Genomic DNA, 144,179 nt, shown 5'->3' on the forward strand with positions numbered 1-144,179 from the left:
AACAATCAAGGCCAAAAGAGTTGGCAGAACGGGACCACCGAGCGCTGAAGCGCGTAGCACGCAAAAATAGTCTGTCCTTGGTAGCAACACTCACTACCGAGTTCCAAACTGCGTTTGGAAGCAATGTCAGCACAATAACTGTTTGTCGGGAGCTTCATGAAAGGAGTTTCCATGGCCGCACACAAGCCTAAGATCACCATGCTCAATGCCAAGCATCAGCTGGAGTGGTGTTAAGCTCGCCGCCATTGGACTCTGGAGCGGTGGAAACGCATTATCTGGAGTGATGAATCACGCTTCACCAACTGGTGAATCTGGACGAATCTGGGTTTGGCGGATGCCAGGAGAATGCTACCTGCCCCAATGCATAGTGACAACTGTAAAGTTTGGTGAAGGAGAAATAATGGTCTGGTGCTGTTTTTCATGCTAGGCTAAGCCCCTTTGTTACAGTTAAGGGAAATCTTAACGCTACAGCATACAATTCCATTTTAGACGATTCTATACTTCCAACTTTGTGGCAACAGTTTGGGGAATGCCATTTCCTTTTTCTGCATGACAATGCCCCTGTGCACAAAGTGAGGTCCATACAGAAATGGCTTGTTGAGATCGGTGTGGAAGAACTTGACTGGCCTGAACAGAGCCCTGACCTCAACTCCATTGAACACATTTGCGATGAATTGGAACGTGACTACGAGCCAGGCCTAATTGCCCAACATCAGTGCCTGACCACACTAATGCTCTTTTGGCTGAATGGAAGCAAGTCCCTGCAGCAATATCCCAATGTCTAGTGGAAATCCTTCCCAGATGAGTGGAGGCTGTTATAGCAGCAAGAGAGGACCAACTCCATATTAATACCCAGTGTTGTCTTACTCAAGACCTGTCTCAGTCTTGAGTCCGGTCTGGAGATCACATATTGAGTGTCTTGGTCTTGTCTCGCTGTCGGTCTTGTCTCAGACATGGAGGACTAGTCATTTCTTCTCCAGACCAGAAAAATGTTTGCAGTCAGAGTGCAGTATAACTGTAGTTAGAGTCAGTATAACTCCAGTATACTGCATCCAAAATGTAAGAAATTTACTGCAGTAATTTTGCAGTGTGACTGCAGTTACAGTGCAGTATAACTGCAGTAATTCTGCAATTACTGTGTCCGAAATACCAGTCGACTGCAGTTTCAAAACTGCTATCTTTTTTTGTAAGGGGAGTAAAAAAGCTCATTATCAGCTTCCATTCAGTCAGCACATAAAACCGCATCGCCAGGCCAAATATATACACACCTTTCTTGAAACTTTAATATCTTAACATCATCTATTATAGACATGTTTGCACAGTGGTGAACCTTTTGAAAGGCCTTCAGTGTGTGACCAGTTTGTGATTCTGAAAGGCTAGCAACCGTAATAACAGCACATTCATGTAGGAGATTGCACTTTTTGTAAAACACAAAGGATCAGTAGTGTAGTGGAGGGTATACGCAGGTATAAACCATACAACCACCTTTTTATACTCACTTCTTGTAGAGGAGGTACGATTTATCAATAATATAGTACAATAGAGAAATCATGCACAAAGTAGCCTACACAATCGCAAAGCAGTGAAATAAATGCACATGGTGCCGCTCATATAGCCTAGTTTCAGCGGAATATCATCTGCAGGCAGAAGTGTGCAGCTGACCACTTGCGCAATGTAGCCGCTTACGGGTATTCTTCAACATAAATACGTAAAACTACGTCACAATGCTGTAGACACCTTGGAGAATACGTAGAAAAAGTAATCTGGTTGATAGCCCATTCACTGCATAATAGGGACGCATTGGAACACAGAGCTTTCAAATCATGAGGCACTTCCGGATTGGATTTTTCTCAAGCTTTCGCCTGCAATATCAGTTCTGTTATACTCACAGACAATATTTTTACAGTTTTGGAAACTTTAGAGTATTTTCTATCCTAAGCTGTCAATTATATGCATATTCTAGCATCTTGTCCTGACAAAATATCCCGTTTAATATGGGAACGTTATTTTTCCAAAAATGAAAATACTGCCCCCTAGTCACTTTGCAGCTATGAACAAACAGACAATCATAATATAATATCTGTCAAAAATATCAAGTTCTGCTACAAAACCAACTTCATAAGAGGTTTTAAAAATAGGTTCTATTTGATTTTATTATAAATATCTAAATTATTATTTGCTATAAAATGTGATTTATATTACAAAGTATGTCATTGCTCTTTAAGACATTGCCCCTTTAAGAACTGTTACGCAGCTGCATCTAAGACAACTTATGCTTGATCTGAAAATGCTAAAAATAACACTATCCATAAGTTAAACATTGATGGTGTTATTACAGATGACCAAAAATGAATCGCTAATTACTGTAGCAATTTTTACAGAAAATGTTATAGCTCTACATATTGTCAGGAATCCACAAATGTGTTTTTTAACTCACTGAATAATTTTCACTCTATCAGTGATATAGAATCTAAACAGTGTGATGAACCCATCAAAGTTGAAGAGATTATAGAGTATCAAACATCTAAAGAACAATAAATCACCAGGTGTTGATGGAATTACATCAGAATTTTACAAATTATTTTCTGAACAAGTTCCTATTTGAAGTCTTAGAGAGTATTAGAGAGTATTGTATTAGAGAGTATTGAAAACAATGTTCTCCCTCCCTCAATGAGTCAGGGGTTAATAACACTGATACCTAAGCCTAAAAAATAAGTGCTGCTCATCGATAACTGGCGTTCAATCTGTCTTCTTAATAATGACTATAAGATATTAGCCTTACTACTTGCAAAAATAATTAAAGAAGTCCTGGATGCAATCATTGATGAAACACAGTCTGGCTTTGTGAGGAACAGACATATTTCTAACAATGTCAGACTAGTATTAGACGTACTTGACTACTCAGACCTAATAACTGAGGATAGCTTCATATTATTTTTAGATTTTTATAAAGCATTTGACACAGTAGAGCATCAGTTTCTCTTCCACTCCCTTGAGAGACTTGGCTTTGGGGATTTTCTGTAAGGCTATTAAGACTCTCTATGCAAATAACAGCTCTATCAAATTGAAATATGGCACCTCACCTAGATTTGAGTTAAAGAGAGGAATTAGGCAAGGTTGTCCTATCTCTCCGTACCTGTTTTTATTAATCACCCCAAACTTTTTATAATAGTCCTGTACAAGGTATTTCCATAGCTGGTAAAGAAATTATTATAAGCCAGTTGGCTGATGATACTACACTTTTTCTGAAAGACGCTAACCAAATTCCCATATCGATCAATGTGATACAATCCTTTTCCAAAGCGTCTGGTCTATATCTTAACATTAATAAATGTGAACTCATGTCAAAGATTGTGACACCTTCATATTATGGTATTCCAGTAAAATAAGAACTTACATATTTAGGCATAACCATTACAAAGGATCAGAAGTCTAGAGGCTTACTAAATTTGAACCCTCTTATTAAAAAAACAGAAGAAGCTAATTATTAAAAAAACAGAAGTAGCTAAATCAATGGCTAGAGAGGGACTTATCTTTAAAAGGTAGAGTCCTAATAACCAAGGCTGAAGGTATCTCTAGACTAACATATGATGCTCTATCTTTATATCTGGACAGTAAAATAAGCAAGGAGATAGACAAGATGCTTTTCAACTTTCTTTGGAGAAACCGTACCCATTACATTAGGAAAACTGTTGTAATGAACACTTATGAGAATGGTGGACTGAATTTTCTGGACTTTACTACTTTAAATAATACTTTTAAGATCAATTGGATAAAACAATTCCTAAGAAGACCCACTTCTATCTGGAATGTTCTTCCTCATCATGTCTTCTCTACTTTTGGTGGCCTTAACTTCATGTTGTTTTGCAATTATAATATTGACAAAGTTCCACTGAAACTTTCTGCTTTTCATCGGCAGGTTTTCTTGTCATGGTCCTTAATATATAAACACAATTTTCTCCACACAGATATAATATATAAAAGGCAAATTAATTACTTAAAAATCATACAATGTGATTTTCTGGATTTTTGTTTTAGATTCTGTCTCTCACAGTTGAAGTGTACCTATGATATAAATTACAGACCTCTACATGCTTTGTAAGTAGTAAAACCTGCAAAATCGTCAGTGTATCAAATACTTGTTCTCCCCACTGTATGTCCCCTCTTGATACTCCCCATCCCGGATCTGGAAGCGTAATCATCGACTGACACTAATTAGCATAACGCAACGGACATAAATGTTACTAGAAAATATTCCTATTCATGAAAATCACAAGTGAAATATATTAAGACACAGCTTAGCCTTTTGTTAATCACCCTGTCATCTCATAATTTCAAAATATGCTTTACAGCCAAAGCAAGACAAGCATTTGTTTAAGTTTATCGATAGCCTAGCGTAGCATTATGTCCAGCTAGCAGCAGGTAACTTGGTCACGAAAATCAGAAAAGCAATCAAATTAAATTGTTTACCTTTGATGAGCTTCGGATGTTTTCACTCACGAGACTCCCAGTTAGATAGCCAATGTTCCTTTTTTCCAAAAATATTATTTTTGTAGGCGAAATAGCTCCGTTTGTTCTTCACGTTTGGCTGAGAAATCGACCGGAAATTGCAGTCACAAAAACGCTGAAAAATATTCCAAATTAGCTGCATAATATTGACAGAAACATGGCAAACGTTGTTTAGAATCAATCCTCAAGGTGTTTTTCAAATATCTATTCGATAATATATCCACCGGGACAATTGGTTTTTCAGTAGGACCGATTGGAAAAATGGCTACCTCTGTATTTTACGCGAGAATCACTCTGAGAGCCATCAGGTGACAATGTAGCTGCTTACGGGTAATCTTCAACATAAATGCGTAAAACTACGTCACAATGCTGTAGACACCTTGGGGAATACGTAGAAAAGGTAATCTGGTTGATAACCCATTCACTGCTCAATAGGGACGCATTGGAACGCAGAGCTTTCAAATCATGAGGCACTTCCGGATTGGATTTTTCTCAGGCTGTCGCCTGCAATATCAGTTCTGTTATACTCACAGACAATATTTTTACAGTTTTGGAAACTTTAGAGTGTGTTCTATCCTAAGCTGTCAATTGTATGCATATTCTAGTATCTTGTCCTGACAAAATATCCCGTTTACTTTGGGTAAGTTATTTTTCCAAAAATGAAAATACTGCCCCCTAGTCACAACAGGATATTATAATTAAGGTCCTTGTGTAATTGTAATGTGATATTGTACCCCCTAGCTCGATTGTCCATTGTTTGTCATCTATGTATGCTCGTGTTCCCTCATGTGCTTTATGTATTGATTTGTTGTTAATAAAAAAATAAAAAAATCTGAAAATGTAGTCGGAGGCGCCGTAAGGAGTGTGTGACGCAATTGTTGAGCCTCCAGAGTTATGCCGAGGTCAAATTGAACTTTGTACTTCATCGCCGTGCTCCACCCAAATGTATCAATGCGGAAAGCTCCTTATAGCTCCACATTGATATGATTGGTTGACGGTAGGTGGGGCGGGAGGTCCTGTATAAACACAAACTCACTTCCCTTGACAACAGCTCTGCTACGTGAAGCAGAACATGTAGGAATGCCCCATAAGTGCTAGAAACTCTGGTAGTAAAATGTGTATTCTGACCTTGAATTTAAGCATGAAGAATAGCTGTTCACCCCGCCATTCGTTCGAAGTGGAGTTCTAAGAAATGAAGGTGTGTCTACAAATACTGTATTCTGACCTTGACTTCATTCCCTAATAATTCCACCACCTTTACAAGGAAACCATGAATAAATGCTATCCAACCTACCAGTTCCAAGTGGGAAAAGCATCTACTTTTTATATATGTATTATAGAAATAACAGCATTCTCCATGCACTGTAATTTCTGAATGTGTAAGAGCTATTGATAAGAGCTAGGTACACATAGCAATTGTTTTAGGTGATTTTTCCTTATGATCCCTGGTGAGTGGAGATGATTGTTAAACCAGCCATATGAAGGCAAACTGAAAATCATATCAACATGACATGTATTGTGGACCCTTTTCCACTGTGAAATAGGCTATATATTGCTGCACCATTACTCAGATGTGTTTTGTGTATCAATATATTTAGTGCGTAAAGGCTCTCCAGGTTGTTTTTTTATAATTCATACTTTCCTAACCCTAAAATGTGCCTAAATAATCTACAAGATTGGAATATGTTTAATTCTACCAGTTGGCGCTGAAATGGAGACGAAGGTGCATAGATGGCATTCTTTCATTGATCCCTATTTTCTGAACCCCTTCTCTCAATGTATTCTAGTCTGTCGACAAACATCTAATTAAAGGTATACCATATTTAAAGGGATGGCTTAAGATAAATGTAATGAAAACTACATGAGCAAATCTGTTGGCCAGCAAGTAGGAAGGTTCAACAGTTGAATTCCATGTATGCGTGCACAAGGGACCCACTCCTGCAAAGCCCATTATGCACCTTCAAAGGTGATTCTAACATGTCAGGGAGGTGAATAGTTATGTAAATGAGATATTTCTGTATTTAGTTTCCAATACATTTGCAAAAATCACTAAAAACATGTTTTCACTGTCATTATGGGGTATTGTGTATCGATGAGTGAGAAAAATAAATAAGAAATGTTGAATTCAGGCTGTAACAAAACGTGGAATAAGTCAAGGGGTATGTGCATTTGGGAAGTATTCAAATTCCCTTGACCTTTTCCACACTTTTTTACATTACAGCCTTATTCTAAAATGGATTAAAAAAACATTTTTCTTTCATCAATCTACACACAACCCATAATGACAAAGCAAAAAAAAAAAAATATTGTAGCAAATGTATTATAAACTCACAAGTATTCAGACCCTTTACTCAGTACTTTGTTGAAGAACCTTTGGTATCACGCTGCAAGCTTGGCACACTTGTATTTGGGGAGTTTCTCGCAGATCCTCTCAAGCTCTGTCAAGTTGGTTGGGGAGCGTCGCTGCACAGCTATTTTCAGGTCTCTCCGGAGATGTTAGATCGGTTTCAAGTCCGGGCTCTGGCAGGGCCACTCAAGGACAATCAGAGACTTGTCCCAAAGCCACTTCTGTGTTGTGTGCTTGGTGTTTTAGTCCTGTTGGAAGGTGAACCTTCTCCCCAGTCTGAGGTCCTGAGTAGGATTCCATCAAGGGTCTCTCTGTACTTTGCTCTGATCACCTTTCCCTCGATCCTGACTCATCTCCCACTCCCTGCCGCTGAATAATATTTCCACACATGATAATGCCACCACCATGCTTCACCGTAGGGATGGTGCCAGGTTTCCTCCAGACATGACGCTTGGCATTCAGGCCAGAGTTCAATCTTAGTTTCATTCGAGCAGAGAATGTTGTTTCTGAGAGCCTTTAGGTGCCTTTTACTGAGGAGTAGCTTCTGTCTGGCCACTAACAGGATGCACCTGAGCTCAAGTTCGAGTCAGAGCAAAGGGTCTGAATACTTATGTAAATAAGATTTCATGTTTGTACATTTGCAAACATTTCTAAAACCTGTTTCTGCTTTGTCATTATGCTGGTTGTTGTGTGTAGATAATTGTTATTTATTCAATTTTTTCTTTCTTAATGCACTGCAGGAGTCTTTACTAATGTACAAGCAACAAAGATCTTCGGTTCACTGTGATATCACTGCATGACATAAAAGACCTGGCTTCCACTTAAGGCACAAAAATCACACAAAGGTATAGAGCCAGCCAAATGCTTGTTTATTGAAAAACATGTATTTTTATTCCCATAGTTAAATGAGAGCGGTACAGTGGTTTCCCATGTTCAACTAGTAGTAGAAACAACTCATTCTACTGCCGAAGGAGGCAGGTTATGCCAAGGGGGCCACAGCCTTGGTATAAAAACACGCAGCCACACACACAGCCCCTTCCACCAGACCAGAGAGAGCCCTCATACATTTTCATTAAGTAGAGTTGTGTCATCTGGGTTACTGACTTGTTAATAATGCAGCTGTCAACATATCCTTTAGACAAGAACTTCAATCAACACCTCTGTCTCAACCCTTCAACCCACAGTACAGTAGACATGTTTAGAACACTGAAGGAACCCCTGGCCAGTCGTATTCTAAGAGGCTGAATTCATCAAATAACAGTTTCAACACAAATCATGTCTGTTCCAAGCCCAACGGTCAGGAGGTTAACTTGATTACATCTACCCATGCAAGGGAGGAGCAGAGTACAGGCTTGGACAAGAGAAACATAAACATCATAGCCCTAATATCAGCATTATCCTCCGTTAGACCGACTGACACGCACTCAGGAAACTCACCAGGTCAGATAGGGAGGACAGAGTGAGACAGTGTTATTGCACTACATCTGCTGGGTAGAGTTGCCGTTCCAAGTGTTATTCTCATCCTCACTGTCCTCGTGATTCCGTAGCCTGTGGATTTTTCCGTCTTGTTTGAAGTCTGCTGGTTGCTTCTCCAGTGTGCGTTTGCGAAGGGTTTCTCTGAGAAAGTGGAAATGGATGTGAAATAACCCAACTAGGCCTTAAATGTTTTATTGGTATGTAACTTATGAAAGTTGTATTGTCAATTTTGTATTTAAAACGCCACTTTAAACATGTACATGACACTGCAACAAAATGTCCCCATGGGGACAATAAAGTCAGTAAGTAAGTAGGCTTTAGAGCACCCAGCCACACTGCTCAATCAAACCCCTAGATTCATTCTCCAAATTCTTTGCACTCTGGTTACAACAAATCATGTTAAATGTGGCTGTTATGACCCCTGACAACAATTAACCTGGACCAGTAGACCAGCTTAACCATTCAATTACATTGTAACAATCTGGCAACGTTGTGTTACTAACTCCTAACCATAATGTACCACCACAGCAATCTCAGCTACTCTTAAAAATATGCCTGTACACCATGAGTACATAGACTCTGCTGGATGGGGCCTTACCTCTTTGGTTCACCAGATGAGGAGCCAGAGGCAGTGTTGGGCCGCTGGCCTGGGCCTCTGGGGCCTGCTGCTCCAGGGATAGGGGGGCTGGTGAAGAGGAAGCCACTCAGGAACCTCCACACAGCCAGCAGAGGGTAGAGGATGGTACCCAGTACAGCCCAGATACCCCCTCCAGAGGTCGACTGGACTACCATGTTGCTTGGCCGTCCCGTTTGCTGGAAGGATTTAGAAGGAGATAAACACTGTATTCTCAATGCCATCATTCTACTGGGGAAACCAGAGAAAAAGATGGGAAAACAAGCAAAAAGTCCCCAAAACAAACATTGGGAGCTAGATAACATTCGGAAAGTATTCAGACCCCTTCCCTTTTTCCACATTTTGTTACGCTACAGCCTTATTCTGAAATAGATTAAATAATTTTCTTCCCCTCAATCTACACACAATACCCCATAATAACAAAGCGAAAACAGGTTGACATTTTTGCAAAAAATAAATAAATAATTTAGATAAGTATCGAGACCCTTTGCTATGTATGAGACTTGAAATTGAGCTCAGGTGCATCCCGTTTCCATTGATCATCCTTGACATGTTTCTGCAACTTGATTGGAGTCCACCTGTGGTAAATTCAATTGATTGGACATGATCTGGAAAGGCATACACCTGTCTATATAAAGTCCCACAGTTGACAATGCATGTCAGAGCAAAAAAAAAGCTAGAGCTCCGAGACAGGATTGTGTCAAGGCACAGATCTGGGGAAGGGTACCAAACAATGGCTGCAGCATTGAAGGTCCCCAAGAAGACAGTGTCCTCCATAAACTTAAATGGAAGTTGTGAACTTCCTAGAGCTGGCCACCCAGCCAAAACTGAGCAATAGGGGAAGAATGGCCTTGGTCAGGGAGGTGACCAAGAACACAATGGTCACTCTGACAAAGCTCGAGAGTTCCTCTGTGGAGATGGTTGTCCTTCAGGAAGTTTATCCCATCCCTGCAGCACTCCACCAATCAGGCTTTTATGGTAGTGGCCAGGCGGAAGCCACTCCTCACTAAAAGGCACGACAGCCCACTTGGAGTTTGCCAAAGGCACCTAAAGGACTCTCAGACCATGAGAAACAAGATTCTCTGGTCTGATGAAACAAGGATTGAACTCTTTGACCTGAATGCCAAGCGTCACATCTGGAGGAAAGCTGGCACCATCCCAATGGTGAAGCATGGTGGTGGCAGCATCATGCTGTGGGGATGTTTTTCAGCGGCAGGGAATGTGAGTCTAATCAGGATCGAGGGAAAGATGTACGGAGCAAAGTACAGAGAGATCATTGATGAAAACCTGCTCCAGAGCACTCAGGACCTCAGACTGGGGGCGAAGCTTCCAACAGGACAATGACCCTAAGCACACAGCCAGGACAACGCAGGAGTGGTTTTGGGGCAAGTCTCTGAATGTCCTTGAGTGGCCCAGCCAGAGCCCGGACTTGAACCTGATCGAACATCTTTGGAGAGACCTGAAAATAGTGGTGCACCAACACTCCCCATCCAACTTGACAGACCTTGAGAGAGAAGACTGGGAGAAACTCCCCAAATACAGGTGTGCCAAGCTTGTAGTGTCATACCGGAGAAGACTCAATGCTGAAATCGCTGCCAAATATGATTTAACAAAGTACTGAGTAAAGTGTCTGAATACCTATGTGGATGTGAAAGTTTTTTATTTTTAATAAATTTGCAAAAATTTCAACACAACTGTTTTTGCTTCGTCATTATGAGATATTGTTTGTAGGTTGATGAGCGGGGAAAAAACAATTTCATGCATTTTAGAATAAGGCTAACGTAATAAAATGTGGAAAAAGTCAAGGGGTCTGAATACTTTCCGAATGCACTGTACACAAAGAAACCTAAGAGGTGTAAATATAACTGTGCTGCGATTCTATGACACTGTCTTGTTGTGAATTCTCAAAATGGGAGATGTAGCTATGGACTCTAGATACCAGTAGTCATCAATATTAGCAGAAGTTTACAGAGAGAAATAGGGAGCTCACTCACAGGCAGCAGCACTATTGAGGCACTGGGGGCCAGCTCAAGCGCCAGAAGAGTCTTGTCCAGGTCGTCGGCGGTAAACTCTCTGCGAGGGAACACGGTTGCCAGGGAGAAGTTGCCATACCTATTTCCCACTTCCTGAGAGGAAAAATAAACTCTTAAGTGACAGCCAGCATTATGATATTTAATATCATATTCCAACAAAGAGGATGAACGTGTTCTTAATAGTCACTTGTCCAAATCTTGAATTATATTGAGTTAGAAAAAGTATCTTACATTGACAGCGAACTGCCGAGCTTCCTGCAGTCTGGCCTCTGAGGGGAACTGGTTGGTGAAAAATGACCCATCTGGTAGACGGAACTGTATTCTGGCTATGGCGCTGGAGGACAGTAACACACAGTTTGATGACAATCTAGAATTACATTAGTAGTGACATACAAGTGACTGCTTTAAAACTTCCTCATAGATATATAACCCCCCCCCCCAGCCCTGTGACTGTAGAATAGCTCCATACCTCCTCTCCCTTTGTGCATTCTCCTTCTTGGCCTCTGTCTCTGCCTGTCTGGCCTGCAGTGCTGCCAGCCGGGCTGCCTCCACCTCATCCTTGTTGTTGGCATAGCGGGCAGCTCTGTCAGCACGGTCCTGTGGGGATAAAGGTGCATCAGCCAGCCACTACCCTCCACCCACAACAAACAATGGCTATTTCATCAAACTCTGCAGTGCTCATTTAGGCCACTAGAGGGAGTTATGAAAGTTCAATCAGAGAGGCCCAACCAGGGATTAGTTATGAGTGAAAGTGTGATGTGTTTGTTTACCAGGGCGATCTGTGCTTTGACACGCTCCCTGGCAGCCTTCTCCTCTGCCTTATCCCGGTTTCGCTCATCCATAATGCGTTTGGTCTTCTCATCCTCATTCTTCCTCTTGAAGTCAAGCATCTCCTTCCCCATCTTCCTCCTCTCCATCTCCTTCTTTATTTCACCCTGACCATCATCACACAGAAATAGATACAGGCGCACACAAGCATTAACACCAGAATCGCCATAGGCCAATGACGTTTGATTTTGTAAGTAAAAGGAATCGGCCCAAAAAAGAAGCAACGTCCAGCTCCTCGACTTTCCTTCAAATGTTTGTCTTTTACATTGCTCAGTTATCAGAATGTTTTAATCACAAAGAGTAAAGTGTTAATTAAGGGCTTTTTTTCACCTGTTCCCCCCCACACCTATTCCCACCTTAACAGCCAGGGCAAATGTGCGGTAGGACGTTGGTACCCAGCCATGTGCGTCTCTCTCCTCACTGAATTAATTACATAGGCTAAATGGATGAATGGTTGATAGAAACTGATCATTATGCACATTACTTCACAAATGTATTTAAATTAGGCCTAACTGACTGATGAGGGAGAAGAGGGTGATTTAATTGTGTGTAATGATGAAGAATTGTGGCCATTGTGACTGAAATCGAGAGCGTCGAGTAGAGAAGACGAGATTGATTCATGCGTAAAAGGCACGGTTGGGGAACAATACAGAGTCCGATACAATCAGAAACTAATTCCACACATAAGAGTTAGCCTAAAGACAAGACTAAATTGACAATAGTATGATGAGTGACAATATTATCAGTTGTCAAATTGTACATGACGATGGGAACATCTTGGAATTGACAGAGAAAGGAGCACCACTTTATCAAATTTTCCTTCAGAGTCTCATTCAGGTAAAACTCTTTGATTGTATCAGCAATAGCATATTCTGCAATTTCTAAGACACTTTTGTCAAATAACTCAATTCAAGAGCTGCAGCTCTATTTCCAAATATTACTTTTTCAAACCATAACCGCGCTTTCCTTGGGGCAGCATTGCTCAGGATGCTAAGCAAAGACTAGTAACACAATAAACATAAAATATGCTATTCTGTCTATTTTTAAATAAATGTTATTATTTCCACAATGTTTTTTTGGGCATGCCAACAACAAAAAAAATGGCTTTCTTTGTGATGGATTTAACTCTTGAACTAGTGGTTTTTCATTTCTACTTATAGCCTAGAGTAACAAACTAATGAAAATTGCATTATGTTCTTTGAAATAGCTTTTTTCATATTCTAATGTTACCTAAGACCTTCATAAACACAACCACATGATTATTCTTCCCATAGCATATATGAAATGTATTTATTAGACTGTTAGAATGTTGACCCATCATTGGTTGGGAGGGGGATCCAACGAGGCCGGGCATATGCTTATGGAGCCGCAAGACAACGTTCTCTAATGGATACTTATAGGCTGAAAGGCCAGGCGATTCTATTATTATTATTATTATTATTACTGTGGTGTCAATATGGGACACCAATGTCTACAGTTATTCTTTACCTCCTCCTCTCCTTTCTTTTTCTGCTCCCGTCTTTCCTCCAGTTTCTTTGTTAACCTACAGAAGGAAAGGTTTCAGTTTGAAAAGAAAGCAATTCTCTACTTTTTATCCCACCTCCGTTGTGTGTGTATATAGGTCCTACCTCTCCACCTTGGCATCGAGGCCTTCGTCAGGCTGAGAGCTGGTTGACACGTCCTCTGATGATGCGCTCCTGTCATCCCCAAGGGTCACAACCTCTGAGGCCGAGGGGCCGCCTTCTTCTGCTGGCCTGGACAGGGATTCTGGGTTGGACCACATCAAAGCAATCATTATCAGCAATCATGACAGTGTCTCAACTTCAATCTCTCAATCAACAGGACACATATCAAATAACACGCACAGACATGCATTTACATATAGCGCAAGTACTTGTAATTTCGTTGCATTGCTTTTCAGTAAAATTACTTTTCATCAACATTCCAAAGTGACACCTCACACAAACATACCTTTAGACATTGCTGGTGCTGCTGCACTGTCTGTGTCTGCTGGTGGTGTGTGGCTGGGTTGGAGCTCCTGTGAGGTTGAGGGGGTCTGTGCTGGGGCTGGCTCTGAGGCTACCGTGGCTCGTGGGAGCCCCTCCATGGGAGCCCCTGCATCCGCTCCCTCGCCTGCCATCTGCTGAGCGTGCATCTGTTAGGCACAAGAAATGCATGTTAAGTGTGACACGCTCTAGGCTGGCTGATGCGCAACGCACATGACTACACAGCGAGCTGGAGACTTCGAGAGCAGGTGTCAGGCAAACTAGATACCCTCTACCTTACATCTATCTCAGTGCTCTTGGAGACCATTTACTGATGTTGTTTAAGTGTTTTCGGTGTTATATTTGGCTATCATACCATACCTGTTTGACTTTGTTGATTCTTTTCATGAGTTCCTCTGCAGAGACACTCCCGGCAACAACTTCGAGGGGGATTCCATTCTCTCCGATAAAGAAACTGGACGGGATGCACACCACTGGGTCTTTTGCAGAAAGTTAAAGGCAAACCAACCATGCTCATAAAAATAATTTTAAAAAATGGGATTGGACTTAATTGCATGATGTCGAACAGGTATTCCCAAACTGGGGTACGCCAAATAAAAATGTGATTCACATTTTTTTTAAATAACAATTTTTTCTTCTTCACATTTCCATCAGTACATTTATATTTTCCAACGGGGCTATACATTTGGGTGGGTTTTTTCCCCCTTGCCTGAGTAGTCTCATCTCGGCAGTTTAATTAAACCATCTATTGTTCAACGAAATAACACAATGTCAAATACAGGTAGCCTAGTCAAATAATTAAAATGCAATCACATTAACCGTTACTCTCTCACGGGAAACCATCACTCTTGAGCAGACATTTAGAAACATGACAATCTGAAAAATAATCAACGGGAGTTTTTGGAGCAAGAATAAAGACGACTTTCGAGAAGTAATATGTATAAAAGCAACAGATACCATTAATAAGAAGGGGATAGAAGCATCTTATATGGTGAGCTACCAAGTGGGTAGGACAGGCAAGCCCCATACTATTGTGGAGGACTTAACTCTTCCTGCTGCCACAATGCTGGGGGAAAAAGAAAGAAAAAAAACTACACAGACAATGCCTTCATCCAACAACACTGTTTCATGACGCATCAGTGACACGGCAGGAAAGGTTTTGAAACAATTACTGCTTCGCATACAAGACAGTGCATTACATGCGTTACAGCTGGATGAATCAACAGACGTGGCAGGCCTGGCACAGCTCCTGGTATATGTCTGTTACGTTTATGTGGGGTCAATTAAGGAAGACATCCTCTTCTGCAAACCAATGGAAACCAGGACAACATGAGAAAAGCAATGGCAATGGCCCTGGTTATCAAGAGGCAAAGTATTGACTTTTTTTTTTTTTTAATTGAGAGACGAGCTTAAAGTTTTCTTGACTGACCATAATTTTCACTTGTCTGACCGCTTGCATGATGACGAGTTTCTCACACAACTGGCCTACCTGGGTGATGTTTTTTCTCGCCTGAATGATCTGAATCTAGCATTACAGGGACTCTCCGCAACTATATTCAATGTGCGGGACAAAATTGAGGATATGATTAAGAAGTTGGAGATATTTTCTGTCTGCATTAAGGACAACACACGTTTTTCCATCATTGTATGATTTTTGTGTACAAATTAACTCAAGCTTACGAACAATATCAAATGTGATAACGAAGTATCTGAGTGAGCTGGGTGCTCATTTACGCAGGTACTTTCCCGAAACGGACGACAACTGGATTCGTTATCCCTTTCATGCCCTGCCTCCAGTCCACTTAACGATATTGCGGTTCTGTGAAAATGTAATTTAATCAGAAGCCACTGACAGATTTCTGGATAGGGCTGCGCTCAGAGTTTCTTGTCTTGGCAAACTGCGCTGTTAAGACACTGATGCCCTCTGAAACCACGTACCTATGTGAGAGTGGATTCTCGGCCCTCACTAGCATGACAACTAAATACAGGCAGAGACCGTATGGGAAATTATTTAAGACTGAGAATCTCTCCAATACAAACCAACATTGCAGAGTTATGTGCATCCTTTCAAGCACACCCTTCTCATGGCCTATTTATTGCCTACCTCCTCATGCCTTTTGCACACACTGTATATAGACTTTATTTTTTCTACTGTGTCATTGACTTGTTTATTGTGTTATTGGCTTGTTTATTCCATGTGTACCTCTGTGTTGTTTTCTGTGTCACACTGTTTTGCTTTCTTGGCCAGGTCGCAGTTGTAAATGAGAACTTGTTCTCAACTAGCCTACCTGGATAAATAAAGGTGAAATAAACATACACTCATTCTTATGTTTAATAAATGTATTGTATAGTGTGTGTGTGTGTGTGTGTGTGTGTGTGTGTGTGTGTGTGTGTAGTAGGCTTACAATGGCAAAAAACAACATTTGAGATTGCGCCAACCCTGGTGCTAGAGGGGATACGCAGCTGGAGGTTGAATGTTTGAAGGAGTACGGACTATAAAAACTTTGGGAACCACTGATCTAGAATGTCTGAAAGACAAAGCTTGGTGAATAATTTAAAGGAAATCAAGCCTTAGGGACCACAAACACAACAGTCTAACTCTAAGATAAGGATAAGGATAAGAACCCTTTGGAGAAGAAGGATACAGATTTGGGAGAACTGTGTGCATGTCTCACTGCAAGAAAAGAAAAACATAAAATGCATCACATTTGTTAGCATTTCCATTTTGATAGTGCTGTACAGAAAGTGTACATCATATCCACAAAAGTGTAGGAGGATTCCATTATAAAGGCTACCTCTTGGAATCAACCTTGATTGCAACACAGCAGTTATAGGAGGCCTCAGCCACTCTGTCGTCCTCCCAACTGGACATCATTTGTCCTGACACCTCATCGTCGCCTAGTAGAGAATAAGAATGTCAGATTCAGAAGTGGTGAATCACTCGTCCTACGACACTCAATGCCCAGTTCCCACAATAAAAGTCTGTGCTGTTGGTGTAGCGGACTAAACTCCATTACATGGTGAAGGAAGGAGTTTAGTCCGCTAGTGTTGGTGGTGACAGTCGCCATCCAGAATAATTGCGACTCGTCATCTAACGATTAACACACTAACGTTAGTAGGAAGCTAGCCAGAGCGAACTAACGTTAGTTAGCTGCGATTTGACAGCTGTCATTCCTTTTCGTTTTTACAAGTTAGCATTGGCTACATCGACACTTCGAGTTTCATGTTGTTGACATGCATAGCTAGCTAAATAGCTGACTGACAATGACAGGGCTCGTTTGCTCTCCCGAGCTTGACACAGTTTTATTCGCTACTATGGCGAATCTTTCGACTGGTTAAGGTTAGCTTTGCTAGCATTCAAAACTGCGCTAGCTAATCTACAAAACAATACCTGTTATTACGACGACGAAGATGGAGCTCTGTTGTTTTGCGGAGATGATGGCTGCTGGAATAGAGCCTTCAAACCAAATCATTTTTATAAAATGTGTTGGCTTTTCCTGTTTAATCGTTTCAATCCTGTAAATGCCTAGAACGTTCAAGCTCGTCACAGGAACTAACGGAGAATGATGGAAGTTGTAGTCCATAGATACGTATCGTGCTTATGGGACTTGAAGTCTGTTCATTATGTTACCAAATGAACAGTAGATGGCGCTGTGGTACTGAAAGTAATTGGTGCAGATAACTAACTGTCCACCACGATGAACTCTGAGGGGGGGAGACTGGATCTCGCTCAGTCCGTTTGTACATAGTTAGTCACACGAGATCTCAGTCACCACAGGTACGATTTTGACAAAATGTTGGTGAATGATGCGTCTTGCCATAGAGATCCGGCATTTACAAAATGAAAGACTATATATTATGACACTAAAACAATGGAAATAAAGTACCACAGTATTAGTCATAATACCCTTAAAACCTAGAGGTCAAACAAGGAAATGGTTCCAATCGTTTTGCACCATTCATTCTTCCCATAGGGGTTCTTAAATACACTTAAAATAAGGGCTGTGTTTCGTGTAGGCTTACTCTGGCGTGACGTTTTGATAACTGTGTAAATCTCTCTAGGACTTTTATCAATATATTCACCTTTATTTATGCCACAAAAAATAAACGCTAATCTGCTGATAATGAGGCTATCCTAAAGAACTAGAAATACCATGATAATCTGGACAAGACTGCCGAATCGAGGCAAAGGTAAGAATCTCTGAAATTAACTAATGTTAGATAAATGTAGTAATTAATAAATTGGCTACATCTCTTTAAATGGGCAATTCTGTGAACTGTGTCTTGTGCAATTTTTAAATGGACAAAATACCTGTTAGCAAAGGTGTCAATTAGAGATGATGCGCAGGAGCCTGCAGGCATTTGCATGATGTTTGTTTTGATGCTATTTCATATTTTCGAATCAGAGTAAATATAGCCGAATATATTGATGTCACCTTGTCCGACATAAATGTACATGGTTATCAAAACGTCACACCAGGGTAAGCCTACACGAAACAAAGCCCTTATTTTAAGTGTTTCTAAAAATAAAAAAAAATGGGTAGAATGAATGTTGGAAAAATGATTGAAACCATTTCCCTGTTTGACCGCTGGGTTTTATGGGTATTATGACACCTCCACTGTGGTGCTCTATACATGTCCTCAAAGATGGAAGGCAGGCGGGAGGCGAGATCAGGTGGGACCATTCTAGCCCATGAGAGGGCAGATACGTGTGTGAACATACCATAGCGATAGATAGACTCATTTTTGTATCTGTGCCATTATAGCGTCTGTAACACATGGGCAGTGCCATTAAGGCTATCTCCATTTTAAAGTAGTACATTTTCTTCTTCATTGGCTGATTGCTCCCAACTTGTAGATATCCCCATCGAGTCGACTACTTTAAAATGGTGGAAGCCCTCAATGGCATTGTCCATTTGGATTTGAAATCAAATATGAGGTTAAAGTGCAGACTGTCAGCTTTAATTTAAGGGTATTTCCATCCATTTCGGGCAAACTGTTTAGAATTTACAGCACGTTTTGTACATAGTCCCCCACATTTTAGGGGAGCAAAAGTATTGGAACAAATTCACTTATGGGTATTTAAGTATTCAAAAGTTAGGTATTTGTTCCGGTAGCATGCAATGACTACATCAAGCTTGTGACTCAACAAATTTGTTGGATGCATTTGCTGTTTGTTTTGGTTGAGTTTCAGATTATTTTGTGTCCAGTAGAAATGAATGGTAAATAATGTACTGTCATTTCGGATGAAAAATCCAAACTTGGAGTATAGACCCAAAAGAAGAACAAATGCTTCACTGTCCCAGTAATTACGGAGGGCACTGTATATCAGTGGTGGAAAAATACCCAATGGTCATACTTGAGTAAAGATACCTAGAAATACTGTGACTCAAGTAAGAGAAAGTCCTCCAGTAAAAGTACTACTTGAATAAAAGTCTAAAAGTATTTGGTTTTAAATATACTTAAGTATAAAGTATAAATTATTTCAATGTGCTTATATTAAGCAAACCAGACAGCACCATTTAATATATACATACACACTGCTCAAAAAAATAAAGGGAACACTAAAATAACACATCCTAGATCTGAATGAATGAAATATTCTTATTAAATACTTTTTTCTTTACGTAGTTGAATATGCTGACAACAAAATCACACAAAAATGATCAATGGAAATCAAATTTATCAACCCATGGAGGTCTGGATTTGGAGTCACACTCAAAATTAGTGGAAATCCACACTACAGGCTGACCCAACTTTGACGTAATGTCCTTTAAACAAGTCAAAATGAGGTTCAGTAGTGTGTGTGGCCTCCACGTGCCTGTATGACCTCCCTACAACGCCTGGGCATGCTCCTGATGAGGTGGCGGATGGTCTCCTGAGGGATCTCCTCCCAGACCTGGACTAAAGCATCCGCCAACTCCTGGACAGTCTGTGGTGCAACGTGGCGTTGGTGGATGGAGCGAGACATGATGTCCCAGATGTGCTCAATTGGATTCAGGTCTGGGGAACTCTTGCAGAAACTGCTGACACACTCCAGCCACATGAGGTCTAGCATTGTCTTGCATTAGGAGGAACCCAGGGCCAACCGCACCAGCATATGGTCTCACAAGGGGTCTGAGGATATCATCTCGGTACCTAATGGCAGTCAGGCTACCTCTGGCGAGCACATGGAGGGCTGTGCAGCCCCCCAAAGAAATGCCACCCCACACCATGAGCTGCACTACCTGAGCCACTTGTGTGGGTTGTAGACTCCGTCTCATGCTACCACTCGAGTGAAAGCACCGCCAGCATTCAAAAATGACCAAAACATCAGCCAGGAAGCATAGGAACTGAGAAGTGGCCTGCAGAACCACTCCTTTATTAGGGGTGTCTTGCTAATTGCCTATAATTTCCACCTGTTGTCTATGCCATTTGCACAACAGCATGTGAAATGTATTGTCAATCAGTGTTGCTTCCTAAGTGGACAGTTTGATTTCACAGAAGTGTGATTGACCTGGAGTTACATTGTGTTGTTTAAGTGTTCCCTTTATTTTTTTGAGCAGTGTATATAACAGATAGCCAGGGGCACACTACATGTAACAGTACTTTTGGGTGTCAGGGAAAATGTATCGAGTAAAAAGTACATTATTTTCTTTCGGAATGTTGTGAAGTAAAAGTTGTCAAAAATATCAACCATAAAGTACAGATACTACTTAAGTAGCAGCCCCTCATGAGCTACATGTTTCCCATAAGGACATAAACTACGCCCATTAGATGTTCAGCAAATTACTAGTTTTGTCCCGCAAGAAACATATTATTTTTCGGTGAACATTTTTTTTTATTATAATATTTTTTTCACACTGTCGGATCAAGCATAAATAGTATTTCATGGTCAATATGGCTTCTGTATTGGCCCTACAGCATTTACGGAGATGCATCCTTTGCAGTAGTCCGGTAAATCATACTTATTGCGACTCGTGGAGGTATTTTCAGCATACCCCTATCTGTCGTGAAGGAAGTTATCAAGGAAGGGATTTTCTGTTTATACAGGACGTATCGCCTCCACCTACGGTCAAACAATTATCTCAATGCGGAGCTACATGTATATAGAGCCCTCCGCATCATTTGTGGGGGACGACATGTTTACTGTTGCATTGTAACTATGGAGCTTTGATTAATAACAAGACCCTCTAAAAAATACACGGGTGTGGTAGCTCACCAAACTCAACACATAATAGAACATTGCATTTTATTAGTGCTAATAGATCAGCCTCCACTACATTACTTTGTAATGCCATATTAAGATAGTATGGGTTAAAATACGTGCACTATTTGTATTCTTACTCTTTACGGGAAGAAAAAAAATTCACATAAGGCAAATAGTCACAAAATGTCTGTTTTAGCATGTCAAACATCCCAGTGCTTTTCCTATTGATCATTTCCCCACACTCTAGAAGGCTCTGTATGGTTACTGTGATGGTCTCTGCAGAAGTCAACGCATTCATACTTCTTGCAATTCGTGGAGCAGAGCAGCGCTGTTGTCAATAAAGTGAGTTTGTGTTTATGCTGGACCTCCCGCCCCCACCTAGCGTCACCCACTCATGTCAATGCGGGGCTAATGATAACAATTCACTAGCTTCGATTGCAGTCCGAGACCAATGTGTCGCAGGGGGGAGACTATACATTTTCACCACTAGTTTGCTTTCTCTATCAATAAGATTAGCATTTCAGTGACATGCATTCTTTATCAGGTTGATAAAGAAAATCTTATTTGATAGTCACCATGTCTTTATTACTTTCAAAACGACAGATGAGAATTCAATCTAACCTTGTTCTTCCTTAGGTTGGTTGTGGTCCCCAGATGCCAGATACTCAAACAAGTAAATCCTGAACAAACATTTACCCACATCAACCTAGATTCAGCATACCCCTCTCTATCCAAGCACCTATTCCTATGGTCACAATGCTTTCCCTATCTTATTGCTGAACCATCAGTTTTAAAACAATCAAAACGACCACCTGTACTGTCAGGGCCTTAGGGCCAGTTTCCTGTCCCAAAAGCCTAGTCCTGGACTTAAAAAGCTTGTTCAATGGCAATTCTCCATTTAAAGTGCTTTTTAGCCCAGGACTAGGACTCATCTGTCAAGGAAACAAGCCCTCTGTGTTTATAGTTTAATAAAGGCGTGAAAACCTCCACCACCCCATTTTAATAGTAGGAATACAACCGAATTGGCACAGCTATTAAAGCTGTCTGTAACCTTATCTACTGTCTATGGAGCCCTTTCCAACCTGCCCTAATTTTAGCTTTACTCCTACTGTGTCTAAGCTGACCAAGTCATACAACAGTGGAGAGGGTAATGGCAGCAGGTTGTCACCCGTCTAACAGTGGGAAGGGCTGTTTCATAGCACCGGGTGCTTCACTACACATCAGAGAAAAGGACCATTCTCAGTAAGAACTATGAGCACCTTTCACAGAGAACAGGGTTGTATGTAATTTCCTTTCATGGAAAACATACCCCTGCTCACAGCTTTCATTCAATGATTTATGCATGTCTGGGACTATACTGGAGGTGCTAGTGAGTGCAGCTTTGTTCAATTGGTTTTGTACAGACTTACCATCAATTCTCCATGGTCTTCAGTGCATGTATACATTATAGAGCAACATTTATTAATATTACATTTGCTGCTTGAAATAACTTCACAATGCATTAATATGCTTGATATCAATCCCTGTGCTAGACGTCAACCCCTGGGCAGAAAAAGAGGGTAATTTATTGCTGAGAGAATTTCCTCAATAAGGCTCCATTTCACCAGCCTTGGCTGCAACACTGAGCTAGGTCCTCCAGATGTTGGCTTAATTATCTGTTAATAATCTCACTGTCAGTATGGAGATCCTTAATGCCATGACCGGACACCTAACAGGCTCCTTCACATAACAGATAACGCAGATATTAAGCCATCCATTTAAAACGGTTTCTGGCTTCACTAGCTTCCCCAGGCTCTAGATGAGACATGGGGCAGGTGGTTAGATTTTTCTTGCGGTAAATTGCTTTATTGTTATTGGAAAGGAAAAATATGACAGTGGAGGAAGGAACTGTGTGGCATTGGGTGAGATGAGGTTGGTGGGAGGTTAATGTAGCAGACAAATTACCCTATAAAACCTGGATTGAGATGAATAGCACCAACCAAAGACCAAATTAGATAATGCCAAGTATAAAACCCACATCCCCACCAATAGCAAAATAAACCACTATCTGCTTACACTGACATCTGAGGTAGGACTATACTTAGTGTTGATGAAAAATAATGATTTTATCATAAGTTTAAACATCATGAAAGAGGCCATCCAAAGCGGTTCGGTGATGGACAGAGAAAGAGAAACCCAGAGGACCCTCATCCATTTCAAAGGACTTCTTGTGATCTGAAAAAGCACATATTTTGGTGTAAACATTTATTGGTTTCAAACTGAAATAAAAATGACTTGCACCAGCACTGAACAGCCTTTCAGAATCCACACATTTTTATCTTTCGAGAGAAATAAAAAGGAAATATATATATCTCGTACCAGTCAAAAGATATGGTACCAGTCAAAAGTTTGGACACACTCATTCCAATGTTTTTCTTTATTTTTGTTATTTTCTACATAGTAGAATAATAGTGAAGACAAACTATGAAATAACACATGGAATCATGTAACCAAAAAAAGCATTAAACAAATCAAAATATATTTTATGAGATTATTCAAAGTAGCGACACTTTGCCTTGACAGCTTTGAACATTCTCTCAACCAGCTTCATGAGTTAGGTACCTGGAATGCATTTCAATTAACAGGTGTGCCTCAATTTGTGGAATTTCTTTCCCTCGTAATGCTTCTGAGCCAATCAGTTGTGTTGTGACAGGTCAGGGGTAGTATACAGAAGATAACCCTCTTTGGTAAAAGACCAAGTCCATATTATGTCAAGAACAACTCAAATAAGCAAAGAGAAACGACACTCCATTACTTTAAGACATGAAAGTCAGTCAATACAGAACATTTCCTTCAAGTGCAGTCGCAAAAATCATCAAGCGCTATGATGAAACTGGCTCTCATGAAGACTGCCACAGGAAAGGAAGACCCACAGTTACCTCTACTGCAGGAGATACGTTCACTAGAGTTACCAGCCTCAGAAATTGCAGCCCAAATAAATGCGTCAGAGTTCAAGTAACAGACATCTCAACATCAACTGTTCAGAGGAGACTGTATGAATCAGGCCTTCATGGTTGAATTGCTGCAAAGAAACCACTACTAAAGGACACCAATAAGAAGAGACTCGCTTGGGCCAAGAAACACAAGCAATGAACATTAGACTGATGGAAAGCTGTCCTTTGGTCTGGAGTCAAAAGTTGAGATTTTTGGTTCCAAACGCCGTGTCTTTGTGAAACACAAAGTAGGTGAACGAATGACCTCCGCATGTGTGGTTCCCACCGTGATGCATGGAGTTGGTGTGATGGTGCTTTGCTGGTGACACTGTTGGTGATTTATTTAGAATTCAAGGCACACTTAACCAGCATGGCTACCACAGCATTCTGCAGCAATACGCCATCCCATCTGGTTTTGTGCTTAATGGAACTATCATTTGTTTTTCAACAGGACAATGACCCAACACACCTCCCGGCTGTGTAAGGGCTAATTGACCAAGGAGAGTGATGGATTGCTGCATCAGATGACCTGGCCTCCACAATCACCCGACCTCAACCCAATTGAGATGGTTTGGGATGAGTTGGACCACAGAACCACAGGTGAAACTCGTTGAGAGAATGCAACGCTGTCATCAAGGCAAAGGTTGGCTACTTTGAAGAAACTAAAATATATTTTGATTTGTTTAACACTTTTTTGGTTACTACATGATTCCATGTATTATTTCATAGTTTTGATGTCTTCAATATTATTCTACAATGTAGAAAATATTTTTAAAAATAAATGAAAGTAAAACCCTTGAATGAGTAGGTGTCCAAACTTTTGACGGGTACTGTGTATTCAGTTGTATAAATGTGCAAACTGTCTTTTTTCCCCAGTGACCCAGTAGGTATATCATTTAAAAATACCTAATGAAAGATTTTAAACCATTGGCCTTGTAGGAGGAGAGGAGAAAGAGGGAGAACAGTGTGGTGGAGAGAGGCCCTCCAAGCAGAGGATTGCTAAAATATGCAGTTGCAGTGGAGGAGTGTCATTTTTATCTCGACTTTTAAATTAAGTTAAAAACTAGGTGTGTCAAACAAAAGCCTTTCTTTGCTGCACTCATCTGTGCCCGCCTGTGACCAACACATACAGACCATTCACTGTGAAATGACAAGTGATTGAGATATTTAATTACCAATCCTATATAAATTATTTACAAGGTGCAGGCAGGTCTTTTCATTTAACAATAGACTGACTGGGGTGTCATTTTGTGTTTCTTGGAGAATAAATCAGTAGACTCTCAAGAGAAAGGCACAAGAGACCCATTGTGTAGCTAAGGGCGACTCCATGATGTACTGGCCACAATATGGGGCAAGTGGCTGGTGGCAGGGTGGCCGATAATCAGCTACCCTGGGGTGTGGGGAGGCTTTGGTTGAGTTAAACGGAACCAGGACAGACACTGCAACTGGGCTGGGGAATAATAATGAGCTTTGGGTCTGACTCAAGATTTCAACTATAAAACAAATTAAAAAATAAAACAAAAATACAGACTGCCCTTTTGATATGTTCCGGCCGGTTCTCAAAACAGAGAGCAGACGGGTTTATAATATTTGGAACTCCAATAATCGTGGTTTTTAAATGTTTGTTCACGTCAGATCAGTGTTACGTTTCGCTCTTTTGTTCCTTTTCATCAAATCGTTAGTAAGAACATTACAAAGTACAACACAATCCCCCTAAGCAAGTCTCTAGTGGAAAAACAACCCTTAACAACAAGCCAACTTAGTGAGGAGTGGGGCTGGGGGGAGTGATGGCAACAGGAAGTGACTGGCGGTGCTGGTGAGGGGTGAAAGGTCAAGCCAGGGGTCCTTAGCGCCCTCTACTGGGAGCTGGCCCTCTCCAGGGGGTGTCTGTGGCCCCTGCTCACTGTGAGTCTGAAGGAGGCTTGGGGGCCATTGTGGTGGAGGAGGGCGTCCTGCGCAGTGTATCCGGAAGGGAACATGGCCAGGATGGTGTAGACGAAGGCTGGGTCAGCAGGGGCTTGACCGTGGGTTTGGGTGGGGGACACCGTTAGCCCCCCGACTGCCAATCTCGGAGGCTGTGGTGCTCTGGGAGCCATCCGACTACAGCCCGGGCTCTGGAGAGCTCACCTAGCAGAGAGTCCGCCTCGGTCCTGCTGATCTCTCCCGGCAGGTCAGTCACCTCCAGGACTTGCCCACTCACTGTCACAGACAGAGCAGCGAGACAGAGCAGCGAGAGACAGAGCAGCCAGAGGGGGGGAGCAAGAGAGAAACTGTCAAAACCAACTTGGAGACAACCTTAGGCCCATGACCCAATTAGTTTTAATGGTACAGACTAACCCTAGCGTCATTTGCAATCAGTTTTGTTCAATGTACAAATCTGTGGGAATTCAAATCAAAGAAAAATATAAGATAGATCTAAGAGTGAGATATGAGGGGTTTTTTAGGCTTGGAGGTCCACATCTCTGTCCTCTAACAGACAGAGGGTGTTCCCTACCATTACCTGGATCACCTACACTGAGATCTGTAGACAGAGCTTTCCTTGTCTGCTTCCTCCCTCTGCCCCCTCCACCGCTGTGCCGCATCCCCATGGGTACCTGGGTGCAGAAAGAAGGACAAAAGCATGTTCAGATTACCATCTCTCGCAACTATACTTTCTTTGGACTCCAGCTTAAGGTATCGGAATGATAATGATTCAATTGGAAGACCAATGAGGAACAAAAGAATCAGAGACCAATGTTTGACTTCATCTTTTGTTTTATTTGCACAGTACTAAAGATATGTTTCCAGGCTTTGCCAAGCATTTCAGAAGGGTATATTGAAATCCCCACATAATTCCTCCTATAAACAATAGGTAGCTTCAACTTAAGTGGATGATCTGTATTGTGTAGACTCACCTGATGGTTGGGGACCATGGGTGGAGCGTGGAGAGGAGGACGGATCTGGGGGTTGTACTGGAGGGGCTGCCCTAGTAACGGGTACCGCACATCTCCTGGGAAACACAGAGATGACAACACACTTAGTTTGACTCAATTTCATTAGGGTTAAAATTTTCCATAAAGATGGAGCAACTGAGCTGTCCTCAGGGACCCTGAGCATTCCACACATTTGTTGAATTTAGTACTAGCACACCTGATTCTTCTAGTCAACTAATGACTGCAAGCCCTTGGGATATCATATTCCTATATAATTGGAATAGATTAAATATGTAGAAATATCTGGTTGAAGGTCCACCAGGACTGGGTAGAAAAACACTGGGTGTCTCCCTCACCTTGCCCTGGCATAAAGGGTCTGGAGAACTGGGGCATCATGGGTACGGGGGCGAGGCCTGGACGGATGCTCTTCACATTGGTTAGGTGGTGTGGGTGGGAGGGAGTTGGCGACTGGGCGGGGGAAGTTGAGGGACTGCCCAGCTGGGGAATGCTCTGTACGGACAGTTGGAGAGGACAGGGGATAGTTAGTGCGTGAACACGGAGCTCACAGACACCATTACATTTCGTCTCAGGGATACTCCCTTCTTAGAAAATTACAGACCATGGTCACGACTGTCCACATCATCAAGCCAAACCTCATTACTACATTTACACTCAGCATGTGATACTGATAAATATATATATTTTTTAAATTAAATTGTTTTTGTTCATATATATATATATTTTTTGATCTGCAGGTTCTCTCTAGGCTCAGCTGGGTCCCTGCACTCACCTGTGAGGTGTCTAGGGTGGAGAGCTCTGTGGACTTCTGTCCTCTCGTGTGGTCCAGACTGTAGTACTTGCTGTGTTTCCACTGCGGGGGCGAGTGAGGCCGTGGTTGCTGGCCGGGGGGCAACGTCAGCTGCATCATCACCATCCCACCGCCTGGGGGAGGGGGAACGCCTAGGGGGGCACAAAGACATCAAGGACAGACATTAGAATCTCATATTAAATAAACGTTTATTCATCCCCTCAGGGGCAATTAAAGATTTAATGTGTATAAACATCTTGTCCGCCTGTTAACGTGGGAATTCCATTATGTTCATCCTGTGTGTAGCAGGTTTACCTTAAAGATATTTATCAAGTTCAATAGGATCAGCATACGTCAGTGTGACTTAAATTATTTCCTTCTGTTTGTATTTCATTAGTGCATTAGAAAAAATAAAAATGTCCACGTTCACTGTCTCACCGTTAGAATCCTTTGTAATCTATTTGTGTGACGTTAACCTCCACTCATTTGATATGTAATATGTTATTAGTAACTAAATTCCATGTTTGAACAAAGTGTTTGTTGATATGCGTATTATTCTTGTCTGGTCGCGACTTTCAGCGTGTCTTCTTTCCAAGGACAGCGCCAACCACTAATACATAATCATATCTAAAACCTTCAGCCGTCAAGCATCCATTTAAAGTTGTTTGCCCAACAATGAAGGCTTAGGGAATTTACTAGACCTGCACTTGGCCTTATTAAAAGAAGAGTTCTGACTGCACTTAGCCTGTCTAATGATTTTTGGCAGTGGTTTAAAAGTAAACAGTGTCTATATAATGCTCTTATCCTGACAGGGTGTAAACCACTGTATATGGCTAACTCATGCTTGAAGAAAAAAAGTCTTCAAACAAAGTGTGCCAAAAAATCTGTACTTGTAATAGAAAACCAGGCAAAATATTAAATATTTAGGCCCGTCTTGGTGCAATATGATGCAGTTTATTGGGATTTAAATTGCAAATTAAGAAGCTTAAGGACCAAAACACAATTCCACATTTAAAGAAAGAGAATGCCATTATAATTTTGTACTAAGGACTTATCTAACTCCTCGTAAGCTGTTTAATATAAACATTTTGAATGATGCATCCTGTACACTGTGCCCTCTTAATGAACCAGTTACCTTTATACACATGGTTTAGGAATTCCCTCGTATCTCTACTGAACAAAAATATAAACACAACATGTAACAATTTAAGATTTTACTGAGTTTGTTCATTGAAGGAAATAATTCAATTGAAATAAATAAATTAGGCCCTAATATATGAATTTCACATGATTGTGCGGGCATCACCCACCAGGCCCAGTCAATCAGAATGAGTTTGTTTTTACAAACAAAAAAACTCCTCAGCAGAACTTTCCCCCCTTAGATGATCCCGCAGGTGAAGGAGCCGGATGTGGAGGTCTTGGGCTGGCCTGTTTACACGTGGTCTGCAGTTGTGCCAAATTCTCTAAAACAACATTGGAGGCGGCTTATGGTAGCGAAATGAACATTACATTCTCTGGCAACAGCTTTAGTGGACATTCCTGCCTGCAGTCAGCATGCCAAATTGTACACTCCCTAAAAAATGGACACATCTGTGGTATTGTGTTGTGTTACAAAATTGCACATTTTAGAGTTGCCTTAATGTCCACAACACGAGGTGCACCTGTGTAGCCAGCATGCTGTTTAATCAGCTTCTTGATATGGCACACCTGTCAGGTGGATGGATTATCTCGGCAAAGGAGAAATGCTCACTAACAGGGATCTAAACAAATTTGTGCCCAAATTTGAGAGAAATTTCCGGGATCTTTTATTTCAGTTCATTGAACATGGGACCAACACTTTACATGTTGCGTTTTATATTTTGATTTAGTATATATTCTGAGATGAAGTAGCTTTGATCTTGTCCACTGATGTCCGAAAATATTCCTGCATCTCCTTTCGTCTTACTTTTAAATTATTTCTCTGTACTTCATTTCTTTGTCAGTGGCACATTCTTCTTGCTGGCCTAACGGCTGCAAAGAAAATGATTGCCGTATGATGGAAGCCTCCACACACTATCTGGCAATGGATCCTCACTTTTTTGGATGTAATTTATATGGAGCTGTCTACCTCTCGCATTCATGGAGCTAAAGAAGTCACTTTGAACCAATGGTTCTTGCCGCTGAAACACTTTGTGATGTGTTGCTTTGAGTTTCTCTTTTCCTATCATTTATTTTGATCCATGTATGTTTATTTAATTTGATACCTTAGGTCCTCGGATGGGATTCGGATGGGGGAGGTGTAACTTAATTTTGTATGTATGTATTCATGTTTGCTGACTATTATTACTAAATTTAAAAAACATTTGATAAAAAAAATAAACAGAACGCAACAAAATACATATTTTAATTTGATAGTATTTGCCACAAAAAAAAATGAAGGGAATTATTTTTCACTTGGTAATCCCTGCATGAAATTAAAACATTTACCACCTCACTTCTGAACGGAGCAAAATCTAATTTCAGGATTTGAAAGAACATTTCCCTTTCCATTTTAATTAGATATTCAAGGAGAAAAGACAAAAAGAGAGGGAGAGATGGAAAGGAGAGAGAGAGAGATGGGGTGACTGACGATGGCTATACTGATTCACAGGGGCTTCGCCACAGAGAGGAAATTCACATTAACTGAAATTAGAACACCCATGAAAGCCCTTACTTTTTTTAAGATGGCCATAACTGGGAACAAAGCAGCAGAGGAATTACTTTTTAATTACCAGCCTATATCTGTTCAATAATTAGATCGTTAAGACTTGGAGTGTCATTTCAATTAGCACCTTAACGCTTCACAGCTAACAATCGAGGGGGGGGCTGGCAGGGTGTTAAGGCGTCTACATGACTACCTTTCTTTTGTTGTTGCCACGCCGTATAATTATAGCTTTGGCCCTGGGAGATGAGAATGCTGCCTGCCTGTCTGTGCCCCCTCACCCTTTTAGAATCGATTCAATCCATTTTGAATTGCCAGAGAATTCAGTCTGAAGTAATTTCTCCTGATGACACCTGCCTCTGTTAAGTGGGGTTCTAATTCCAGGGTTTGGTGAAAGGTTATTTTAGGCTATTACACTCCAGTGTTTCGCACAGGGGGGATTGGATTGAAGAGAGTATTAAAGAACAAAAAAGTACAGGTAGCAGAAAGGTTTAAAACAGGGTGCGAAGAGAAAGTCGTACAGGGAAGCTAGTGATCTGTGGGTTTTGTTCCAGAGACGACCTATACGGCAGCTAATTTTATTGACGGTGATTGATATTTCATTCCTAGTTGAGACCTGGTTGTAATGGATGCTGTGGCTCAGGCTGGATCTGTGCTGTGACTGGGCTGTGTACCTGAGCACTGCTGTGCCTGATGGAGGGGCTGCTGGGAGCTGCAGGGAGAGGACGGCCGAGGGAACTGCATCTGCTCTGTTCCAGGAGGCAAGAACCCAACAGAAGAGCTGCAGAGAGAGAAACACACACACATACTTTTTAAAGCTGAGCAGCAGAGAGGCAAAGCTCTGGCAGCGCTTCACTCAATGTAATCAGAATTTGGCTCATCAGTTTAAAATGGGCTAAATTACTGAAGTGGAACAATGTACACAGGGGCATTAGAACTACCACTAATATCCTCAATCGGAAACGAGTAAAGGCTGGCAATCGCTACGGACCTCATTTTCTACCAAATCAAAACAAATCAAGGGCAATCATCATTTTTTACTGTGTCTCCGTAACCAAATTGTGGTTGCAGTGTGGAACTTTGGGTTTTCTGCTTTCCAGGCTCTTCTTTCGCTCATTTCAGTTGTGATTTAATAAGGATAAAAGCAAAGCGAAGGCAGGCAGGAGGCAGGGTGATGCGTCAGCCCAAAGCACAGAGGCAGGCAGCTGCTGCTGGAGACAGTCGGCTCTTCGCTCCGCTCGGCACCCAGAGGAATAGTGTGCGTCTGCACAGCGGACCAGAGGGCTGGGCATGAAGGATGGTGTAGAGAGAGCAGCTCACCACATGGGACCAGCAATGTTATATTAAGACTCAGTAGATATCTGGCCTTATAAATCATCTTGAACATGGCCTACTAAAGAAGAGGCCCCATGAGGGGGAGGGAAGAGGGGGGTGGAAAGTGACCCCTTTCTTTGCCATGCATAGCCCAGTGTGAAGCATCACAGAGACGGGCTAGTTATCGGTTAAAACTAAAAACGTCTCACTGTAAAATAAGGAATATATTAACGGTCTGTAATATTGTAATTCGTCTATAATCAGAGTATGTTCACATTAAAACATTGTGATTTCCTACTACATGGTGTTTTGTTAAACTGGGAATACATTTAGAACCGGAATTCAACAATGTAATGGGTCTACAATAAGCGTAATAATTGGTATAGGTATTTCCATGTTAAAACAGTGTGGTGATGATGTCCAACCTCATAGTGTTCTGTTGATTGGGTGTGATAACACTGTAGTAGACCTGGACACCAGAGCCAGGCATGGGCCCCTGGTTGGACTGGTTGTGGTTGGGGATGATGATAGGCTGCTGATATGTCTGCTGTGGCACACCCTGTGAGCCTTGGGGCTGCATGGATACCTGCCAAGACAGACCCAAATTACACATGGTCAACATGGGATGCCAAAAAATATACAATATCGTTATTGTAAAAGTGAATGGTTCTTAACTTCCAAGATACTTGGCTAAATAAAGGTTTAAATAAATATACTTTTTTTTAACGTCTTAATAATGTTCATCATTGACAATTGTGTTTTGACATTATAGACTTACACTGACTTAGTGTTGGTGAAATGCCAAGTACCCACCTGATAAGATGGCATGGAGGGATACTGGACCATCATGCCTTGCATCTGATTTCCCATATTGCTATGCAGGCCACTGACAGTGTTCTGACTCTGTGGCACTCCAATCATACTCTGATAGCTCTGTGGCTGATTTGGCATCACAGTTTGGTAACCTGGAGAAATAAAGAGAGCAAGTTGAAGTTGATACAATCAAAAAGTGGACACAAATGACTTGAGGATCTTAGATTTCAGCAGACTTGCATTGAAATTAAATGCAAAGTTCCTTGGCACAGGACAGGCTGTGTGCTTATTTATTTGAAAAATGATCAATGATTCAATGAAGTCAACATTAAAATGGCTCGGTGAATAAACAACCTTTAAGAGCCCAAGTCATTTCAATAGGATTTATCCTCTGCTGGTAAGATTATGGGAGACGAGAAGAGAGAGAGAAAAAAAACTTTTCATAGAGTTTGTTAGAGAAATTATCCTCTTTTTTTTCACTGGGTAAAATACATCAGTGTCAAGGTTACCAGAGTGCGTGTAAAGCTCTGAGAACGCCATTGAAAAACCCTCCAAAGCAGGCGCCCTGAGGAGAGGTATGGGGGGATGGAGGGGAGAAAACTGCAGGAGGTAAAAAGGAGGAAGGGAGTGAGGTGGGGGGCTGGGCAATTTTCAATTTCTCCTGGCTTTTGGCCAGAGCGACAGCAATCAATTTGGTCCAGATGAGAAGAGAAGTGGGACAAAAGGAATGGATGGCCCCCGGCAGGGAATGAAGGAGAGGCAAGCGATGAGAGAGGCTGGTCGCTATTTTTAGTGCCATTCTCTCGCCTCCACTTACAAACTGAGCATGAAGCGAATATAATATTAAACACTCTCTGCTTCAGCTGACTGAGCAGAGGAAGGTGAGGAGAAAGGAGACGCATTGCACTATGGTACCACCCAGACTCTGAACCTGGACATAGGGACTCAAAAGGATTGAATCGCTTGCTGCTTGCAGACAGTTTTGCCTGCCTGGTTAAAAAGGTACTGACTGTCAGGCGGCTATAGCAGATAAGATGAAACGGGCACGCCACCCCTCTCCTTGTTACAGCAGATAAACTGAGGCTTCCGCTGCCTTTCTCAAGTTCAAAAGCTTAATCTTTGCTTACAAGAATAAGGGAAAGGACTAGGCTTTCTCAGACGCCTGGGGAAAGGAGTTTTCAGACGGTACTGGTGTCCTTCAACTCAGATCTACCACAACATTTTTCTTCCTCCCTCTTTTCACCAAAAAACATTTTCCTTCAGCTTTATTTGACCACATGTGGAGAAGTAATAGTACATGTTCACAGACAATGTCCAGTTTCAGCTGACATTAAGAATTCTGCTAATATTTTATGATTACAACAATTATGAATATAATACTTTGTCTTCATAATTGCAGTTGAGACTCTTGCACAAGCCTTTTATAGTTAACAGAATCAGCTAATATTGAGCAGTATAATATATGTTAACAGAATCTGATTTTATTATGAAATAATTATAGAAGTGGAGCACACAAAAAAGTCGAAGCCTGATGTAGAAGTCAAAACCAAAATGGAGGGCACTTTTTATGGCAAGAACATTGAGGATAAAAACCTAAATACACAGAGTCTTCACAAATATTCACAGCGAGATGCATTTAAAGTCTCAGTCAAGTCAGTCAATAATCAAGAATGCCCAGAAGACAGGAGGGCTTTAACGTGCGAGTTTTACAGCAGTTTGATTTATTGCTTAATCGTTCGTGCCGAGCGATTAAACAACATTTCTGTTATTTTTCATTTTTTAAAACAACTATTGTCCAATATTGGTTCAATTATTTGGATTCCATTTCATTCAGGGTTTTTTTGCGAGCTCAATGCAAATTATATCATTGCAGATTCTCTAAAGACAAATCAGATCAACCCTGAACTGTGCGATGTAGTAGGGAGTTATAGTTTCAACAGGCCAATATTCTATAGTTTAGCGCAGTGTTTCCCAATCCTGGTCCTCGAGTACCCCTGTTGTAACCCTTGACAGACACACCTCATTCAACTCATTAAGGGCCTTACTTTTTATTTTATTTAACTAGGCAAGTCAGGTAAGAACAAATTCTTATTTACAATGACGGCCTACCCTGACCAAACCCTAACCTGGATGACACTGGGCCAATTGTGCACCGCCCTATGGGACTCCCAATCACGGGCAGTTACGATACAGCTTGGAATCGAACGAGGGTCTGTAGTGACGCCTCTAGCACTGAGATGCAGTGCCTTAGACCATTGTGCCACTTGGGAGCCTGATGATTAGTTGACAAGTTGAATCAGGTGTGCTTGAGGACCAGGGTTGAGAAACACTGGTTTAGCGCAGAAAACACAGCAATTAACTACAATGACCATAATCCATTGCACGCCTACTTGTCCGGAGACAACGCATGATGGAGAGGGATAAAGAGCAGTTGCTTTGCGAGGCACTGTATCTCTACCTGAAAATACATGATCTAACGGATTAATAGTTGGTATTCAGCAGTCAAAAGTATGCCTTATTTACTTTGATGAACAAATCAAATTTAGATTTTGTCAGACAGCATAGACAGCCACTCTAGAGATGAGATGACTAGGAATTAAATAAAGTAATCAAATAAAACAAATGTAATATACACAACTGAAATATTAAATTAAATTAAAGTAATGTGAATAAAAGATGGGTAATAAGTGATAAGCAGTAATTGGTAGTCACTACCATCATGGGACTTTTATTAATTATTTTATTCTGTGTTACAGCATAATGCAGTGTGCTTCTGCTGCCTTTCATTAAAAATGTCTACAAAAATTCTGTAAACTGAAACCGACCTCAAAAAGCACTGATCGCTCAGCACTACTAGCGGTAGGATGTGGTTGGCGAACAGTTCTGTCTGAAGAGGTGAGAGTGAGGGGCTGGAAAAGAGACCGGTTCACTGTGAGAATCATAGGCCTCTCAGACAGTGCCCCGGCCCCGTATCCTGAGCCTCTGGTTTTACCATGGAGGGCCAATACCTGGTTCCACCCATGGAGGGTCTAGATCCACCAGTATCCAGGACAGGCCTTTCGGTTCTAACCCAGTCTGGAGGGCTGATATCCAGGTAGGAAACCCATCTAAACACCTGACTTTGGACCCACAGGCATATAAACGTTCTGACATTTCCCTGCTGGAATTCACCATCATTTAATCATTTTCCCATTTGAAATCCCCATCCTTTTCTCCACTGCCAACCTGCATGACAGATGCATGTACAAAGGCTGGCAGGTAATTAAAACAAAATTCCCCATTTCCTTTCAGAGATCAGATTGGCTTCTGGATTTCAGTGGTGCAGCGGAGCATCTGTTTCTCTAGACAGGCCAGTGAATAATGCCTCAGCGATACACAGAGGGGGGAGGGAAACAATGCTAATAGTGTATTTGATTGGGAATTGTTATTATGGGGTAAAAGGGTAAGGCAAAACAATGGCCAAAACTGCAGAGAAAAGCATTCCAACACAGTAGCTTTTCGCTCTGCCCCAGGGGCACTGTCTAATTTCCCCTCTGCAGTTTACTTAAATTAGCCTATTGTGTACCCGCCATAAAAGCAGATAACCGGAGAGAAGAAAGTGCTGAGTGTAATAGAAAAGAAGTGTGAAAAGGGAGGGAGGAGCGGTAACAGCCATCTCCCCGCAGCTTGATATTAACTGTATTAAAATAAACACACAAGGAGGTGTGGTATGGGGTATTTTACCCCCCATGTAGATACCTTCAATGCAAACCACTCCACTGATGGTATTACATATATTACACCAGAGAAATAACACACCTGAAAGTAACACCTGTTTTTAATAGAAGAACTTGGCAGCTGAGATGGATGGTTGAGTTACTGGTTCAGCCTGTGCTAGATACCTACCTGTCTGTTGTGTGGGCGGGGGCATTGGCTGACTCTGTGGGGCGCTGAACTGCACTGTGCCCACAGGCCTGTACTGCTGGTTGGACAGGGGGTACTGGCCTGGCGCACAGTAACATGCTGGCATCTGTAGGCAGAGATAGAGCAGTCTAAAATGGCATACCATTAATACCAACACAGCTATCCATCTCTCTGAGGTCTCTGAACATACAGTACAGTACCTCTGCTGGTGTGAGGTATATAGTTACCAAGTGCCATTTAAATGCTATTTTAAGTAGAGAGAGAAACTATTTATGAACAAATGTATTGTACATGTCTCTCTCAGATAGTATTGATGGAACATTACAATCATGTAGTTGAGGGAACAAAGATACTGGCCAGGCATTGATTAAGATAGTCAGTTAGATGGAACAAAAGTATATTAGTACTAATGTAACAGAATAGTGTAAAGACTAAGAGGAGTAAACCAGGTTAGGCTCGGATGTACAGAAACTACCTGCTGCTGCATGTAGCCCTGTTGCTGCAAGACCGGCTGGTTGACAGGCGGAGGGGCGGGGGTGTTGTAGGCCTGGGGTGCCGGGACGGGCTGGACTGGAGGGGCCACCATGTAGCCCTGCTGCTGAGGGGGGGTCTGGAGCACGACGGAGGAGGGGTACATGGCAATGTGGGTGTCCCGACCTGGGCCCTCTCCAGAGACCTGCCGGGCCAAGCTCATGTGGCTGAACTGGGCTCCCAGGTTATTTTGCTGTGGGAGCATACAGAAACGTGTTAAATTGCTACATTACATTATTACATGTCTTTTATATATTTATTAATATAATGGGAGTTCAGTAATGGCTCTACTTGAACTACAACAGAACATTGTATATAATTAATAATACATCATACTTTTATATAGCGATTTTCTGAAACCCAAAGACTTCTATAGAAAACTATAGGCTAGTACTAACGAATGACTACTGCTGGATACAGCCACCCATGCAAATCAAAAATCTGAAGGCCCTAAAACTGAATTCCTCCTGACCTGTTTAAGTGTGGTTTGGTTTACTTTACAGGGTGGCGGGTGGTTAGGGACTTTCAGCATTGCTAGTCATAGAACATAAAATTCCATCATCTGCTGTGAAATTAATTATTCAAAGCAGCCTTCCACAAATGTAAAAAATGTAATTAGTTATTAAGGGATGTTTATTGGTAGAGGGAGGTCAGGAAAGAGGTTAACGGAACACATGATTTGCATCAATGGATGGAGTGGGGTAGAAATACATAACACATGAAAATAAAACTGATTCCATTTAGCATTAATTGGCATATTAAGTCTTACTAAGGGGGAAAAACACTAACCATTGACTAACTGCATTCGATTAGCTTCGAGAAGTAACGCTAAGCAATGCCTGACACTAGTGAATATAAGTTCATTAAGGAACTTTTGCAAGTCTTGTTTGAAATTCTGTCCTTGTGTGTATTATTTCATGAATATTAGCCTACATGTTACATTCAGAACTTAATGTGGGCATATAGCAAGAACAGAACATTAGCTCCATTCATTTTGCTGTAGAGAATTTCTATATTTTATTAATCACAGTCATCTATCATATAGCTGGAAAATGACCCTATAATATTCCCATTTAGCAGTCTCAGGCACCTACAGTAGCAAACACCAGTTTGGCTCTGTACTAAGTTCACTATGTATTTACAAAAAGTATCAACAGATTCTATGGCTTTGTACTAAGTTCACTATGTATTTACAAAAAGTATCAACAGATTCTATGGCTTTGTACTAAGTTCACTACACATTTACAGATTTTTTTAAACAAGCCATAAGAGGGAAGATGGGATAGAACCCAAATATTGAGGTTGAAGGAGGAGGTGAATGAAGGAAGAGTAAAGAGATGAAAGTCAAGTACCACAGTGTATTGTTGGTTAGGGGAGACGGAGAGCAGCTGAGGTGGGTAAGAGACAGATGAGTACTGGACAGGCTGAGCAGAAGGCTGGAGGGGCCGGACCGGCTGAGGAAGGGATAGAACAGACTGAGAAGAGGAGGAGAGGAAAAGAGGTAGAGGAGAAGAAGAGGTAGAGGAGGAGAGAAGAAGAGGTAAAAAGGCAGAAAAGACAAGAGGAAGATTAAAGGAGAGAAGTAGGTGTAGAAGGTGAAGAGGAGAGGTAGGAGGAGAGAAGTACAGGAGAGGAGAAGAGGAGGAGAAGCGGTAGAGGGCAATGGGTTTAGTCAAAGACATTAGGCAGAAGATGCAAACACTGCAAGAGGAGAAAGCATTGCCATCTCATAAACAAAATAATTACAGTAGGGGAAAAGGATATTAGTTTAGTGCTAGCTCCTGGGGAAATACAACTAAACAGTAATGAAGTTAATTAAGACAAAGAGCTCAGTCAATAGATGACCATGGATATGAATATCCTCTATCTTCTACCAAGGTTGACTGGTGGAAATCAATTACAAGACATAAATATGAACACCATGGGACAGCTCTTAGTTCAAAATAAATATCCTCCAATTTGCAAACCCCTCATCAGCCTTATCCCCTGTGTCTATAATGATGTCTTTATTAGAAAGGGACATTGCTGCTTCGCGTCATTGGAAAGGCATCCTTGTCCTGCCCCTGGGTTGTGCACCCATACTATCAGAGGTCAACTCATTTTCCTGCCCTGGTATTTTCACTAATGAAGCTCAACCCCTCTGGCTCCGGTTTATTTTTTTAAAGGACCTCTCCATGACAGGTTGTGTTGATGGGGATCTTGCTATTAGAGATTGCTATTCCTACCACCGAGGGCCTGTAAAAATTCTAATGATTACCGTTTGGGCTGTGTGCTGCACCAGGGTCACAGTGTTTAGCCGACACTCTGAACTCAATTCATTTACTCTGACAGGGGTGGCGACTAAGGAGAACGGCAGGTTGCAAAATTTCCTCAATGAATTACACCGTACCAATGTCAAGCACCGCCATGGTAATGTTTTGAAATGGGGGCCATGTCAATCACCAGGGTGTTTTAGGATGACTGAGTAAGAATTGAACATGTACATCAGTTGTTTTCCTACTTTCCCTTGCCCTGCTAGGAATTAAACAAGCACGTTATGGTTTGTAATGTGTAGATGTTATGAATAAGCCGGTGACATCTACATTTTCTCCTATGCTTCAATTGAATTGAATTAAATCTCAAATTAAATTCAGTGCCCTGCTAAAGGGTGTTAGCGGACCTGTGAGAGTACGTGGTTGTGATTGGTGGACTGGTGTTGGTGGCGGCCAGGAGGATGTGGAGGAGGGAGCATGGGCTGCTGGGTCCTGCCCTGCTGATTATGATGCTGATGATGTTGATGCTGAGGAGCCATGCTGTGGTTGGGGTTGTATACCACAGCACTGCCATCCGGGTTCACAAAGGGCTGGCCTGTAGGTAGAGAGGAAGGGCTGAAACGCACTGGAAAACCACCAGCACTGGTATCTCTATTAACACATTAATGATCAGAATTTTCAGCATTATAATCAACACAAACCATCTTTTTAAATCACATCAACCATTATTGTCAACATTCTCTTCATCCCTATTGATATTGGCCCCATTATCAACATTAAACATATTCTTCAACGCTTTGATATGAATTTGCCAAATTGTTAGGTATCCAGAAATGTAATTTGGCTAGCATTATCCTTACAGCAGTTGTAGACAGTATAGTGTCCAAAAGGCTTCATTTACATAGCCTATTTCTGAATTCACACAGTGAAGTGAGTAAATATTTATAATAAATGTGTACCTTTGCATGAGCAGGAAAAAGACGAAGAATATTGTGTGCGGAGGCACCTTGTGTAGAGAGAATATGAAAGAAACATCTAGGATAGATTTCTGCCCTCATTCTTTCCTAGGGCTCATTTCTCCTCTGAATCGCAGGTGAAAAATGCATTGATGGTTCTGAGGGTTCACTGTGAAATAGGCTGGCTCCGAATGCCGAATATCCTTTTGTGAAGGTATTTTTTAATGCAGAAAGGAGGTTATTGCCACGGAGCAGTGCAGACACTCAGCTCCAGTGTATGGCTTATATATCACATTACCTGGTAAAATCTTGGGTGTTTTTTCCTTACATTTGTATTCTACACACGTCTAATGAAGTGCCTGTTGGTAATATACATTGTCATAAGGACAAGGTTTCACACTCCACAGACATGTTTGCTTTGTGAGCTCTACAGTTACTCATATACTACGAGGATTAGAGAGGGTTTGGCCATGCACTTATTTTACTTAATCTAAAATCGGTGAGTATCTACTATAGTTAGCATTTATTTTTTATTTTTTTTCCTACACATTTGGAGTCATAATAAATTATTGAGAAGAAAATATATAGGCTATACATTTGCACTCTGGGCTCATTTGCCAGTGGTGAGAGGATGGGTTTTCCTCAACTTTTTGCACGTGTGACGCACACATGGACCTGAAAATAACTCCTCTTGAGTTTTGAACTATCAGGTGGCTAAATTAATTCATGGGTGCAACACAAGACATTTCCAAGTCCTTAAGAAAGGTCAATAAGCAATTACACACCCCTGACTGGCTCTTGAAAAACATATTAGTGCCAGCTCCATATACCCGGGCTTATCAGCCAGACCCATGCATATTTAAGAACTAACCTTCTCTATGTCGGCCGCTGAACGAGCAGACTGAAGAAGAATGCATTATACATCAGAGCGCCGACTTACTCTCTAGTTTTTCTATATTCAACACCGTACAGTATGGCTCCATTATCCCTTGTCTCAGCAACACTTTAGGGAATTTGTTTTGACCAACGTCGGGAAATATTGATCTTGCGAGCGCGCTATCGTTTTTCAAAGTGCTTCTGTTCTGACCTCATCTGCGGGCAGCAGAGAGACGGATCCTCATTTGAATGCAAGCCGCCTCAGACAGCAACTCCCGTGTCAAATCTAAATAATTTGAGGAAAGTGATACACATTCTGTCGGTTGGGTTTACTATTTAAAAGGACAATCAAAGCGAGTTCTAATTTTCACCTCCCCCAAAATACTCAGAACTCAAATACATCATAAATAATGCATGAAGAAATGCCTTGTGTTCTGCTGTGGCGTTCCACCACTTTTCTTCCAGATACCCACCCCACCCGAGATACATCACCCTCCCCAGCTGGCTCCAACGTTACAAACTACAGTACGCTGTCTGTCTCTCTATGCACCACAAGAAGAAGAAAGCAGTCAAGGAATAAGCAGCAAGTTGTGAGAGTTTGTGAGTCGTGTTAGTTTGAAGAAGAAGATATCGGTTTGTGAAAGAAACCCAATGGCAGGACACAAGACACATTTTACATCCCCCACGCAAGCCCCCGTACTGTACAACTAACTTATTCCTAACCAACCTGGTCCAATGGTAGGGTTAGAGGGTACCAACCTGTGTGTGGGTTGACCAGGATACTCCCTGGCGGTATCCCTGTGGCTTCCAGGGGAAGCAAATAGTAGCTAGTGTTAGCTGTATTTGCTGGTGGTGGCGGCACCGGGCCGCTCCTGCCTCCCGCCTCATAAGTCACAGTACTACTAGTGCAGGTGGCTGGGTAAGCCACTGGGCAGGGGGGCACGGTGTGGTTGTGAGGGTGGCCAGCCTGGGTTAGAGCTGGGACGGTGAGGGGCAGCTGGGAGCGAGAGAGCGAACCCGTGGAGGACCCTACACTACTAGAAGACTCTAGTGAACCTAGGGAAGGAAGGAAGGAAGGAAGGAAGGAAGGAAGGAAGGAAGGAAGGAAGGAAGGAAGGAAGGAAGGAAGGAAGGAAGGAAAAGGAAAGCCTTAACCTACAGACACAGCAGAGTTAACACACCATGCTTAGAGTTGTTATATGGGGATGGAAAGGGAGTCAGTCGTAAGATGCATGCCAAGGGTCAAAGGAGATACTGATGGTATCTACTGGAGAAGCTGCTTGAATTCATTGGATATTTATATTAGTCTGGCTTAGACAATCACCTTTAACTGTATAATGCATCAATGGTTGAGGCCATTGCCATAATAATCTTTAGTTGACCCAAGTAGAAATCTAATGTTTTTCATTAAGAAACGCACTACTTTGAAAGGTCAATTTTGAAATTCCAAACCTACACAACCAATGATCTATTCTAATTACCTGTGGGACTGATGCGGTCATAAAATAGAAAGAGGATGATGATATCGTCAGCAGCTCTAAATGACAATTTAATAAATTTCTTGATTAACGTCTTCATTTAGCTATTCACTTTGTGTGTCCAAGCACCACCACCATGTCCATGGTGGGCAGAACAGAACACAACACTTAATGAAACTAATAGATTCTTGAACTGTACATAATTAGATCATTAAGACTAGAATCTAATCACTGTCAGGTAAACAAAATAAAACATGATTGACTAAGACATTCTACTACAATTCTAAAAGAATGGCAAACCACTGATAGCATATTACCATAACATTTGTAGAACTATGGTTCAAAGAAAGGAAGAGAAAATGCATAAATGCTAAAATAATGCTTTGTTGAATTGGCTAGCTACTTCACCTATTAAACTGACCATTGTATGTTTGAGATGGGGCTCTTCTTTTTGTGAACGTAATAACCAATGAATTCACACTCCAGATACCAAATGGTTGTAATAAAATGAGAGAGGAGGAGCGGCAAATGTAATAAGAGGAGAAAGTATGCTGGAAAGGCACGCATTAGAAAGCACACTGTCAAAAATGTACACACTGTCAATATGTGAGTGGTATGTTAAATGCCAGCAAGGTGTGACAATGCACTAAGACCTGCATCACTGTTGCCAAAAAGAAAAATGCTCCGTCAATATCTTGATCAAATCAAATGGGGGGGGCACACAAAAAGCATCCTATATCAACGCAAGGAGACAGGAGATGAAATGTGCATGGTTTGGTTTTCCTCATCTGCCGACATCTGTTTGAGAATACACCTACAGCACAAGACCACACAGTGAAGCACCCATTTCACATGGCAGGAGTCGTCATAGGGAATTTGTCTCTTTAAAGACTGAAAGCATTCAAACCCTTTGATAGAATGATGGGCATTATTCTAGAATCTGCCTTTGTCATGTCACATGGCTTCTCTAATTGGACGCTCCTCTAATGGACAGGCCGTTTTGACAGGTGCTGCACTGCTGATTGGCCAATATAAAAGGTGGAGATTTAGAGTGAAGTGAACTGTGGTTGGTGGTTAGTTTGGTTAAACCAGACTGAACACTGCACTCACCATGGAGGGTGGCATTCAGTCTGGTTTAACCAGGCTAGTTGATAGTGGAAGTAGTGGTTATTTATTTACCAGTCTTAGAGAGGCGACCCATGCTCTTGCTGCTGCCCGAGCTGTCTCCCCTGATGAGGACAGAGATGCCGCTGAAGCTGCTGGCCTTGGTCATGGCTGGCCTCAGGTTACGGTTGGAGCTGTCAGAGTCTGTGCTGCTCCACGGCCGAGGGTCAGAGTACTTGGGTTCGTTCTCAGAGCTGCTCTGGCGACTGTTGGCCGGGCGGCCATCTTTTAACCTGAGGAAGGAGCCATTTTAAACCATTATGGGATTATACATTTATTAGCTATTATAAGAGATATAAACTAATTAATCGCATAACCATTTCCTAAGCAGAGAGTAAGAGATTGGTGAATTTGTCATGGCTATGTTATGGTGAGAGATAATTACCTAAACATTTGCCGCCTTTGCTGAGTACTGTTACAAGCATCATCCTCCTGTTTCCTTTTTTCAAGAGCCAAGCCATCTGGACCCTGGAATAAAATAAGCTCTGTTCGCTACTTGTATTTACTGACTCAAACTATATATTAAGGGAATTCTATGGGATGGTTCTTACATCTTGAGCAAATATCCTGTCTCTGGCCCTCTGGTACTCCTCCTCTCGTTCCTCTATAGACTTACTCCTCCGGTCGTCCTTCAGCCGCATCCGCATCTAGACACGTCAACACAATGCTTTAGCACTAACATCTGACACATACATCCAATGTCTCCTTTAGCAATGGTTTGTTAGTTAACAGTAACAAAGGGCTAAGGGAATATACTCTAAGAAACGCTGAACAAATCACCATTAATACCATTTGTCCATTGACTACTGCTTTTACTTTGTGCATGGAGGAAAAACATTCTGAGCTGTGCTAGTAGTGAAGACACCATTAATACCATTTGGCCATTGACTACGCTTGGCGCATCAAGGAAATACACTCTTCAAAATGGGGTTTTGTCTTTTTAAAACTTTACTGGCTTTCATGGAGAAAAGCAAATAATTTATTTTCACATTTTAACTTTCTTTCTTGGAAGCTAATTGATCATAATGAGGTCTAGTATTGGGGAGCCTCACATCAAATGACTATCTTACCATGTTGTCATCTTTGTCTGAGCCGGAGTTGTCCCTTTTGAGAATGTAGCGCTTTTGGAAGTCGTCAGTTTTGTCGTCTTTGATGTGTTCTGAAAACTTTTGATCAGGGCTACAGAGAGAGAGATATGGGGGGGAAGAGAAAAAAAAAAATGGAAACTTGAGTTGTAGTACTAATTCGTTCCAAGAAACCTGAGATGTTTACACCATCTCCCTTCCGCCTCAAACGCTGTTGCTCTCCTCCTAACTTTCATCACCCAATATTGAAAACGCAGATAATTACGTTTCCCCAAAAACTCATTTCGAGGGCTGCAAAGGAAAATCTCTTTTGCCTTGGCAGAACATTTCTGCAGGCTTAGCCATTTGAATTAAGAGTAGGGATGAACATTTAAATTATTGGTTGTGGCAGAGAGGGACGAGAGAGATTACTCACATTCTTGTATTGCTAGTTTTGTTGATGATTACAGATTTCCCGGTTTGGTCGACGTTGTGGTCTAGGCCGAAGTAGGCGGCGACGCGGTGCAGCAGCATTCTGTGGTAGGAGGTCATTGGAGGGAACTTTCTCTTCTGGCTTCTGAGGAGGCGGATGAGGAGAGGACAGGACAGGGAGGAGAGAGGATAGAGGACAGGGGGAGAGGACAGGAAGTGGGAGAGGATGGGAAAAGAGTAGGAGAGGACAGGGAGAGAGGAGGATGGAGGAGAGGACAGGGAGAGAGGAGGATGGAGGAGAGGACAGGGAGAGAGGAGTATGGAGGAGAGGACAGAGAGAAGAGGGCGAGGGGCGAGTACAGGGGACCAAATCAATAATTCAAAGAGGGACTACAGGACAATTAGGAACAGTCGTTCTGTGCAAAACGGTCCAACATAGCCTGGAGTGAAATCTCATTAGTTCTCCCCAGGCAGAGAGAGACATCACACGAAATTATGCATGAGGCTTAATAAATGAACAGAAACAGCTTATTCTGTTTAAATGAACCACCCCCCCCCCCCCAAAATCCTCAACAAATCGAGACACAAGAGACTCGTAAATTCAGTTGAAATGCACCCAGAAAAAACTTGACTCAGCTGAGCTACTCACTCGTTATTACTGATAAAGTCGAGAATGTCCTGTTCCAACTTCAGCAGCATCATTCTGTCCCTGTGAATATAATGGATTGAACATGGAGAGAATTAGTTTGGAGTCTGTTTAGTCATTTGAGCATCCATCTCATTACCTCAGGGTATGAAAAAAACTGCAACTGATGACTGATGAAGATGCCAAGTGTTCAAACCTTTTAGAGAATGAGTCTTTGCTTATTCACCAGTGAAAGAGAACAACAGCTGGGCTTGTGGGAACAGACTAAATATTTTCAAATGACTAGCATGGGTACACACCTGGGGTTGTTTTTCAATGTGTTTACTAAGAATTCATGGATATCGATCCCGGTAGAATCTGTGTACTCCTGACTGGAATCTGGAGGGGAAAAATAGGCATTAAAGAAAAACTTTTCTATTGTGTCTCCTCATTTCGCAGAAACTTCGCAAAAGTTAGAGCATTAATGAGCAAGAAATATTTTTTTTTTTAAAGTAAGCTGAACTTGTAGGACATAAGACCATCCATTGCTTTTTCACTTAATTTTACAGAAATGTTGAAGGTTCATTGAGTGCTGACTGAGAAAGCTGTTATTGTGGTTTATTTTAAATCAACTTTACAACGTCTGAGAAACCTCTGATTCCAGACAATAGCCGGTGCTTACCCACACAGGATGATGTGTGTCCCAAATGGAAACCTATTTTGTATTTAGTGCACTTATTTGGACCAGGGCCCATAGGGGACGCAGACAATGCCTACCTCTGGACAGCATCTTCCTGGGCATCCTCTCAGTCTTCTCTAGCAGCTTCTCCACACCTTTGTCCTCCTCATCCTTGATGGGTGGCACCTCCTCTTTGTCAAATGACTGGGAGACCTGGATCTCAACTTCATCCTTCAAAATAAAAGACTGTTGGAGTCACCTTTTATAATGAAACAAATGGGATTAGGTGATTTATCTTCCTTAAGGAGCTATCCATCAGGATAATGATAACGACCCCACCAACTTTCCAAATGTACAGATTAGGTAGCTAGTAGGGTGGCATGGTAGGAAAGCCCATGTGTCCTAAAGGTTATCAGTTTAATGCTATGATCTTGAGCATTCACACCCTACAGAGTAGCCCAGCCTACTCTTTCTCTGATTAAGAATCTGAAGCACCCAGAAAGGCTTTCATTTAATCTTTTGGTCAATACAAAAGTAGAAGTAAAACAAGCACACAACGAGGCCGAGGGACAGCAAATGTTTTTATTTTTTATTTAATTTTTTTAAATGGGGAAATCTGCTATGTTTACATTGGAAGAAGAAAAAAAATGCCCCTGTAAAAAGTACTAGCCTAGGGGAGTTACAGCTTGCTAACAACGCTTTGATGCTGCACAGACTGAGTGAAAGCGAGAGAGCGAAGGATAGTGAATAGAGTGGGGGGAAAAACTCCTGGGAAAGGAAATCTCAATCACACACCAGTTCAAGGGCATAAATCTGACTGAATGAGTCTTCGTGACACCCTGCCAAGCGTATTCTTTCACAGGTGGGAGATAATTTGACAAGCATTTGTTTAATTCACTCACACAGTCAGGGAGTTTCCATACTGCTCCTGATTTAGGGTTTTTATACAGTAAACCAGTTAAACGAGACACTATTTCTATTATGGAATGGGTGGAATGAAAGAAAGTTGGCCTAACACCTAATAAAACAAACGTGTTCTACAGAAGCTTGCATTCAAATAATTCAACAGATTTGAACCCCTGCTGTCAGATTAAAACCAATTATTTTAATAGGCTAATTCTAGTATGACCTTTTGGGTCTTAAAAAAAAAATCTGATTTCATGTTGAACAAAAAAATGTGAGAATCTAGACCACAGCTAACACGGAACCCAAACCGGCTGCGCACGTGCGCCATCGTGCACTATCGTGCATAAATTTATTTTGTACCCCTACACCAAACGCGATCACGACACGCAGGTTAAAATATCAAAACAAACTCTGAACCAATGACATTAATTTGGGGACAGGTCAAAAAGCATTAAACATGTATGGCAATTTAGCTAGTTAGCTTGCACTTGCTAGCTAATTTGTCCTATTTAGCTAGCTTGCTGTTGCTAGCTAATTTGTCCAGGGATATAAACATTGAGTTGTTATTTTACCTGAAATGCACAAGGTCCTCTACTCCGACAATTAATCCACACATAAAACGGCCAACCGAATCGTTTCTAGTCATCTCTCCTCCTTCCAGGCTTTTTCATCTTTGAACTTAAATGGTGATTGGCATCTACACTTTCATAGAATTACCACGACAACCGGCAAAACATTTAGTCTTTCAATCACCCACGTGGGTATAGCCAATGAGGAGATGGCATGTGGGTACCTGCTTCTATAAACCAATGAGGAAATGGGAGAGGCAGGACTTGCAGCACGATCTGCGTCAGAAATAGAAAGGAGTTCTATTTTAGCCCTTGGCAACACAGACGCTCGTTGGCGCGCCCGAGCAGTGTGGGTGCAATAATTGAATAACATTGATTTCTACATTTATTTTGCGACGCTTGCGCACGCGACGTGTCCGGTCTGGTCAGCATGTAAAGCTAAATATGAATCATGTGATGAGTGACCTGAAACAAGGTAGGTGCTTCAATAGTCAAAAATCATTTCAAGCAACTGGAAACGTCGTGTTATTCAAACAAATTCCTTTCTGAAGCTTTTGTTGCGGGGAAAATGTTGTTCTGGAAGCTGAAGATAACCAAAGAGGGGAACTGTTGGTGAGGTGTGGAAACTACAGGAATTTCTTGTGAACCTCTTTCTTGACGTTTCACTATTAAAAGAGATGCACTTGTGGGGTATAAATATGCAATGAAATTATGGTTGACACCAGCTGATGGTTTGGGGAGGGGCAGTGAATTGTCATAGGAGGGGCGTGGGGGATTTGCAGTTTACCTTGTGTTCTCGAGGCAGATCAGTGGTAATAGGGGGAGGAGGAGAGGACTCTTCGCAAACAGCCAGGCTCCGAACTAACTTTAACTTTGAGTTAGACAGGGGATTGGAGAGTGGTGAGGGTTAAGAAGAGAGTCAGGATGGGACAAATACGGTGCAGGCAGAGTTTGAAAACACACCACAAACCAAGCGCATGGAGGGAGGGGTATCAGAAGGAACATTTTTAAAAGAATCCAGAATTCCCATGCAAGCACGGCACACACTGGCATGGCAACCCAAGCTCAAGACAACACCATGCACACGGTCACCTAGGTTAGATTGACCATTAACTGGTCACTGGTTAGATCACTCGTCATGATTCTAATGCATTAGAATTTACACTTGAATAACTGAAAATCACAAGCTTAAAAAAAGCGTAAAAAATATATACTACACAAAATGGGGGGGGGTGCAGGCAGTGTAAATTAAAAGGGAAAAACAACTCATTGTCAGCTATTAGATGGTGGGGTTCATCAAGCAAACACTGTTACAGACATGCCTCTTGCCACTGTACCTTGGGCCTTTTTCCCATCTGTCCCGGTGTTTGCCGCTGTACGGTAGGCAATGAGACAAAATGGATCACATGAGACAAGGGTCTCATTGTCTGTAAGCCCTGGGATGAGTCCCCTTAATAACAAAATGACTGAGGACAATTACATAGTAAAGATGAGAATCTGCTCTTGAAACCATTTAATCCATCTCTACAAAAACAGATCCATTAAATGTTTTTGTAATGAAGAAATATTAAGATGCAACCTTTTCTTTTGCCTAAATATCCAACAGATTCTAACCCTTATTTATTAATGGTTGATGCACAATAACATTTTAATTTGTTTGCCCTAATGCATCAGGCTAAATTATACCCAAGTCTAAATAAGTCACTGTGGTAGAGGATTTGGAAAGAAAGTGTTCCTTGCCCTCCATGCTACTCTGAATTCTAGACTTGGAAGAACGGCCGCGGGGAATTGTAAAATAACTGTTCTCTCCTGCACACACATCTAAAACAGCACCTTGTGTGCAGTGAGGCGCCTCGATCTGCAAAGTGGAGGAGACAGATGGCAGTAAAGGCATTTGTTCCGCCTCCCCATCCCCCTAGGGGTGATACAGGAGAAGTTTGTGGATAAACTGGGATTTGAGATCGAGATTATCTGCTTTTCCGCTCTTGCATGGATCTCCTCAGCAGACTGACTGCATGGCTCCTGGCCTTTCCATTCCCTTACAGGTATATCCCCCCCTCCCCCTTATCTCAACTGCCTTTAGTACTATACAACCACCTTTACAAGGGGGGGGGCAGCCAGGCTAAGATACAACTGAAGTGGCAATCTTTTCCATATAAAGTGCACTACTTTTGACCAGAGCCCTATAGGCCCTAATCGAAAATAGTGCACTATATAGTAAATAGGGTGCCATTTCAAACACAGCTCTCCTCTGACTGCTGTAATACCATATATAACCACCTATACACATGGAGACAGGTTGAGAGAAGACTGGTGGTGCTGAGATATGAAAAGGGTCAAGGCTTTTCAGAAAGGGGGATAGCATGAGGGAAATGTTACAGCATGAAAGGAGACTAGCCTAGCTGTTCAAATCTTTCACGCACTACCTGTCAGAGGATGGGAGAGAAAAAACGATATAGGCCGCCTGCCATATAAAACCTCCACAAGGTTAACCTTCAAGCGTATGATAACTGAGTAGTGGTTTTGCGGTACACCGCTTCTGCGGGTTCTCACAACTCAATTATCTGACAATTGATTGGTTGTGCTTTGCCAGGGACTCCCCAGGGCCCCTGAGCCTGTGCTGTATCAGAAAGCAATTATTTCTCCCCGCTCTGCTAACCATTACAAAGCCCACCGATACCCCCAACCCTCACACGTCTGTCTCACTAGTCCCCTACCATTTCTCGCTGCATATACATTTAGTGTAGTCCTCTGGTACATAACCCAACCCCGTCAACGGACATGCCATACTTTGATACGGAAATTGTGTTGGGAAGGATGGTTGATTTTGTGGGGAGGGGGGGTTGCAGGCATTGGTAAAAAAAAAAAATGTAAAAGGCTGACTGGTACGGGACGGTGTGGGGCCCAGGTGGTAAGATACAACCCTGCTCTGTGATGAGATTTACCTGAGTTTCGTTCTTGTCTTGGCAGCAGCTCTCTGGTTGAATCTCGGGTTGGAGCTGGGTTTGAGCTTTGGCCTGTGGCGGGGTCTCTGCCTGCTCCCTGCCGTTTGTCTTGGTCGGGCTTGGTTCTTCTCCCCCCGCTGGTGTCGGTGTGGCACTGGCATGGTGGCTCTCCTCCGTCTCCACACCTCTCATAGTGGCGCTAGTCTCCTTTACAGTGACAGTATCAGACATCCTCATTAGAGAAGGCTACTTGGAGCTTCGTCTACCAAGAGCTCGAGACCTAGAGAGCAGAAAGAGATGGACAACACACGACACGGTTCCTTCGGTCAGCCTCAGCCACTGCCTGTCCTCCCCGAGGCTACTGTTTCAGCAGCAGCTATTTGTACTAACAGATCAATGAAGTTTCCTCAATGACAAATCACCCAATATTATAGCCAACTGTGTAATAATGCATAATTTTAAACTCTTAACCTCTCCCCCTTTCCCTACACCCCTAAATTGATGAAAACCGTGTCCCTGAGAGTGTGAGCAGCACCTGGCCCTCAGGAGAGCCCAGCCAGCTCAAAGGTGCTAATGAGAATCAGTGGCTTCTGAAGCGCTTCCATTAACACTATAGAGGGTGAGATGTGCTCTACTCCTGTGTGTGTGACGCTCCTCTACTCACACCGTGGTCCTGCCTGACAGTGCGTGCCTGGTGCCAGGGCGGACGTCAGCATGGCCAGATGGTGCAGCGAGCTGTGACTGCTCTGCCTGCCAGGCTGCCTGCCTCGCAGGGAGGAAAGACACGGTGGTGGTGACACTCCCATATGTGGGCCTGTAGAGACTGCAAGCAGCACTGAGGCCTCCAGGGATCCCGATCTTCCTTATCGTGAAAACGGGAGAAGCAATCTCCCTGCGTTATCTCCTATCTGGCAACCTGTCACCACACTGGCATCCTATTCTCTCCCACCCAGTCTCTCTGGCTGTCACTGCCCGCTCTACCCTGCCTATCCAGTCTGCCATCTCTAGTCTGAAATGGACTGCCTTTTTAATGCTTTGTCCTGAGACATGGGCTGTGACTATTACTGCAGAGGCTGTAATGTCTGTGATGCGAGTGATGTCTGATTGTGTGTGTGTGTATTTACCGGCTGCGGTGCTTGGCCTGCAGGTCAGTGGCAGCGCCGAAGAGAAGGGCGAGACCCACTGAGGCGGGGTCCCTCTGCGTGCTGCTGCCGTTGGTGTCTGGGTGGTGCTGGACCAGTTGGTGGCTGAGGCTCTGACTTGTGTGGAGCTGGGTCGTGCTGGAAGCCCTGAGGAAGAGGCCCATGTCCCCGTCACCAGCACTGGGTCCGGCAAGCAACAGCGCTGGCCTCCGACAAGGCTCTCATGCCCCTCAGTGACCTGGGGAGCGGGAGAGAGACAGGTGGAGGGAGGAAGAGAGAGAATGGTTTGTTAGTATGTGTGTTCACTGGTGATTTATGTATTTAAATGTAAACTCATCTTTAACATATTTGTAGAACAGGGTGTTGAAGTTATCAGTTGCATACACACTCACAGAGTAGGAGTGATACTAAAACAATCATTTTAAATCAACTCTATTTGGCTGACCGAACGGCCACTGTCTAGCTGAGAAGACGTGGATTTGTTGCTTCTCTGATTCTTTACTCTCCTGTGGTTGGAGGCCAAACTGCAGTGCAGGAGGCTGTCACAGAGAGCTAACGTTTCCATCTCTCAGCTCCCTCAGAGCTCCGCCACGCTCTAACCCCGCTAAACTCTGCTCTCTTCTGGGTTAAGAAGCTGCGTGGAGGAAGTCCCAGTCAGAGGGGTTGGCCAGGAGGTCAAGTGGATTTCCAGCTCGCTCCATAATCCAGTTAACAATGGCTCCAACTCACCTCATAGCCCTACGGAGCCCCAGGTAACCGGGCACTGTGTCACCTCGTAGAGGTTGCCATGGGCACCAAGAAGCATGGCGTCATGGTAGCTAGTTCATCCTAAATCTAGTCTCTCTCTTCAGTCCAGTTTACTGAACAGTTATCTGATCTGCTCTACACTGGACAGATGACTCTGTTGGTGCTTCTCAATTCACATTTTTAGCAGAATTCAGCAGTGGAAATACCAGTCCAAATAGAGGCCTGAGATCATTGGGACGTGTTGACTTGAGAATGGCAGGGTACAGCTAAGCAAACACTTGCTGTGTACCTGACTGACAACGTAGCACATTTATCAGGCTAATGGAGGTAGCGCAGAGCTGAAGCAGAGGCTGCTGCATTATTTAATCCTCCGATGGCCTCGCCTGATTGGGATTCATGAGATCTGTAGCCCAGGGCTGGTGGGGGGCTGTCAGTAGAGAGGACAGGTGTGTGCGCGTGTCTGGTTGACTTTTAGTGTCTCACACACACACTTACGGTCACACAAATGCTTGTCAACACACACACACCCCCGTCTGTCGGTGTGCGGCAGCCTCCTGTCTGTCAACAGGGCGTGTGGTGTCTGTCACAAGTCCCTCTGCTCAGTCTCTTTCCCCAGGCCTCCTGCTGTCTGGGCTGCCTGCCCTGTGCTTTTTGGGAGTGACAGCCTGCCATAAGCCCTCCACATCTCAACTACGCAAGCTGCGCTGTGGGGGGGGTCACAGGGACCAGACGTCGGCGAGGGGCTGAACGAGACACTCTGCATATTTTCCCACCTCTTCTCTAAGCGGACTCACACTCAAGGACAATTATGCTTTTAATGCGACCAGACAAGAGCAGTTCTGGAATTCATGAGAGCTCAGTAGTTCACCACCCCACCCCCTCCCGTTTTTTCCGCAGCACATCCAGCGTCAGGAGAGCAAGGAGAGCATGCCTGGCCAACCTTTTCCCTCCCACGCCCCTGCTCTGGAGTGGCCACAGATGGAGGCTCCCCCGGGCTGAGAGAAGGGGTGGGCTGGTGGTGGAGGGCTGGTGGTAGAGAGGAGAGTACAGTACCGTCTCTTCTAGTGGGAGGACCAGTGCTGCCTGACTGAGGCCCCATGAGGATCAACCTCCATTAAACAAGTTTGTGGTGCGTGCAGTGGAACAGCTAAGAAGCAGGTCTTTCTTGACCCTGGATGTTGAGCCTTGTAGTCACATGACTCTTCTGGGACTTCTGGTCTCAGCCGGAGCAATGACTGGACGTTCCGTAGAATTTTCGGTGTCTGTCCATATGCTTGTGGTTTGTGTTTTCTTATGAATTTATGAGTGCATCATTTCTACGGCAGATGCTTGTTCACCTCACAAGGTGACTTGGTTCACACAAATGCTTTTGTGGATGACAGATGGACAATATTAAAGAGGCAAAGGGCATCCCCTCCCCCCCTCCCCCTTGGAGACGCAAAAGGTCCAATTCATGGAGCTTCATGGATCTTCCTCCAGGGGCTTGTATTTTGTTACTTTTCCTTCTTTCCTCTTCAATGGGGGGGTCTGAGTCCACATTTCACACTAATTGGCCAGGGTGTTCTATCCGAGCAGCTAGCCGGAGCCAGACAGAGACAGCACCGGCCATCTCTTCTCCTCACAGTTGACTCGAGGAATGCTTAGGTTGTTAAGGATTTACATCGAGCTGCTCAACCAACTGTGGCCGACCAGTGAGCAGAGGGAAAACTAAGAGTACAAATAAGGTTGGAAGTGGCGAGTTTGTGAGTGATTGTAACGTGCGTTTGTGTGTGTGCATGCCTCTCTCTTTCCGATCGGTCATCCAGTCGGCGAATGGATGTTGGAGATATAAATGAGATCTGTGTTGGTGTCAACAAGTGACAGCTAAGAGTGGAAACGGTATTGATTTTGTCAGGCTGGATAAATAAGCTGTTTGCTGCTTCCTCATCCCTGCTGTGTACAAAACAAGAGGCAGGGTAGCATCCCAAATGGCACCTTACTCCTGTATAGTGCACTACTTCTGACCAGGGCCTGTCCAAAGTAGTGCACTAATATAGGGAATAGGGTGCCATTTGGGACCCATGCAGGGAGGTGTCCTATAGACTTAAATAGTGACGAAGCATGGCACGAACATGGGCAGGAGGAGAGGAAAGCGGGAGCAGTCCGCTACGGTCGATCTGCAAGTTGACACCGTAATAAACCACAGAGACAAATGGACTGATCTGTCTGTGACAGTCCAATCATGTGTTAACTAACCATGAACATACAATTTTATTTTCCAGAATATAAACTAGGTAAACAATATTTCCTTCTTATGAAAGCATGTGACTCACCAAAAATACATTTTACCCTTTATCTGTGGGGAAAGCATTTATGACAATGCAACAAGGAAACATTTTTGGGGTCAAGAATAAAATAGTAAATTTATATAATTCTGCAAGATTAGAATACTTTGTGATATTGAAATAAGAACTGAGGGAGATGAAAACTTTAATTAAATTCCTTCCTTTCAACCTTTGTTATCTTTTAAGCACATAGACCTGGAGAGAGTTTCTCTTTTTTTTCTTTCTTTTTTTTAACCACCCACACACAGGGGGATGGCGTCCTTATTAATAATCCCCATCAGCACTGGGTGAACTATTTTTTCATAGCCAATTATATTTACGGATGATTGACAGTTGGCTGACGTCAGAACGAAATATAAATTGCAAGAAGAGGGGGGCAGGGGGGGTGCTCTGAAGCCTGACACAACTGTGCCTTAACTACACACACACATTTAAAACACAAAATTAAAAGAAAAATACCATAGTGATGCCAACTCCGTAACTGCCCCGTTTTACTCCCACCGTGACCCCTTCCCTTACATACAGCACCATCTGAAATATGTAATTCCCTGGCTTCCGTTTGGAACTGCGCCAAGAAGTACAACGTTCCATTGACAGACTCTAAGATTCCGGTGCATTCAACACTCAGAAGGCTCAAAAGACAGTCCACCTCTAGCCCCAGGGTGCTTTCTTTAATGACGCTCTCTGAGTTAGGGGAGTTTTTTTTTTTTAAATGCCCCCGAGGCGGGAGGTTCAACTCTCAGACCCCAGTGGTGCTGTTCATTTCCATCTGCTTAAACACAAAGCCGTGATCAAAAGCAGAGTCTTGCCGGCCAAACATTTTTTTTTATTGAATGCAGGAATAAAGAAGTCTATATCTATGTCCGAGCCAGGGCTATCAAAAATGAGATGGGAGAATTCCCAGTAGTGCGGGGCAATATGGACAAAAATCCATATCACCATAAATGCAATGAAATTACCACGATAACGATACATTGAACGATAAGTTTAACATTAATGTGCACCAATTACTTTTTATTATATTACCCTTAAAACTACTACTTTAAATGTGTCTATCATTGTCCCGTTAGCAATAGCCCCTTTTAGCAGACTTATTTTATTTCAAACTTCACATTCCTCTAGTAAAGGCTACTTATCGTTCTTATTAATATCAGTAAAAATGTCCTCGATAAATGGTCGGTATTGATACATTTTGATTGATCGTCCCAGCTCTAATTTACAGTACATCGAGCTACACTTATGACTTCAATAGCAAATCACAATATCCACTATCCATCATCTCATCCAGCAGAGAGAGGAGACATGGTGAATCTCTCACCTGCTGTGTGAGTTTCCTAATAGATGGGCCAGGTGACTTCAGGGCTGCCGTCAGAGGTGAGGCTACCTCTAGCTTCCTTTCAATTACCAACGGGGGAGAAAGAGGAGAAAGAATGAATGAAACATAAGGGAAGGAAGGATGGATAAGGATCAAAATCTTGGTGCAGTTCTTTCCTTTGCTGGACGGCAGCAGCCGACACTCAGCACACAAAGGAGCGCTACTTTTCACTAATGAGGACTTCCTGCGGAGGTTAGAGCGCAGTGCGCCGGGCTACGCTCCCTCCCCGGCTACATCCATATAGCAATTACACCACTTAATTGCCTTCATGAGCCAGATATTCCCCTGCCTTTTGCCCCAATCATAATGCAATTACGCCAGGTTTCTGGGCAATGTTAAACGCCATCTCTGGAGTGCATCTCTGGGGCATTGTGGCTTGCAGTAGCATTGGGTTCCGTTATGTTATTAATTTCAACCCCCTCTTAGAGTGAGGCTGGAGGAGACTGAACTGAATCATTAGCCAGACTCTGAAAACGACCCTTGTCGCCTCGCTCCGGCCGTCTGGGACTGTGATGGGAGCCAAAGCTCACTGATGGCAAGTGACATTTGGGCTAGGCATCAAATTAGAATCCTTCGCTTGTCCCCTTCATTAGATGTCCGATCAGTAGAGATAAAAGGATATGAGTTGAAGACTGGAGGGGAATTGATGAGAATGGCTGACTCAGAGTAGCCGTTAGGTGTGCGCTGCCAGTGGTGGTCTGACGGACTCCATTCCCATCGTAACCTTGTCCCACTTTACCAGAACTCTGATTGCCCCATTTAACAGAAATTAGATGCATAGTATTCAGGGAAACTAAATACAAGTGGCCCCACTCTACCAATTACGACACAGTTCGCACACACTTAGCATAAAAATAATTTGCTAACAGTCCCCTAAGGTATCATATGGGGAAATGGAATAAGAGCAATTACCAGTGAACTATTAGCAAATAAAGCCAAGCTCGTAACGCTATAGAATAATCTATGACAGGGATAATAACCAATTCATCAGCCAGCCAGAGGACGATTGAGGAAACAAACACACCTGGAGACACAGAAATGAGCATGAAAATGCTGACAGAGGCACAAGACAAAAACAGCAAACCTCTACACTTCTAAATGGCTTATGAGCTGATTGAGCACTTACTAGTAGAATTGCAAAAATTACAGAATAAAAATAGTAAGCGCACTCCTACCAGACAATGTAATAATATTCAGAGTTGCAAAAGATCTGCATATTCCACGCCCCATTAGACTCAACAACTTTTCCGGTGTGAAAAAAGCCACCGTGTCACAAATTGACAACGCCATTGAAGGAGAGAGATGGAGACTGTCTTACTGTTGCATGCATTTCCCTCCTGGTCCAAGCATGGCACAGCGAGTAAGGTTTTAGAGAGGGACTGAGCAGCTTGGGTCCGAGTGTCGTGGTGCTATTCAGCACACATCAAAAGATCTCAGCAGGGGTTCAAGCGCACCGCTTCCTTCCCCCTCTCCATCCTAAGGGAAAAAGCCCTTTGGGAAAGAAACAACGTCGCAGCAGCGCAAATAACAATATTTTCAAAGGGGAAGTTAATGGGACTATGGCCAAATACAACCTTGGTGCAAAAAACTCACAAAGCTCCAGACAGCTAATCATATTCCTCCTTTTTCGAACGCAAAGCTTGTGAACTTCTAGAAAAGCCGCAGCATTTCCCCGGCAAACTCTGCTCTCTCACTACAAATTGCTGAATACTACAGCCATGCTCAAACAGTCTCAGGTTTATTTCTCTATGTACAAAGACAATACCCACTTACACAGGGTGCTCATATATTGGACATTGTTCTGGTAGGTACTTGCACCTCTCGAGCGGAGCGTGCACAGCACATATCACTCACCTGCCACATTGTAGCCACCATTATTTCCATTGGTCAGGGGTTTAGTTTCCATAGTACCAGAGGCTGCATTGGCTGTGAAAGTTGCTGCTCAGAGAATTGTCCCCGAGACAGCCCCCTTCTTTCTTCCTTTCTTCCTCTCTTTGCAGCGCAATCTCGCTCTGTCTGTGCCGGGCTGCCTAAGTGCCAGAGCCCATGGTTGGGTTGAGACTCTCACTCCGAAGCCTCGGAGACAGAGCCAAATCAACGACTGGGCTGTATGATGTCAGAGCCGGGCTCAGCCACTCAGGTGGCTCGGCTGAGCTCGCGGCACGTCACTGGCTAAATTGAGCTCTTTATTAGCGATACAGCCCGAGCCCACGGCGTTGAGAGGAGCCAAGGGATGTTTACCTACCCCCCCCCATCCCTCCCACTTCATAACCAACCCCCCCCCCCCCCCCCCCCCCCCCGCAATAAAATCACAACCCAACCAGAGTGTGTGTGTAGGTGTTTGTGTAGGAGTGAGTGTGTGGGAAAGGTGGGGGTATGTTGGACCACAGTACATGCCTTACAGAGGAATAGTGTAAAGAGGTAGTGCGATGTAAAGAAAGCTTGAGAGAATTCTACTGTCTAGGTGTATTTGATTGATTGACCGTAGCAGTCAATTAAGGGGGAGAAACAAGGTTTTGACCCGTCTCTTCTGCAAGTCTTTTAGTGAACAAAATGTGTTTCTAAAGAGATAGTTACGACAAGATAAAATATTTGATGCATTATGCATTAGTGATGAAGAATTGTTTATCAAGGAATGCTTGGCCTAATCAACCAAATAGGACAACATACAGATAGATGCTCAAGCTTACGCATGGCTGCGCCCCTGCCCAGTCATGTGAAATCCAAAGATTAGGGCCTAATTAATTCATTTAAATGGACTTATTTCCTTATATGAACTGTAACGCAGTAAAATCATTGAAATTGTTGGCTATTGCGGTTATATTCCTGTTCAGTATAGTTCTGTACGATGGCGAGTGGTGGGGTCGATAAACCAGGACGATTCTCCAACGTTTAAATCTCCAGTTAGGGAACATTTTGGCTTCACAGTAGACTGCAACGGCGATGGAAAGAGTGGGTATGTTGCCACTTCTTAATGAGAATAGCCTACGCAGCTGCCAACACCTCAAACATGTTGACACATTTACACCAACACCACCCACGTGTACATTGTACCTCAATTACCTCAACATCGGTGCACCCCCCGCACATTGACTCTGTACCGGTACGCCCAGTATATAGCCCCGCTATTGATATTTACTGCTGTTCTTTAACTATTTGTTATTCTTATCTCTTACTTACATATTTTTTTTGGGGGGGGGGCTGCCTAAGTGCAAACTGCATTGTTGGTTAAAACTTCTTATGGCTGCAGGGGCAGTATTGAGTAGCTTGGATGAAAGGTGCCCAGAGGTGCCCAGAGTAAACGGCCTGCTCGTCAGTCTCAGTTGCTGATATATGCATATTATTATTAGTATTGGATAGAAAACACTCTGAAGTTTCTAAAACGGTTTGAATGATGTATGTGAGTATAACAGAACTCATATGGCAGGCAAAAACCTGAGAAGAAATCCAAACAGGAAGTGAGAAATCTGAGGTTGGTCGATTTTCAACCCAGGCCCTATTGAATTCACATTGGGATATGGATGAAGTTGCACTTTCTAGGGCTTCCACTAGATGTCAACCGTCTTTAGAAACTTGAATGAGGCTTCTACTGTGTTGTGGGCCTGAATAAGAGCTGAATGAGTCAGGTTACTGCCAGAGAGCCATTTCCTGGTCAGGCGCATTCCACATGATATCGACCTGCGTTCCATTGCTTCTCTAGACACAAAGGAATTCTCCGGTTGGAACTTTATTGAAGATTTATGATAACACCCTAAAGATTGATTCTATACTTAGTTTGAAATGTTTCTTCGACCTGTAATATAACTTTTTGACCGACGTTCGGCTGGACCTGCACGAGCGTTTGGATATGTGTACCTAACGCGCTAACAAAAGTAGCGACTTGGACATAAATAATGGACATTATCGAACATATCAAGCATTTACTGTGGAATATTTCTGTTGAATCGATGTGGCTATGCAAAATCACTGGATGTTTTTGGAACTAGTGAACGTAACGCGCCAATGTAAACTGAGATTATTTTCTATAAATATGAACTTTATCAAACAAAACATACATGTATTGTGTAAAACGAAGTCCTATGAGTGTCATCTGATGAAGATCATCAAAGGTTAGTGATTCATTTTCTCTATTTCTGCTTTTTGTGACTCCTCTCTTTGGCTGGAAAAATGGCTGTGTTTTTTAGTGGCTTGGTGGTGACCTAACAATCGTTTGTAGTGCTTTCGCTGTGGTGGGATTAACAACAAGATTACCTTTAAAACGGTATAAGATGTAAGTATGTAAGTAAGTAAGTATGTATGTAAATAAGTAAGTAAGTATGTTTGAGGAATTTAAATTATGATATTTCTGTTGTTTTGAATTTGGCGCCCTGCACTTTCACTGGCTGTTGTCATATCATTCCGTTAACGGGATTGCAGCCCTAAGAAGTTAAGGGCTTGTAAGTAAGCATTTCTGTTGTATTCGGCGCATGTGACGGCAGATAGCCTAGTGGTTAGAGTGTTGCACTAGTAACCGAAAGGTTGCAAGATTTAATCTGACAAGGTAAAAAAAATCTGTTGTTCTGCCCATGAACAAGGCAGTTAACCCACTATTCCTAGGCCATCATTGAAAATAAGAATTTGTTCTTAACTGACTTGCCTAGTTAAATAAAAAGGTTAAAAAAAATTAAAAGACCAAAAAAAATTGACAAATAAAATTAGATTTGAGTATTCCTACCAGCGAAGCAAGACGGTAAGGCAAAAAAAAAAAAAAAACTCCCACACCTCTGCATTCAAGCAGCCGTTTGCAGGGGATTCTGACCAGGCCAAATAAATAACAAGAGCGATAGTTATGTTAATAGCTGGGGATATGCGCCCATTCTCAGTGGTTGAGAAGAATAACCGATTTCAGCACCTTGTGAAAGTGCTATAGCTACGTTATTAACTTTGCCCTCTCCAACCCATTTGAGAAAACGGTTAGTACCAGCTCTATATAAGCAAGCTAAAGCCAAAGTTGTCAATGAACTGGCCAACGCACCCTGTGTTGCAATGACAACAGATGGAAGGAGCTCAAGGGCTACAGAGATAGCCCATCACATTACCTCGGAGTGGGAAATTAGAAGTAACCTGCTACAGACATTGGTGCGCATGTTTTTCTCTTTGTAAGAAAACATGGCATAGGCCTATATAATGTCTGAGCCATTTTTACATATTGATTTCATACACATAATGCACTGTGTTTTAATGTTACAGAGTAATCGTGTATTAATTTCAGAAAATACAAAGTGATGTTATTCCTGATTGTGCTCTCATCAGGCATTATATGACTCATGATCATATATGGAATCAGGAATACCAACACTTTGTATTTTCTGAAATAAACAAAAATCAACTACAGTACCAAAACCGAACAGTTACCCCAAAACAACAATACTACTGAACCGTGAGTTTGGTGAACCTTTACATACCTACTAAACAAGTAATTAAAATCTATATGGTATTAAAATAAACAATAGCATTTCTCTCAAGGATAGGGCACAGGCAGCGAAATCCTTTCTTACCCCTCTGCCATTGATCTACGTGGGGTCCTCACAACCCCCCCGGGCAAACACACCGACACCTAAAAAAAACATCCAATAAACAATTACTGCACATGAGTGCGGCACCCTGCCTCTACTGTAAACAAATGTGATTCTCACACCTTCAGAATTATACAGTTCTAGCAGGGAATGAATGCTTACTTCCTCCATCCTCCTCCAATAACATACTACAGATCCATGTCATCAACCATCAGGAGTCTGTGTTCATTAAATGTGTTTACATTATACTGCAACGACATGGGGAGTTGAGCCCAAAGTGATGGTGTTTGGCAATAACAGACGCTTTGAATGCCTCAGTAAGAAGCAGATGAGAAAGTTTGAGACAATTGGAGGGAGAGGGAAAGTTAGTAAAAAAAAAATGTTACCAAGTGTTTGTTTTTGCAAGCATTTCCCTGAAACCTTGTTGCATTATCCCTGGCAGGCTCGAGTCCTAGATTAAAACATGTCCCTGGGTGTCCCTGACAATATTCATATTTGATGATGGCTCCTGAAATGATTGAAACTGCAAGTGCACACACCTTCCCTAAACTGTAGGAAAAATATAAATTTGGCTATGGCTTAAATTATCTTGAAAGATAAATTCTGCTGAAAGAGAGAAGAGGCTACTCCTGTATATCCAACCCATTAGACTTTACTCTGTAGTTGGAAGAAAACTGCACCCCTGAAACCTGTGCGGACAAACAATTATTTCAGAGAAATAATGACATAAGGTATAATTAACTAAATTGGTCAAAGAGCCTGTTTTTTTAAGCATCACACCATTGAGCTGCAAAGTTTCACCGTCACCTCTGGGTGGACGACTATAAGTGGAGGTGCGAGGGATATAGTTGTCATCACTCTTGAATGCTAGAGCAGGTCTGGTTGGGCGAACTGTGACAGGCTCACAGGGCTATTTGCATACACACCAACAGGCTACACAAGTACACACAAAAGCTATACTTACAGGCACACACGCTCACAGCATGGTGCGGTGGTGATGGAAACATCTAGGCACACAGGTGCTGGTGCCCTCAGCATTTCATACTTCACCAGTGATTGGAAGAAATTGAGTTACATACCGCAATATTATTTTTGGCAATATTATATTGATATTTTTTATACTATTTCCTCCTGCTCTCTCGTCTTTCTGTAGCCGACATATAGTGAGCAATATGTTTGTAATATCAAATCTTAATACATATAGAATCTCAACACATCGTTTTGGCACCTAAGAATTGTGATATCGTATTGTGAGTATCTGGCAATTCCCAGCCTTTCAGCTGAATAGATTGGTTAACAAAAGATAAAATCCACCCGGTGCACTACACAACACACCCCTGGCAAATAAGGTAGTTCCTTTCGCCGCTGTAATTGGAGAATATTCACTCATACTAATTAACTGAATGCATTGCAAAGCAAGCTGGGGTTGGAAATGGATTCAGATTAGGGCTGGCGATATGACCAAAATATCATATTACAATATTTCTCACATTTTTTTCAGTATTTTATGTTTTTGAATAATAAAAGTTGGACATTTGCTTTATGAGTAGCGCTTGTCCCTAGGGTGGCAACACATACATTCTAAGTGATTTCAAAATGGGGCTTTCTATTCTGATAGTTTTATACTGTTCAATTAAACTTCAACCAAAAATGTTTTTCAGCATTATCAATTTCCTGCACTCATTTCAGACCACACTGCCACTTAGGGCTGTACGGATGGGCAAAAAATCTAGACCTTATTTTAACTAAATATTGCAATTGACTTGTGATTTAGATCAAAACACTTAAGCTGTAAGAAACTGTTGGAATCATGGAAATAGAACAATTATTCTCATAAGTGGGCACCACCTAACGTGAGATTAGCATTAGCAGTTTACATAATTTGGCAACAAACTAGCTGTTTATAGACAGTAAGAAACAAACAGTGCAATTATAGAATGCTTGTGGATTTAAATTAAGGAGCAAAGTGGAAACAGCATCGTCGTCATCATTTTGTTGCATGTGCCCCATTGACCATGCAGACTGAACGCAAGTGTTCTCGTGGTCGAGTAACATCTGCGATCCTTGAGCTTGAGTGACAAGGGACGGGCAAGGTCTGTGTGGAAAGCGGCAGGGAGAGGAGAGAGACGACTCAAGTAGCAAAGTAAACTATAAAAATGGACATTACACGCGGCTGAGTAGCGCATCACATTTAAACAAACCAAACATTGAAATAAGGTTATAGAAGGTAAAGTAAAAACCTAAACCGGTCCTTGCATCAATACCGGTATATAGTAAAAAAATGTATACCTCCCAGCCCTAATTCAGATTAGCACTGATTTAGTTCAAACTGACAAGTGTGGTAGTGGAGACAATGTATTTACAAAGAGCAACCAACCCATGAGTGACTAATTCTAGTAGTGCAATACATCCTGCAGTCAATTTAACATGAGGAACATACAGGTAACTGTGAAATTTAAGGAAACACCAACATAAGTGTCTTAATAGGGCACTGGGCCTTCATGAGCCAGAACAGCATCAATGCACTTTGGCATAAATTCTACAAGTGTCTGCAACTCTATTGGAGGGATGGGACACCATATTTTCAAACAAGAAATTCCCTAATTTTATGTTTTGTTGATGGTGGTGGATGGGGGCATTGTCATCCTATGCAGGGATAGCCATGGGAGCCAAATCAATAGCCAAAATAATGGCCTGCTGTAAGGGTGGATGGTAGGCCCCTTACTTAATCTGGTGAGCAAGGAGAGGCAGGAAGCAGAAGATCCCGTGCACTGTATTTATTTAAGGCTCTTGGAGCAGGTGCAGGTATTTACAAAATCTATAAATCATCCAACAAGATGGTGGACCAGGCTCAAAGTAAATAATAAACTGAAACTAGCCAAATGAATATAAAGACGGAAGATCAAACAACTCTACAGTAACAGTTGAGATACTATAACCTGTACGATACAGAAATATATATAGAATATATAGAGCAGAAACTCTCCCCCCCAATTAGTAATGGAGTGCTCCTTCTTAATGAGCAGACCATGACCACGCCAAACATTTGTGGAGACAAATCTCACACAAAAAAATGTGTAAGTAATGCTTCAGACTAGCAACATAAAGTTTATTAGTTATCTAATTTAAAGTTTTGAAATTATTTGGACTAGATCAAAACACATGAAACTTGTAACTTAACCAAAACGAATGTTTGGTGATATGACGAAGCAATTATATATCACTGTGTATACTGTGAAATGGGACCAGTGAGAAAGCACAACTAGCTTTCTCACACCTGCCCAACATTTTTATACATGGCTATAAGCATGATGAGATGTTAATCGCTTAATTAACCACATCTGTGTTTAAGAAACTGCTTTCAGCATACTTTGTATCTCTTATTTATTCAAGGGGTTCCATTATGGAGGCCGTTACCTGTACATGTAGCGGTAGCAAATGAGAAAAATACGGTCTACAAGGCAACGTCACGTATACTCACTCCCTCTCTGGCACTCGAGGTCACCAGGCTGCTCATTATTACACACACCTGTCACCATCGTTACGCTCACCAGCGCCTCAGACTCCATCACCTGCCTGATTACGCTCTCATGATATATATATATATATATATATATATATATATATATATATATATATATATATATATATATATATATATATATATATATAGATATATATATATAGATATATATATATAGATATTATATAGATATATATATATAGATATATATATAGATATATATATATAGATATATATATATATAGATAGATATCTATATATATATATAGATATATATATATATATATATAGATATATATCTATATATATATCTATATATATATATATATATATATATATATATATATCTATATATATATATCTATATATATATATATATATCTATATATATATATCTATATATATATCTATATATATATATATATATATATATATATATATATATAGATATATATATATATATATATATATATATATATATCTATATATATATATAGATATATATCTATATATCTCTCTATATATATATATATATATATTATATATAGATATAGATATATATATCTCTATATATATATATATATATCTCAAGTCAATCACACTTCTGTGAAATCAAACTGTCCACTTAGGAAGCAACACTGATTGACAATACATTTCACATGCTGTTGTGCAAATGGAATAGACAACAGGTGGAAGTGATAGGCAATTAGCAAGACACCCCCAATAAAGGAGTGGTTCTGCAGGTGATAACCACAGACCACTTCTCAGTTCCTATGCTTCCTGGCTTATGTTTTGGTCACTTTTGAATGCTGGCGGTGCTTTCACTCTAGTAGTAGCATGAGACGGAGTATACAACCCACACAAGTGGCTCAGGTAGTGCAGCTCATCCAGGATGGCACATCAATGCGAGCTGTGGCAAGAAGGTTTGCTGTGTCTGTCAGCGTAGTGTCCAGAGCATGGAGGCGCTACCAGGAGACAGGCCAGTACATCAGGAGACGTGGAGGAGGCTGTAGGAGGGCAACAACCCAGCAGCAGCACCGCTACCTCTGCCTTAGTGCAAGGGGGAGCACTGCCAGAGCCCTGCAAAATGACCTCCAGCAGGCCACAAATGTGCATGTGTTGCCTCAAACGGTCAGAAACAGACTCCATGAGGGTGGTATGAGGGCCCGACGTCCACAGGTGGGGGTTGTGCTTACAGCCCAACACCATGCAGGACGTTTGGCATTTGCCAGAGAACACCAAGATTGGAAAATTTGCCACTGGCGCCCTGTGCTCTTCACAAATGAAAGCAGGTTCACACTGAGCACTTGTGACAGACGTGACAGTCTGGAGAAGCCGTGGAGAACGTTCTGCTGCCTGCAACGTCCTCCAGCATGACCGGTTTGGTGGTGGGTTAGTCATGGTGTGGGGTGGCATTTCTTTGGGGGGCCGCACAGCCCTACATGTGCTCGCCAGAGGTAGCCTGACTGCCATTAGGTACCGAGATGAGATGATCCTCAGACCCCTTGTGAGACCATATGCTGGTGCGGTTGGCCCTGGGTTCCTCCTAATGCAAGACAATGTGGCTGGAGTGTGTCAGCAGTTCCTGCAAGAGGAAGGCATTGATGCTATGGACTGGCCCGCCCGTTCCCCAGACCTGAATCCAATTGAGCACATCTGGGACATCATGTCTCGCTCCATCCACCAACGCCACGTTGCACGCCACGATGCTTTAGTCCGGGTCTGGGAGGAGATCCCTCAGGAGACCATCCGCCACCTCATCAGGAGCATGCCCAGGCGTTGTAGGGAGGTCATACAGGCACGTGGAGGCCACACACACTACTGAGCCTCATTTTGACTTGTTTTAAGGACATTACGTTAAAGTTGGGTCAGCCTGTAGTGTGGATTTCCACTTTCATTTTGAGTGTGACTCCAAATCCAGACCTCCATGGGTTGATACATTTGATTTCCATTGATCATTTTTGTGTGATTTTGTTGTCAGCACATTCAACTATGTAAAGAAAAAAGTATTTAATAAGAATATTTCATTCATTCAGATCTAGGATGTGTTATTTTAGTGTTCCCTTTATTTTTTTGAGCAGTGTATATACAGTGGGGCAAAAAAGTATTTAGTCAGCCACCAATTGTGCAAGTTCTCCCACTTAAAAAGATGAGGCCTGTAATTTTCATCATAGGTACACTTCAAATATGACAGACAAAATGAGAAAATAAAAAATCCAGAAAATCACATTGTAGGATTTTTTTATGAATTTATTTGCAAATTATGGTGGAAAATAAGTATTTGGTCAATAACAAAAGTTTATCTCGATACTTTGTTACATACCCTTTGTTGGCAATGACAGAGGTCAAAAGTTTTCTGCAAGTCTTCACAAGGTTTTCACACACGGTTGCTGGTATTTTGGCCCAATCCTCCATGCAGATCTCCTCTAGAGCAGTGATGTTTTGGGGCTTTTGCTGGGCAACACGGACTTTTAACTCCATCCAAATATATTCTATGGGGTTGAGAACTGGAGACTGGCTAGGCCACTCCAGGACCTTGAAATGCTTCTTACGAAGCCACTCCTTCGTTGCCCGGGCGGTGTGTTTGGGATCATTGTCATGCTGAAAGACCCAGCCACGTTTCATCTTCATTGCCCTTGCTGATGGAAGGAGGTTTTCACTCAAAATCTCACGATACATGGCCCCATTCATTCTTTCCTTTACACGGATCAGTCGTCCTGGTCCATTTGCAGAAAAACAGCCGCAAAGCATGATGTTTCTACCCCCATGCTTATTGCTTGGAGCCCCAGATCGAGGGAGATTATCAGTGGTCTTGTATGTCTTCAATTTCCTAATAATTGCTCCCACAGTTGATTTCTTCAAACCAAGCTGCTTACCTATTGCAGATTCAGTCTTCCCAGCCTGGCGCAGGTCTACAATTTTGTTTCTGGTGTCCTTTGACAACTCTTTGGTCTTGGCCATAGTGGAGTTTGGAGTGTGACTGTTTGAGGTTGTGGACAGGTGTCTTTTATACGGATAACAAGTTCAAACAGGTACCATTAATACAGGTAACGAGTGGAGGACAGAGGAGCCTCTTAAAGAAGTTGTTACAGGTCTGTGAGAGCCAGAAATCTTGTTTGTTTGTTTGTAGGTGACCAAATACTTATTTTCCACCATAATTTGCAAATAAATTCATTAAAAATCCTACAATGTGAATTTCTGGATTTTTTTATTTCTAATTTTGTCTGTCATAGTTGAAGTGTACCTATGATGAATTTACAGGCCTCTCATCTTTTTAAGTGGGAGAACTTGCACAATTGGTGGCTGACTAAATACTGTTTTGCCCCACTGTGTGTGTGTGTGTGTGTGTGTGTGTGTGTGTGTGTGTGTGTGTGTGTGTATATATATATATATATATATATATATATATATATATATATATATATATATATATATATATATATATACACACACACACACAGTGCCTTGCGAAAGTATTCGGCCCCCTTGAACTTTGCGACCTTTTGCCACATTTCAGGCTTCAAACATAAAGATATAAAACTGTATTTTTTTTGTGAAGAATCAACAACAAGTGGGACACAATCATGAAGTGGAACGACATTTATTGGATATTTCAAACTTCTTTAACAAATCAAAAACTGAAAAATTGGGCGTGCAAAATTATTCAGCCCCTTTACTTTCAGTGCAGCAAACTCTCTCCAGAAGTTCAGTGAGGATCTCTGAATGATCCAATGTTGACCTAAATGACTAATGATGATAAATACAATCCACCTGTGTGTAATCAAGTCTCTGTATAAATGCACCTGCACTGTGATAGTCTCAGAGGTCCGTCAAAAGCGCAGAGAGCATCATGAAGAACAAGGAACACACCAGGCAGGTCCGAGATACTGTTGTGAAGAAGTTTAAAGCCGGATTTGGATACAAAAAGATTTCCCAAGCTTTAAACATCCCAAGGAGCACTGTGCAAGCGATAATATTGAAATGGAAGGTGATCAGACCACTGCAAATCTACCAAGACCTGGCCGTCCCTCTAAACTTTCAGCTCATACAAGGAGAAGACTGATCAGAGATGCAGCCAAGAGGCCCATGATCACTCTGGATGAACTGCAGAGATCTACAGCTGAGGTGGGAGACTCTGTCCATAGGACAACAATCAGACGTATATTGCACAAATCTGGCCTTTATGGAAGAGTGGCAAGAAGAAAGCCATTTCTTAAAGATATCCATAAAAAGTGTCGTTTAAAGTTTGCCACAAGCCACCTGGGAGACACACCAAACATGTGGAAGAAGGTGCTCTGGTCAGATGAAACCAAAATTGAACTTTTTGGCAACAATGCAAAACGTTATGTTTGGCGTAAAAGCAACACAGCTGAACACACCATCCCCACTGTCAAACATGGTGGTGGCAGCATCATGGTTTGGGCCTGCTTTTCTTCAGCAGGGACAGGGAAGATGGTTAAAATTGATGGGAAGATGGATGGAGCCAAATACAGGACCATTCTGGAAGAAAACCTGATGGAGTCTGCAAAAGACCTGAGACTGGGACGGAGATTTCTCTTCCAACAAGACAATGATCCAAAACATAAAGCAAAATCTACAATGGAATGGTTCAAAAATAAACATATCCAGGTGTTAGAATGGCCAAGTCAAAGTCCAGACCTGAATCCAATCGAGAATCTGTGGAAAGAACCGAAAACTGCTGTTCACAAATGCTCTCCATCCAACCTCACTGAGCTCGAGCTGTTTTGCAAGGAGGAAGGGGAAAAAATGTCAGTCTCTCGATGTGCAAAACTGATAGAGACATACCCCAAGCGACTTACAGCTGTAATCGCAGCAAAAGGTGGCGCTACAAAGTATTACCTTAAGGGGGCTGAATAATTTTGCACGCCCAATTTTTCAGTTTTTGATTTGTTAAAAAAGTTTGAAATATCCAATAAATGTCATTCCACTTCATGATTGTGTCCCACTTGTTGTTGATTCTTCACAAAAAAATACAGTTTTGTATCTTTATGTTTGAAGCCTGAAATGTGGCAAAAGGTCGCAAAGTTCAAGGGGGCTGAATACTTTCGCAAGGCACTGTATATATATATTTCCCTAGGCGTTATGATTTCTGTTTCAGCGTTTCATGTCTGTACGCTACTCGTGTTTCTTGTTTTGTTCCTTGTGTTATTTATTATTAACATCACTCCCTGTTCTTGCTTGCCAACTCCCAGCGTACACGTTACAGGCTCCTTCACTTCGGCTGTGTCTGACAAAGTTACTTGAGGTCAAATCCTTGCTTTCGTTCTTGTTTCTATCAATTCTTTTCAAATCTCATTTTGGGAGTGAAACATGGATGGAAGAAGCAAGAGCTTGACGCCAGCAAGTAAAGTTTTCAGACACAGCCTTGGAGTTGATCAGAGAGACAATAAGTGGAAGAAATAGACAAAACAAATGCCCTTTCTTCATCCAGGCTCCGCCATCTAATTGCCCCTCGCCTTCTTTCACCCAGATGAAAATTATCCCCCCCTCCGTTATTCAATTAGAAAGAACATATGTCACGGGCAACTCAGCATTGGCAAATTATAATCCTTCTGACCATAAATCAGAAGTAGCGTCACTGCACTGCTAATTACAGACACTCCAGAGGTTCGGAGAGTCAACCACACCGTGCCACCCTACTTCAAAATAATGAATGGACGGACACTATGCACACTCACTGGTTCATCAGGATTCTATAATCCCATGGAAAGAACAAGAACATTTGGGGGAAATAAACGGCTGGAAAATTGTGAGTCATTCTTGACAGAGGGTCGCTTATAATGGCCAACAGTAACACAATCACAATGCTTCCTGGACCCCGACCTATCAACCCATTTCCCAAGATGTCTACAGTGACAACTGGGTGTTGAGGTCCAACAAAATAAATTGAATAATATTCAGGCGTGCATGCACACACACAATCAAAGTGATAGAAACCTCATCTCTCAAATGCCAACCCAACACTTAAATAGCAATAGTTAATAAATCCAATGTGAAAAAAAATCTCTCTCTCTGAATCACACCTGTAACATCAGTAGCTACAGTAGAATATGCATGCACACACACAGGCAAAGATGTTAGGCTGGTAGTCTCTGGAATAAGTTTGAGAGACAGTGAGGGCTTTGTTGCATTTTTTGTGGGACTGAAAAATCCAAGAACGTTAAAGTTATTAACTGGTTTCCATGCTTTAAAAATAGCAGTGCTGTTCCGGAACATTATAGTCCACTTTTGTTCTCGGTTCTGTTCCTCACAAAAATATATTTTCCAGTTTTCGCTACCGTTCCCTGAACTAGTTCCAACCCCAGTTGGAAAAATGATTTACATTTTTGGAAATCGGGTTAAAAAAATATTCACATGCATAATAAAGAGATACTGTATGTGATCATATACAAGTTTAAATTAAAAATCTGTTTGGGCTTCTTGCAGTCAACAATTTTTTTTTTTTTTATGTTCCGCTCTCCTGACCATGCCCACAAGAGAAAAAAAATGTCCCACAGCTGAATCAAGTCGAGATTACCTTGGGTTATTGGCTCAGCAGGATATATACATTTTTCTTTGATGGTCGTTCGAGGCAAAATAGCTTGCATTACTTTGCAGTGATTTACAATGTTAAGAAGAGCATACCTTTTGCCAACCAGACAAGAGTCAGATTCCAATGGCAGGGTTTTTCATGCCTATTTGTACAGTTATAAAATGCATTGTATATCTATTAAATTACATTGCTCCCCACAGTGATATGCTGCTGGCCATTATTCTGTATACTTTCACAGTGAAAAGCCCAATCAAAAACAGAAAAGAGGTCTCATTGAAGTGACTAGATCAAAATCCTCCCAATTGACGTCAATCCAAATTACACAGGGGAGTGGGTCTTCAACATCAAGCCATTTCAAGTATGAGTTTTGGAATGAGGGGGTTCTTCTAAGCAATAAATGCACTTTAAGTGACTTGGCAGAGCTGAATGCGCTGGCTCAGCTTGGGAAAGGAGAGCAAACGGAGAGGCAGATCTAACAATGTTGTCACACCCACTATTCCCAGTGTCTCCTTTTCACAGAGATTTTGAGATTGAGCCATTAACAGATGGTATTCTCAATATAAAGCAGTAAAATCAAACGTTTTATCATTTGACTCCATCCAAAACATTTAATGAGGACAGACCACCAGCCAACTATATTCCTGCCTGCCTTCTGTAGTTTAATAAGCTGTTCTCAGGTCCATTCTTCCACTGCCCATGCAATGGATCCACCATCAGATGTGGAGGTTTGTGGCTGGCCTGGTCAGGTGGTGGAGGTTTGTGGGTTTATGAAAAGGAGGAGATGAACTGGAGAAGGCGTGTCAGGGAGCCCCAATCTCCCTATAAAAAAAGGTTTCAATATTAAATGACTGATAACACCTGCAGGCTATTCAGCACTGCAGTTTTCAGGCACATTGCACTCTGGATTTATGAGTATCAATTTCCACGTTTGGCAAAGATGGTTTCCCGGGAAAAGGGCAGAGAGCGAGAGGGTTCCTGAATAACTGAATGCTGAACAGCAGTCTGTCCAATACGCACTCGACAGCCACCACTATGCACCCAAACTGTAACAAAGGATACTAAAGTAGCCCGTCACTCATGTCTTTCCAGCACTATAGCTGGAAAAACTGAGGAAAAACTAATCTGTCAAATAATTATAGCTTGTCCTATGATTTCACAGTGCAGTTGTCTTTTTGATTCTTTCACATGCAAAAAATAGTCCCCGGCATTCAGCTTGGAAACACCTGGCACGGGGCTTGTGAGACAACACTTCCAAACCGCTCGACCAATTCATTTGCATAATAAAGAAAGCGTAATGGCAGCGTTTACTAATTAAGCCTCAAATTGCAATTTGCTCCCAAGAAAGAGGACGAGAGAGAAAAAATAAGAGGGAGGAGATGGAAGTGACAAATGCGTTTATTAAAAATTTTCCCCAAGGACATACTGATTCCTGCACATTCTAGGAAGGCAAAAAAAAAACTTTCTAATGAGGTCCCTTGGCGTGTAGGGAGAGCCTTCCTGCTCTCCCGCTCTCTCTCCTCCCTCTCTCTCATTCCCTCTTTCTCCCCCTCTCTAACGTGACAGACCTCCTGTGGACACGGTTCTATCCTTAGAGCACAGGCAGAAACCGGGGCTGCAGACACTATAGGTTCCGCATATGTCAGACGGTGACACGTCCTCACACCGTGAAATGCTTGTGCAGAGACAAGAGGGCTGGTGGTGGTGGAGGGGCAGCAGTGCGAATACGTAATGGATTCTGACAGCCCAAACCAACGTTAGCGTACATTAGATTTCCAGTGCGCTCTAGCCAATAGAATAATATTGGCTTAAACTTTGATTGGCTGGGTCAATTCAGGCAACTCGCAATTATTGCATGTCAACAACGGCATACAACTGCAAAGTTGTAAATTCCTTTAAACAATGAAAATTCTGTGTTTGCAGAACACAGGTCTGGGGTGGTTTGTGATGGCAAACCTTGATCCTCAAATGACGACCTCTGGTACACATCTATTGATCTGAAGAGCACGGTTTCCTCTGGGCTTTTTATAGGACACCGTGTTTCTTAGCAACCGTTACATCATTGTTTTTCTTTACCCAAGCCGGCGGAGCAAAGCCCTAAAATGATTATGCGACTCCAGACAGTTTCCCAAGCCCAGACTTCATAAACAAACACAGCATATTAATGCAGGAGGCGACAGATCACTGCTCACATTTATTGATTCCCAGAGCGGAAGGCAGGCAGTATGATGCACATATCCAGATTGGCATCTTCATACACACACAGTGCAGAGCGTCAGTCTCCTCCACAGTTGCTTACGGTAATAATCTCCATGCAACCCCCCCCCCAGTGATTGACCTTTTCTATTGAATAGAGGTATACAGAGCAGCAGAGAATCCACTCCAGGGAAAGGGCAACAGTGTTTGTAGAGCAATATTAAACCCCTATAAGGACCAAACCGCAACGTTTCTCTACATCGCTCCTGCTCTATCCACAATCTGCAAATATGTGTGAGAAAAATTGCTAGGGGAGAAAAAAATAATTAGAAACACACGGGACAGATCCATAGCAATTAGAGGGGAGGTCGTCAGCTGTGAACCTCTACTTGCAACAGTGGCTCTGCAGCTCTGCCGTGCAGAGATGACAGGGTGAGCTCTCTGCCCGCCTGATCTCCCTCTATCCCTTTCTTCCCCGCTCTCTGGCGGCCCTGAGTGTCGGTGGAAAATATGCAGGACTACGGGCAACCACAGAACATTTATCCGGGGGGCGCGGAAGAAAAAGCGGATAAGCAGGGTTTCGACGGGCATATGTTCTTCCTAGGTCAACCCTCGTCCTACTAGTCGACCTCTACCTTGATTTTACAGAACCAGGTGCTGGTGGACCCCCGCCTGGCTCGCAGACTGCAGGGGGAGGGACTAGAGGGAGGGAGAAACATCAAAGGGGAGGGTATCGTTCAAGCCCAGGCAAAGGACTACCAGACAGCAAAACAAAAATAGATTACCGTCTGGCGAGAGCAAAAGTTTACAAAAACGGGTTTCCACCCTGGCTTTCAGTGCTTTATCGCTTGTATGTTGCAATTGCAAGCTTGCTTACAGGGAACTGAATGCAATATAAATACCTGACATTGTCCGGGAGAAGTCCTCATGCTGTGTAGAATGATATACATCGCTAGCCAGCCATCGCAGGTTATTCCATAATTTTGTGGCAATTTAATTGGCTCTGGGACACTTTTCTGACGACAGACAACTCCGGATTTGGAGAGCATTCAATCAGAGTCTAATGGCTTAAAAGAAAGCACTTGGGTCACTGCAAAGGTGGATAGATGAAACTGCTGTCTGCCTGCCTCAAAGGAAAAGCTCCAACAAATCTTGAGAGTCAGGTATTTCACATTTGGGTGTTTTCCAAATAGGACATTATATGTATTTTTGGGCAGGAGTACCGGCGCCTCAAATGGTCTTCTGCTTGCGCTACTGCATCGCCATAGAATATTAGCTCAAAATTATTGAGTTCCTGCACACAAAGTCAACCACTGGCCTAGACATGCATACACTATCAAATATAATTCATAGCAGGCAGTAGGGAGGGAGTGGGACGAAAGGTATATACACTACATGACGAACAATATGTGGACACCTGCTCGTCGAACCTCTCATTCAAAATTCATTGGCATTAATATGGAGTTGGTCCTCCTTTGCTGCTATAACAGCCTCCACTCTTCTGGGAAGAACATTCCACTAGATCAGTGGTTCCCAAACTTTTTATAGTCCCGTACCCCTTCAAACATTCAACCTCCAGCTACGTACCCCCTCTAGCAATCTCAAATGTTGGTTTTTGCCATCATTGTAAGCCTGCCACCCACACACTATATGATACATTTATTAAACATAAGAACGAGTGTGAGTTTGTCACTTCCCACGAGCCAGGTTGTGACAAAGAGCTCTTATAGGACCAGGACACAAATTAAAATAATAATTAATTCTGCTCTTTATATAACCATCTTACATATAAAACCTTATTTGTTAATCGAAATTAATTAATCGTTGTTGCAAAGGGAATCAGTGTATTAACAGCGCGATTTGCCAAGGCAGAATACTCGGAGCGCAACCTGATCCAGAAATCGGTCAGCGGCTTCTGATTAAATAAAAAATTTCACAGAACCGCTTGTTGCAATTTCGATTAGGCTCTGTTTCAGATATCGGTAAGTGGACTGGAGGCAGGGCATGAAAGGGATAAGAATCCAGGTGTTTGTGTCATCCGTTTCAGGAATGTACCTGCGTAATTGCGCACCCAGCTCAGTCAGGTGCTTCGCTATATCACATTTGATATTGTCCGAAAGCTTGAGTTCATTTGCACACAAATAAATCATACAATGATGGAAAGACCTGTGTGTTGTCCTTGTTAATGCAGACACAAGAGCTCCAACTTCTTAATCATAGCCTCAATTGTGTCCCGCACAATGAATATAGTTGTGAAGAGTCCCTGTAATCCTAGATTCAGATCATTCAGGCGAGAAAAAAACATAACCCAGATAGGTCAGTCGTGTGAGAAACTCGTCATCATGCAAGCGGTCAGACAAGTGAAAATTATGGTCAGTAAAGAAAACTAAGCTCATCTCTCAATTAAAACAAAATGTGTCAATACTTCGCCCCTTGATAATCAGCACACTTTCTTTTTTTTACCCCCTTTTTTCTCCCCAATTTCGTGGAATCCAATTGGTAGTAGATACAGTCTTGTCTCATCGCTGCAACTCCCGTACGGACTCGGGAGAGGAGAAGGTCGAGAGCCGTGCGTCCTCCGAAACACAACACAACCCAACCTAGCCGCACTGCTTCTTGAAACAACGCACATCCAACCCGGAAGCCAGCCGCACCAATGTGTCGGAGGAAACACCGTACACCTAGCGACCTGGTCAGCGTGCACTGCGCCCAGCCCGTCACAGGAGTTGCGCGATGAGACAAGGATATCCTTGCCGGCCAAACCCTCCCTAACTCGGACGACGCTGGGCCAATTGTGCGTCCCCCATGGACCTCCCGGTCGCGGCCGGGTGCGACAGAGCCTGGGCTCGAACCCAGAATCTCTGGTGGCACTGCGATGCGCCACCCGGAAGGCATCAGCGCACTTCTGTATGTTGTAAAAGCGGTACATGGTCGCTGGCCATATCGTTGCATAGTGCAGAAAATATACAAGAGTTCAGGGCCTTGCTTTAACCAAGTTAACCATTTTCACTGTAGTGTCCAAAACTTATTTCAAGCTGTCAGGCATTCACTTGGCAGCAAGAGCCTCTCGGTGGATGCTGCAGTATACCCAAGTGACGTCGGGAGCAACTGCTTGCACGCGAGTTACCACTCCACTATGTCTCCCTGTCATGGCTTTTACGCCATCAGTACAGATAACATAAGCAGCAGCTACGTTTGGCTACATAGTGGAATTCCCGCAAGAGAGTAACGGTTAATGTGATCAATGTCAATTATTTGACTAGGCTACCTGTATGTGACATTGTGTTGTCATTTCGCTGAACACTAGATGGTTTTATTTTTGGAGGTGAAATGAGGCTACTCAGGCGAGAAAAAAATATTGCGGGCTGCTGCAGCATTCTGTGGCACGTTATCTATTTGTCAGCCATTTTTTTTGTTAATGCAAGTTATTGCTAGTTTGACCACCAGAAGGCATCTTTGAGAAGCATTTGATAGACTTCCGTATTTGTCATTTTGGTATTTTATTAGGATCCCCATTAGCTGTCGCAAAAGCAGCAGCTACTCTTCCTGGGGTCCACACAAAACGACATAATACAGAACATCATTAGACAAGAACAGCTCACCATACATTTTTAAAAAGGCACATGTAGCCTTCATATCAATGCATACACACAAACTATCTAGGTCAAATAGGGGTGAGGTGTTGTGCCACGAGATGTTGCTTTATCTGTTTTTTGAAAATCAGGTTTGCAGTTTATTTGAGCAATATGAGATGGAAGGAAGTTCCATGCAATAAGGGCTTTATATAATACTGTATGTGTTCTTGAATTTGTTTTGGATTTGAAACGATGAAAAGACCCCTGGTGGCATGTCTGGTGGGATAAGTGTGTGTGTCAGAGCTGTGTGTAAATTGACTATGCAAACAATTTGGGATATTAACTTCTTTGGGATAGGGGGCAGCATTTTCACATTTGGATGAATAGTGTGCCCAGAGTGAACTGCCTCCTACTCAGTCCTAGATGCTAATATATGCATATTATTATTAGTATTGGATAGAAAACACTCTGAAGTTTCTAAAACTGTTTGAATGATGTCTGTGAGTACGACAGGCAAAAACTTGAGAAAAAATCCAAACAGAAAGTGGGAAATCTGAGGTTTGTAGTTTTTGAACTCAGCCCCAATCGAATTCACAGTGGGATATGGGTTATTTTGCACTTACTAAGGCTTCCACTAGATGTCAACCGTCTTTGGATTGTTGTTTCAGGCTTCTCGTGTGAAGGGGGCCCGGATGGGAGCTGTTTGACTAAGGGGTCTGCCAGCAGCCTCGTTCTCAGTCACGCGCATTTCACATGAGAGGGATCTCTCGTTCCATTGCTTTTCTACAGACAATGGAATTCTACGGTTGGAACATTATTGAACATTTTTTATAAAAACATCCTAAAGATTGATTCTATACTTAGTTTGACAAGTTTCTTCGACCTGTAATATAACTTTTTGACTTTTCGTCCGACTGGACCTGAACGCGATTTTGGATTTGTTTACCAAAATGCCCTAACAAAAGAAGATATTTGGACATAAATGATGGACATTATCGAACAAAACAAACATTTATTGTGGAACTGTGATTCCTGTGAGTACATTCTGATGAAGATCATCAAAAGGTAAGTGAATATTTGTAATGCTATTTAAGACTAATGCTGACTGCGCAACATGGCAAATATTTATTTTGGCTGGTTTGGGCTCAAGGCGCCGTTCTCAGATTATGCTTTTTCCGTAAAGTTTTTTTTAATTCTGACACAGCGGTTGCATTAAGGAGAAGTTTATCTAAAGTTCCATGCATAACACTTTAATTTTCATCAAAGTTTATAATGAGTATTTCTGTGAATTCATGTGGCTCTCTGCAATATCACTGCATGTTTTGGAACTCCTGAACATAACATGCCAATGTAAAATAAGATATTTGGATATAAATATGAACTTTACCGAACAAAACATACATGTATTGTGTAACATGAAGTCCTATGAGTGTCATCTGATGAAAATCATCAAAGGTTAGTGATACATTTTATCTCTATTTGTGCTTTTTGTGACTCCTCTCTTTGGCTGTAAAAATGTCTGGGTTTTTCTGTGAATTTGTGGTGACCTAACATAATTGTTTGTGGAGCTTTCAATGTAAAGCATTTTTTAAATGAGACACTGCGGCTGGATTAACGAGAATTCTATCTTTCAAATGGTGCCTAATACTTGTATGTTTGAGAAATTTGATTTATGAGATTTCTGTTGATTTGTATTTGGCGCCCTGCAATTTCACTGGCTGTTGGTGAGGGTTCCGCGGTTAACCTTTTGTGACTAGGGGACAGTATTTTCATTTTTGGGGAAAAAACTTTGTCAGGACAAGATGCTAGAATATGCATATAATTGACAGCTTAGGATAGAAAACTCAAAAGTTTCCAAAACTGTAAAAATATTGTCTGAGTATAACAGAACTGATGTTGTAGGCGAAAGCATGAGAAAAATCCAATCCGGAAGTGCCTCATGTTTTGAAAGCGCTGCGTTCCAATGTGTCCCTATTGAGCAGTGAATGGGCTATCAACCAGATTACTCTTTCTCCGTATTCCCGAAGATGTCTACAGCATTGTGACGTAGTTTTACGCATTTATGTTGAAGAATACCCGTAAGCGGCTACATTGAGCAACTGGTCACCTGATGGCTCCCATAGTGATTCTTGAGTAAAATACAGAGGTAGCCATTATTCCAACCGGTCCTACTGAAAAACCAATTGCCCCGGTGGATATATTATCGAATAGATATTTGAAAAACACCTTGAGGATTGATTATAAACAACGTTTGCCATGTTTCTGTCGATATTATGGAGCTAATTTGGAATATTTTTCGCCGTTTTCGTGACTGCAATTTCCGGGCGATTTCTCAGCCAAAAGTGAAGAACAAACGGAGCCATTTCGCCTACAAAAAATTATATTTTTGGAAAAAAGGAACATTTGCTATCTAACTGGGAGTCTCGTGAGTGAAAACATCCGAAGCTCATCAAAGGTAAACTATTTAATTTGATTGCTTTTCTGATTTCCCAGACCAAGTTACCTGCTGCTAGCTGGACAAAATGCTATGTTAGGCTATCGATAAACTTACACAAATGCTTGTCTAGCTATGGCTGTAAAGCATATTTTGAAAATCTGAGATGACAGGGTGATTAACAAAAGGCTAAGCTGTGTCTCAATATATTTCACTTGTGGTTTTCATGAATAGGAATATTTTCTCGTTAAATAAAAGGTTACACTAAGAGCATAACATTTCTGCACCCTAATTTTCCCTATACTTGCCTCAGAGCAGCGCAAAACGGTGCTAAAATAGTTGTAGGCTTTTGCTTCTAACCTCAATATGCTCTTTAAATAAATAAGACCCACACCATTTTTAACAGCACATTAACTCAACACTTGTGAGACTCATTTCGCCTTATGGTAGGCCTACAGTAAATTGAAAAATATTTTTTTCACTGATAATTAATAATTACATTTAGAGGATTAGAGGACTCTAAATTAGTATCTAAGGGGCATTTTCCATTAGATATTCTCAGATATTGTCACAGATCCTACAGGGCTTTTATAAAATTATAAATTAATTAATAATAATAGCTTTGTTTAAAAATAATATTTGACATTTTGTTTTCATTTAACTTAGAGCGAGAAAAAGGCTATTCTTGAACATGGGGTATCGCACTCATTTGTAAATAAAGTCAGTTTGTTACTTAGAATGTTTTATTTATTTAGAAACCAAACTAGATTATTTTACAGACATCACTTGCTTATATTCATGAAGATGATAAAGGCAATCGAATCTGCTAAATACACGGCATGACATCGCTCTAATTACAGTCAGAAGACAGTTGAAGAAACTAGCATGGACTTATGGAAAGGCTCAGTAAGAAATGTTACATATATTTTTTTATATCAGAACACTAACCGTGTGTTCACTTGTTTTGAACTGTTCTGTAGTTTCGTCCCAATAATTAATCTGACAAACAAAGCATCAAACATGGCCCTTGAGCAATTTGCTCAAAATCGCTACAGAAAAAAAGAAGAAGATCAAGCAAGCCGAGTCCCAAGCATCTGCTCAAACTCCATGTGTGGGGGGGGTAATATCTCGCCAGGGACCAGGCCCATATTAGATTTTTTGACATAAAATACTGTAGCATACACCTCACGGACTGTTATGTGTTCCACAATAATTCACTCTTGCCTCCTTTTTCAGGTATCATCCTTGAGATTTATTTGAGGAAGATATCAAGAGATCTCTGACATAGGGTCCAGCATAAGTGTTTCTGGGTACACACCGTTTATTTCAAGGTAGAATTATAGCAATATTTTGTTAGGCCTAAACCTATTTACATGTATAGTTATATTATTGTACCTCATTTTGGTTGTTAGGCTAAATGTATTTTTTTCTTCTCCAAATGCAGACAATGACCCAAAACACACTACCAACCGGGTTTCCATTGCAAATGAGGGCATAAACTGGGTCAAGATGCCAGCAAAGACAGTAGACCTTTATGTTGTAAAATAAAGGTTAAATAAAAAATAAATAAAATACCTACAACACCTTCGGTAGGCCTACAGTATATATAAAATATATATATAATTCTCTCTACATGTAGGTCTCATGATTTAAACCCGATCTAACTTGTTTGGCATCAACTGAAAACATTAATCCGTAACTCTGCCAAGCCAACAGGAAAAGATGAACTGGTCAAAGCCATCAAGATGTTTTGGCTAGAGAAATTGACGATACAACAATGGAAGAAATACATTGATCATCTCAGCAAGGTTTTACCTGTGGTCGTGTAGCTGTGTGGAAGTGCGACTAAAATGTAGTTAATTAAACATCTGCATTTGAATGTTTTTTTTCTCTTTATTTTATTAACGAAAGCATAAAGATGTTGAAAAAATACTGTACTGCTGTTTTGAGTTAGAAATGTAACACTTTAGAGTATTTAAGCATCGAATAAATTACGAGTTGAGGGACTTCCAAAACAGTAACCAGGTTATAAGAAAAGTCTATTGTCCTGCTAATAGGAAACATTTGCATGATGGGCTACACCTGCTACAGTTGTGATGTCTTCACTATTATTCTACAATGTAGAAAATAGTAAACATATAGAAAAATCCTGGAATGAGTAGGTGTCCCCATACATTTGACTGGTAATTAATTAATTAGATTAGATTAATATCATGGTGTTTATATTCCATGTAACACGAAAAACCCTCCGTTTCTGTTAGGATGGAATGGAAAATATGGCGCGGTACAACGTGAAGGTTAAAAGTAAAGTACTGGGCTATTTAGCTAAAGAATCCCTGTGTCGCGCGGACAGGAGACCGGTTGTAATTGTAAGTAGGCCTAATAAATAAATAAAAATATGACTTCTATTAGGCCGTTAAGCCTCATAACTGGATGAGGTAGGCAAAGTTATTTTATATATGTCTAGGCTCCGAAGAAAGACTCCAATTAAGCCCTCTTGTTGTTTGTAAAGTCAAATTAAAATTAAGATGAATGTTGAAATGAATTGCTCGACTGGTGTAGGTTCTCTCTTTGTTGGTGTGCAACACTCGCATAGCAAGTTCGCTATATTTTTCAGCACCAGCCACTGTTCAGCTCGGTCACAACTTGCAGACTTGTTTTCGAGTTGCTGTGCGTTTTGTTGCCAACCTGTTTTGCTACCTGACAAATTTACGGTTTTTACTTTTTAATTACCGTTTATTTTTAGTTTTTTTTCCCTCAACTTTTTCACTCCGGACGCTTTATCTGGACACGATTCGTCAGGACCTCCAACAGCCGAAGCTAAGTAGTAACATTAACATGATGCCTTCTAATTGCAGTCGCTGTACTCGCCTTACGGCGAGGATAGCTGTGCTACAAGCCCAGCTTCAGACGCAATCGCTAGGCAAGGGTAATTTCAGTGTAGGAAAGGATGAAACAGCGTCTGTGCCACCAGTAAGTACAGATAGTAGTATAAATCCCCTGGCACAGTCCCCGCAGCCGGACAACTTTCTCACGGTTTCTGGAAGGAAATGCTGTAGGAACGCTCAACCGGTGTCGCTCATTCAGCCGACAGAAACTTTCAACCGGTTTTCCCCATTAAGCAGCGGGTCGGAGTCAGAGGCCGAGTCTTCTCTGGTCTCTACTCCTCCCGTTACGGGGTCTGAGACGCCGAAGCTTCCCACCATTAGCTCTGACAAATTGAAAACTCTAGTCATTGGCGACTCCATTACCCGCAGTATTAGACTTAAAACGAATCATCCAGCGATCATACACTGTTTACCGGGGGGCAGGGCTACCGACGTTAAGGCTAATCTGAAGATGGTGCTGGCTAAAGCTAAAACTGGCGAGTGTAGAGAGTATAGAGACATTGTTATCCACGTCGGCACCAACGATGTTAGGATGAAACAGTCAGATCACCAAGCGCAACATAGCTTCTGCGTGTAAATCAGCTAGAAAGATGTGTCGGCATCGAGTAATTGTCTCTGGCCCCCTCCCAGTTAGGGGGAGTGATGAGCTCTACAGCAGAGTCTCACAACTCAATCGCTGGTTGAAAACTGTTTTCTGCCCCTCCCAAAAGATAGAATTTGTAGATAATTGGCCCTCTTTCTGGGACTCACCCACAAACAGGACCACGCCTGACCTGCTGAGGAGTGACGGACTCCATCCTAGCTGGAGGGGTGCTCTCATTTTATCTACCAACATAGACAGGGCTCTAACTCCTCTAGCTCCACAATGAAATAGGGTGCAGGCCAGGCAGCAGGCTGTTAGCCAGCCTGCCAGCATAGTGGAGTCTGCCACTAGCACAGTCAGTGTAGTCAGCTCAGCTATCACCATTGAGACCGTGTCTGTGCCTCGACCTAGGTTGGGCAAAACTAAACATGGCGGTGTTCGCCTTAGCAATCTCACTAGGATAAAGACCACCTCCATTCCTGTCATTATTGAAAGAGATCATGATACCTCACATCTCAAAATAGGGCTACTTAATGTTAGATCCCTTACTTCAAAGGCAATTATTGTCAATGAACTAATCACTGATCATAATCTTGATGTGATTGGCCTGACTGAAACATGGCTTAAGCCTGATGAATTTACTGTGTTAAATGAGGCCTCACCTCCTGGCTACACTAGTGACCATATCCCCGACGCATCCCGCAAAGGCGGAGGTGTTGCTAACATTTACGATAGCAAAATTCAATTTACAACAAAAAAAATAACGTTTTCGTCTTTTGAGCTTCTAGTCATGAAATCTATGCAGCCTACTCAATCACTTTTTATAGCTACTGTTTACAGGCCTCCTGGGCCATATACAGCGTTCCTCACTGAGTTCCCTGAATTCCTATCGGACCTTGTAGTCATAGCAGATAATATTCTCATCTTTGGTGACTTTAATATTCACATGGAAAAGTCCACAGACCCACTCCAAAAGGCTTTCGGAGCCATCATCGACTCAGTGGGTTTTGTCCAACATGTCTCTGGACCCACTCACTGTCACAGTCATACGCTGGACCTAGTTTTGTCCCATGGAATAAATGTTGTGGATCTTAATGTTTTTCCTCATAATCCTGGACTATCGAACCACCATTTTATTACGTTTGCAATTGCAACAAATAATCTGCTCAGACCCTAACCAAGGATCATCAAAAGTCGTGCTATAAATTCACAGACAACACAAAGATTCCTTGATGTCCTTCTAGATTCCCTCTGTCTACCCAAGGACGCCAGAGGACAAAAATCAGTTAACCACCTAACTGAGGAACTCAATTTAACCTTGCGCAATACCCTAGATGCAGTTGCACCCCTAAAAACATTTCTCATAAGAAACTAGCTCCCTGGTACACAGAAAATACCCGAGCTCTGAAGCAAGCTTCCAGAAAATTGGAACGGAAATGGCGCCACACCAAACTGGAAGTCTTCCGACTAGCTTGGAAAGACAGTACCGTGCAGTACCGAAGAGCCCTTACTGCTGCTCGATCATCCTATTTTTCTAACTTAATTGAGGAAAATAAGAACAATCAGAAATTCCTTTTTGATACTGTCGCAAAGCTAACTAAAAAGCAGCATTCCCCAAGAGAGGATGACTTTCACTTTAGCAGTGATAAATTAATGAACTTCTTTGAGGAAAATATTAGGATTATTAGAAAGCAAATTACAGACTCCTCCTTAAATCTGCATATTCCTTCAAAGCTCAGTTGTCCTGAGTCTGCACAACTCTGCCAGGACCTAGGATCAAGAGAGACGCTCAAGTGTTTTAGTACTATATCTCTTGACACAATGATGAAAATAATCATGGCCTCTAAACCTTCAAGCTGCATACTGGACCCTATTCCAACTAAACTACTGAAAGAGCTGCTTCCTGTGCTTGGTCCTCCTATGTTGAACATAATAAACGGCTCTCTATCCACCGGATGTGTACCAAACTCACTAAAAGTGGCAGTAATAAAGCCTCTCTTGAAAAAGCCAAACCTTGACCCAGAAAATATAAAAAACTATCGGCCTATATCGAATCTTCCATTCCTCTCAAAAATTTTAGAAAAGGCTGTTGCGCAACAACTCACTGCCTTCCTGAAGACAAACAATGTATACGTAATGCTTCAGTATGGTTTTAGACCCCATCATAGCACTGAGACAGCACTTGTGAAGGTGGTAAATGACATTTTAATAGCATCGGACCGAGGCTCTGCATCTGTCCTCGTGCTCCTAGACCTTAGTGCTGCTTTTGATACCATCGATCACCACATTATTTTGGAGAGATTGGAAACCCAAATTGGTCTACACGGACAAGTTCTGGCCTGGTTTAGATCTTATCTGTCGGAAAGATATCAGTTTGTCTCTGTGAATGGTTTGTCCTCTGAAAAATCAACTGTAAATTTCGGTGTTCCTCAAGGTTCCGTTTTAGGAACACTATTGTTTTCACTATATATTTTACCTCTTGGGGATGTTATTCGAAAACATAATGTTAACTTTCACTGCTTTGCGGATGACACACAGCTGTACATTTCAATGAAACATGGTGAAGCCCCAAAATTGCCCTTGCTAGAAGCATGTGTTTCAGACATAAGGAAGTGGATGGCTGCAAACGTTCTACTTTTAAACTCGGACAAAACAGAGATGCTTGTTCTAGGTCCCAAGAAAAAAATCCCTGCTGCAGTGTGTGCAAACCTGGTCAAGAACTACAGGAAACGTATGATCTCTGTAATTGCAAACAAAGGTTTCTGTACCAAATATTAAGTTCTGTTTTTCTGATGTATCAAATACTTATGTCATGCAATAAAATGCAAATTAATTACTTAAAAATCATACAATGTGATTTTCTGGATTTTTGTTTTAGATTCCGTCTCTCACAGTTGAAGTGTACCTATGATAAAAATTACAGACTTCTACATGCTTTGTAAGTAGGAAAACCTGCAAAATCGGCAATGTATCAAATACTTGTTCTCCCCACTGTATGTTTGCATGTATATATTTTTCCTCCCCCCAGAACATTAACCGTGTGTAGGTAGATGTGGAAAGATCGATACAAATGATTTGTTGCAAGTTGGGGGGTTTCACATCTAGCTTGGCTATTAGACAATTCTTTAGTAAAGGTTGAATATTGTTCAGCTAATAGCCATCCTGCTACGCTTGTGAAAAACAAATAAATATACTTTTTCCCCTTTCCACATGTTAAAGGTTCCAATTGATAAAGTGTTTCTAGCTACAATCAGCCCCCAATTAATACATTTGGGGACAGTTGATTGCGTGCTGGACTTCGTGCTAGAATGTTGAGGGTTCAAAACCTCCTCCATGCTTGTTTCATTATTTTATTATGCCTGTCTCAGAGCAAATAGCCTGGATTGTTACTCCCATCTCGGTCCTGCACTCTTCCACATGTCATTCTCCGCCTGAGTGGTTCACTTGTGGGAGTACTGGCAGAATGTACTGTTTTTATATTCTGTATATAAGAATTACAAATCAGCCTTTACTTAAATCATGTTTCTCGTAAATTGTATAGTTTGAGTTTGAAAATCATTGATGTCCCTTGAGCAGGGGTGGTACACTGTTGACGTGTATAATTGTAATATATACATGCAGACACAGCATCATTCAAAGAATGGAGTTTGATACACCTGGTATTGGAAATGACTGAAAAAAAATATTGCTAATTTTCATAAATTAACTTCATGACAAAAAAATGTGCAATCATTTATCTCTACATTAACAATGTTTTTGCTTGACTCGTTATGACGTTATAATTACTTCAATTAGCTTCACTGTAATGTTTTGTCAGTCATCTTTGCTGAAGAAAGTCACAAGAGACTGGTGGCTCGTGTCAAATTCGTCATTGGAACCACTCAATATGATTGGTCATATAAAAACCTTGGGACCCAAATGCATAATGAGAGCTCTAACTCCCCCTTGCGGTGGTCTGGAGTAGAGGTTGACCGATTATAATTTTTCAACGCCGAAACCAATTATTGGAGGACCAATAAATAAATAAATAAATAAATAAATAAATAAATATAGTAATAATGACAATTACAACAATATTGAATGAACACTTACTTTAACTTAATATAAAACATAAAAATCTATTTAGTCTCAAATAAATCATGTAAAAACAGTGTTGGAGAAGAAAGTAAAAGTGCAACACAGTTGAAGTGGAAGTTTACATACCACTCCACAAATTTCTTGTTAATAACAAACTATAGTGTTGGCAAGTCAGTTAGGACATCTACTTTGTGCATGACACAAGTAATTTCGCCAACAATTGTTTACAGACAGATTATTTCACTGTATCACAAGTCCAGTGGGTCAAAAGTTTACATACACTAAGTTGACTGTGCCATTAAACAGCTTGAAGACATAAACAGCGCTGTGCTTCAAGCATTGCTAAGAGCTGCTGGCGAACGCAGTAAAGTGCTGTTTGAAGGAATGCTTACGAGCCTGCTGCTGCCTACCACCGCTCAGTCAGACTGCTCTATCAAATATCAAATCATATACTTAATTATAATAAAAACACAGAAATATGAGCCTTAGATCATTAATATGGTCAAATACAACTGAGGACAGATGATTTTTACATGCTACATCACTTGCTGGTCCCATTCTGTCAGCTTGTGTGGCCTACCACTTCACAGGTGATCTGTTGTTGCTCCTAGACGTTGCCACAACTTTTGTAAATATAGTGTACACTGACAATAATAATTTTAAACAACATTTTTTTTAGTAGATGTGTTTCAGGTCACTCAAGGACATCTTAAATAAAGTGTTGTTCAAAAAAATATTTAATTTAGGCCTAGGCTTATGTAATACATTTGAATAATGCTTGATCATTTACTAGGGAAGATAATTTATTTTTACATAAAAAAATAATCTGCTTATCAATTTCGAAATAATGGTTGGTTTCTGGCTAGAGGTGTGAACGTTTAAATAATGTTTGAAAAAAATTCTTAAAAGAAAAAAATCCTTGAGTGATGATTGCCAACATCATAGCATACGTATCGATGAATCGTTGAAATATGAAATACGAGTGATAGTTATTACACATTGATTACACTATGTAAAAAATGAACGAACGCGTTAAATTGTCACATGTCACATGTCCTGATTGGTCAACAAGCTTATTTGACACGTCAAATAGTGTTATTTGACATGTATCTTTTTTGACACGCAAAAGATCCAAACGGTGTTCCATACAAATCCTGGTTGAGAATGAAACGACTGAACAAATGAACAACAAAACAGAACAGCAAGTAAGTAGAATAAATAAGTTTTGATTATGTTTTACTGGTAATAGGGACAAACGTAAATGCCAACAAAATAACTTTTTGGTCAGCGTGGTGTGTAACCTTTATTTAACTAGGCAAGTCATTTAAGAAAAAATTCATATTTACAATGACGGCCCGGACAACGCTGGGCCAATTGTGTGCCCTATTGGACTCCCAATCACAGCTGGATGTGATACAGCCTTCGATTCGAACCAGGGACTGTTGTTAAACTTCTTGCACTGCGATGCAGTGCCTTAGACTTCTGCATCCATGTGTGTATGTTAACCGTACTATAATGCTTAAAATGCCGCTAAAATTTTAAATAATCGGTATCGCTTTTTTTGGGCAAGGAAAATATCAGTTATCGCTATCGACCAAAAATGTCATATCGGTGCATCACTAGTCTGAATACACTGTATATGAAAATAGGGTATTTACATTGACAGTAAATACATGATCCTATAACTTTCAAGAATTTAATTTAATTGGATATAGAACTTTGATCCTATGCTTCTTTGCCCATGCACTATAGTTGGGCCCTATAGGCTATTGATCATTTAATCGATATCCCACAATACATTCTAGGCGCAGTTGAACTCCCGCGCCCAGCAGAGAATGGAACTCGGCTTGCATTTTGACTCAGTGATTTTGACTAAGAAAAGGTTGGTGACCACTGTTCTAGTCTATATAGGCTATGGCTGCCTATTGTGATATATTACTGTTATATTAGGGCATTATGTCCTAGTCTCAGTCTAATTATAGGCCTATGATTTATTATGTGTAGCCCTGTGTGAATCACGTTTTAAATGCAAGAGTCACGGATTTTATGTAGGCCTACAAGACTATTTGGTCAGTAATGCGAAATCACTTTAGATGGTTAGTTGTGTGCGATTGATTACATTAGGGTATAGGGTAGGCATTTATGATAATTGAGTGATGATTTGAATACCCACAATTTGGCACACCTACATTTTTGCTGGCCCTGCCATCAACAGATTGCTGCCTAAGCCACTAGATTGGAGATGGGAAGATGGGATGTTTTGATGAAAGCCACACGAAAAAGGTGAAGGTAAACTAGGGAACCATATGGTGCTTCAACTTCTACACAAGGTATTGAAAATTCAGAATTCTGCCATTCACATTTCCATAAAAAAAATTGAAGGAACAGAAGACAGAGAGAGAGGGATAGGAAAATAAATGGCAAAAAAAAAAAAAGATAAGAAAAAAAGGCACAGGTTGTCTGTGGAGGAAAGATTGCTACGAGCTACTGTACTACAACAAGATCAGAACAAGGTTGTTCTGAAATGCATGTATACACATACTGTGTCATGGCTGTATTTCAGTTTCAAGACAACAGAAAGAGAATAAAAAGTTAGGACTTTATGAGCTTAACAAAAATCACTGACATTTTTTCCTGTCTAAGTGCAGGTACAAGCTCCATTTCTCTTTCCTCTGGGTTTACAGGTCCCTGCAATGCAGCAGTTTCCCTAGGAGAATTAAACTAGCAATAATCCATGCCAAACATTTGAGCTGTACCATTTCCATAAACCATATCAATAAACCAAAAGGGACAAATTAGTCAGATACTCTATTTGTATGATTAATGAACGAGTACAAATTACAAAATACGATTCAATTAGCCAGTCAGTCACACAATGATGATAGGCTAGGCTAGAGCTCAAAAGCAAGGACACTATTCATCAGTCCCTCTGTCCTACAGTCTCATCCCAGAGGGGATGGGAGTTTTGTCATCCTTCTAGAACCTGGGGCCTTGTTACCTCAGTGCTCCATTCTCATCACAAGGAAGTGTAATTTAGCTGCAGCACCCGTGACCATAGGTGTGGTAAAGAGATAAATCGAACTCAAACAAAACAATGGAAATGCCATGGCAACACCACTCAAGTGTCCCACCGAAGGGGACAAGATTCAGAATCTCCACATTGCCCCCCATCAAAATTAACCTACATTTAGGCTATTGTTTATATGTGTATTTATATGATCTATTATGACTGTATGGAAGACTCCTGAACTACTATTTTAGTGTGTGTGCGCTTTCTAGTGCCCGTGACTACCATAGTATCACCCAAGTGGGTGCTGCATTTTGGTAGTAACGAAGAGTAGTTGGCTAGCTACTAATCCATTGGCTAGTATGGAAGCCTAACTTCATCTGACTGAGTTCTACTATGAAGCCACAGATGGCAATACACAGGGTTGACAGCGTGCTGCCTGCTCTCCCCTTTGACCACCTCCTCCATCCTCTGACCTCACTCAAGCAATGAACTTCCTCCACCTTCAGTATCTTGACTGTCGATCTACCCATGATGATTAATGTTGTTTATTGTTGTTGCTTTACAGCACAGATTTATTTATGTAATGAATAGTGCTAAAAAAAGTTTCATTACTAATATTTCACACTATTTTGGGGTAAAAATCTGAGTATAATGTTTGTATGGGATGTCAAGCCCAATACATGTTCATGTCATCACCAATCAAACATATTACACCACCAATTTCTATATATGCTAGCTATGCTACCAGCTTATACAGACGGGAGTTAGAATTTACCATAAATGTTTTCTAAGCACAAAAAGGCCCATTTGTAAATATTATGCAGCAAAAACAGCCAAATGTATCCAAATTTGATTTTAGTAAGGAAATTGTGGGCCTATTAGAACACAAAAATCATGACGCATTTGACGAATATCCACTTTGCAAGATCATATTTTTTGTATGTGTGCCAATGACAGTGTCCTTGTTCTTTCCCCCACAGTCTGTGTTCCATTGATCTCTTTAAGGCATGCATAGGGACCCAAAGGGCAGCCACCAAACAGATGGGCTAACTCTTGACTTGCAACTTGGCAGCGTACCGTATGTGTCGCAGGTAAACTACTCCATTCAACATCACAGAGCCTGCTTGCCCCGCCCATAATACCACTTAAAGCTTTTCAAAACAACATGATTAGAGAACATGACATTTTATGTACAATATAAGATATATAAAATACATGTTTAGCTTCCAGCTGATCAGTGGGGAAAGTGAAATTATGAGGTCATTCACAACATGCAGGTCAATAAAAAGGCAGGCTGTATGCTAAAACAACAAGGATAATGCATCCTAAAGTGTGTTTGTTTGAAGTTGGGCAATGCTACCTTATTGCTGTGTTTCCAAACACGAGCTGTGCAAAGCCAGGCAGTTACTCAGGTGGGAGCCTCCTGGGGCCTAATGGAGACTGACGTTTGTTTCTGTTTCTCATTCCGCAGGAGCCCATATGGGCTAAGTCGCAAATGGCACCCTATTCCCTATGTAGTGCACTCTTTTGGACCAGGCCCTGAAGCAAGCAACTCATGCATCACATCCCCTCAGTCCCATTAATATCCCCCTGACAGATACAGGCCAGGGAAAAAGAGACCATTGCCAAACAATACTGAGACTGACATTAGCTGTAATGCAATTAGACAGCCTGACAAACCTCGACCAGAGAACATTACAGTCAGGGACGTAGCCTATCTGGAGGAAGGTGAGACTCATCGGGTGGTTCTTTCTCCTTTCAGTGTTTTTTTTTTTCACCTGACAGATAATCATGTTCTCTCGATAAGGCAAGGCATCGTCCTGACCGCATGGCACACGGCAAAGCGGCTGCTCTGTGCTTTGTCCAGCTTCACTTCAGTTGCCACTAGAGGACCGACTTATGATCACACTTGTTTGAACACCTTGTCTTGGTGGAGTGCTTTGCAAATTGGCATAATGCCCTCGAGTAAATGGATGTCCTGGTGGATTAGTGTGTGTGACCTAACCCTGAGAAACAGACAGAAACGGACTGTCAAACTGCTGAACCATGAGTGTAGCATTGCTGAAAACCCACATGTATCTATTATGAACCACTCAAAGGCAGACAGGTGTATTAACACTGAGGTGCCGCTGGGCAGCCCTGATTAAAACGAGCCAATAATGTGGTTTGGAAAATTGCAGTAGTTGCTGGACCCGGAGAAGAGAGGAAGATCTTCCCTCAGGTGATCAACTATTTATTGCTTTGGAGCATGTGCCATTTCCCATCATGTGTAATATTCTGTAACCACGTTCCCACCCCCAGTTTTTATGCGAGTAAAGTCATACGGTATAAAAAAAATAATGACAGCTGTGATGGAAACAGAAGTTGTATTCTTATTTTTGGGGGGGTAAATAAGCTTTAATATTGCAAATAGGATTGTGGCTTCCATCAATGCAATTGTCTGAATCATTTCCAGTCCCCCATATACAGTACATTTGGAAATTATTCAGACCCCTTGACTTTATCCACATTTTGTTACATTCCAGCCTTATTATATATACTTTTTTATCCTCAATCTACACACTTTACTTTGTTGAAGCACCTTTGGCAGCTTTTAGAGCCTTGAGTGTTCTTGGGTATGACACTTCAAGCTTGGCACAACTGTATTTGGGGAGTTTCTCCCATTCTTCAGATCCTATCAAGCTCTGCCAGGTTGGATGGGAAGTGTTGCTGCACAGCTATTTTCAGGTCTCTCCACAGATGTTCGATCGGGATCAAGTCCGAGCTCGGGCTGGGCCACTCAAGGACATTCAGAGACTTGTCTCGAAGCAAATCCGACCTGGTCTTGGCTGTGTGCTTTGAGGTCGTTGTCCTATTGGAAGGTGAACCAGTGTCTCATTCTAAGGGCCTGAGTGCTCTGGAGCCGGTTTTCAACAAGGATCTCTCTGTACTTTGCTCTGTTCATCTTTCCCTCGATCCTGACTAGCCCCTACCGCTGAAAAACATCCCCACAGCATGATGCTGCCACCACCATGCTTGACCGTAGGGATGGTGCTAGGTTTCCTCCAGACGTGACGCTTGACATTCAGGCCAAAAAGTTCAATCTTGGTTTTATCAGATCCGAGAATCATGATTCTCATGGTCAGAGTCTTTAGGTGGCGTTTGGTAAACTCAAAGTGGGCTGCACTATTGGTTAGAGCCTGTAAGTAAGCATTTCACTGTACGGTCTACAGCTGAAGTATTCGGCGCAAGTGATAAATAAACTTTGATTTGATTTGTGCCTTTACTGAGGAGTGGTTTCCGTCTGGCCACTCTACCTTAAAGGCCTAATTGGTGGAGTGCTGCAGAGATGGGAGAACCTTCCAGAAGGAAAACTATCTCCAAAGGAACTCTGGAGCTCTGTAAGAGTGACCTTTGAGTTCTTGTTCAACTCGCTGACCAAGGCCCTTCTCCCACGATTTCTCAGTTTGGCCAGGCGGCCAGCTCTAGGAAGAGTCATGGTGGTTCCAAGCTTCTTATGGAGGCCACTGTGTTCTTGGGGACCTTCAATGCTGCAGAAATGTTTTGGCTACCCTTCCCCAGATCTGTGCCTCGACACAATCCTGTCTCAGAGCTTTACAGACAATTCCTTTGACCTCATGGCTTGGTTTTTGCTCTGACATGCACTGTCAACAGTGGGACCTTATATAGACACGGGTGTGCCTTTCCATATCATGTCCAATCAATTGAATTTACCACAGGTGGACTCCAATAAAGTTGTAGAAACATCTGAAGGATGAGAAATGGAAAGATGATCCACCGGAGCTCAATTTCAAGTCTCATAGCAAACAGTTCTGAATACCTATGTAAATCGGGTATTTCTGTTTTATACATTTGCAAAAATGTCTAAAAAAAACGTTTTCACTTAGTCATTATGGGGTATTGTGTGTAGATTGATTATTTAAATAAATTTTAGAACAAAGCTGTAATATAACAAAATGAGGAAAAAGGGGTCTGAAAAATATATTGCATTCGGAAAGTTTTCGTAAATATATCTATATATTTTTTAATATATTTTCCTTTATTATTTTCCCCTACCCCTACCACCACTCCTCTAATTGGTGTAAACCAAATGGCAAAAAAAAACCTAAGCTTCTACTTCAAGCTAATACATAATATACACATTTTACAGATACAGTATATTTTATAATCGTTATCTTTTGTTTGCTTTAAGTTCCATCGTTCAGCTACCCTCAACCCCCCCGATCAATCTCTGAAAACCACCCAGTTTGCCATATATTTTGAGACTGTGCGGTGATGTTTTACAAAAGTTCTGAACCTTTCTAATCTTGTAGTTTCTACAGATTATAAAATAAAACATTTCACTAAGAGTATATTATTATTGATCGTTAGCGGCCCATCGACTTTTGGGTTTGGTCGGGGTAGGCCGTCATTGTAAACAAGATTTTGTTTTTAACTGACTTGCTGTGTGCTACTCCCTTCACAGAACAGCACAAACTGGCTCTAACCAGAATAGGAGTGGGAGGGCCAAATGCACAACTGATTAAGACAACAATGTCTAGTTTGAGAAACAGACGCCTCACATATCCTCAACTGGCAGCTTCATTAAATAGTACCCGCAAAACACCAGTTGCAACGTCAACAGTGAAGAGGCGACTCCGGGATGCTGGCCTTCTAGGCAGAGTTCCTCTGTCCAGTGTTTGTGTTCTTTTGCCCATCTTATTATTTAATTTTTATTGGCCAGTCTGAGATATGGTCTTTTCTTTACACAGAGTTCCATGAGAACTTCAGTTTCTTGGCAATTTCTCACAAGGAATGGCCTTCATTAGAATAGACTGACGAGTTTCAGAAGTAAGTTCTTTGTTTCTGGCCATTTTGAGCATGTAATCAAACCCACAAATGCTGATGCTCCAGATACTCAACTAGTCTAAAGGACCGTTTTATTGCTTCTTGTGCTTCTTTAACCAGAACAACAGTTTTCACCTGTGCTAACATATTGCAAACGGGTTTTCTAATGATCAATTAGCCTTTTAAAATGATAGACTTGGATTAGCTAACACAACGTGCCATATGAACACAGGATGGCCGCTAATAATGGGCATCTGATCTGTCCGCCTATGTAGATATTCCATTAAAAATCTGCCATTTCCAACTACAATAGTCATTTACAACATTAACAATGTCTACACCGTATTTCTGATCAATTTGGTGTTATTTTAATGGCCAAAAAAATTGATTTTCTTTCCAAAACAAGGAAATGTCTAAGTGACCCCAAACTTTTGAATGGTAGTGTATATTTTAATAACTGAGCATTTTCTAAATTCAAAACGGACAAGGACATTTTATATGACTCCTGTTTCCACAAATCGAGGACAAAGACAGTATCGCCCAAGCTAAGGTTGGTCGAAAATGTTCTGTGCTACAGCAAACAGTACCTAACCTGCAACTCCCAGTATAATGGATACCAAAAATGTTTACAAAATTCCATTATCTGGTGTTACAATCTGTAGCTATAGAATTACCAGATACCCTACATTGTGTCCAACTCATTCCACGGAGGGTTGAGTGTCTGTGGGTTTTCGCTCCACCCTTGATTGTTGAATTAAGGTCACTAATTAGTAAGGAACTCCCCTCACCTGGTTGTCTAGGTCTTAATTTAAAGGGAAAAAACAAAACCTGCAGACAATTGGCCCTCCGTGGAATGAGTTTGACTGACACCTCTCCCCAACATTGACCATCCCCTACAATTAAAAACGAATACAAAAACTTGATTGTTGAAACAGGTGTTTAGTGCTGGGCTGATACAAAACCCTGCATGCCCACCAGTAGCTATTAGCAGGGTACGTTTTAGGCTGCGAGTCAGCAGGTTGTCAGCCTAAAGAATTATATTTCCAAAATTGGGGGATCCCCAAAGTAGTTAAACTATATTGTCATTATGCTAGTAGTGACAAAAGTGTATCTAGCTACTGCACATGGATATCCAGTTGGGTGATAGCTAGTTCTCACTAAACTGGCACTTGACAAAAAAAATATTTTCCACCATAAATCCTCTTGGATTACTAAAATTAGAATCTTTAGTTATCCATTTCATAATTGTTATGTATATTGATCAGAATGCATTTTAGATCATTTCCACGACTACCAATGCAAAACAATATCATTACCACAATAGTTTTGAAAGTCCCAAAAAGTAAAACAAATAAATTTACATTTTTGCTCACCTAATGAAAAGGCCTGAGTTAAAAATGTAAAACAAATATTTTAAAATGTAAAATGTCTTATTACCACAACTTTTTCTGAATCTTGTTTATCATAATTACTAGTGGATACATGTTATTTTTATGTACCCATATTTGAATAAAGAACAAAAAGGCACTATCAGATAAAACAAAAATCAAAAGTTTGGACACCTACTCATTCAAGTTAATTTGTGTAATTTCTTTCTTTCTTAATATGTTTGAGCCAATCAGTTGAGGTGTGACATGGTAGGGGTGGTATTCAGAAGATAGCCCTATTTGGTAAAAGACCAAGTCCATATTATGGCAAGAACAGCTCAAATAAGAAAAGACACGAAGGTCTGTCAATCTGGAAAATTTCAAGAACTTTGAAAGTTTCTTCAAGTGCAGTCGCATAAACCATCAAGCGCTATGATGAACCTTACTCTCATGAGGACCACCACAGGAAAGGAAGACGCAGTTACCTCCGCTGCAGAAGATCATTAGAGTTCATTAGAGTTACCAGCCTCAGAAATCGCAGACCAAATAAATGCTTCACAGAGTTCAAGTAACAGACACGTCAACATCGACTGTTCAGAGGATACTGTGTGAATCAGGCAATCATGGGCAAATTGCTGCAAAAAAAACACTAAAGGACACCATAAAGAAGGAGAGACTTGCTTGGGCCAAGAAACATGAGCAATTGGCATTAGACTCGCAGGAAATCTGTCCTTTGGTCTGATAAGTCCAAATGTTTTATTTTTGGTTCCAACCACCGTGTCTTCGTGAGACGCAGAGCAGGTGAACGAATGATCTCCGCATATGTGGTTACTACCGTGAAGCATGGAGATATGATGGTGTGGGTGTGCTTCACTGGTGATACTGTCAGTGATTTATTTAGAATTCAAGGCACACTTAACCAGCATGGCTACCACAGCATTCAGCAGCGATACACCTTCCCATCTGGTTTGCGCTTACTGGGACTATAATTTATTTTTCAACAGAACAACTATCCAACACACCTCCAGGCTGTGTAAGGGTCTATTTGACCAAGAAGGGGAGTGATGAAGTGCTGCATCAGATGACCTGGCCTCCACAATCACCCGACCTCAACCCAATTGAGATGGTTTGGGATGAGTTGGCCACCAGAGTGAAGGAAAGTGTTCAGCATGTGGGAACTCCTTCAAGATTGTTGGAAAAGCATTCCATGTGAAGCTGGTTGAGAGAATGCCAAGTGTGTAAAGCTATCATCAAGGCAAAGTGTGGCTACTTTGAAGAATCTCGACTATAAAATATATTTTTATTTGTTTAACACATTTTTGGTTACTATATGATTCCATGTTATTTCATAGTTATCATTTCTACACTATTATTTTACAATGTATAAAATAGTTGTAAAAATACAGGAAAACCCTTGAATGAATAGGTGTATCCAAACTTTTGACTGGTACAGTATATCCATAAAAATGATGCCAGCTGATACATTATTTCGACTGGTTGAGAAGCGCTGCCTGCCTGTCTGTCTGTCTGGTCCTGACACCTTCATTACTATGGGACAGCTGGAGATGGAATTTGAATATTGAAACAATGTTGCAAATGTCAGAGACAGACAGGATGGTTTATTCAAATCTCCTCTGTTGAAAACTAAAATGTTAGTCTAAGAGAAATGTGATAATGTCTAGATGCTTTTTATAGTAGAGATCAAGTTTAGAAAGTGCCTGGTTGGGCTGATAAGATAGTGGATTACGAAGTCTGATGGAACAAGGTTAATATGCATTTTAACTTCATAAATTTAGCCGGTGGTAACTTGTTGAATAGACAAAAATATAAGACACTTGTATGTACCTAAATGTTTAATATCCATCATTTTATGATTATTTACTTGAATTGCACACCCTCCAGTTTCACTCTAAGTTCAGCATTCAGGATTAGACCCACCCGTTGTATAATGTGCTTTATAAACTGGGTGATTTGAGCCCTGAATTCTGATTGGCTGACAGCTGTGGTACATCAGACCATATACCATGGGTATGGTATAAAGCATTTATTTTTTCTCTCTAATTACGTTGGTAACCAGTTTGTAATAGCAATAAGACACCTTGGATACCAAGGCTAAGGGCTGTGTATAAAAACAGCCTTTAGCTGTGGTATAAAATTGTCATATACCACACCCTCTTTAATAAACTAGGCATCTTAATCTTCAGAATGATAGTTGCATCATGGTTTTCTAACTCAATTGGTTAATGCCATGATTAAAACTGGTTTCATGAGAATCACCCAGTCAATGTTGAATGTGCCTAAACTCGGCTAGCACCGCAAACTCTCCGCCAAACATGAAAGTTACACTTAGCTATCTTTCAACGCAATACAAAATCCAACCTCACCGGCTAGCTTGCGCGAGTCAGTTTCAAAGAGCATGAACTTGTTAAAAATTTACTTTGCTAGCAACTCGACCAGGTCACATCTACCTCGACTGTTTTATTCATATACAGTATTACTGTATGCAACTAGCTGGCTAGTTAACTAACTCGTTAAGCCATTGTGCACTGACACTAGCAAGAAAAATGTGCAAACTGGTGACAAGCTCCCAAACCTAGTCACCTAACGTTACCGCCCCCTTGCCTTAGCGCCACAGAACGCGATTATGGCAGGCCTCACATGGTTAGCGAGCATTTGCTAGCCACATAGCTAGCTAACTACTTCTGTAAAATAACAGTTACATTAGCTGACTAAGTTACAAAGGTTAGTCACCAGATTAACAAAATCCATATATGTATGTATAGTCGTTATTTAAAAAAAATTAAAAGTATGCTCGCATGACACGTGCTTACAAAACAACTTGTCAGGGAGAATCCCTTGTTTTTATTCGTCAGGTTAGCTAGATGGCTATAATTAGCTAGTCTTTCTGCTAGGCCAAAGCTTCGTCAACGTTGCCTTTCTCGCCATTGGAAGCCGTTTAGCTAGCTAACTTGGATGCACTAATTACGTTCATAGAATATTCAAGAAAATAGTTACCGTTACATTTATAAACCATTAAATTGTCCTTACCGGCTGCGTTAGGTTGTTAGTTATCGGTGTGTATATTTATGTTTCTATTTCCAGTCAGTCGGCAACATGAGGGGGAGGCAGCGCGTCTGCAACTGACTGACAGATAGGGGGAGGTTGCCTAATCAGACAGACTATGATACAAATTATTGTTAAAGTCAAACAAAACTCTGCCAGAATGTTGAATAACATTTAATTTGAATGTACCGGTTGGTATTTCAGCTGGGCAACATTTAAAACAAAATATCCACAGGAAAGTATTATTTACCAAAGTTTTTAGAGTGCCAGTGGTGCAATTGAAATTTCACCTGGCACATGTGCAAAACCACGTGAACACCTGCAAGACTTCGTTGGTATGCATTCATTGCGTGCATGTACTTTTGTCTTGTACACGTACTTTAGGTCATGAGCAAATACATCGTGATTGGCATACACAGAGACCTATTTTTTTATCGGTTTAATGGTCCAATGCAACCGTTTTTTTTCTCAATATCAAATAATTGTTCGGTGACAATTAAGTACCTTGCTGTGATTGTTTTCAATTAAAATGGTCAAAAATACATTTCTCAAGCAAGGATTTTGCTGCAAATGGTCTGAGTGGGGAGGGGGAAACTGAAAACTAGCTGTTATTGGCACAGAGTTTTGGAATTCACTTTTTTATTGGTCTATAAACTATTTTACCATATGTGACCATCCCACCAAAAGAGGCTGACATTTCAGGCAGTCTTTTCAAACAGCTCTTACACTATATGGGCATCAATTTTCACAGTATTATTTCAACCTCATAGTCTGGAAATACATATAAAATACAGGAAAGTCACATTTTGACTGCACTGGGCCTTTTAATAATAGTAGAGTACTTTCAAATATAATTGTATTCAACAGTCGTGACAGAAGGCATTGCCACATTTGGGACTTTTGGGATGCAGAGTGGAACAAATGAATCTTGTCCTATCACTAACTAGCTAGCCACAAGGTGTGGGGGAAAAAATACAACTATTATAAATTGATGCTGTCATGAGGGAAGTCAACTATTTGAAACGTTTTTGTTGAAAAAGTAACTAGTCAGTTGCTCTCTGGAATCTATGGAGAGGCAGCCATGCTGAAGTGAAAACTTTTGAAAAACATTTTACATCTGTTCTAGCCAGGGCTGTTTTCAGGGTTACAGATAAGACAAGTTTCTTCAAAGTTAGCCTCAGCTGATTCTAATTCCTGTGGGGTTGTAAGTCTGCCCAGGGACACAGTAGGTATCCCAAATGGCACCCTATTGCCTATGCAATAGTTTTGACCAGGGCATTGGTCAAAAGTAAGGTACTATAAAGGGTACAGGGTGCCCTTTGGAACAAACAGAGTTGGTGGAGTAAAATCAATTCCCTGGGATGTAACAGTCGCTGCTCTGGTTAGGTCAGTCAGTCAATTGAGGGAGCAACATGGGACACAAGGGCCTGCGTTCCAATTGTCTTCTTTTTTCCCTGCTGGCTTCTCAGTGCGTTAGTAAAGATCAGGTTAGCTAAAGCCAGGCAAGGGGTATCGATTTGAGGCTGAGCACTCAAACAATGCCCTTCCTTACAGCAAATTTGTTGATGTCCTCTCTGACTTTACCTTCTGAGCCAATAAAATAATCCAATGTTTTATTGAGTGCCTGGATATTAGTGATCTCCAAATGTACAGTATATTCATGATAAACAAGAGCAAATACATAAATTACCCAGCTTTAGAGCACCACTCATTGCTCTTGCTCGTGACTCTTTTCAACCTCAACATCCCCCCCAAACAAAGCAATACACAAACAAGTGAACTTTAAAGCACCTCGTTATGTGCCGAGTACAGTATGCTCATATTCAATCAACCAGTTTTTCCACCCCTCTCTCCCTCTTTCCATGTACATAGTATATACATGGAAGTATTCAACACCCCTCTACTTTTTCCACATTTTGTTACGTTACACTTATTCTAAAATTGAATAAATCGCCCCCCCCCCCCCTCAATCTACACACACTTCCCCACAAGTTTTTGAATTGTTTGGAAATGTATAAAAACTAAACGGAAATATCACATTTACATACAGTACCTGTCAAAAGTTTGGACACAGCTACTCAATTCCATTCTACATTGTAGAATAATAGAAGGCATCAAAACTATTAAATAACATATGGAATCATGTAGTAACCAAAAAAAGTGTTCAACAAATCAAAATATAAGTAGCCACCCTTTGCCTTGATGAGGAACTCTGGAGCTTGTTTTTTGGTATGCTTCCCCAGATCTGTGCATCGATAAAAGCCAGTCTTGGCGCTCTACGGACAATTCCTTTTGGACAATTCCCAAACCTCATGGCTTGGTTTTTGCTCTGACTGTCAACCGTGGGACCTTATATAGACTTGGGTGTGCCTTTCCAAATCATGTCCAATCAATTGAATTTCCCACAGGTGGACTCCAATCAAGTTGTAGAAACATCTCAAGGATGATCAATGGAAACAGGGGAGGCAGATAGCCTTGTGATTAGAGTGTTGGGCCAGTAACCGAAAGGTTGCTGGATCAAATCCCCGAGATGACAAGGGTAAAAATCTGTTGTTCTGCTCCTGAACAAGGCCGTTAACACATTGTTCCCTGGTAAGCTGTGATTGTAAATATGAATTTGTTCTTAACTGACCTGACTAGTTTAAAAAAAAACAGGATGCACCTGATTTCAACTCTGAATACTTATGTAAAAAAGCTATTTCTGTTTTTATTTTTAGTACATTTGTCAACATTTTTTTTTTTATTGATTTTCGCTTTGATAAGGATTTTTTTTTTAAGTCCATTTTAGAATAAGGCTGTAAGGTAACACAATGTGGAAAAAGGAAGGGATCTGAATATTTTCCACATGCACTGTATCTTTATTTACCTGCATAATATCTCTCTGTTTGTCGCTGTCTGATTCGTTTATGTGGGGAATTGCTTGTAAACCTCCATGGCGTCAATGGGGCAGAGAGAATGGCCAGGTTCAGGTAAAGCAAACCCTCTCCCTGTAGCCCCAGACTGATTGATACTTTACAGAAGCCAGTTACTGTCGTTCATGTTGCCTACTTCTGTGAAGTGACAGGTTTTCTGATACCCTGTTATCTTTACATAACTGCTGTGTGGGAGGACAGGCAGCGTTCATCAAGAGGAGGGCCAGTGCCACAGCCCTGCATATGCAGCTGAGAAAGGAGAGCTCTGTTTGGAGCTGTTGAGATGTGTAGGCAGGCACCCTCAAACTGGAATCTGGCTTACTGAGGGGAGAACTAAAAATGAAATTATGTAAAACACTCCAATGAACTCATAAGACAAACCGGGGATAGAAATGGACTCTGACTTTGAATAAACAAAGTGGGGTTTAATTTGCAATCAAAAAGGATATTATGGAGTAGTTATGCATTTTCAATCTTTGCCGTATGGTTCATGAAGAACATTCCTGCCGGTAATATACTGTAGCTTTAGCAAACAATCTTATATTTAGCAGATTTAATTAGCCTGAGAACATTTATGAATTAAGATGATGAATTAAATAATGCTCAACTGGTGAAAAGTGAGACATAGCCAAGGCCTATAAAGATGCAATTTTAAATATTGTCTAATGTTGACATTAATATCAGTAAATATCAATTTAAATTTTCCCTTTGAAAGACAAGCTACTATTGTAATTAACCAACCAACAGAGGACAGGATCAGAATTACAATTAAGGTATTGTTGCCTCAATGCAAGATAGCTGAAGATTGTATTCTACATTGGCCATTCAGTGAGAAATCCCTTTAGTGGCCAGAACAATACAGTCCTCAACAAGACGTGACAGCTTTTGGCTTATCTCCCTGCCCCATGTTGATGGCTGTGCTGGCTGGCTTTACAGCTGCAGACCAATAGACTGACTCCCCAGGTGCATGCGGAGGTTATTTCCCCCTGATCCTCCACTGACAGCGCAAATCCACAGTTGTGTCCCAAATGGCACCCCATTCACTACATAGTGCACTACTTTTGACTCGGGCTCTATGGGTCCTGCTCAAAGTTGTGCACTACATTGGGAATAGGGTGCCATTTGGAACGCACTCTGTCGAGGCAGCAGGCAGTGTCCCTCGGATCCCACAACAAAACCAGACAGAGCAGATTTCGGATGCTCCATCTCCTTAAATATGGCTGCTCCCTGGGGGGTTTTGTGTCACATTTTTCAGGGTTTTTACTGTGGATAGAGTGTAACCCTCCTCACCACTCTCCGACCTGGTTATTAATCTGTAAATTGATCGCAAACCCGCTTTCCCTGGGAGGTGTTTGCTGCTGTCTCCCTGGTTTAAATGGGGGGGGGGGGGGTATAGGCTTTAGCCCTGCTCTTATTTAGCCCAACTTTAGCCTGGTATAATGGAGCAATCTGCTCCCCTCTGAATATCCACCACCAACCCCCAGATGGGCTCTTGCCATAGTATTCATTGCTGTATTGGCTCCCTGAGACTACACTTTACTGGCCAGTTGACCCTGCCTCATTCATATTTATCCCAGTGTTGATGGGCTCCTATATCATCCCGTATTGCCTGAGTGGTTTCGATTTTATTTTTCTCCAGGGCAGTTAGACCTTAACTTAAAGTTTTTTTTCTTCCGAATTCAGGAAAATAAGGTGTTTCATTGAAGTACTGAGATTGCATTTATGCTGCGGTTGATGATCCATTTAGTCTGAATGATGCCTGCACATTTGTGTGGGTTTGCTGAGGTTTTGTTGCTCATGCTAATCGGCATCACTCCTGCACATTTTAATCATCATTATTGGAACTAGTTGTATGACGGGTTGTATCTGAAAACACACATGGCAAACCATGTTAAAAGGATTTGCTAGAAAAATGCATCAGATGATGATGCCAAGCTGTGCTGGGCCTTTGGGAAAGTCAGATCTGAACAGTGCGTGCGTCATACTATATGAAGAAAAAGAGCAACAGCCTAGCATTAAGGAGAGGAAAAAACATCCAGAAAATGTTTTATAATTGTAAGATTGTTTTTTTGAAGACCCCCCATAGGCAAGGAAGAGTTTGAGGAAGAAGAGTGAGGTGGCTCTGCTTTGTGGTGAGTGAGTGAGTGAGTGAGTGTAAGGGAGTTGAACGGCGGTGTGTGTGTATGAGCTCCACTTCAAGCTCCGCTCTGACTCACCCCAGTGGGTGAGGGCCAGGAGAACATAGGACACCCACGCCCTCAGCCCACACTCCCCACAGCTCAGCGCTCTACTGCTACTGCCCTGGAAGCTGAAGAACACAGAGGGAGGGGGAGGACAGAGATGAAGAAAATAAGAAATACATATCTCCTTTTAAACTATTAATAGTCCACAGTCATCAATGTTATGTATGTTTTCCTTCGGATGCTGTGGGGATCATAGGTGCGTGGGTAAAGTACCAGACCTAAACTGCAGATTATTAGTGGACACTGACTGAAAGGAGCGGTCTTTGAAATAAACATCAGGGTCTGAAATAGACAACGGTGTCCTGGCCATGAAAAAACTTTGGCTGATGATGGTCTTTCTTCCTGTTATATCATACACCTGAAGGAAAAAAGCCTAAAGGAAAAGTTCTAAGAAAAGAACGCTGTGGAAAGAAGAACGCTGCTTGCAGGTGACCTCCACTCCTAGTCTGCTCGCGTTGCTGGTTCTTCTGCATTGTAATCTGAGGCACAACAGTCAAACAGATGAGATCCACCTTTGTGATTTGCGATCTGTGTTTTGAAACTTGCTGGTTGTCACCATACTCACCCCCCTCATCCCCCTGACAGATTACAATCTCAGCCCCAACTGGATGCAATTCAACTGTCTGGAGAAGCTGTGCCAGGGAATTGGAAATGACATTTTCAGTAATATTGCCTAACCCCAGCCAGCTTTCATCCTACCAGCACACCAGGAACACAAGTGGATGTTGGCTTTCATGTGGCACAGATTTTTCTTTTCCAGAGATAGGCCTATAGCAAACCAGCTTCCCAGGGGGTCTGTATTGGAAGGCAATTACAGGAGGGAGAGAAGTCCCCAATACTGTGTTATTTTGCCTTTTACCCTACTGTAGGCTACTTGAATGAGACTATAGTTTCTTGTCCCAGGCACAAAGGCAAAGAGGCGCACACTCGTTTCTAATTCTTCCAACAAACAGGACCGACAGTAGCTACATGTTTCAGACACCTTTCTTCACTCCAACAAATATTAACCAGCACAATCAAAGCTCGTAATAAGACCACTGTAACAAGCATGACATGAGGCGTCATTGAACCTGAAAGGCACAAGGAAGTGGAGGTAATGCACAGCTGTGTTCACAGTAAAGATAAAAGTTACATTTGTGAAGGCCAAGGCAGGGGGAAATTATGGATGAGCGTGCAAATGCAACATTTTGTTTAGCTCCTCACACCACAAGGTAATGAAATGCACACTGAATGCAAATTAGTGCACGCTGCATTCACAAAATCATCTGTGGTTAGTGTGGTAATGCATGCAGATCACGTACCCGGTAGGGGATGCAAGGGGAGGGGAGGGAGGGAGGGTCAGTAACAATTAAGGCAGATAATTAACCCATGTCGCAAGCTGGAGTTGCCGTGGCATTGATGGCTATCTTTGTTAAGAGAGCTAATGGATTGTAACGTTTCACGTTAAGACATCAAGACGGCCCCTCATCATACATCAGACAAAAATGTGTGCGTGATGAATTGTGTGTTTATCTTATTTCCCCTGTCCTTGTTCCCTGTCAGGCCTGTCACAGCGGTGCACCAAATCCTATGTAAAAGGCTAATAAAGAAGCAAAGACTGGCACCAGGGGCGGACCACAGTTGATGCTGGTGCCACTTTTCATTTAGCATCATTACTCAGCAGCCAACTACTAAAGCACTCTGTCTCTTACAGAGCTCTGTATCAGAAGGAATAAGAGATACAGTTTAAAGCCATAAATATGCCACAGGAATTCATCATGTATCTTCCCTTCCTCAATAGGGCATGAATCATGATAAAACAAACAGAACCAAGAGCATATACAGAAACTGATTTGTATCATCTGACCAAGGAATACTGCAGAAGAAAATCTGAAAAGAAGAAAATATATAATATGAAATATGACATTTTGGACCTGAAAAGAAGCTGGGGAATTAATTATACCCCTTTAATAAATTCTCTATTCAGAGGAGGCACGATTATCTTGTATAGTTCAATTATGTCATTGTCACCAGATGGGATCCTCTGTCGTCCTTTCGGGGCTGCTTGTGCTCCAGGCCCTTGTGGATTTGGAAGATAACATTTAGGAGTTCTGCATGTTGCTGTCAGGCAACCTTCACCTAGGATGCCGTGCTGTTTGGAGCGTGAGCCCCTGAGTAGACACAGATGATTAATGCTCGGCGAGGCAGCAGGCACCTGCATGAGTCTTATCCATTGTGTGTGGAGACAGGCCAAGAGGGAGCCCCAGCAATTAAAAAAGGACACCACTGGCTATGATGATATTACTCAAATAGCTTCAACTAACTTCAAATAAACCCCAGTGTCTGCGATAGATAACTACTCTGATTAGGCCTTTCTTATTCACCAAATCAGCACTAATGCTAGTTGTGTTTTCGGCTTTGTTTATGAAGGCGACACAATTCAGTAGTCTTTTAAATAATCAGATCACCTCTGAAAAGATCTGATGTGATTGGTCAAAAGACCAATTAGTGGGGAAAAAAGATCAGAATTGGGCTGCCTGTCTAAACGCAGCCTTAGAGACACAATTGGTGTATAAGAGGATAATAAAATAGACCATCGTTATAACCTAGACAACAGAAGTCAACAACACCATCAGCATTGATTTGCACAGCTCTGCCAGATACATAATTGCTGCGCTGTAAGGGGGAAAATATAGGATTAGGAGCAAATAATGATGAAAATGATCATCTATAGTTTGCAGAGAGATTTTCATGAACGGCGAAGTGTTGATTTTAATTTGATACCCCCGGCCTCAAACTGTTGGAGCCAAGCATCACATTATACATCCATCCGCAGATGGTTCTTTGATGAGCAATCAGGTCAGATATTTCAATTGACGCACGTATCTCATGGTGTATTCAAAGTGTTAATTGTTACACTGAAGAGGAAGTGATAATTAAGAGATCTCTTGCTTTTCTTAATGGTGTCAGGATGCAACCGAGAGAGGAGGGGAAAAGGGATGGGGGTGTTTCAAAGAAAACACAATTCTTAACATCAATCATTTGTTTGGAGATGAGTTGAGAACATGCCCAGCAGCTCACTGTTATGTCTGTCTCTGACTGCTGTTTTGGAGTTTGTGTTTGGTAGAGGCATTGTCAGAAGGTTGGCTGGACCTTTCTTAACGCTGCAATATGTCACTTTTTTGGCGAGCTGACCAAATTCACATAGAAATGTGAGTTATAGATGTCATTCTCATTGAAAGCAAGTCTAAGAAACGATAGATATGTTCTATGTGCTCTATTTCTATGCTTCCGTTCTTAAGTTTTGTTCTTGCGCCTTTTACTTTTGATTTTGTACACCAGCTTCAAATAGACAAATACAATACTTTTGGTTATGGAAAATATGTTTCACATAGATGGTACAATGATTCTCTACACTATACTTGTTTGTTTTGTCACAAACTAAAATCAAGCAAACTATTAGAATTTTAGCAACCAGGAAATGGCAGAGCGATCTCTACATATTGCATCTAGATCACTTCACTTCTCCCTTTTTGTTTCCAAGCTTTTCTGCAGAAGCTTCCAACACATCTCACTTCGCAATAAAAATAAGGGGCACCAAACCCCCTCACAGGGTTGGTTAACTCTTGAGGTCCCTGGTCTCTCTACTACCAACCTAGGTAAATCAGCCTTCAGTTGTAATGCCCCTCCCACCCCACCCCTGGTGCCAATAGGGCAGTTTAGAACACTGATGAGGGATGAATTCAAATCAAAACAAAAGTATAGTTGTCACATGCACCAAATACAACAGGTGTAGTAGACCTTACAGTGAAATGCTTACTTGCAAGTCCTTAACCAACAATGCAGTTAAGAAAAATACCCCACAAAATAGTTTAAACAAATAATGTTTTGTTTTTATTTATATTTTTTTATTTGAATAATTCACTGAGGTTTGCAAGTGTTTTGGTTGATTGTAGTGCTTTATTAGGGTTGTTGAGATGTTGTGTGCCTGTATCTGCTGTATCCTGTAGTTAATACAGTTCTGTTTTATTGATTTATTTAATAATCATGTTGTGAGTTGTTTGTGATCAGGGCACCATTGTTTTGAGGCTGGAGTTGGTAATAAACTGTAACGTCTGCTTCCAACTCACACTCTCAAACACATAGATCCCCTGAACGCAGCTCACTCTCCAGATCCCAATCACCTGAATTCTGATCTACTGTTCACATAGCTGTATGTCATTTACACACACTATTTAGTTCAGTTCTTTGCACCCTATCATTGTGAGGTATTGTTTGTTTTAAAACACATTTCTATTCGGAGTGCTGGTTTTCCCGTATTAGTCCTCCTGTGTATCCTCCTGCCTCACTAACGACACCTTTTTGCCTATTCCCTGCCTGTACTTTTGCCTATTGGATTTCCTGTTATCATCCTCTTGCCTAATCTCCTGGAGTACGTTACTAGTCTTTTCCCTGCCTGTACTGTTGCCTTTTTGGACCCCCTGTGTATGACCTTCTGCCTGCCCCTGGACCCAGTTACCTGCCTCCTCCTGTGGTCCTTTACAAATATACACCTGCTGTGCCCTGTGCTTGAAACCAACTCTCTGTCTTCCATCGTATTCATTACAGAAACTTCTGTTGTTTTCTCATTAGGTTCATATGGATTATAGTCAAATTGCATGCCTGCTTCATACAGGCCGGTATTTCTGAGTTAATTTAGTTGTTACGTCCCACACTGTTTCCCTGACTGAATACGTTTCAATTGTTAGAATTATATGTTGAAAATGAAGCAAGAAATTCCGTCCCAAATTAGACTTGAAGACACGTCCTCAGCTGTCAACTTTTGTAGCTGATCAATTTATATCAGTTTCTGCAGTCTTTAATGATGAGCAAGTGTCAGTGGAGTTGGCTGTCATATGTTAATAATCATTCCTTCACAGGCCCACATTCTGTAGTTGTCCTGCTGTCGTTTGTTTGATTAATTTTGGAGGCGTCGCTCGCCTCTGAGGAAACAATAGAAGCACCGCATCCAGAAATAGTTTAACGCAACCCAGGCCTAATCTGTTCGCAATCCAAACTGATTAATCCTCATTTGACAGGTTGCCGTATTCTCTGTAATTAAGTAAAATCATTCATTAATATTCGCTCACCATCAGAGTGTGAGTCTCATGAACGTGGACGTGTTCAGCGGTGTCTTTTTCCATTACCTCATAAAGATCCCTGAAAAGTACAGCGTCTTGGAAGTTTAAGCGCCATCGTGGATATATTGTGTCGACAATACTGCTTCTGCTCCTCCTAACTTTCTTCTTCTTGCAATTTATTGCTTATTACTTTTCAAAGATTTTGTTCTGACGTTTGGCTTGAAACACTGCCTGGAGACAAGGTGTTCTCTTTCTTGCCTCTTGTGTATTTTGTCAATCCCACCACATTGTAGAGGACAAATCATTTGAGAAGACATTTGATTTTGTTCTCATACACTGACCTTATCAATATTGATCAATGTACATCTGAAGGGTGGTGGTGGAAGGACCCATCTCTTGGAAAATTGTCCTGGGACTCTGTGAGGAATTGGAAACCCAACTAGCTTGAACTTATCCTTTTCAGAAAAAAACAGTACTGTATCGAATTCCACAGGAGCGGGAAAGCAGAAAGAATCAGAAAGAAACAGCTTCCAAGGGACAGAGTAAAAATTGTCATGTTAGTTTTAAGTAAAGATCAAGAACAAGTGATTCTCGTTAATGAGTATCTGAAATGTCGGGGGATTGGCAGAGGGTACACGAGCAAGGTGACATTTATTCTCTCCTACTTAATAGCTCTAGTAACAGAGCCATCCTTGACTCCTGTCTCCTTCTCTCTGTCATTTAATTAACCTTTGCGCAGATTAAAATGTTATCCGGTGTTATCTGAAAGCAGAGGGTGCAAAGAACAGCTTCTTGCTGAGTTTTAAGCCTATATGAAGTGAGACGTTCGGTTCGCCGCAATCTATTCCCTGCACACTAGGGATACTAGGTATAATATGTGCTTTGATATTCGGAGGAATTATCATTGGGCGATGAAAAGGAGAGTGAACAGGTTGGCTGGTCTGTCTCTTCAGAAGCCAGCTGATTGGCATGGCAGCCCTGTGACAAATCACTGGGGCTAGATTAAACAACTCAGCTTCTGATCGTAAGGCCACTCACTGCCCGTTGTTTCTGTCCTGCTCCTATCACGTGGTCTATAAAACACTGGCACATCTGAATGGGCCAATTGTCATCATAATGTGTGGGAAAGTAAGTCCCACAGGATAAGAGGAAAATCAATGCAACATGCTGTGAACTACACATTCAAATCCGAAACTGATGTAGGTTTATTAAAAGTACTACACAAATGTACTAATTGCATGAGGATGTTCTGATGAAAATGACTATTGCTTCTTAAAGACCTCATGCAGTGATTTTTCTCAAATGTCGTAATGAAGAAGCGTAGTCAAAGCAGTTAGGTACTATCAAACCTGAACTATATTATGTTTAATCATTCAGGAATTCATACGGTTTTCTGAAAAGATCCATCGACATAAATAAAGGTTCAATTACAAAACTTGAATTAACTAGGCAAGTCAGTTAAGAACAAATTCTTATTTTACAATGACGGCCTACCACGGCCAAACCCTCCCCTAACCCGGACAATCCTGGGCCAATTGTGTGCCGCCCTATGGGGCTCCCGATCACGGCCGGTTGTGATACAGATCGAACCAGGGTCTGTAGTGACGCCTCCATCACTGAGATGCAGTGCTTTAGACCGCTGTGCAACTCGGGAGCCTCCAAATGACGAGCTGATAAGGTGACAAGTTATCCAGCCAATTTGCAAACTTACAAGAAATCCCTTTATTACTGTGTCAACACATTTGTTACACATCTGTAATACAATGCCAATATCGGCTTGTGTGTCCGAAAGAGTTTCGATACTGAAGGGTGTAACAAACCCTCATCCAACTGAATTTTTTCATTAGAACATTTCATTTTTCTACCATGTTTATCACCCATGAGAGAGGATGGCAGAGGCTACGGTAGAGATGATTCGGCTACAGGATTCACAGGCCTATAAAGTGGGTTTATTGTGATTTGTGTAGCTCCACATCTCCTGATATCATGATTGCCAGGATGTGCCTGGGAATAGACAGACCAGGTGGATGTGTCGGAAGCAATTTAGGCTAGTGAAACTATACAGCTACTGTAACTGCTTGCATTGTACTAACCATAATTGGCAATAAGGTGAGGGCTGATACCGCACCATCTCTTGTACCTCATCATTGTCCTTCCCTTCCCTGCGACTGATGGCTATAAGCTATAAGCTTGGGTTGTCAGGGAGCAAAAACAGAATCGGCTCTGAAACCGCTGACACTCAGGTTTATAAAAGATTGATGTGATGCCTCCCAGCCTTGCACACTTTCTGTGTTGTTTGTCGGCAAGGAAACAACCAGGTACAATCCCCATGTGATATCTGGCATGCTGAATGTTTTATGACTCCGGAGTGCATCGGGACAGAGGTGCTGCGACGTTTGGCTACTTCAGGAAATTGTCTTGTGTTGCCCCATGGGACAAAAAGGGAATCATGAAAGAGATGCCAGAAAAAAAACAAGAGACAGCAGCCACTTCTGTGTTTCTTCTGTTTCTCAATTTCTGTGACACAAAAGCTTGCTGTACCGGTACCACCTGTATGTAGCCTTGTTATTGTTATTTATTTGTGTCACTTTTAATTTTTTACTTTAGTTTAACTCTATTTCTTGAACTGCATTGTTGGTTAAGGGCTCATAAGTAAGCATTTCATGGTAAGGTCTACACCTGTTGTATTCGGCGCATGTGACAAATACAATTGGATTTGAACAACAGTAGCCTACTGTCTCACACTTATTCATTTTTAAGATGTTAACAATTGGACCCTGCTAACAATGAATGATTCATAACTATAACAAATGTTTCTATATATTGACATAACCAATTCATATAGTTCATGACTGGAATATAACAGAAATAATTGTCATAATGTTTCATTCAAAAGTGGGAAAATGCTGTTGGGAAGTTATTTTGTCAAGTTTTTGGTGGACTGTCTGTCCTGAAATAGCAAAGAACAGTAAATATGTGACAAGTTTCTTTGTTCACAAGAGGTTGAATTTATGTTGCTAAAGAAAGATTCTCACAAATGAATGAGTTCTTGTTGTTCTGGCAGTAAACCTTCCCTGAGAATTCCAGCAGCACCAGTTTAGGTGAACCTGTGTTGCTGCCATGGTAACATTTAGAATACATCTGATGTTGCCTCTCAGGCAGTATGCATTCCTGTTATTTATATTGTATGTCTCCATACCTTATCTTAAACTATTAACCTCTTCCAAGAACAGGATGTTTTTCTCCTTCAAGAGAAAATAAAAACATTAAACATGTCAATTACGCACAATGAGATTTTAAAGAACCCCCACTGTGCATCGCACGCTACCTACATATGTGCAAAGAAATTATCTTAATCATTGGAAGTAAATTCAACATTTTATTGACTCAATTTAGTTTGGACAGAAATATGTGTCTCTCTTTGTTACATCACCTGAAGACTTACTCTCTACTTAAATTTGTGTATAGAGAGCTTTACTCATACTAAGTGTTCTTGATGTGAAAATAGTCACAAGCTACCCTGTTAGTCTCTTCATCAGGATATATTGTGCATCCAAGATTGTCATCGTTGTGTTCCTTTTGATTATTAACTTTAATACCCATCTTTTTTTCTAATCATTTGATGTTTGAGTTGACTTCTGACGAGCTGTCACTTTTTGAAACAAACATAGCAACCATAATTAATAACAAGCAAGAGTCTGTCAAAGACACCATTCACAGTGTTGTTTTTCTCACATTTATTGGTTATGCTTCTTGCTACACGCTCTTTTTTTCATAATTAACAGCGCATACGTTATAGCTTTAATTACAACAACAAAAAAGGCACATACACAACAACAAAATCTAAAGTATAATGTTACTTGATTGCCATAAGCTGTGCTATGGTGTGTGGGATACTTCTCGAGTTCTCATTCGGGAACATTCACAATCAAATGATCATGTACAAATTAAAACAATCTCACACCTTAAAAGTGTTCACAGACTGTTTAAATGAACTCCCACACCAAGCTGAGGTGAGAAGAACAGCTCTGAGAATAGCTCCGGCTTTGTCAGATTGCCTTATGTCTGACTATTTCCAAACTTCTATATTTTATGAGCACATATATTCATTTAACCTTTGCCCTCCTACTGCAATGTCACAATCTAGAGGTGTTCATGGGCTTTTACAGTATGATTAAAAAAAAGAAGCAATGTATGGTTTTCAAAACCATTTAAAAATGTTGCATGGTAGGATCCTATAGAACCAAAACAAGCCATTTTGTGATGAACTTTTTATTTAGTTTGTCATTTTTTCCAGAAGGGGGGGTTACAGGTACGTGTGAACTGAGTAGACAAAACATTCGGAACACATTCCTAATATTGAGTTGCACCCCCTTTTGTCCTCAAAACAGCCTCAAGTCAACGTGGTGTGTAGTCTACAAGGTGTCGAAAGAGTGCTGGCCTATGCTGATGCCAATGCTTCCCACAGTTGTCAAGTTGGCTAGATGTCCTTTGAGTGGTGGACCATTATTGATACACACGGGAAACTGTGGTTGTCGAACATCTCATTCCAAAATCATGGGCATTAATATGGAATTGGTACTCCCTTTGCTGCTATAATAGCCTCCACTCTTCTGGGAAGGCTTTCCACTAGATGTTGGAACATGGCTGCAGGGACTTAGTTCCGTTCAGCCACGAGCATTAGTGTGGTCAGGCACTGATATTGGGCAAATAGGCCTGGCTTGCAGTCGGCATTCCAATTCATTCCAAAGGTGTTCGATGGAGGTCAGGGCTCTGTGCAGGCCAGTCACGTTCTTCCACACCGATCTCGACAAATCATTTCTGTATGGACCTCACTTTGTGCACAGGGGCATTGTCATGCTGAAACGGGAAAGGGCCTTCCCCAAACTTTTGCCACAAAGTTGGAAGCACAGAATCATCTATAACGTCATTGTAAGCTGTAGCATTAAGATTTCCATTAACTGGAACAAAGGGGCCTGAACCATGAAAAACAGCTCCAGGCCATTATTACTCCTCCACCAAACTTTACATTTGACACTATGCATTGGGGCAGGTAGTGATCTCCTTGCATCCACCAAACCCAGATGGTGAAGCATTATTCATCACTCCAGAGAATGCGTTTCCACTTATTCAGAGTCTAATGGGGGCGAGCTTCACACCACTCCAGCCGACGCTTGGCATTGTGCTTTGTGATCTTAGGCTTGTGTGCGGCTGCTTGGCCATGGAAACCCATTTCATTAAGCTCCCGATGAACAGTTATTGTGCTGACGTTGCTTCCAGAGGCAGTTTGGAACTCAGTAGTGAGTGTTGCAACCCGAGGACAGATGATTTTTACGAGCTACACGCTTCAGCACTCAGCGTTCACGTTCTGTGAGTTTGTGTGGTCTACCCCTTTGCGGCTGAGCCGTTGTTGCACTTAAACGTTTGCATGTCACAATAACAGCACTTATAGTTGACCTGGGCAACTATAGCAGGGCAGAAATTTGACAAACTGACTTGTTGGAAAGGTGGCATCCTATGACGGTGCCTCATTGAAAGTCACTGAGTTCTTCAGTAACGCCATTCTACTGCCAATGTTTGTCTATGAAGATTGCATTGCTGTGTGCTCGATTTTATACACCTGTCAGCAACGGGTGTGGCTGAAATAGCCAAATCCACTAATTTGAAAGGATGTCCACATACTTTTGTAAATATAGTATATCCATGACTATCACCCCCACTTATAGATGTTGGAGTTTCTAATAGAGCTGTAATACTAGTGACAGGCAGTGGGTATGTGTGGTGATGCTGGGATCCTTTGATGAGTGCAATCAGGTCTCTCTGTTCTGCACGTGGGCAACACAAAAGTAGCATCTCAGTAATTGCTAGTTATTAAAGCTGATAATCAGCCCCGGTGTGCAATGAAGTATCATGACCATTGTTGATGGACCTATCTCTGAGGATGTGAAAAGCCCTCATGCATACGTACAGTATGGGTGTGAAAACATAGGGAGTGCGGTCGTGTGAGAATTAAACTTAAAACCGTTTCTTAGAACCACAACGACTGTTGTGATCGACTGTCATTTACTCACCAAATGGGGACTTCAGTGGTGTCTTCAGAGATGGAGTACTGCATTAGGGAAATTACCTCTTTACCTTGTTATTCCAAATTATATTCCATATAGAAATTCTAGTGCTGTAAGATACAGTGCCTTCGGAAAGTATTCAAATCCCTTGACTTTTTCCACATTTTGTTACGTTTACAGCCTTATTCTAAATTTTATTCAATTGTTTTCCCCCATAATGACAAATCAAAAATAGTTTAAAAGTGCTCAAAGTCTCTAATTTATAAAATTTGACAAACTGAAATATCACATTTGCGTAAGTTCTCAGACCCTTTCCTCAGTACATTGATTAAGCACCTTTTTCAGCGATTACAGCCTTGAGTCTTCTTGGGTATGTCGTGACTTTACTTTTCATCTGATGATTTATTTATTGAATCAACTATGTTTAATTGTTACCCGATTTAATTGAATCATGTAACAATAAACTCATTAGGAATTTGGGGCACCACAAGAGAAGTTGTTTAAAGAGTTACCATCTCCTGAATTAAACTCCAAAGGTCTTTAACTATCACATCCATAAACTGTCAAAGCATTATTTTTTTTTATTTACCTTTATTTTACTAGGCAAGTCAGTTAAGAACAAATTCTTATTTTCAATGACGGCCTAGGAACAGTGGGTTAACTGCCTGTTCAGGGGCAGAACGACAGATTTGTACCTTGTCAGCTCGGGGATTCGAACTCGCAACCTTTCGGTTACTAGTCCAACGCTCTAACCACTAGGCTACCCTGCTGCCCCATAACTTCTTATCATATCATCATTTTGAACAGTCGTAACCTCCTGCAACTGCAAAATCCACCTTACTGGTGATTCAGTACTACACAAATTGGTTTAATTATTTATTTACCAGCTAACTAAATGATAACACAGGATAGCATGCACACTTAATACATTATGAAAATGTCCCAAGTGGACTGACACAAAATGGTGGCTTTTTACACAACTACATGGAGAGAAAAGAGAGAGACACTTATCGTTGATACATTTTAGAAACTATTCTCACAGTAATCATATACTTTGTACATGAACCACCGTCCGTTAGGAGTAAGAAATCATTCATGTATTTACGTGTGAATGCCTTCGTTCACCGTTTATCTCTGTCGGAACCAGCCCTCCTTAGGAAGTGTGATGGGCCTTTTAGCGGCATACGTAAGGCTCTGATTGTCCGAAAAGGTCCAGACCCACCTCTTCTACTGTTGTTCACTCTGGACGATGCTCCTGTCGTGGAAATTCTTACACAGAGACACTCAAAGTCAATCTTAAATGAATCATTGTTTATCGTCAGCGCTGGAGAGGTTCCAACCAACTCAATGCACCATAGTACACATGTTAATCAGGAGCTCTGCCTGGCTGTCCCAACAGTTGTCTTATATACAGCTATACACAGACAAGTTATATTTGCATGATTTAGCATCATTAATGAATCATTACCGTTTTGTTTCATTTGTGTGAAAGACCAATGCTGGTTCATAACATGTGACAGACCAATACCTCACGAGGCTTCTTCTCTAAGCTGATACCTATCTTTCATTCGTTCTCAAAACAAGGTCTGGGCGTACTGCCAAATTGCAGCTACACTACTGATAGTGAGGATTTGGACAGTCAACCACTTGCATGAACACATACATTGATTTAAAGAACAGCACATGAATAGAACACAGACATGAGTTATAAAGAAAAACAAACATTAAAATTCCCACTACACTCATTTGAAGATGGGAACCACCAGCATGGCTTGCTAGCCTATGGGTCGATGAGAGTAGAGTAATACGGTGATTTGAGAAGAGTAGTACAGTGGTCCCACTTAAATTTGGTTTTCTACATACGTATCTTGGGACAGCTAATCAGCTGTACCAGTGATTGTCTGAGAGGGAGAGTTTTCTACAAATCGTGTTGGTATTCAGGGTTCAAACCTCTTTGTATGTGAGCTGCAGCTCGACGCCTTTCTGGTCTATGAGATTGAGTTCAAACCACTTTGGTCGTGGGCTGCAACTCCCCGTCTTTCCTGGTCTAAATGTTCATTTATTTACAATTTTTTTTTTGCACTCTGGTAGAAGGGGACGGTTCCATCAGGCTGACACACTGACCTCACTCGGGAAACAAAGCATCCATTGCCAAGTTGATCTGACCCATTCGCATCCTCACAGGACAGTCTTGACAGGTATGACATTTGGCACACCTGTATTTTGGGAGTTTCTCCCATTCTCCCACTCTGCAGATCCTCTCAAGCTGTGTCAGGTTGAATGGGGAACGTTGCTGCACAGCTATTTTCAGGCCTCTCCAGAGATGTTTGAGCAGGGTCAAATCTGGGCTCTGACTGGGCCTCTCAAGGGCATTCAGAGACTTGTCCTGAAGCCACTCCTGTGTTGTCTTGGCTGTGTGCTTAGGGTCATTGTCCTGTTGAAAGGTGAACAGTCACCCCCCCAGTCTGAGGACCTTTCTGTACTTTGCCTCGATCCTGATTAGTCTCCCAGTCCCTGCTGCTGAAAAACAATGATGCTGCCACTACCATGCTTCACCGTAGGGATGGTGCCAGGTTCTCCAGGCGTGACTCTTGACATTCAGGCCAAATAGTTTGATTTGGTTTCATCAGACCAGAGAATCTTGTGCGTGCGTGCGTGCGTGCGTGCGTGCGTGCGTGCGTGCGTGCGTGCGTGCGTGCGTGCGTGCGTGCGTGCGTGCGTGCGTGCGTGCGTGCGTGCGTGCGTGCGTGCGTGCGTGCGTGCGTGCGTGCGTGCGTATGGAAACCAAAACAGTCCTACCTGGTGCATAGACAGAAGACAACCACCCACAAACCCCAACACAAAACAGGCTACCTAAATATGGTTCCCAATCAGAGACAATGACTAACACCTGCCTCTGATTGAGAACCATATCAGGCCTAACATAGAAATACAACCTAGAAACACAAAACATAGAATGCCCACCCAACTCACGTCCTGACCAACTAAAACAAACAAATACAGTCAAAAGTACAAGTCAAAAGTTTGGACACACATACTCATATTATATATATATATATATATATATATATTTTCTTGCATCCTCCAAGTTACCAACTAGTGAATAAATGATAGCTGGGAAGGTAAAGAACTTGAAAGGAACTTTGTTTCATGGGGAAGCTATTTGAAAGTTCCTCTGTGGTTGCTGAAATTGTAGGAAATGGTTTTAGGCAAGTGCAGACTCTAACGCTACACTTAAAGTGGAAATGTAAGATTTTGCCACTGTTACCGTGAACAATCCATATTAATTCTGTGTGATTTGAATAGTATGCATATTCAATTCAGTTTGAAAGATGTAAATTGTGTGCTGTCACCTGTACTAGGGATTGAGACAATCTCACCAGGGATGCCAGTCGGCCTATGGATAAACATTCAGAACATTAAAACTTTTCTCACCAGAACCGGTATTATTCTGTTGCAGTGTTTAGCCTTGTAGAGAACTTTGCCCATCACTACAGAATATTTATGTTTGCAACATTTCTGGGCATTTTCTGCAACATTCCCTCTGATATACAGTCAGGTCCAACGTTATTGGCACCCTTGAGAAAGGAGCAAAAAAATACTGTATCAAATAAATAATACAAATACTATATTGTTCTCCACAAAATTTGAAAATTATATTATTTTATACTAGTACCATTTCTCAGAGAAAGAGTGGCAATAATATGCTAAGAATGTTTTTGTTGTTGTTATATTAGACTGTTACAATACAGATTAAAATGCTTTAGTTCCATTGCATTTATTAGGTTTTCTAATGACCATACAACATCACACACTGATGGCTTTCTATTCATTATTGATTTATAATTCATTATCAAATAAGTTACAGCTAGGATAATTGATTTGGTAATGTTGTCTTTGGGAAGTGTTTAATTGATAGATCCTATTTTCTTCTGTGGTTGGGTCTCTCCTTTTTATATGAATGATTAAAGAGAGAGTTATTTAATCCGTCTCAGATCCCTGCAGTGGATTTGCGTACAGTACTTCCATCTGACTAACCAAGTGGAGCGAGTGACGGCATCTCAATGGCCGCATATTCCATACATAGTTCACTACTTTTTACCAGAGCCCTATGGGGAAATAGGGTGCCATTTGGGACACAGCCCGTGTCTTTGACCAAATGGCCAACTAATTGCCTCCCTCCCTCCTCCCTGTTCCAGATGACCCAATTGACATATCATACTTGGCACCTCACAGTATTAATGAACGTGTTTCATCATCTGTGATTAAATTGGATGCTTTATGATTCATCAGCAACATTTTTTTGTGGGAATTAGAGTCTCTCTGAGGGGATCGACCATTTTAATTGCAGGTATGTGCACGGTACAACAGAAAAGAGAACACGCGAGTTGCCTGCTGCCCACATAAATTCACCTGTGCATCAGCATTTTCACCAAAACCTGCTAGCAGAGGTGATACTACTTTAGCAAAAAATATTATTTTCAACATTACCAGCACTTCAATATCAGCATAATTTTGAACCCACGTACGATGGTTCCCTCCTTCAAAGCAGTTGTTGAGTGTGGCTGCATGGAGAGAGACAATCTGTTTTGTTCTTCTAAGTACTTTAATGGCTCTTCAACAAGCACACATGCTTCCTAATTCAATCTCTATGGAAATGGAGAATCACATTTTAATTTATGTAATACTCAACTGCCTTGCGAACATGCACAGCAATTTATGGAAATCAGACCCTTCTATTGAGCCAAAATTAAGAAATGATTATCCTCAGCATCAAAGTGTGTTTTTCTAATAACCCGGTGTGGATTACACATTAGTAATCCATGTTAGTGTCATTTAGAAAACGATAGGCAGCTGAGCTTTTTATATTTATATAAAGGCGTGGATTCCCTTTTAGAACGAGATCTGAGGCAGCAGCCCTGTCTGTCACACATGCGCGTGCACATGCGCACGCGCACACGCACACACACACACACACACACACACATACACATACACACACACACACACACACACACACACACACACACACACACACACACACACAGACAGACAGACAGACAGACAGACAGACAGACAGACAGACAGACAGACAGACAGACAGACAGACAGACAGACAGACAGACAGACAGACAGACAGACAGACAGACAGACAGACAGACGCAGGAAGGCGGTAGTACTGCCACTCTGGCCTTTCCTGGTCCGCCCGAGCCTGGCTATGGGATGACAGGTGACTGGCATTGTCTCCTCTTCCTTTGCCTCCCCTCATAAAAGTTTTGAGCTGCACCTGAATTAAATAATAAAATCCACCTCTAGTTAGATATGAGGAAAGAGTCTGAGTGACCCACAGCTTAAAGGAAGTTCTGCAAACCTCTTCATTACTCTTTCAATCCGCCTGTGGTTCGCCTAAGAGGTACTGGCACGGCCAAATCCTTCTCCGGTACTGAGGGTGGGGGCAGAGGGAGAGACGGAGGAGATAAAAATAGAGCCTCATTACTCCATTATTGCAGCCCATTGTCTGTTGCTAGGCAATGGTATCAGATTAACACTAATTATCATTTTATCACACTTTTCTTTCCCCTGTCGTTTTTTCTTCTTTTTTACTTTCTTTCTCTCACTCTCTCTCTCTCTCTCTTCCTCTCTCTCTTCCTCTCTCTCTCTCTCTCTCTCTCTCTCTCTCTCTCTCTCTCTCTCTCTCTCTCCTGCTGTAAAGTTGAAACTGTGATTTTGATCATTTGCACTGAGGAGTTACTTTAGGAATTCACATTAAGATATTTACATTCGGAAGCATTTCATTTTCTGATATTGTGAGAAAATAATAAATTAGAGGGATCCAATATTGGTGAAGGGCTGATATAACGTTAGTCCCTTTCAGAAATATCAGTCATTTGGCACATCACATTAAAATACCACTGATATGTCTAGTTTGGGAAGTGCTGGACATGAGCAGAATCCAGAGAGTAATACAACTGTCTTCATCTGTTTGTCTGGAATACCTCAATTCAAGGTAACCCACTGGGCAAAAACTAGTTAAATCAACCTTGTTTCCACATCATTTAAACACAAAAAAATATATGTGATGATGTTGAATTAACATAGAAAATTGATTGGACTGGCAAAAAGTTGTCAATGTGAAATCAATGGCATTTAATCTTTTTTTTTCACCCAACTGTTAACCTAAATCCAATGACATGGTGACATTTGTTATTGATTTCATGTTGAATGCACGTTGGTTGACAACTAAACCAAATGTACAGTACTAGTTTTTTCTTTATTTTTAGTATTTTCTACATTGTAGAATAATAGTGAAGACATGAAAACAAGGAAATATTACAAATGGAATCATGTAGTAATAGTAGTAGTCACAGACAGTGTCACCAGCAGTGCACCCCACCCCAAAACACCTCCTCCTCCATGCTTCACGGTGGGAACCACACATGCGGAGATCATCCGTTCACCTACTCTGTGTCTCACAAAGACACGGTGGATGGAACAAAACATCTAAAATTTGGACTCATCAGACCAAAGGACAGATTTCCACAGGTCTAATGTTCATTACTCGTGTTTCTTGGCCCAAGCAAGTCTATTCTTCTTTTTGGTGTCCTTTAGTAGTGGTTTCTTTGCAGCAATTCAACCATGAATGCCTGATTCACGCAGTCTCCTCTGAACAGTTGATGTTGAGATGTGTCTGTTACTTGAACTCTGTGAAGCATTTATTTGGGCTGCAAGTTCTGAGGCTGGTAACTATAATGAATTTTATCTTCTGCAGCAGAGGTAACTCTGGGTCTTCATTTCCTGTGGCAGGCTTCATGAGAGACAATTTTATCATAGCGCTTGATGGTTTATGTGACTGCACTTGAAGAAACTTTCAAAGTTCTTGAAATTTTCCGCATTGACTGACCTTCGTGTCTTAAAGTAATGATGACTGTCGTTTCTGTTTGCTTATTTGAGCTGTTCTTGCCATAATATGGACTTGGTCTTTTACCAAATAGAGCTACTGTATCTTCTGTATACCACCCCTTCCTTGTCACAACACACCTGATTGGCTCAAATGCATTAAGAAGGAAATAAATTCCACAAATTAGCTTTTAACATGGCACACCTGTTCATTGAAATCCAGTCCAGGTGACTACCTCATGAAGCTGGTTGAGCTGATTCCAAGAGTGTGCAATGCTGTCATCAAGGCAAAGTGTGGCTACTTTGAAGAACCTGAAATATATCATATATGTTTAACACATTTCTTTGGTTACTACATGATTCCATGTGTTATTTCATAGTGTTGATGTCTTCCCTATTATTTTACAATGTATAAAATAGTAAAAATAAAGAAAAACCCTTGAATTAGTCGGTGTGTCCAAACTTTTGACTGGTACTGTAAATCAAAACTAAACGTTGGACTGGCATCTGTGCTCAGTGCGAAGGCACACATTTTCCGGTTAACATGTCACATTCCGACCTTAGTTCCTTTGTTTTGTCTTTTGTTTTAGTATGGTCAGGGCGTGAGTTGGGTGGGTTGTCTATGTTAGTTTGTCTATGATTTTCTATTTCTGTGTTTGGCCTGGTATGGTTCTCAATCAGAGGCAGCTGTCAATCGTTGTCCCTGATTGAGAATCATACTTAGGTAGCCTGGTTTCACTTTTGAGTTGTGGGTGTTTATTTTCCGTGTTAGTGTCTGTGCCACACGGGACTTTCGGTTTGAGTTACATCACGTTTATTGTTTTGTTCAGTGTTGTTTATTCATTAAAAAACATGAACACTTACCACGCTGCGTTTTGGTCCTCCGATCCTTCATACTACTCCTCTTCGTCATAAGAAAACCCTTACATAAAACCCTTACATAACATCCCAGAACCTACAGTAAGCTAATAGTGTACTCTGACTGCAGGTTTCTCTCTGAGACGGAACCCATCCAGAGGACTGACAAAAGAAAATGAAAAAACTTTCCACCTGCACTCGGAGATCCTCCTCTGTTCTTTGAAAATTAGTTTTCCTGCTTAGGAACTAGAATGGGAGATGTATGTAATGTAAGCTGTGTTTTTGTGTTAAAAAGAGAATCCTGCTGCTCACCCTAGTCATAGTGATTTATTCCTGTGGATCTCTGGCACCCGTGTAGGCCACAGCTCGGGGGCACACAGCATTCTTCCAGACCTGCCCATTGTTTCTCTATGCTGGCAGTAATGAGAGCTTCCATAGGAACAGAGCCCATCTTTCCTGTCAGGGTGAAGAATGCAGGCGGTGTGCAAAAAGCCCACACACAGATGCGCACAAACACACGTGCACGAGCACACACAAATACACTTCAGAGAGGCAAACAAGTAACACATGCACATACATGCATACATAACACATGCACATGCACACACAACAACACAAAGACAGATTTGCCAGAAAATGTAGATGCACGCATGCACGCACGTACACACATACACACCTTCCAGCAACACAGACACTGTTCAAACACCTCAACAGCCCATAAATCACAGTGTCATTTCACACTAGCCTCCTGCAGTTAAGGCAATTAGGAAGAGGAAAATTCACTTATTTTCCCCTACATTTAACATGGAAGAACATAATAAATATCACATAATGAATATAACATTATGCATATGTAAGGTCTACATTTCCTGAAATATAATGTGGCTATCTGTTTATGTACAGTACCAGTCAAAAGTTTAGAGACGCCTACTCATTCAAGGGTTTTTCTTTATTTGTACTATTTTTGACATTGTAGAATAATAGTGAAGACATCAAAACTATGAAATAACATAATAATGGAATCATGTAGTAACCAAAAAAGTGTTACATCTAAATATATTTGAGATTCATCAAAGTAGCCACCCTTTGCCTTGATGACAGCTTTGCACACTCTTGGGATTCTCTCAACCAGCTTCATGAGGTAGTCACCTGGAATGTATTTCAATTAACAGGTGTGCCTTGTTAATTTGTGGAATTTCTTTCCTTCTTGGTGCGTTTCAACCAATCAGTTGTGCTGTCACAAGGTATGGTTGGTATACAGAAGATAGCCCTATTTGGTAAAAGACCAAGTCCATATTATGGCAAGAACAGCTCAAATAAGCAAACAGAAACGACAGTCATCATTACTTTAAGACATGAAGATCAGTCAATGCGGAAAATTTCAAGAACTTTGAAAGTTTCTTCAAGTGCAGTCGCATAAACCATCAAGCGCTATGATGAAACTGGCTCTCATGAGGACCGCCACAGGAAAGGAAGACCCAGAGTTACCTCTGCTGCAGGAGATAAGTTCACTAGAGTTACCAGCCTCAGAACTTGCAGCCCAAATAAATGCTTCTCAGAGTTCAAGTAACAGACACATCTCAACATCAACTGTTCAGAGGAGACTGTGTGAATCAGGCCTTCATGGTTGAATTGCTGCAAAGAAACCACTACTAAAGGACACCAACACCAACACACGTTGGCATGTTGTCCGGTCCTCTGGCAGTCTCTATGGGGGTACCACAGGGTTCAATTTTCGGGCCGACTCCTTTCTCTGTATATATCAATGATGTTGCTCTTGCTGCAGGCGATTCCCTGATCCACCTCTACGCAGACGACACCATTCTGTATACTTCTGGCCCTTCCTGGGACACTGTGCTATCCAAACAAGCTTCAATGCCATACAACACTCCTTCCGTGGCCTCCAACTGCTCTTAAACGCTAGTAAAACCAAATGCATGCTTTTCAACCGTTCGCTGCCTGCACCCGCACGCCCGACTAGCATCACTACCCTGGATGGTTCCGACCTAGAGTATGTGGACATCTATAAGTACTTAGATGTCTGGCTAGACTGCAAACTCTCCTTTCAGACTCATATCAAACATGTCCAATCCAAAATCAAATCTAGAGTCGGCTTTCTATTTCGCAACAAAGCCTCCTTCACTCACGCCGCAAAACTTACCCTAGTAAAACTGACTATCCTACCGATCCCTGACTTCGGCGATGTCATCTACAAAATAGCTTCCAATACTCTACTCACCAAACTGGATGCAGTTTATCACAGTGCCATCCGTTTTGTTACTAAATCACCTTATACCACCCACCACTGCGACCTGTATGCTCTAGTCGGCTGGCCCTCGCTACATGTTCGTCGCTAGACCCACTGGCTCCAGGTCGTCTATAAGTATATGCTGGGTAAAGCTCCGCCTTATCTCAGTTCACTGGTCACGATGGCAACACCCACCCGTAGCACGCTCTCCAGCAGGTGTATCTCACTGATCATTCCTAAAGCCAAAACCTCATTTGGCCGCCTTTCCTTCCAGTTCTCTGCTGCCTGCGACTGGAACAAATTGCAAAAATCTCTGAAGTCCGAGACTTTTATCTACCTCACCAACTTTAAACATCTGCTATCTGAGCAGCTAACTGATCGATGCAGCTGAACATAGTCCATCGGTATATAGCCCACCCAATTTACCTACCTCATCCCCATACTGTTTTTGTTTTATTCACTTTTCTGCTCTTTTGCACACCAGTATCTCTACCTGCACATGTTCATCTGATCATTTATCACTTCAGTGCTAATCTGCTAAATTGTAATTATTCACTCCTATGGCCTATTTATTGCCTACCTCCTCATGCCTTTTGCACACAATTTATATAGATTCTTTTTTTTCAACTATATTACTGGCTTGTTTATTGTTTATTGTTTACTCCATGTGTAACTCTGTGTTGTTGTCTGTTCACACTGCTATGCTTTATCTTGGCCAGGTCGCAGTTGCAAATGAGAACTTGTTCTCAACTAGCCTACCTGGTTAAATAAAGGTGTAATAAAAATAAATTAAATTAAAATAATAAGAAGAGACTTGCTTGGGCCAAGAAACACGAGAAATAGAGATTAGATCGGTGAAAACATGTCCTTTGGTGTGATGAGTCGAAATTTGAGATTTTTTTCCCCAACCACCGTGTCTGTGTGACGCAGAGTAGGTGGACGGATGATCCCACCGTGAAGCATGGAGGAGGAGGTGTGTGGGTGCTTTGCTGTTCACTGTTGTGATTTATTTAGAATTCAAGGCACACTTAACCAGCATGGCTACCACAGCATTCTGCAGCGATACGCCATCCCATCTGGTTTGTGCTTACTGGGACTATCATTTGTTTTCAACAGGACAGTGACCCAACACACCTCCAGGCGGTGTAAGGGCTATTTGACCAAGAAGGAGGGTGATGGAGTTCTGCATCAGATGACCTGGCCTCCACAATTACCCAATTGAGATGGTTTGGGATGAGTTGGACAGCAGAGTGTAGGAAAGGCAGCCAACAAGTGCTCAGCATATGTGGGAACTCCTTCAAGACTGTTGGAAAAGCATTCCATGTGTAGCTGGATGAGAGAATGTCAAGAGTGTGCAAAGCTGTCAGAGGCAAAGGGTGGCTACTTTGAAGAATCTCACTTTTTTGGTTACTACATGATTCCATATTTGTTATTTCATGGTTTTGATGTCTTCATCACTATTCTACAATGTCAATAATAGTAGAAATAAAGAAAAACCCTTGAATTAGTAGTGTGTCCAAACTTTTGACTGGCACTGTATATTAATTGAGAACAAGCTGGATTTGGGGCAGAATGAGAGTATTGCTATTCCAATTAAGAAAAATTCTAATAATTTGTGGCACAAACCAGTTCAGGACAAAATGATGGGAACTTACACCATGCAATTATTCATGTCAACCATATTCTACTGTAGGTGTTTCCTTTTCACTGTAAGAGTTTCACTGTACGTGAGACGTGTAACGGCCAATAAACTCTCATCCATTCAGTGATTTCAGAACTTCTGTTCTTCCTTCTCTCTCCAACGCTCTAGAAATCCCTGGTTCTCCTTCCATAATGTAATTGTCTGACATTCCAACTTCCCTAAATGTGGATGGCTCTTCACCTTAAGAGGAGCTATCCATCTATGATTTATTACGGTGAAGCACTGAGTTTCCATCTTCGCCCCTGGGTTGTCACTGCTGTTCTATAATTGGGAGAGCCGCATGACCGACCTAGCCAGTGTTGATGCTTCAGCCACGCGATAGCTAGCGCCAGCACCGACGCTGTCTTTCTTTGGGAGATTACCTCCCTTTCTCCCTCCCTTGTCTTCTTTCGTTTCCTTTTTCACCAACAGAGAGTGAAAGTAGGACGCCATTTGCGTCTCCTTCATTAATTGCTCTGCCCTTTCTAGCTCAACCACAAAACAACCCCCTATAAAAGTGACGAAGTGAAAGGAAAGCAACAAACAAACGGAAAAAGAAATAAAGAACCGCAGCCAGTGCTGCTGGACCCAGCTTTGAGGAATGGGTCAAATTAATGAGGCTGTTGTATGCTGTGAGCTGGAGGGAGGTGGAGGCAGCTCGCTCCTGCTCGCCCTTTGAGAAAGTCATAATGATGGTGCTCTGTCTCCCTCACTGTTCCCGGTTCAAGGGGGGATGCTGCTACAGGCTCTGGACTTGACCTGACCCCTATGACTGGCCTCAAAATGTAATTTGCCCTTGTGACCCTGTTATGTCTCCTGCATCCTCCAACCATCCTCTCCTCCTTCCATCCTTCCAACCTCAGCGTGTCATCCCTTCCTTTTTTTTACCTGGCTGAGAGGACCTCTAGGAAGCTGGGGTGGAAACCATCGATCTCTCCCCTCTACCTCTCCCATCTCTCCCCCTTTTCTCCCATAGCTGTGTATGTCTCTGTCAGGGGAGGAAGTCTGCTTCCAGCCAGGCAGGCCAGTTTGTTTCTCACCAATTCCACCCCTCATTTCCTTTCACTGTAGACAGTCAACACACAGAGCTTATGTAAAGCAATATTTACCTTTATAGGCTATGTCTGTGTTGGGCATCACTTATTAATGCATGGATCTCAATGGAAATGGAGAGGCATCCCGGGTCATGGGTGAGTAACTATGTCTCCCAGGGGAAGAACAGACCAATTAACCAGGAAGACAACAATGTATTTCTGCTAATTACTCATGCTTCTTTTATGTCTGAACAAGAGGATCAACATTAAACAAAAAAAAGTGGGGGGTAGCTGAACAAAACAACACTGACACAGAACAATAGTTTAAACTCCCTGTATGTTATAGGACTGGGAAGTACTGTAAAGGTGTTTTGAAAGAGGACTGTGCTTATAAGACAAGGATTACCCCTTGAAGCCAGTATCTCTATGTTATAGTGTCAGTGTTTCATCTTTGAGGAAATGTGTTGCCTATAACAGGAACATGGTTGATTAGCATCTCCTTGATTATCTGCTAATAAAAGGTGTGTAGCCACCAGTATTAAAGGTGTGGACCAACCAGCAGTAAAGGTGTGGACAGGCTCTGTCGACCCCCTGCCATTTGGGCTCTGTTCCTGATACCACCCTGGAGCCCGAGCTGCAGAAACCAACCTCCTCTCTGAAGCAGTGGTTTCCATGACAACCTCGGGAGCTCAGCTCGCAGGAAAGTTTCTATCTTCACTTCTAGAAAGTCGGGTGCTATGGGAGTCACAGAGGTGCTTTAGCTACAGGTGACATGAAGAGGAGCACTAAATATGCAGAAAAACAAAGCAGGGAGGGAGCGGCTTGGAGACGGATGGTATTATTACCAACTCCCAACCCTTCTCTCTCTTTGCCACGAGGAGTCATGAAGTGGTCTCTAATGAGTGGACAGTGATAGGCGTCAGGCACGAAGACATTGTCTATTGTGATGAGATACCCCCAATAAGAGAGTGGCTGCCATGGCAAGGCTTACTAGACTCCTACCAAAAAATGTGCTTTCTTAATTTGTCATTTTCAGATTCAAAGTCACCAGGCAGTTGATGAATTTCACTGCAGTTTGCCTTATCCTCTTTAAGTCCTGTTCTCCCACTGTTGTTCACCAATGCAGATACCAACCGTGTTTCATTCCTTCTCCACTTTCTTAACATTAACCACACTGCCAGTTAACCAGAGGGTGAAATAGGACATTGTGAGGAGCACATCTGCAATTCCCCTCCACACACACATACATGCCGGACGCACACACGCAAACACACACAAACACACACACGATATTCTATCTACTGGCTCTCTGCAACTGAGAGAACCCAGTGAACGTGTGATGTAGCTAACATATTTTGCCTGACTCTTTACGGTGGGTCTGTTCTACAAGGCAGACATTTTGCAAGGAACAGATTGGGAGCTCAACGCTCCAATTAAGGATCGGAGCAAGTACAAAAGCAGGTGGTGGTAAGAGCTCCTGTATCGCACATCACGAAAGACTTCAAGTTTGTGTGTGTGTACCTTTGTTCCCCCCACCCACACTCAAACCCTTTGATATTTAGTGGCTCTGCACTTTTGCAGCAGCCACCTGTGAGAGGAAGCCTGAGCCAGATGATGTGTGTATATTGACAGGCAGCTTCACAGCAGGTAGCTAGCGCATCAGCTTGTTACAAAGGAAATTTCAGGTCTGTGCAGTGTGACACTTGGGGAATGTAAGGTGCTCAAAAGCACTCACACACACACATGCAGCACACACACGCATGCACGTACGCACACAGACACACACATACATGCGCAGACGCAGACACACCCACACACACACCAAACTACAGTTTTTCGGTCTTCACCTGTCATCCCAGCTCAGTTGAGGCGTTCGTTCACCTGGGCCAGGAGCAATCAATGCTACCAGCAATTATACTGCCACCTTACCCTCCCCATCATGGTGGCTGTCATAGGTTCTGTTGTCTGCTTATTAGACCAGAGACAGGGGCAGGGTGGGGGAGCAATGGAAGGGGAGGGGATGCAGGCCCATCCCCAACCCCTTCATGAGGCAGAACACAGATGTGTAGCATGGGCATCACCTGTCAGAGCCATCATCACATGACCTCCCCACCTGCCTCTCTCTCTCACTCTCTCGCCATGCAATTACTGATCTCATCACATGCTCTGCTCATTCTGCTCAGAAAATCCCATTGTCTTAAATTTGCAAGACCTTTCTGACCCGTCGTGAGGAAGGGGAGTGGAAGGGAGAGAGAGACCAGGAGTAATGAATTGAGAGAAAGAAAGAAAGTACACTGCATGACCAAAGTATGTGGACACCGGCATGTCAAACATCTCATTTCAAAATCATGGGCATTAATATGGAGTTGGTACCCCCTTTGCTGATATAACTGCCTCCACTCTTGTGGGAAGGCTTTCCACTAGATGTTGGAACATTGCTGCAGGGACTTGCTTCCATTCAGCCACAAGAGCATGCGTGAGGTTGGGCACTGATGTTGGGTGATTAGGCCTGGCTCGCTATCGGTGTTCCAATTCATCCCAAAGGTGTTCGATGGAGTTGAGGTGAGGGATCTGTGCAGGCCAGTCAAGTTCTTCCACACCAATCTCGACAAACCATTTCTGTACGAACCTCGTTTTGTGCACAGGGGAATTGTCATGCTAAACAGGAAAGGGTCTTCCCCAAACTGTTGCCACAAAGTTGGAAGCACAGAATTGTCTAGAATGTCATTGTATGCTGTGGTGTTAAGATTTCCCTTCACTGGAACTAAGGGGCCTGAACCATGAAAAACAGCCCCACACCATCATTCCTCCTCCACCAAACTTTACAGCTGACACTATGTATTCAGGCATGTAGCATTCTCCTGGCATCTGCCAAACCCAGATTAATCCGTTGGACTGCCAGATTCATCACTCCAGAGAACGAGTTTCCACTGCTCCAGAGTCCAATGGTGGTGAGCTTTACACTACTCCAGTCGACGCTTGGCATTGTGCATGGTGATCTTAGGCTTGTGTGTGGCTGCTTGGCCATTTCTTGAAGCTCCCGATGAACAGTTTTTGTGCTGACATTGCTTCCAGAGGCAGTTTGGGACTCAGTAGTGAGTGTTGCAACCGAGGACAGACGATTTTTACGAGCTATGTACTTCAGCACTCAGTAGTCTTGTTCTGTGAGCTTGTGTGGCCTACCACTTTGCTGCTGAGACATTCTTGCTCCTAGACATTTGCATTTCACAATAACAGAACTTACAGTTGACCCGGGGCAGCTCTAGGAGGGCATATATTTGATGAACTGACTTGTTGGAAAGGTGGTATCCTATGAAGGTGCCACGTTGAAAGTCACTGAGCTCTTGAGTAAAGCCATTCTACTGCTAATATTTGTCTATGGAGATTGCATGGCTGTGTGCTCAATTTTATACACCTGTCAGCAACGGGTGTGGCTGAACTAGCCAAATCCACTAATTTGAAGGGGTGTCCACATAACTTTGTATATATAGTGTATGTCTGGGGTGCTTTGTGGGTTTGTGGCTGGAAACACATTGGAAGTTGAGAATCCTTGTCATCCCTAGCTGTCCATTCAGCGCCACTAGAGGGCTTGAGAGTTTCAGCACCATGGAAAGCGTCTATACTTTCCCTGCTTTGTTGAGAAAGTTTCTATCAGTGCTCGGTTATGCAGTTTGGATGACCTGTGCAGTTGGATGAAGTTAGCATTGTAAGGTAATACAGGGTATTATAATTTTATGACCAACTAGAGCATAGGAAAAGCATATGTTAAAGCAGGCTATTACATAGCACCTTTGTATTTCTGCCCGTTGCCAGGGAACAATAGACAGCAATTACCATTAAACAAGAGTAGTACATATCTTAAACACGCTTCAGTTTAAGGAATGTTGTTTTGATTTCTTACTTTACTTTCAGCTCGGCTATTATGAACTTTGGCCTGAATGTCTCTGTGTTGTCAGGGGACTGTGAAAAGCTAGTCTTAAAATAAGGAAGAAAATTAGATGTTTTATTGCTGTTGTGTTGCGCTGTGCTCCTCTGAGAGAGCGCTCTCCGCAACTCAGGAAACTAATCTTCTCCACACGCTCTCAATAGCACGCCAGGAAAAGGTGTGAAAAAGAAAAAGGAGAAGACGAGAGGAGAAGACGACAGCAGGAAACAAAACGTCTACCGTAAAGTACGCAATTTCACCTCCCCATGCGAACATTTTCACACGTTCAGATTCCTCACCTCCAATAAGCAAGGAAATGGAGGCTGAATTTAGATCTCCCAGAAGACACTCAATCTGATCACAACACATGGTTGGTAAGAGACCCCAAGAGCAAATCTGTATCACAAATGGCACCCTATTGCCTATATGGTGCAATAGTTTTGACCAGAGTCCGATGGGCCCTGTTCAAAAGTAGTGAACTATGTAGGGAGAAGGTTGCCGTTTGGGACACATCTCAAATGAACGTGATTACAGTTAGCTGACGGAATGAAGCCCTGGTGAGGAGGAGGTAAAGTTAGTTAGCTGAATAGCTGGGTTGCTGGATGACTGGCGCCCTGTGGTGTGGCCAGCAGTGCCTTCCACCAATCTCATCAGCAGCTCTCGGTGGGAGACAATCAAAGAGGGCTTTGGAGAACTTTGTGTTCTAGAATTGTAGAACGAAGGAAATGATTAACTATTGTGCTGTTGACAATCTGGCTTAGGGTATGGCATGGGTTGAGTGCTATGCGTGGCAGTGTCTGTCCGCCATACAGTGGGTGGTATTATTGTCCCCTTTCAATCAGGCTCTTTTCCTAATGATGCATTTTCCTAATGACGACAATGTATCACACTGTGAATGGAATGTAGCAATTGAAATAGACCGGTATGACATGATAAGGCAATACAATAGTAGCCCAGTAAGACATTCCTATTTATCTTATCACGAAAGGAATGGCCTTCGACTGAAATCGCTGTACTGTTTCATCTATGTATAAAGGTTTCCGCATGCTTCACATCCAAAACAGTTCTTAGCAGTTTGTGCATATATTATGATGACATTTTGTGACTTTTTTGTTAGTTTTGGTCTTCGGCAAAGTTTTTTTCTGGCTGTTCGTGCACATAAAAATGTTCCTCGAGGCAAGCCGAAGTCGTCAGCCGAAGTTTTACGCCCCTTTGTTGGAGATTGGTCAATAGTAAGGATTCTTTAATGAAGTGTTTGTTGTTATTCAACAAGTGACGACTTGTTTTCATGCTAATCTTTTCACTTCAGTAATACTGATACAGAAAACGTCAAAATGAATGACCGATTTCTTGAGTTAACTTATATTAATTCTGACTATTTTGAGGAAGTGTATACTGGCTACGGTGTCTCAAGATGTACGAACAGTACTACTGCCACTTTCTCATTTTTCAAGCGAAGGTATTTTAAGAGAGTATGCGAGCACACTCGCTCAGTTCGCCTAGCCGAGTTTGGAGCATGCTAATGCCTTAAGAGTTCAGTGTCTGCGGCTCAGTGTCTGCATGCAAGCCCTCAGAGTAAAGGTCAATTCGAAAGCTAGTGAGCCATCTCATTGGACTCTCGCCTCAGGATAGGGATGGAGCATCCTAAGACATGCACAGCTACACAGCTAGTTGGCTACACCCCCCTGGGACATGTTGTTGTCTATGGAACAGGGGTTAATCCATGAAGATGGAAGCGTTCTGTCCTGTCCTGCCTCCACTGGCCGTGGCGAATCCACTGAAAAAATCTGCTGCAGGCCTTGTGACATATCATCATTATGGCGGACAAAAGGGGCCAATATTCCGTAATGGCCCTAGTAATAAAGTCCTGAACCAACCTCTCTGGCCCACGACTGGGGGTCATACAGCTCAATCTAAAAACATCATCCTCCAGGCCTATAGTCCTAGCCCAGTGAGCAACCTCATTTTCTTACCACTTACAAGTAGCAAGTCCCAATCACGTTCTTCTATTGGTTTGAGGCCAAATCCGTCATCCCCCCACTTCTCCCCACCAAACTCTCTAATTTCGCCCAGTCCCCCCCCCCATCTCTCTCCCATTTCTCCTGTTCCCCACATTTCTCCCCTTTCAATCTTCCCCATTCCCCCCCATCTCTCCCATCCCCCCCATCTCTCCCATTCCCCCCCCATCTCTCCCATTCCCCCCATCTCTCCCAGTCCCCCCATCTCTCCCATTCCCCCCATCTCTCCCAGTCCCATCCCAACAGTGGGAGTGTGTCAGTAATTAAGAGGTGGACTCACACCCAGAGGCCCCAGAGTACAGGAGAAGGGGCCTCTGCAACTCTCTCTCCACCGAACCGTTAACTGGCCAATGACAAGAGAGGAGAGCCAGGAGGAGAGGACGTCCTTCTCCTTCCCCCTCATATCCCCACAGCAGCCCCACTCAAGGTGACAAATCCAGGTTGGCCCTCAGAGGGATTGGCATAACATGGAGATGGGGTTGGGGTAGTGGGATGAGGGGGGTGATTGAAAACAGATACAATTGTGTAAATTAGGTTATGTAGAGAATGGGCACAAGGGGTATTATGTATTCTATTGTATGTAATAAAAGAGCTCAAAATACACTTTTTGAGGTTGATATGAGATGAGAACTTTTTTGGACTGCTACATTCTCATAGTAATAGTAATAGTAAGTAATAGTTCCACTATTATGGAAGACATGCTGTTGCAAAACGGACAAGTCTCTCTTGTGTCAAAGTGCTAAATTTGACCTTATGTTATAATAAATCAATCAACTCAATGTGGTTCTTTCCACCGTTTTGGGTGGTATGCTGTGTACAGTAATGACATCTCACTTCTAAGGCATGTACGTCACTGAGCTGTGTGTGCTTGTGTTTGCTTGTGTGAGTGTGTGTGAACTATGTCAGAAGATGACACACACGCACCTTGTCCTCGGCCACTCGTCCCTCACCCCAGTGACCCTGCCAGCACCCCAGCCGGGTGAAGCGGATGAGGAGGCAGGTGATCTCAGTTAGACCCCCGTGCCACTGGTGAGAGGACATCTGTCTGCCTTGCCAGTCTCTCCACACAGAATAACACATACAGTACACACCAAACACACACAAACACATGCGCACACACACACTTGACCACACAGTGCACAACAGAGAATGCCACGCCACGTATGTAACAGAGCCCGGTGGGTGAGCTCCCAAAAAACAACAGAGAGAAAGAAAAGGGGTATAAATTAACAGGGTTAGAAATGAACTTTATAAGGTTAAGAAAACCCTTATCATCTTGCCCAACCTGTTTTTAATCAAATTGTTAAAAGCAAATAGATTTTTTTTGTGCATTCAGATTTGTTTTATTGTTGGTTTCTTTCTACGTCCTCAAGTTGTTATATTTGACCCAAAGTCACTCTTTGAACAAAGAATTTAAGTGCTCACAACAACATACAACAGGAACCTGCTGCCCGCCATACGTTTCATCAATCACAGCATACCCACAAATCCTCCGGAAACCTAGCAACAGCAGGAGCCAGGCTCCACAGATTTAACGATTCCATTCCATTGGTGTATCTTCTTAATTGGCGGTGTTTCCAAATATCTCTGTGTTATTTCAGGGTACAAAACCTGCTAGATCTCACTTTATTGCTATCATGAAAATCATGCTGCTTTCATCTACCTTTCATCCCCTTATTTTCAGACAAACGGTATGGCGGGGTGAAAATGTTAACTATCAGTAGGAATTATTGTGTAGGCAGAGAATGATCATTAAAAGAGAAAGCAGATTTTTCCACCATCAGATACCTTTCTGATTTACCATTGAAGACAGCACACTGGCTATAATGCTAAAAAATGCAGATTCTGACATTCTGTGTCGTCTCCTGTTTGATATCTGAGTACACAGATGTTAATAGGCCCATTTCTTGCTCTCTCTCGCTCTCTCATCCTCAATGCAATTAACACAAGCTAGCTGTTCTGTTTTATCTCTAATAAAAGAGCTATCAAATTGAATATGTCTAGCTGTCTACCAAGTTATGTCCTAATCTCAGGCTTCATATTGCTATATTTTTCTGGTGTTCAGTAAAAGTAAGATAACAATTTGAAAGTCAGACAAACTTTATGCCCACCAGCCATCTGGTTGTCACTTATATTCATATCAGTCTTGAATCACACTATAATTTTTGATCAATATTATCCCATTATAACAGAATCTCTTATTTTGGTATAAGAATTAATCGTACAATGACAACACCATAACAAAAAAGCATAAAAATATAGAAAGTGCAAACAGTAAATGAGAGGACATTCTTTATGAAGGGCTATTTAAAAGCCTCCTGTTTTTGCTTGGTGGATTGACCCTGCCAGTGCCATGACTCCTGATACAGAGACATTTTCAGTTTGTCAGTATTTATGGTCAGGCACCTCTTTGTACCCCTCCTCCCAGGAGAGGAGCACGGTAAGTCAGCCTCTCAGTTGGAAGATTAGATTAAACAGAGGAAAGGTCAGTTCCATCACTTTCCCCTCACATTAAGGACCTCCGTCACCTGTGCTGCTCAGAATAGCACCTCCGCCATTCTATTCTATCTCTCCACCACCATATGGCGTGATGAATGTGGAGTGTAGAGAGAAAAGAGGAGAGGAGATGGACTAGAACACGTTAACTAACGGGAGGGAATGACATTAATTCAGCTCTGGCAGAGCTGAGTAGCTGGAAAGATGTGTTGACCTCGCTACCCTTGTCTTAATGAATCTACCGACCGCCACACTGAAAACAAAGAGAACACACACGAGTGTCTGTTGTGTCTCTCCTTTTTCAATTATGGTTTTGTGATTGAACCGATGCAGCAGGCGTTTTGTTTCATAACTTATATAAAGGGAGTACATTACTAAAAGAGGCCCATTAGCGATGGTATTTGCGTTGCTGGCTCTCCTAGTGTGTGATTTCCCATTGTTCCTCCTCTGAAACATATGCTGTTGGATTGGCTCTAACAGATGCATTCAATGTCCTACTTCCTGCTTGTGTTTAGCGAGACAAAAATGGGCTACACCAACATGATGATCTAATACGTCGACTTTCCTGGTTGGTTTATTGTCAGAATCAGAAATGTTTTAGCAGGAAATATTAGAGTCAGAAACGTTATACTTTCTACATTTACATTTTAGTAATTTAGCAGACACACTTATCCAGAGTCACTTAAAATGTGTGCATTCATCTTAAGATAGATGGGTCAGAAATCCACATATCACAGTCAAATCAAGTACATTTTCCCTCAATAAAGTAGTTATCAGCAATGTCAGTGCTAGTAGAAAGAAACAATATTTCTGGGATTAATTTAATATACTCTTTGAAGAGGTAGGGTTTCAGACGTATTCAGAAGATAGGCAGAGACTCTACTGTCCAGGCTTCAGGCGGAAGCTGGTTCCACCATTGGGAAACTTTCTCAATTTGAGCTAGGATATATAATCACTACAGTGTTAGAATTTTGAGAACTAAGCCATTTTTTACATGTTGGAGTGCAGACATACTGTATCTCATTTTCATATCGGCGATATAACTAATATGTCGGCCAAAGGGACACATAACTACAATGGTTAAATGTCACCATTTTTACATATTCTAATGAGACCATGTTGGAATGGGGAGACATAAAGCATACTTTCTCCCTAAAGAGTTACATTCACGATGATGTGCCCATGGCAGCATGCTGCCATGTTATAAAGTCCTTCAAGTTTTTCGTCATCTGTTCCTTCACAACCTGGCAGCTGAGAGACATCTGATTGGACAGTCCTTATCGCTGTGGCGACACTGCAGCTGTGGTATATTTTTCCCTACCTGCGCGGTGTTCAGACAACGAAAAGGAACCCAAGTGTGTGTCATTCCCAAATGTTCCCCTGTAGAGGTGTGATGAGGTTCTAACATTGTCTCTCTGTCACACCAGCAGCCCTGTCATGACACACCCTAATGAGCAACACTTTACTGTCTGCCACTGGTGAAGGCTTCCCTTCTTCTCTCTGACACAAGGGTACAGAAGTGAGACCAACACCTAAAGTCAACCCTTATGATTGGATCTGAAGTTTTTCCATGCAATGTGACCTGACAAAAATAAATTGAAGCCACCACTACCCCTTGACACGTATACTACAACATGACAGTGAGGCCCAATGTAGCGAAAAGTTTCAATTGAACTTCCACTTCAAGACATCCCTGTGCTGAACTATTCTCCCACCATTAATACAACCCAGCTTGGAAAGGCCCCAAGGCATGTCGGCCAACAGAAAATGACAAGACGAATTTAGACACTGTATAAAGTGAGTGAGGGGCCATGCCATACATGTCTCCCTCCCAGAAGCTTACTCAAACAGCTGTAAGAGAGGGCTATACTAGTACTAAAATGAAGAAAATGTAAGTCACCTTGGCTTAGACGAATGAATAATGGAATGGAAAGCGGGCCTGGCCCAGTTAAAATGTTATCTGCGGGTGCGTATGAAATGGCACCCTGTTCCCTATTTAGTGGTGGCTCTGGTCAAACGTAGTGCACTATCTGGGAATAGAGAGCCATTTGGGCAGCAGACTGTGTGAGAGGCTGAACATGGGGAGGATGTCTCCAGTTTAAAGACAGACCTCCTGGGTGCTTCCATCTGAAACAGGATCTCACACAAGGCTATCCCCTACGTGAACTTACATATCTTATTAACATTCGGTGAACACCTATCTGTGGTGTTAATACAAGTACTATATATATATCTCCATGTTCCGATATCTGTGAAATGCGGCTGGCTATCTATCTCATTAGACTATAGTAACAGAATAGAACAGAATATAATAGACTAGAATATAATACAACAGAACAGAATAGATTAGAATTGATACTGCCGTCAGCTGGTCCGTCTTTTTAAGCTCTATAAAAAGCTTAAAAAATATGTTCAAATGGATCTACAAACTAAACTGGTCACTTAATGGCAACGTCAAAAAGCCATTACAGAGGTTAAAGTTTCTGAATTCTAATGGAATGTTAGGCCCACAGGCCTAAGCATAGAACAAAAGTATAACTAAGGGAATTTTTAAAATGATTCTAATCAATAAAACATAGAAAATATTAATACATCATTTACACTGATGTAATTTACATGAGCAATAGTGACAATAGGGATAAATATTGTATTGTTTCTTATTATATGAATAAATTACCAAATGAATAATTCATTGATAAGTGGTGGCTTAAGTTTCACAAATATGCTGCTTCCATAATGAGTTAAGCTACAATGAGGGAGATTCTGATTGCTTCAGAAATGTACAGTTAAGTAAACAGATTGCTGTCAATGATTTAAAAAAAACATTGAAATTAGAGCAAATTATCTCAAAATAGTATACTGATAAACAGGTGCAGTCATCATATTATTGTACTGTTCATAACTAAAACATGTTTTTTCTTATTTTCTATTTCATTTTATCTTTATTTTACCAGGTAAGACTGAGAACACATTCTAATTTACTCTGTTTCTTCCCAACACTCCATCAGAATGTGTTTCATGCTAGATTGGTTCTGAGGACAAGCATCCATTCACACACTCTCAACACATGTCGGTGTTGCCGCGGCAGCAAGCGCCAGCAGATGTAACGCTAGGATGGGAAGCTGCCTTCATGTCGCTGAAGAAGAAGACACAGCGGTACAGCAGAGCTGGCAGCCAGCTGTTACACTCCACAGACACAGCTCTCAACGGCAATGCTCTTCTCAACTACACCGTGTGTGTGGGTCAGGGGGCTGAGAGGGTGTCGCGTCTCAAATGGCACCCTATTCCTTATATAGTGCACTACTTTAGACCAGAGCTCTATGCACCCTGGTCAAAAGTAGTGCACTAAATATGGAATAGGGTGCCATTTGGGACACACTTAGGCCTACTGTACACCCCAGCTCAACGTGATCACAAAACACATATCACCCATGATTCACAGGTCTGATGTGCGTTGGCACGACGATAGAGAGAAACGAAAGACGCCAGGTGGCTCATAGAGGTAGGCATCATCACTTTGTGTAAATAATCAGGTATTAACCAAATGATATGCTTATTTTCATAGGTGCAAGAGGACGTGGTATTGTTCACAAAAGGTGGTGTTTAGATTCATCACTAATCATCAATCAGGACATTCTTACTATCTCCTAGATTTCCACCTGCCTTGAATTAATTAGTAGAGTCACAGGCTACGTGTCTCCAGTTTCTCACAACAATAGACAATAGATTAGTACTACACATCCCAGGCATTAGCAATCATACAGCTAGTACCTATACATCCACAGATATGAGAAGTATTAGTGTTAAAAATAGAACCATTTGATATACTGCATGAATAAGTAATGAAGTGTTGTCTCAAGAATACGAAGCTTAGATTTCAATGTGTTGTTAAAAGGCATGTCTTTGGAGGTTTTGGCTGGCACTAGGGAATGGAGGGGAATTTAGTGGGGGTGGGACCCAAAACTCAGATGACATTTCATAAAATCAATAAGAGTCCCTGGCCTTTTGAGAGATGCCAAGAAACAGCTTCTCGGGGTGGAAAAAACAATTAGCAGCCTTTCTGAGGCGCAGCAGAGGAAAAAGGCACGGCATGCGTCTTTTGTTTTCACATCGACCTGTGGGGGAAGGTGTCTACAGCCACTTAAAAGGGGTACTGGCAGCGGATAAAGCATGTAGCACATTACATGGGTCGTTGTCCGTCACACAGGCCTGCTTTTCTAGGAACACCTACCATGAGAAGTCCCCACTTAAGGCCTATATTGTAAAATCATGAAAGCTGTATATATATATATACACACACATTTGCACATAAAGCATTTAACTTCCTTTTTTTTAACCTGGGTTATGTCATTATCTCAATCCTCCATGTAGTGAAAAGGTCTATGACAGCCAAATCTACTGTCTGTTTGTCTTCCTGTATATGTTACATAAAGCTTGCATTTGCACGACTGTGTAAAGACCTATGTTGTGGGAATGTTTTATCCATCCATGGTGAATTCTAACATTGCTGTCACTCCTCAATGAGGATAACCGTCAATATTCCATTACACTCTGGATCTTTATCTTCCGAAGGATATCGCCGATTCCTCATCTCGCTCTCCCTGCAGACCCAAAAAGTACAGATATCTTCAAATATGGATTTCCGCGGGCCCCTTCTCTTATTTACAGATGTAGGATCTTAATTTAATTTATTTTGTTGCTGAGAATTGTAAAACTTTTAAAAAGTTTGTAATTTCCACTTTAAAATGTCAGACTTGATTTGCCCTAATGCAAAATATATCAACCCCTACAAAAAAATGTCCATTAACTACAAACCACATAATAATTCACATTTCCTGTTGCTGCAGGATTATTTTCCTGCTGTAGCAAACTGGCTCAAATTAAGATCCTTCATCTGTAGCCTGAGTATTCCACCCCTTCACTTTCATTTCATCTGAAGGTTACTGCAGGGTTTAATCACTACTTGCTAATAAAATGGGATATCTAGAATGTTCAGAGCATACATCTATTTTTATGCATTCCTTCCATGCAGTCAGTTCCTGTCCTGTGTCCCAAATGTTACCCTATTTCTTACACAGTGCATTACTTTTGACCAGAGCCCTGGTCAAAAGTAGTGCACGATATAGGGAATAGGGTGCCATTTAGGACACAGCGCCTGACTGGTCTGGAACCATGACGTCAGCTGTTTTATTTTATCATTTGATGCCATTGACCAGAGAGGTGTCCTGATGGGTTTATGGATTGGCCTACGAGCTATGGCCAGGCTAGTGTTTAATTCACAATCACACCTTCTGAGGCATATTTCACTCCTTAATCACTGATCCCTACTACTGCTCCCTGTGGAGCAACAGGCCACAAATGACACCATTTATTACACCTGCTTATTTTCCATTTGAGGAGGGAGAATCTTGATTCTCCATTAATTTGTACATATATTAAAAATGGTACCAAAATATCCATCAAACTACTCATCAATACCATAATCCCATTTCTAAATGAACACAGTAAACAATTCAGTACAAAATAAATGATGGTGCATTTGTAATTTACTCCACATCTACATGGTATTAAAATTGGATGCAAATGAAGGAGAAAAAATAGATACTCCAGAGTCTCTTCATACATACTGTGCTGAGGGGATGGGAACCATATGCTGCTTGCTACATCACAGCAGCTCGAGGTCAGGGAAGGTTGAGGAAAATGAGTTGGCAGTGAACCATCAAGTCAGCCTCATACATACACCAACCACCATCAAAGACCCAGTATCAACCAGGGGACCAGGTTTCCGGTCTAGAAGCACCCTTTTCACTGTCTTCAGAAGGCACATTCGGTACTTCAGTTTAGCTAAAACCGAGCCCAAAAGGACAATTCCTATAGATGGCTCCATTGAGAATTCCAATTCCAAGACACTTTCTATATCACTTCAGCACCAAAAATGTCCATTCTTTTCCATGACTCACAGCTAAAGATATTAACGTATAATATTCATCCGATGTCTGCCATATTTCTGGATGACGTGATGATGTCATCGCTGCTTGCTCCAGTGCGCACTGAGTCCTAGTGCGGCGTTATCGACTCTGTAAAGCAGAAGACGGGCCACAAAATGGCGAATGCAAACATGGGTAGATTACGTTGAGAACAAGGGGCGTCCATCTTGGAAGCAGAGAGAGAGAGAGAGAGAGAGAGAGAGAGAGAGAGAGAGAGAGAGAGAGAGAGAGAGAGAGGCAGTATAACACACCAATCAACACCCCCTCAACCCCTCTTCCTCTGGATGCCCTCTGTCCAAGGATTTATTTCTGGATGTTTTAGATCCTTGAAAGGATACAAAAAACTGCCAACAATCAAACAGAGATCATTGAAATGGGAAAGGCTTGTTTATTTCTTTCATTTTTCCGCCCGCCTCCACTCCGTCTCCCTGGAGAAAGACGTTGCCATGACCCCAGAGAGCAGCTCTTAATGGCTGTTAATGGGGCTGTGTGATTACTGAGGCAGTGCTGTGTTCCTATAGGCTACCTCTGCTCTCTTGTACCAGTGCTTCATTCTCATAGATTGTCAGTACCAATGCT

At 41.8% G+C, this 144,179-nt stretch overlaps 2 protein-coding genes across 2 annotated transcripts; both read right to left on the reverse strand.

The window, feature by feature from the left end:
• Positions 1-14,472: 14,472 nt before the first annotated feature.
• Positions 14,473-17,351, reverse strand: ubxd2 (UBX domain-containing protein 2). Its single transcript, NM_001160552.1, is given in 4 exon segments — positions 14,473-15,093; positions 16,479-16,507; positions 16,629-16,731; positions 17,225-17,351. Coding segments are annotated over 4 exon segments (255 nt in total). The 5' UTR covers positions 17,307-17,351; the 3' UTR covers positions 14,473-15,052.
• Positions 17,352-25,137: 7,786 nt separating this feature from the next.
• LOC110520198 (R3H domain-containing protein 1-like) lies at positions 25,138-100,242 on the reverse strand. Its single transcript, XM_036974578.1, is given in 27 exon segments — positions 25,138-26,081; positions 26,084-26,193; positions 26,495-26,588; positions 26,889-26,983; positions 27,263-27,416; positions 27,697-27,866; positions 31,069-31,175; positions 32,134-32,294; positions 32,522-32,673; positions 36,407-36,530; positions 36,900-37,148; positions 38,308-38,430; positions 39,615-39,802; positions 41,799-42,095; positions 43,697-43,914; positions 44,067-44,149; positions 44,233-44,328; positions 44,752-44,860; positions 45,182-45,322; positions 45,827-45,886; positions 46,123-46,201; positions 46,580-46,712; positions 48,744-48,827; positions 49,294-49,329; positions 50,902-51,181; positions 52,026-52,281; positions 100,123-100,242. Coding segments are annotated over 25 exon segments (3,531 nt in total). The 5' UTR covers positions 51,139-51,181; positions 52,026-52,281; positions 100,123-100,242; the 3' UTR covers positions 25,138-25,850.
• Between the last annotated feature and the right edge of the window lie 43,937 nt (positions 100,243-144,179).

Source organism: Oncorhynchus mykiss, chromosome 3, assembly GCF_013265735.2.
Source record: "Oncorhynchus mykiss isolate Arlee chromosome 3, USDA_OmykA_1.1, whole genome shotgun sequence".
Lineage (NCBI taxonomy): Eukaryota > Metazoa > Chordata > Actinopteri > Salmoniformes > Salmonidae > Oncorhynchus > Oncorhynchus mykiss.